Source organism: Eschscholzia californica, unplaced genomic scaffold, assembly GCF_041429995.1.
Source record: "Eschscholzia californica isolate CP2 unplaced genomic scaffold, dmEscCali1.0.p SCAF_1, whole genome shotgun sequence".
Lineage (NCBI taxonomy): Eukaryota > Viridiplantae > Streptophyta > Magnoliopsida > Ranunculales > Papaveraceae > Eschscholzia > Eschscholzia californica.
Window position 1 is genome coordinate 31,929,477 of NW_028238198.1, and position 115,513 is coordinate 32,044,989.

The 115,513-nt window shown below is 36.0% G+C and overlaps 8 protein-coding genes across 10 annotated transcripts; 5 read left to right on the forward strand and 3 right to left on the reverse strand.

Moving 5' to 3' along the window:
• The first annotated feature begins 4,750 nt into the window (after positions 1 to 4,750).
• On the forward strand, positions 4,751 to 8,434 carry LOC147566103 (secondary thiamine-phosphate synthase enzyme). Of its 2 annotated transcripts, none has more exons than XM_086652577.1 (7): positions 4,751 to 5,183; positions 6,213 to 6,273; positions 6,370 to 6,464; positions 6,566 to 6,599; positions 7,707 to 7,761; positions 7,862 to 7,904; positions 8,163 to 8,434. In XM_086652577.1, the coding sequence occupies exons 1-7, from the start codon at positions 4,896 to 4,898 to the stop codon at positions 8,232 to 8,234; spliced, it is 648 nt and encodes a 215-aa protein (XP_086508703.1). In that variant the 5' UTR covers positions 4,751 to 4,895; the 3' UTR covers positions 8,235 to 8,434. The 2 variants fall into 2 exon arrangements, with proteins under 2 accessions (XP_086508703.1, XP_086508704.1); XM_086652578.1 differs by lacking the exon at positions 8,163 to 8,434 and adding an exon at positions 7,961 to 8,103 and having other exon boundaries at positions 4,836 to 5,183; positions 7,862 to 7,927.
• Positions 8,435 to 10,528: 2,094 nt separating this feature from the next.
• Positions 10,529 to 11,443, reverse strand: LOC147566104 (calcium-binding protein CML38-like). The gene has a single exon (XM_086652579.1). It carries the CDS (start codon positions 11,265 to 11,267, stop codon positions 10,671 to 10,673), a length of 597 nt encoding a protein of 198 aa, XP_086508705.1. The 5' UTR covers positions 11,268 to 11,443; the 3' UTR covers positions 10,529 to 10,670.
• A 10,471-nt stretch (positions 11,444 to 21,914) lies between these two features.
• ASPGA1 (N-terminal nucleophile aminohydrolases (Ntn hydrolases) superfamily protein) lies at positions 21,915 to 24,954 on the forward strand. The gene is made up of 3 exons (XM_086652580.1): positions 21,915 to 22,482; positions 23,610 to 23,843; positions 24,269 to 24,954. Exons 1-3 carry the CDS (start codon positions 22,318 to 22,320, stop codon positions 24,824 to 24,826), a joined length of 957 nt encoding a protein of 318 aa, XP_086508706.1. The 5' UTR covers positions 21,915 to 22,317; the 3' UTR covers positions 24,827 to 24,954.
• A 434-nt stretch (positions 24,955 to 25,388) lies between these two features.
• On the reverse strand, positions 25,389 to 28,018 carry LOC147566106 (uncharacterized). Its single transcript, XM_086653531.1, has 2 exons — positions 27,975 to 28,018; positions 25,389 to 26,117 (listed from the first exon to the last, which is right to left on the reverse strand). Exons 1-2 carry the CDS (start codon positions 28,016 to 28,018, stop codon positions 25,493 to 25,495), a joined length of 669 nt encoding a protein of 222 aa, XP_086509657.1. The 3' UTR covers positions 25,389 to 25,492.
• A 13,662-nt stretch (positions 28,019 to 41,680) lies between these two features.
• Positions 41,681 to 42,834, forward strand: LOC147566107 (uncharacterized). Its single transcript, XM_086652582.1, has one exon. The coding sequence runs from the start codon at positions 41,681 to 41,683 to the stop codon at positions 42,395 to 42,397; it is 717 nt and encodes a 238-aa protein (XP_086508708.1). The 3' UTR covers positions 42,398 to 42,834.
• Positions 42,835 to 43,179: 345 nt separating this feature from the next.
• LOC147566108 (Phospholipid/glycerol acyltransferase family protein) lies at positions 43,180 to 53,536 on the reverse strand. Its single transcript, XM_086652581.1, has 5 exons — positions 53,063 to 53,536; positions 52,731 to 52,858; positions 51,977 to 52,062; positions 44,610 to 44,747; positions 43,180 to 43,748 (listed from the first exon to the last, which is right to left on the reverse strand). The coding sequence occupies exons 1-5, from the start codon at positions 53,269 to 53,271 to the stop codon at positions 43,455 to 43,457; spliced, it is 855 nt and encodes a 284-aa protein (XP_086508707.1). The 5' UTR covers positions 53,272 to 53,536; the 3' UTR covers positions 43,180 to 43,454.
• Positions 53,537 to 67,149: 13,613 nt separating this feature from the next.
• SPP (Insulinase (Peptidase family M16) family protein) lies at positions 67,150 to 87,625 on the forward strand. 2 transcript variants are annotated; one of them, XM_086652592.1, is made up of 24 exons: positions 67,150 to 67,416; positions 68,278 to 68,518; positions 70,007 to 70,248; positions 70,517 to 70,715; positions 72,048 to 72,095; positions 72,239 to 72,346; positions 72,469 to 72,657; positions 72,815 to 73,105; positions 74,183 to 74,284; positions 74,559 to 74,693; positions 75,288 to 75,512; positions 75,767 to 75,970; positions 76,607 to 76,777; positions 77,277 to 77,426; positions 78,501 to 78,638; positions 78,956 to 79,183; positions 79,429 to 79,581; positions 85,329 to 85,452; positions 85,562 to 85,685; positions 85,926 to 86,046; positions 86,153 to 86,233; positions 86,378 to 86,479; positions 86,827 to 86,980; positions 87,250 to 87,625. In XM_086652592.1, exons 1-24 carry the CDS (start codon positions 67,232 to 67,234, stop codon positions 87,339 to 87,341), a joined length of 3,807 nt encoding a protein of 1,268 aa, XP_086508718.1. In that variant the 5' UTR covers positions 67,150 to 67,231; the 3' UTR covers positions 87,342 to 87,625. The 2 variants fall into 2 exon arrangements, with proteins under 2 accessions (XP_086508718.1, XP_086508719.1); XM_086652593.1 differs by lacking the exons at positions 85,926 to 86,046; positions 86,153 to 86,233; positions 86,378 to 86,479; positions 86,827 to 86,980; positions 87,250 to 87,625 and having other exon boundaries at positions 85,562 to 85,800.
• An 8,631-nt stretch (positions 87,626 to 96,256) lies between these two features.
• LOC147566110 (patatin-like protein 3) lies at positions 96,257 to 101,076 on the forward strand. Its single transcript, XM_086652594.1, has 6 exons — positions 96,257 to 96,478; positions 96,756 to 96,940; positions 97,283 to 97,472; positions 99,321 to 99,485; positions 99,613 to 99,915; positions 100,561 to 101,076. Exons 1-6 carry the CDS (start codon positions 96,353 to 96,355, stop codon positions 100,810 to 100,812), a joined length of 1,221 nt encoding a protein of 406 aa, XP_086508720.1. The 5' UTR covers positions 96,257 to 96,352; the 3' UTR covers positions 100,813 to 101,076.
• Positions 101,077 to 115,513: the final 14,437 nt, after the last annotated feature.

A 115,513-nucleotide genomic window follows, 5' to 3' on the forward strand; every position in this document is an offset into this window, starting at 1 on the left:
TCTGAGGCATTCAAATCCAGACATTTGAGAGTCTATGAAAGTCCGAGGCATTCGATTGTAGACAAAATATGTCCCAGACTTTGGTGGACTTCATAGTTTGATGAATTTGTGAAGGATTTGGGACAAATTTGGAAGCCAAAATGTCTTTCAAAAAACAAGAGACATTTGAAGTCCATCATGTGATCAAAAAACAATAATAATATTAAAATAATAAATGTCTACCAAATGTGATTAAACAATAATAATAATATTAAAATAATAAATGTCTACCAAATGTCCATCAATGTCCACAAATATTCACAGATGTTTACGAAAGTCGAAAAATATATTTTTGAAATGTTAGTATAAACATATTATTTCATGTGATTAAACAATAATAATAATATTAAAATAGTAAATGTCTACCAAATGTCCATCAATGTCCACAAATATTCACAGATGTCTACGAAAGTCGAAAAATATATTTTTAAAATGTTAGTATAAACATATTATTTCATGTGATTAAACAATAATAATAATATTAAAATAATAAATGTCTACCAAATGTCCATCAATGTCCACAAATATTCACAGATGTCTACGAAAGTCGAAAAATATATTTTTAAAATGTTAGTATAAACATATTATTTCATGTGATTAAACAATAATAATAATATTAAAATAATAAATGTCTACCAAATGTCCATCAATGTCCACAAATATTCACAGATGTCTACGAAAGTCGAAAAATATATTTTTGAAATGTTAGTATAAATATATTATTTCATGTAATTAAAAAATAATAATAATATTAAAATAATAAATATCTACCAAATGTCCATCAATGTCCACAAATATTCACAGATGTTTACGAAAGTCGAAAAATATATTTTTGAAATGTTAGTATTAATATATTATTTCATGTGATTAAATAATAATAATAATATTAAAATAATAAATGTCTACCAAATGTCCATCAATGTCCACAAATATTCACAGATGTCTACAAAAGTCGAAAAATATATTTTTGATTAGCACAAATATAATATGCATTACACATTTTGTCAATGGACTCAAGATCTTAAAATGTCTCCAGGACATTTTGTCTATGGATCAAATGTCTTAAAATGTCTATAAAGACATTTTGTCTACAAACTCTCAATGTCTTGAAAATGTCTATGAACACATGTTGTCTATAATAACTCATCCGAAATGTCTTGAAATGTCTACGGGACATTTTGTCTATGAAAGTCTGTGAAAGTCCCGCTCCACTACCCCCCCCCCCCTAAGCTGACATTGATCAGATAAACTTATTTTTTTGCTTGTTATCTATGACAAAATATTAGTTAAACAACTAAATCAAGAGTTAAGAATAGGATCAATTCTAAATTACCCAAAACTAAGTTCGGTTACCCTAACATGTTCTCTCAAGGAGATTTAAACCCAAAAGAATACTGGAGTAATATAGATTTTGGCGGGCTCAGTTTTGGTAGAAAGTGTTCAATGTATTCCTAAAGCTGATTGTGTTTATAGTTGGGAATTTGGGAAAATGTGAAAGTATGTCTTGAGCTTTTTATATGTCAAGCTCAATACAACCATTCAAATTTAGCTTTATGAGAGACACAAATTTGAGGTTTCTCGGAGTATGCATTGAAGCTTGTCTTTCAAGATTTGACCATTCTTGAGCCTCTACTTTCTTTCTTTAATGTGAAAGTTTTTAGGTTATCTACTTGTAATTCATAGATCAGGTGTAACATAAGTGTAAGTGCACTTAGTATGAAACTACTTGTGTAGTTATGTGTACTAGGGTTGGTGTCACCATTTATTGGTGAACTTAGGGGGGGTAGTGGTTGGGGATTTGGAGGGACATTGCCATGTCCCTCCAAATCCTATGTTATTGGTTGGGGACATTTTAAATGTCCCCAAATGTCTGTGTTATTGGTTGGGGACATTTAAAATGTCTCAAAATGTCTCTAAATGTCCGTGTTATTCGTTTGAGACATTTCAAATGTCCTGAAATGTCTGTGGTATTCGTTAGAGACACGAAATTACGGACATTTCAAGACAAATTGGTTTTGGAGACATGTGAGGACATTTTAGTGTAAATTTGGAGAGCCTTTGGAGAGAAAATGTCTTTCAAAATTTGGAAGACACTTGCGGACATTTCATTAAGAAATATAAAAATAATTATTATTATCAAATTAGATTAAATAATTTATAATAAATAATATATAAAAATATTAATTATTATAATACTTTATTATAGTAATAATGATATTATTGCCATTACTATATTATTATATTATTATATTATTATAATATTATCTTATTATTATATTATTATACTATATTATTATTATCTTATTATATGTTACTATATTATTGTATTATTATTATATTATATTATTACTATATTATATTATAGTAATAATGATATTATTATCATATTACTATATTATATTATTATTATCCTATTATTATTACATTATTTTCTTATATTACTATATTATTGTATTATTATTATTATATTATTGTATTATTATTATTATTATTATTATTATATTTTATAATATTATCTTATTATATTACTATGTTATATTATTATTATCTTATTATATGTTACTATATTATTGTATTATTATATTATTATATTATTATATTATATTATAGTAATAATGATATTATTATCATATTACTATATTATATTATTATTATATTATATATATATATTAGTATACTATATAAAATAATACGTATTTACCAATTGTTCATCAATGTTCACAGATATCTACGGATGGCTACCAAAGTCGAAAAATATATTTTCGAAATAATGGTACAATTATTTTTAATTCATATGATTAAACGATAATGATAAAATTAAATAAATAGACGTCCACTAATTGTCCATAAATGTCCTCAGATATCCACAGACGTCCACAAAACTCGAAAAATATATTTTTAAAATATGAGTACAAATATATTATTTTGTATGGTTAGACAATAATGATAATACTAAAATAATAAATGCCTACCAATTGTCATCCATGATGAGATAATAATAATAATAATAATAATAATAATAATAATAATAATAATAATAATAATAATAATAATACTAATAATAATAATAATATAATAATAATATCCACTACACATTTTGTCCATGGATTCAATATGTTGAAATGTCTCCAAAACATTTTGTCTATAAACCAAATGTCTTGAAATGTCCATAAAGACTTTTTGTCCATGAATCAAATGTCTTAAAATGTCTATAAAGACCTTTTGTCTACAGACAAATGTCTCGAAATGTCTTAAAATGTCTCGAAATGTCTACGAGACATTTTGTCCACGAATGTCCTCCTAAATCCCTATCCACTACCCCCACCTTAGTATGAAACTACTTATATGTACTAGGGTTGGTGTCCCCATTAATTGGTGGATCTGTAAGCTTAGAACATCTCCAATGGGAGAGTCGATAAGAACTCTATAATTCTCAAGTGTCACGAGTTCACCTCTAATTTATTTCTACCGCATGTGGTTATTAGAAATACTTTTTAATGTAAAGTCTAAAAGTCAAGTATTACATTAATGAATATTTGATGTGACCTTCAAATATTTTTATAGGTCTTCTTCAAATTTTAAAATATAAATTTTTTCGAGTTAATTCCTATATGGCCCCCTACTTTGTGACCAGCTTCAAATATGGCCCTCAAATTTCTGTAAATTCAAATATGACCCCCTATTTTCACACAAATGCCATAACTACCCCTCCTATTAATGTATTTTCAAAATAAAAAAACCTAAATTCTACCTCACTTCCCTCTCCATCACTCATCTCTCTCCACGTCACCTCTCTCTCAACTCACCTCTCTCTCTCTCCAAGTCGCCACTCTCTTCTCCGATGAAGGTCGCCGGCCGGAAAATTTTCCGACCGGCGACCTTCAAACTTAAAAAAAAACAATTTCACTCATCTCTCTCTCTCTAAAAATTCCGGCGAAGGGGGTTTCCCTTCGCCGGAATTTTTAGAGAGATGAGTGAAAAAAAAAATTTAAGTTTGAAGGTCGCCGGCCGAAAATTTTTCCGGTCGGCAACCTTCATCGGAGAAGATAGTGCTGACTTGGAGAGAGAGAGAGAGAGAGGTGACGTGGAGAGAGATGAGTGGTGGAGAGGGAAGTGAGGTGGAATTTAGGTTTTTGTTTTTAATTTTATTTTGAAAATATATTAATGGGAAGGGTAGTTATGACATTTCCATGAAAATAGGGCGCCATATTTGAATTTACAGAAATTTTGAGGCTATAAATGAAGCTGGTCACAAAGTAGGGGGCCATATAGAAATTAACTCAATTTTTTCATATTATCATGAAATTTCCAATTAAATGTCCAGAGATGATTTCTTAACAAATTTTTAGAAAATTTATGTTACACTCTAAGATTTAGAGTTTGGGTGTTAGAGTGGAGAGGCTCTCGTAACCTTTAAGACACTTGAAAGTTGACTCTCGTATAATACGGTTTTATTGGCAAGTGAAAATACGAGAAACTTCATATACGTTTTTCTTTATTTTTAGGTCAGACTTCATTGTTACTCTCACGTACTACTTAAATCTCATTTTACCTCATTTGTTTTACTATTAACGCTTAGAGTCATTAGTAATTTTTATAAAGTGATTACCAGTTGGGTTCTATTCTTCAATTGAGGTTTCAGGCTCGAAATATTAATTCATGGCCCTCAAAATATATTAATCTTTCAAGATATACAATGAAACAAATAATCGAAAAGGAAAACTAGAGAAAATCGGCTCCAACACATACTTCATTCCTCATATTTATTTATTTTTTTTGTTTTTGAAAGCAGCCCTCATAATTTAGGTTACACATTAACCACAAAAAAGAAAGCCACATCACAATGTGGTGAATCCATGAATTGGAATTTCACAAGCAAGTTCACAATAGCAAGTATATTTTTGGTGCTGACATTGGCCTCAATAGTACCTTACTATTTACATCTTTGGTCAGGTTTCAAGGTACCAATGCAAACTTCATCACTCTTCTTCGCTTCAAAGGCCTTCTCCACTTCAATTCACATCAAATCTCAGCTCAAGCAAACTACTTTCAACGATCAGAAAACCATGGCTTCTCCTAAATGGGCTCAGAAAACAGTCACTCTTCCTGCTCACAAACGTGGATGTCATCTTGTCACTCCAAAGGTATTGCACATTAAATTCACTGATTTCTTATCTGGGTTTTCTTTTTTGGATTGAATTGAGAATGGGTTCTATCCAGATTTTCTTTTGATTTCAATGGGTATTCAGAGTTGGGTATGGTTTGTTTAACTCAAATTTTAAGTTCAGTCATGTTATCGAATCCAAAGGTAGAAATTAGGTATTGAATTTAACACTGAAGTTATTTGGATTTTGGGGTTGTGGGTTTATTTTAATTTGCATGATTCATTCGATTTTAATTGGTTCCAAAATTTGGTGTTTTCAATCTGAAGTTCATGTAAATTAGGTTTTTGTTGTTGCTGCTACTTTGGTGAATAACAGAATAAATTATGATTTTGATGGTTTAGCTTGTTATGATTACTTTTTAGAATTTGTGATTGGTAGACCAAAAATTGGGTTTTTGTGATCATTCAGTATAATAGAAGGTTTTCAATCTGAACGTTTGAAAAACACTGGTTAGGTTCTTGCAAATAATTGAAACCATGAAATTGTGTTAATTAGCAAGTTGACTACAAAAGATTTCCCTGCAACCTCATCAAATAAGATTAGATCCTAGAGTTTGAGGGTTTCTGAAAATCGAAGAGAGAATCGAAAATAAAATTGAGGGGGTAGAGGGTTTAGGTCTTTCCCAATAATAAGAGTGATGAAGAATCTTGATTTTGGCTCTCTAGGGTTTTGATTTGCTTGTTTTAAACATTTGGACCATTGATTTCGATCAACGACCCAGATCAAGACGGCTGGGGTGATGGAGTAAATATGTGAACTTTCTAGGGATTACAAACAAAAATCCACTTATGAGTTCCATTTCTGCGCCATCAGCCACGTGAAATTTTGGTACATGGTTGGCGGGTAATTTCAGCTATCAATTTTGATATGTTAATCATCTACTAGAACATTCAATTGTCAATGGAACCATATGAGTAGTTCACATTCTGGCCGAACTTAATGCTTCATGTGTTGATTGATTTCTAATCTTTATCGATCTATGTTTATGGTTAATGGTCTCTCTTTCAGATAGTAAAGGACATTCAAGAAGATTTGTCAGGATTCAAATGTGGACTTGCACATTTTTTCTGTAAGTGGATTTCTAAATCACGATACTTAATCACATATTCACATCTATATTTGAAAACCACCTCTTATCTGAAATCCAGCTACTTGTTACTTCCAGTGCAACACACAAGTGCTTCTCTAACAATAAATGAGAATTATGACTCGGATGTTCGAGATGACACTGAAACATTCCTCAACAAGATAGTTCCAGAGGTTAGTGTGTTTTTCTCTTAGTCTGTATACTTTCGCCAAATGCCAAATTTGATGGTAAATTGGTAATGGGGGGTCTGAGTTTTTCCAGTCACTTGTTTCAGGGTCGTTCTGCTCCTTGGAAGCACACACTTGAAGGTTAGTAGTTAGTACAGAAATTATGTGTCCTGAATTTCTTTCCCTATTTTATTTGAAGGCAAGTAGGTTTATCATGTTTGATTGGTTGATTGTGTTATATGGTTCTATCTCTCGTGTTCATTTGTTTTTAAATGTTAATATGCGGTAGGAAGTGCGTAGATAGAGTTTTTGGACGATCCGAAGAAACTGTCACCGATTTGTATCATCTAAAACATGAACCCTTAGCAACCCATTGGGATAATCAACCATCTGGTCTTCTTAAACCTTCAGTCTAATTTCCTGTGGAGACATGACTCACAAAATTGAGCATAGAGAAGCGAAGCAAACCAAAAAAGTTCAAAAAAAGACGAAAAAGTGAAGTCAGGTTTTAGGGGATGCAAGAGGACTCGAGTTGTTAGTTTACTCTTCGGAGTTCATATGAATAAGAGCACTTTGGAATGGGTAGGATTATGGCTCCTCTTGGTATCCTGTCAACTTTTGCAAATACTCGAAACCCCCTTTTTTTTCGAAATAACATGATTACATTCATTGGCTTCTGATACATCAAATGATGGAATATGCTCATAACTGCCATTAACTATTATGATCATACCCCTAAAGGCCATACAACTACCTTATAGGCCATTATTTATACCCTTAATAACCCAAGTTCACTAAATCATGGATTCCACCTCCGCTGTTAATCGAACCTGGGACCTCCGAGGTTTTGGAGTAGATGCACTACCAATTGAGCTAGCAGTTGTTGGCCGGGAACCCCATTTATGCCTTGGTGGTATTTGTCGCATGAATCAGTTCCTAGTTAGGCCACATGAATTTGGCAAAATACTGACCCTTTGTTTTTTTAAATATGGCTGTAATAATTTACACAAATTTTATTGAACTCATGTAAACAAGCTACAGGTTCATTAATGTTTCCCTGGCAAAAGACCAAATCATAAAATTTAGATAGTGTAGTAACAGACTAACAGTTACTACGATAATGGAAAGTCTATCCGCAGGACAAAAAGTTAGACTAAATACATCTTTCATTGGAATATCATGGTTGTTATTAGTTAGTTTAGAAGCTTAATCAAGAGTTGATTTTGGATTCCATGGCCATTGTTGCAGGTCCTGATGACATGCCGGCTCACATTAAATCATCAATGTTTGGTTGTACTCTCACGTACGGATCCCTCTCACCCCACTGTATTTTCAACGATGATGTCGATAATCTCTCATTCACTTACCAATACACTTGATTGACATCTGTTTCTTTTTCGCAGTGTTCCAATAACTGATGGACGCCTCAATATGGGAACTTGGCAGGTAATTGTGAACAAGTGACCGTTAACTATTTTAGTGGGTTTTTCATAAAAAAAAAAAACTATTTTAGTGGGTCTCAAATGTCATTAACCGCGTCAGAAAAAACGCAATGAATAATGAATCGAACTGATCCAAACTTATTTTCTAGTAGATTTTGACTTCATCTGAACTGAAAAATGAAATTGGGAGTAATGTTGTGACATGATTTTTTTTTCTCTCTCTCTCTATCTCTCTTTGTCTGCCTCTCTTGTTTGGTTTCAGGGAATATGGTTGTGCGAGCATCGGGACTATGCTACTCCTCGAAAGGTTGTAGTCACTCTCAACGGCGTGTAAAAAGGCAAAAACCAATGTCAAGAGACTTTTGATTTTCTTGGTTTATGTTGAAAAGGGTTAAGAGCTTTTGGTTCAAAGAATGAATCCTATACTTGTTCTCTTAGTTGGGCTCATCTTTTCTTTTATGCCGCTTTTAATTAGTAAATAAAAGTACTTAGTAAATCAACTTAACGAAGTGCTAATATATCGTCTTTGCTACTCTTGAGTTTCTCTATCCTTTTTGTGTGTTTGGTTGATTTGATACTCATATGCAGAATTATTAGTTTCGTAGTTAATCGTACAAATTATAGTAAACTATTTGTGATTAGGAGCCATTTTAATTAGGTTTTATTCTGTTTTGGCTCTTAATTTGTGACCAGCTCACAATTTTGGTCCCGATAAATGTCTGACAGTTCGATTTGGCCCCTAAGGGTCAAAAGGATTTCAATTTTTCCTGAAGTACCCTTAGGTGCCAAGATAGAATTAAATCTCAGAAGCTTTAAAAACATTAAAGTCACCTCATCTCTCCCTCTCTCCTCTATTTCATCACCTCTCTCCTCCATTGGCATCTTTCTCGCCACCTCATCACCTTCCCGACGAAGGTTGTTGGTTGGCTAAATTTTCCGGCGTACTTCAAACTGCCAACAGTAATTCTGAAAAAAGTTAAAAAAATTTTGTCTCGAAGTTAAATCGAACTGTCGAACACTTATACAAGTCAAAACGGTGAGTTGACCACAAATGGAGGACAAAAACAAAATTAACTTTTTTTATTAATTGGACGAAAACTAATTGGAAACATCAAGACAACAACCCTGCTAGGAAGACCCCCAGGTGTACTCCCCCTCATAAGATAAGAGATATTTTGACCTTTCACAGAATTTGTCAAGTGCGAAAAGATCCAAATATCCCTTGTTTTTATTAGCCAAATCAACTATAGTGTCCTCAAATCATTTTTCTTAAGACAAACAAGGAGTTGACACCCCACACAGAAGTAGTGATTGCGAGTGAACCAACCCACTACTGCTGTGACCAGTCTCCAACTATCAGTGGAAAAACGTGCCTTTGAACACAGATAGTAATTGGGCAAGTTACATGACTTTTGACTTTCAAAATGGTGTTTAGTTTGGACTAGAATAAGCATAAGTGGATTTCTGCTTAAAACTGTCACTTCAAGATTCATACATGAGGGGATATTCCTCAGCTAAATCCAGTTTGACTCTAGAATTCGTCCACTTCCCTCTCTCTCATTGGTTGTTTATTATTATTATTATTATTATTATTATTATTATTATTATTATTATTATTATTGTAACACCAACAAGTGAGTGAACTATTTCAACAAAAAAAAAAAAAAGAGTACTACCAGACTATGAGGACATTTCAACAAAAAAAAAAGCTGACTATGAGGACTCCCTCAGGAAATGCGTGGTTGAGGATATCGTTTTTCTAGTAACATCAAGCGTGGTAATGTTTTCCACACGTAATATATTTAGCAAAAAATCCGAAATGCACTAAATTAATATATATATATATATATATATATATATATTCAGTTTGCTCTCAAATACTTTTAAACAAGAATTATACAGATTGGACTATACTCATTTGATAAGATCAAAAAATAAATATCAACTTTCATAATTGATTTTTAAGCATAATATCAAAGTTTTGTATTCATTATCTATAACTAATAGTTGTTGTTGTTCCTAATAATTCAAGATATAATGAATTGAGAAAGTAAACAAAAAATTGACAAAAGAGAGTATTGAACTTGTGAGTTCATGCTTGTTGCACAAGATGTTTACTAACTAATAGCGAGTAATCAAGAGCTACTTGGTGTCCCAGCGCAGTTCCAGATACTGAGTAATCAAGATCTACTTGGTGTTCTAACCCAATTCCAACAATGCGCTTTTCAGACCCAAAAAGTGTGATTGCGTAATGTTGCATTTTAGCACACACTAAAACCTGTTTCGCATCACTGTGCTCGATAAAACAAATGAGGAAAGCACAAACCCCAAAAATATTAAAGTTCTAGGCCTACTTCATTCATTTCGAGTGTTGGCCAAAGGTTCCACATAGTTTCCGTGGGAGCGTAAGCGGACTCCCACGGTATAAGATTAGGTCGTGTAGTCGATGGACAAATAAGTGAACATTGCACCCCCCTCACATAAACCCACTCCATTAACTTCTATCTAAAACTATGTATTTGAAACCGACCCAACCGAAATTAGGCAAAATAAGTTGAACCGATAAACTAACTTCAAAGAATATCAAGTAGAATTGGCTCAGAGCTAATTATATACAAGAGGAGATTATGAAGAACTAGGAGTATGAAATATCATTAACAAGAATCATTTACATCTGTGCAATTCTCAATTAGTGAGTTGCCACTTTATTTACACTTATAATCAAATTAAATGCTACTACTACTTAGAAACTAAAATACTCATAAAAAAATCAACGCATCATGACCGTAAACTCCTCGAAACTAAGCATACCATCACCGTTAAGATCAAATTGACGAATCATAGCCTTACAATCTTCAATCGTCTTAGACTCACCACCGATTCGACTCAACATTCGTTTCAAGCTCTTAGGAGTAATACAACCTAACCCATCCATTTCATACATCTTAAACGCTTCTCTTAAATCTTTCATCTTCTCTTCTTCTCCGTTCGATTTCACCAACTTCACAAAATCATCAAACCCTAATAATCCATCTCCATCTGAATCTGATAATTCCACGGCAGTTTCTGCCTCTTTCAATGTCATTTCGCCGCCGATCATCTCCATACAACTTTGTAATTCTAATGCTGAGATTTTTCCGTCGCCGTTTTCATCGAAATATCTAAAAACACTTTCGAGTTCTCCAAATTTGTGATCAATTACTTCATTTGGAGGTTCAATTACGATATCTTCGTCTTTCTTTGGTGATAATTTCCTGCACAATTTCTTAAAAATTGATTTCTTTGGTGAAGAAGAAGAAGAAAATTCTTTCTCAGATGATGAAGAAATTGACGAAGAAGGGGAAAGAGATTGAGTTTTTCCGATCATTTTCTCCGGTAGAAAATTGGTTGGAAATTGAAACTAGGGTTTCTGAGACTTACTTAATTTTCCTTGTTTAGTTATAAGATTTTTGGATATGGGAGAAGTGGAACGAGGGTTTAGGATTTATAGGGTTTATGGTCGGTTTGTGTTGGTTAGGATTTAGCCTAGGTTTTGACATTTTGTTTTGATTCCGTTACAGCTACCAGTTTTTTTTCGCGTTAATAGGAAAGTGGGTAGAAACAGCTTTGAGAAGATAAAGCTGGAAGGTATGTCCGTATGTATGATTAAATAATAACGGTCAATACCATTCTGAAAACGCGTACAAACTAACTGATATACTTCGTAAGTCGGCTGTTTTAGGAAAAAACGTAATAACGAAGGATTTGTTTGGTTTAAATTTAATACTAATTGAAAGGCAAACAAAATCTAAAATCTATGACAGTAGCTGCCTATTAAAGGTTGTTAATGGACAGCAAATCAGAACATCATATGGATAAGGGCAAAGAGATGTCGTCTTGAAATATAATTTTGAATTGAAAGTGTTATTATATTTTCTGCTAAATTAGGTTAGTTGACTATTTCATATACTTTTTTTTTTGTTGAGGATTACAAGAAAAACAAACAACTAAACAGCACTAGAAATAAAAGTCGGGAGGACGTTCCAAATCTTGCTTTGGTGGTGCTTTCTTCCCCATTTAGCCATCATATCAGCTATCGAGTTATTCAGTCTAGCAGTGTAGGTGAACTTGGTGTCGGTGAATTGATTCTTCAAGTGTAGGATTTCGGTTAAGTGTTTTTTGGATTGCCATTGCGTTGTGTAACTTTGATCTTCCAAAAATTTCATCACATTGAGGTTGTCGTTCTCGATATGAACATGAGTGATTTTGAGATTGATCGCCCAAATGAGAGCAAACTTAATTGCTATACATTCACATTCTTCCGCGTTTTGGCCTCTAACTGAGTCTGCAAGGGCTGATATAAAATTGGCTTGAGTATCGTAAATAACACATCCAATTCCTGCCGGCTTTGACAGGTTAGTGAAGTATGAGTCAGTGTTGATTTTGAGAAATGGTGTCGATGGAGGGCTCCATTGGTGTTGCTTTGGTTCTTTGACTATAGTGGTATTGTTGACGATGCTATAATAATCTGGATCGTCTGCAAGGGAGATTGTTTTTTTGATGTGAAGCATGCTTCACATCTAGCTTTCCAGATAAACCATAGAATTTTAGCATAAAGGTTAGTAATTTCCTCATCTAGATACTTCCAAAGAAGAATCCATTGTTTAACCGAGGGGATACAATCCGTCCTGACCTGAAAGTAAAAACCATATTGCTTTGGCATAGTGACACTGCAACAGAATATGATCAATAGTTTCATATAGTTTTTAGTTTCAACCTACTATTTCAAATTTTGATACATAGGGTATGTATTACGGTTGGGAATTTGGGGCAGGAGCCACAAACCCGGTCAGGAACGCTCGGATACTATGGAAACTAAGGAGGGCTAAAGCCCGACGTAGGTAGTGCTTGCATGGCCTGTCTCTAGATAATGGACGGGCTGGGGTTCCATAAAAAACCCCAACCGAGCTCTATACCCGCCTCTAACGCCCAATTGGAAGGCCCACACATTATGAACATTATATAGGCTCACAAACGAGATATGTGTGGAACACTAGTGTGCGAAGCCCCACCCGCGTAAGAGAAACGGTTCATTCCCTTAGATCTTACAGTCAAAATTCAACCGTCCTTTTAATCTGAACGTCTGATATAGGGTTAGATTAGGGTCGGGAAAACGGTCCGAGAATCCGAAACCCGATCCTAACCGCCCGATCCGAGGCGACCCGGAGACCGAAGATGATCCGACGCAGGTTACCCGGCCCGAAATTTCGGGCGTGCGTGGGCGAACATCGGGTAGGGGGTCTTACCCGAGGTCTGTCCCATACAGACTCGAAATTCAAGCCCGATCCGCTCGACCGAATTCAAGCCCGACCGCCCGAAACGCTTACCCGCCCGCGACCTAAACCCGTTACTCGCAAACGATACCCGCGACCAATACATCTCCTATAAAAACCCTTCCTCAAACACAAACCCTAAAAGACTAATCCGCCTCTCTTCCTCGTCTCTCCGCTTCTCTCTCTCTAACTGGTTACCACTCCATCAGTAAACCCTAATCCCTTCTCATACAGAAACCTTTCTCAAACGACCTCATCACTCCATCTCTCTCTAAGACTCTAACTGATTACGGCTAACCCTAATCCCTTCCCAAACAGAAACCCTTCTCAGACATACATACCATCACTCCATCAGTAAAGCTACAACATTGGTTGGTAAAAAAGTAAGATGATGTTCGGTTCTTCTTTGATCTAAGGTTTACGGTAATTTTTTTTTTCATTTTGTTTAAGGTTGTAAAACATATCTTATTTGTTGGTTCGTTTTTATGATTTGATATTATGATGGTTTGTTGCTATGATTTACTGTAATCTTTTTTGTGTGATTTGATAGTAATGTTGTAATTTTGTTTTTTATGTTCTTTATATGTTCTTGTTTGGTCGAACAAAAGTACAAAACTTTTTGAGATGGTTTTGTTTAATATTTTGGTAATTTTGGTTGGTAATTTTGTTTATTATGTTCTTTATATTTTCTTCAGCCCTAATCCCGGCAAAATAAAAAAAACCCTAATCTCAATAGTAGTGGAAGACCCACAGTGTTGCCAAATCTGTTTTGCATAAAATAAAGTAAAATTTAGGGTTTCATAAATATGAAATTGGGTACTTTATTTAGAAATATAATTATAAATAAAATGGTTGATTTAAAAAATTATAATTTAATTGGTCAGTTATTATTTTTTTCTCAAAATAACCCGGGCCCGTCCAACCGGTGACCGTTGAAGCCCGCTCGGGCAGTCGGGTTCGGACGGGCTACGGGCAGTGAATATGTGGAATGTGTCCGGTCCGATCCGCCCAGTTATTAATAGCGGACAAGAGATTTTGGGGTCCGATCCGCCCGAGTCCGGCTATATTATGCCCGAGTAAGGGTGGAAAAAAGATCCGGAAGACCGCTATCCGACTCGTTCGACCGAGATAAAAAGTGTCCATGGACACCTGATGGTCATAACGGTCAGTGTCCGACCGGCCCGAAAGAATTGGCGGACGGTCACGGTTAAAATTTCTATGTCGAAGGACCGACCGCTAACCGACCGGTACGAGTGACCGAATAGGTTGACCGACTAAACTGTCCTCATTTTTAGAAGTTGACCGTTGAATTTATAGACATATGAATATATGATGATCGTTGGCTATATCATATAGTCCTCTAGAAGACCAGAGCCGTGTCTTGAGGGGGGCGGGCAGGGCTTTCGCCCTGGGCCCCCCACTATAATGGGGCCCACTCCTCTCATTTTCTATACACTAGACAGGTTAGTTTTTTTCTCCCCGGTTGCTTTGTACATGTGGCATAAATTAAGGACTTTCCTCCAGACTTTTACGCGCGTCAATCAAGGAACTTTCCAACAGACTAGTAGGTTTCCTATTTAATCTCTCTAACTTTTCTCTCTCTCACAATTAATACATACGGCTACTTTAGAATAGGAATTTTCCAAATCAAATTAAGATGTCATTGTTCATCAAAAAAAATTAAGATGTCATTGTTCATCAAAAAAAATTAAGATGTCATCCTTCCCACATCCTCTTTCCAGTTGATCTATGACTATATCGTTATATTTATAGGCTTTAATTGATATAACCATTAAAAAAAATTCTTTTTCTTTCAAACTTCATCTTTGAAACTAATTGAGAAATTCTTTTTTAGCTATCTCGCAACCACAGTCTACTTTAATTTGTTCGAGTTTTTCTTTTGATATTCATTAATAACAAATTCAATCACCTAAGTATGTATTTTATTAGTTAGTTTTTCATCAAATTTTCAGTACCATGTTTAATAGCTTTAAATATTTTCCAAGATACATTGTTAATTAATTACTAAATTATTTGTTATCTTTTTAAGGCCGAATTATTTTGAGTTTTCTTTTTATTTTACGTATAAATTTTTTATATTTTATTTATACACTTAGCAAGAATTTGGCCCCAGGCCTCCAAATTCTCAGACACGGCTCTGTGGAAGACCAAACATTAGTGCATGGCTTAATTATATCTTGTCAAATGATGATCAACTGTGTTTTTTCCTTTTTATATTTACTTTTGATTTCTTGGCTAAACATCTTCATTTGTAAGTAATTTTGTTTGTGGTAATAAAAATAAAGTTCTGAATCAAGTAAATTTATTGGAAAGTCCGGATCGAGACCGTCCAATGTCCGACTGGACCGGTAAAATAAACGGTCTTGGACCGTCAATGGACAAAGAATTCTTGAGAGCGACCGTCCGAGTCCGCCCGAGTAAATAGGTGGTCACCAACAGTTTATGTCTGAGTCGACCGGTTCGATTAAGTTAGAGTCCGGTACCGACCGGTCCAGACCGATTCCCACCCCTATGCCCGAGCCCGTACGAACCCGCCCGATTCCCACCCCTAGGTTAGATGCTTATAAATAAGATGTTTACTCTCTTTAACCATCTTCTCTCGATCGATCGTCTAAATGATTGTGATAGTGTTGAAGAGAAAGTTAGTAACTCAGTGCGTGAAATTGTGTAATGTTCGTAGGTTCTGGGAAGAAATAATCCTTCGCCACAATTAAGAGAGTGGGGAGGGAGAGAGAAAGAAGGTGTTGGTGGCGGTGGAAGGAGAGAAGGTTAGAAAAATTCCAAGTTTCAAGGTCACTAACAAAAAATTGCTTGCCAACGACCTTCTTGAGTCGAAGAAGAAGGAAACATAAAAATGAAGTGGAAGACAAATACATATTCTTTTCTATAATTACAAAAAATTTATAATGGAAAGTTTGACAAAAATTAGAGGCCAAACAGAACTACCATACTTTTTTTGGAGGCCAAATTTGATCATAAATTGGGAACCAGAATACGTTTAGTGTGCAATTAATGCATGTAGCCTATTAAAAATAAGGTTAATTCGATTTTAAGTTCCAATCTGTGACCAACTGATTAATTTGATCTCCATAAGTGTCGGACATTATATTTGGCCCTCAATTACGTCTGGTAGTTCAATTTGACCTCACTCTATGTCAAACCTTCCATTTTTACCTTTACGACATTTTTATAATTATATAAAAAAATTTAAAAATCCATTTCACATTTATTTCTCTTCCACTTCATCCTTTTTCCTCCACCACCTTTTTCAACTGGGTGGGGGGGGGGGGGGGGGGGGGGGGTGGACCAAGACATTGGGAGACATTTTAAATGTCCTCAAATGTCCGTGTTAATAGTTGGGGACATTTGAAGTGTCCTCAAATGTCCGTGTTATTAGTTGGGGACATTTCAAAATCTCCAAATGTCTCTAATTGTCCGTGTTATTAGTTGGGACATTTTAAATGTCCGTGATTCATTGGGGACATTTCAAATGTCCTGAAATGTCCATGTTATTCGTTTGAGACACGAAATTATGGACCTTTCAAGACAAATTAGTTTTGGGACATTTGGAGACATTTTAGCGTAAATTTAGAGAGCTTTTGGAGAGAAAATGTTTCTCCAAATATAGTATACATTTGAAGAAACTTGGGGACATTTCAGTATGGAAGATAATAAAAATATTTATTATTATCAAATTAGATTAAATAATATATAATAAATAATATATAAGAATATTATCATATTACTATATTATACTATTATTATATTATTATAATACTATCGTATTATTATATTACTATATTACTATATTATACTATTTTTATATTATTACAATATTATTATAATATTATCTTATTATTATATCTATTATATAAAACAGAAGGGAAAACGATGACTGGGACAAACATCCTTTTTTAATAAAGGATATTGTCTGGAAGCCCTTATCAAAATTTAAAATATAGTCCTTCGTAGAAATAAAGTTACCTATTTAAAAAACAATAGTCCTTTCCTTGTTAGAAATAAAAAAGATATTATCTAGAAGCCCTTCTCAAAATTTAAAATATAGTCCTTCGTAGAATAAAAGTTACCTATTTAAAAAATAATAATCCTTTCCTTCTTAGAAATAAAATAATTAATTTAAGAAAAAAAGAAACAAAATAAATTTCAAGGGTTAAAAAAAGAAATTAAAATTTCTTTCTCGCAATAAAATAATAACTAATTTAAGAGAAAAGAAACAAAAAAATAATACAAAAAAAATAAGGGAAATTTTATAAGGCCTCCCCAATTTTGTTAAAAGGCCTCCCCATGAACCATTTTACTTGCTAAGGTGTCGTTTGGCAAACAGAAGTAGAAGTACTTTTGCTTGTAGTAGAAGTTTTTTTGCTTTAAAAAAGTAAAAAAAAATTAAAAGTATATTTGGCAAAAATGTTACTTATAAGTAAAAAAGTCAAAAAGTTAGTTTGGTAACTCAATTTACTTTTGATAATTTTATTTTTCTTTCTCATAGAGATACTTGATTTTAATTTGGATTTATTCAAGATTTCCACGATTAGTCTTGTATACGAATTAGTGGTGATATTGGTAGTAATGGTGGTGCTAGAAGGTATGGTTATGGGTTGTGGCGGTGGTTGAGGTTTGATGGTGTTGGTGGTAGAAAGGTTTGATGGTGGTGGTGGTAGAGAGGTTTGATTGTGGTGGTGGTGGTGGTAGAGAGGTATAATGGTGGCATCGGTGGTGGAGGTATGATGGTGGCGATGGTGGTGGAAGTACGGTGGTGGTGGTGATGGTGGAAGTATGGTGGTGGTGATGGTGGAAATACGGTGGTGGTTGGAATACGGTGGTGGTTGGAATACGGTGGTGGCGGTGGATAAAGTATGTGAGTGATAGTGACGGAGTTATGGTGGTGGTGGAGGTATGATAGCGGCGATGGTGGTGGTAGAAGTACGGTGGTGGTAACGGTGGAAATACGTTGGTGGTGGTGAATAAGGTATGTGAGTGATAGTGACGGAGTTATGGTGGTGGTATTGATGGAGGTACGGTGGTGGATAAGATATGTAGGTGGTATTGATGGATACGGTGGTGGTGGCGGTGGCGGTGAAGGTACGGTGGTGGTGGTGGTGGTGGTGAAGGTACCGTGATGGTGGTGAAGGTACAATGATAGTGGTGGCGGTGGTGGAGCTACGAAGTGGTTGTTGTCGAGGTGTGGTTGTGTATAGTGGTGGTGGTGGTGGTACGAAGGTGGTGGTGGTACGAAGGTGGTGGTGGTGGTAGTGGTACGAAGGTGGTGGTTAAGGTGTGGTGGTGCTAGTTGAGGTAGGGTGGTGGTGAGGGTAGAATGGTATGGTAGAAGTTTAGTTTGGTAGTGGAGCTGAGATAGAAAAAAAAAATTCGTCAAGTAAAATTCATGCATGTCTAAAAAAAAAGTTACTTTATTTTGAAGTCAAAAGCTAAAAATTTTAACTTCTACAAAAAGTCAAATTTTAACTTAAATGAAGTCGATAATTTTTGCGTACCAAACTAACTTTTTAACTTTTCTACTTAAATAAGCAAAAAAGTAACTTATTTTAGTGTTGCCAAACGACACCTAAATTATCACTAAGGGGAGGCCTTTTAACAAAAATGAGGGGGCCCTATAAAATCTCCCAAAAAATAATAACTAATAAAAAATCTTTCTCTCTCAATAAAATATAACAATAAATTTCGTAACATTTGATTGATACAAGTGTCCGTGCCCTAGGGCACGGGATATAGCCTAGTTACTATATAATTGCACTATTATTATATTATATTAATACTGATATTATTATCATATTACTATATTATACTATTATTGTAATATTATCTTATTAGCGTGGTTTTCTTTTTTTGTTAAGGAATCTTATTTGTGGGGTTGGATGAAGGATCACTGCAAGCAACACAATCTGAAGGAGGATCCCAATTCATATTTGAAACAAATAACTGTGCTATGAGAATTTGGGGGTAAATCAGAAAACGATACAAAAAAATAAAAGAATTGTTGTTTTTTAGCAATGTTGCCATACACACAAGATATGGGGAAAATCCTTAGATCTTTTATTTTCTGTTTAAAATCCTTGGGCAGTTGGACCACCCTTGATTCTAAAGATTTAAAAGATTTTAGGATCAAAATCTTTCATTTAAAAATCTTAAAAGATAGAATTTGATATCAATAAAGATTGAACATCATCTTTTCTTTCTAGTTTCTAATTGTTCTTGAATTAGAATTGTATAACTCTGTATTTATAAACTCCCCACACCCACTTTCTTTCTCTCAAAGTTTAATCAGAGAGAGAAGAGAGAACTAGAGAGGAAAAGTACAATGAGTCGTATAGAGAGGTATAATAATGTAGTTAAAAGTGAGTTTATTGTTTATTCTGGCAATGATGTGAAAAATCCATTAAAGGAAACTCAAGTTTTAATCAAGCTTCGCATTGAAAAACAGATTGGATTAGTTAATGAAGCTACTGGTGTTTCAGACATTGATGGTGCCTTTCAAGTTCTCCAATTTCCTATTAATGAATTCTATTTTTCACCATTGGATGAAGATGAAACTGAAGATGTCGAATACCCTTTTTACCATATAGATTCGCTTGTCTTTCATAACGTTTTCGATTCAGTTTTCGCCAATAAACTAAAGCAAAGTTTAGAAGATTATGGTGAAGAAATTTTTGGTCTTGCTATGGAGAAAAAACCAGCAAGAATTGACATTGTCATTGATATTATGACAGCAGAGTTTCATTATGAATTTGCACATGATGAAAACAATAGAGTTATTAACAGGGACTGAACCAGAATTTGAAGAATGGTCGGACATCATTCTTGGTCATTAAAAGTGTTGAGTTTAATGGAGTATTAATTTTAGTAGTTAAGAAATTGGCGGCTTAATTTAGTTGTAAGTTACTGGAGTTAACCGCATGTGAGGAGAACAAGGGTTTCTCTCTCCACGTGACTGAAACGTGTGACAGAAGAGAAAAACAAGGGTTTCTCTTACATGCAATTGAAGTGGCAGTCGCACGAGGTGTGTTGAGTATACTTTTTGAGATAAATAAGTGGGGTTAATGGATGAGTTAGTGGAATCATGTTTGTAGTGGTCATAGTGGGTAAAATTTTCGTCTATAAATAGATTAATCTTGGTTTTTTTTCAATTACGTCAAGTTAAGTAATCAAATTCAATTCAGTTAAATATTTTCTTAAATCTTCTTTATTTGTGCAAAAATAATTTTTCTTTATCATTCGAAAATTTATATAAAAGAGAAAGTGTATTAGAAATCTACTAGTAACTCCTCAACTTTCCTCTTTAGCTATAAATTTGAGTTGATTATATATAAATTCAAGCAAAATAAGACGATCTATAATATATCATTTTGTTTGTTATATAACTCATAATTTTTTGACATAAAATTGTAAAGGGTTTTCTGAGCTTGCCCCCTCGTGACTAATGGCCAATTGAGTTTACTGCCTTATTTAATGGATAATTGAGCTTACGCGCTTAGACTCACTATTTTTGACAAAAATATAAAGATTGTTGTTTGGCATACGTGAAATAATTGTGACTACTAAAAACAATTATTCTTCCATATGATTCATAGTAGTTGTAATTCCACCTTGATTTATTGTTTGATTTGGTCTGGAATATGATTACTAAAGATTGATTTTGTTTGTATATTAGTGATTTATGATTTTATTATCACATGTCAAACATGTCCTTAGTAGTTTTGACAGAAATAGTAAATCTAAGTGGGTTAAGCTCAATTACTAATTAGTGACGAGGGGGTAACCCAAAAAATCCAATTGTAAATATTGATAAAGTACTCGAAATACTTCATGTTGGGCCTTGTAAGATGGAAGCTATACTGGTTTAGTTTTTTTTAGGGTGATCGACAGAAAGCCCGACCCATTCCCGATACAAAATGGTTAGTTTTATAGGCAATGCCCATGGTTGTTAAAACCAATGTGTTTTTACCCAAGACTTAGTCAAAACAAGTTGACCTAATATGGTTAGAGGAAAAAAAACGCCAACTGACAATCTTAACTCATCTTTTTTACTTTTTTTTGTCTTAAAAAAAGAACAATAAAACGACTATAAAATTTGCACAAAAATATTAAAAGATCTCTATTTTGTCTTGTAGGAATGAGAATATCAATTGCGACTTGACAAATATGACTAATAGAACTTTCCTTTCAATTTTGCATTGGAGATTCTTTTAGGAAAATAAAATAATACAAGATATATTTTAATTTATTAGAACCCTGTTGAAATTGAATCAACCTAGATCACTCACTTCGTGAATACATGTCATAGTGCGAGCAAAGAAGAAACGACGTAGGCAAACATTGTATCTAACAGAATGACACACTAAGAACCACCTTAAAAGATAATATAACACAAGAGACACCAAACTTCACCAATGGTATATCAGTGGCCAAAAAATACCAAAAAGCATGACAAAGTATTCCATAAAGAAAAAAAAGACAAGGGATTAGGTTTTGTTAATGGGATTCTTTGTTATAAAGATTTAATTGTTTAAGCGACTAACATTTACTATCCATTTTCCAATCCATATCACCTAATCCTTGGCAGCAAAGCACTAATTCAATTGAAAGTAAGATGTCAACTTGTTCTAATTTTGATAAATAACTTAAGATGGTCTTCCTGCCAAAGTACTTCTCATATTATCACTAGATCCATTTATTTCAAGATTATTAAGATTTGGTCATTTTTAGTACTTAGTAAATTAGATTAGTAGTACACATCAGCTGGTCCAATTAGATGGGTCGTCAGCTTAACAACTTACAAGTTTAGTTTAGTACAAGTTGATTCATGGGGGCGGGCCCATATTTTGGTCACCCACCAATCACCCTTGGGAAACAACAACTACTATACTACTATAAGAAGAAAACTCCTCCACCGTCGTCTGACTCAATTTATAGACTCGTGATTCTTTGGATTTCCGAGGCGGACAGAACAGTGATTGGAAGTTGGAGAGTAAAAACCTAATTATTAGCAGAGGCAGCAGTTTCAGATTCAATATTGTTGCCCTGCAATCAATCTAGAGAGAGGAAGAGATGGGTGGTTGGGCGATCGCACTCCATGGAGGTGCCGGAGATATATCAACTGGTATGATACCAGAACGGAGAGAGCCACGGGAAGCAGCACTCCGTCACTGTCTGGAAATAGGTGTTGAAGCACTCAAAGCAAACCTTCCACCTTTAGACGTTGTTGAACTAGTTGTACGTACTAACATTTCTCTCTTCTTTTTTTTGGTCCTTTGATCAATTTCTTTGTAAATGTTTCAAATCTTCTTCATTCTCTATTATGTGTGATTTCGTATACTAAATTATTGATTGTTTTCTCAGTCTGGGTACTCTTCTATAAATTGGTTGTCTCTGACTTACCCATGTCTTCATTTTCCATGTAGTACTTGATATAACAAAATTTTAAATTTAGGGTTCATTGTTATATTCATACGTTAGGTTATTTTCCATATGGCCTTCTAGTTTATAGTATGCTTCCTCCTGCATAGGCCACTAGTTTACATGAAATATTGAGAGAGGGTGAGAGAAACGAAAGGGGCGACAGAAAGGTAAAATTAATAAATTTCTGATTTTTTTTTAAGACGAAGGGATGAAGATGATGAAGTTGGAGAAAGATACAGTCAAGAGGAAAAAAAAAGTAAAGGAGGGTAATTTTTTTTTTTTGAGAAATCGACCACGATCTACGTTAGTCTTTACAAGGCATTGATACATCATGAAGATGTGATAAACACGGTAACCTCCTAAGTTAAACTGATAATGAAAGAAACCTAAAACCCAACAACATGAAAGAGGTCTAAAGCCCAACAAATTAATTACGTTATTTATACCTCTAGTAACCCAATTTCAATAAACCATGGATTACATCTCCTCTGAGAATCGAACCTGGGACCTCCAGGATTTTGGAGTTTATGTCAACACTTTCGACCACTTGGGCAAGCAAGTCAAAATATGACTCAACAATGGTTGGACCGAAAAATAGAAAGGGAGTCATCTCTACATTTCTTGTGAACTCTAAACGTGGTCATATGAGAAATAACGCGTATATGTTAGTATACAAGATCGTCCATATATGTTATTTTAGGAGCTCATCCATATAAGAAACAACACATGTTAGTATGCAAAATCTAAACTAGGGGGCCATATGATGGCCATATTTCGATTTTAAATGTATGTCGACGGTCACTCTGCCCGTTCCCTAATTCCATTTTACGTTGTACATATTTAGTTTAATTTCTCATTGATCATTTTCGCTATTCTTTTCAAATGAACTTAATCATTTGGCCTTTCTTATGTTCTGAATTGATTTTGCCTCCTATATATAGGTACGGGAACTTGAAAATAACCAAAACTTTAATGCTGGTAAAGGGTCTGTTTTAACTTCAAAAGGCACAGTTGAGATGGAAGCAAGTATAATGGATGGCAAAACACAGAATTGTGGAGCTGTTTCTGGTTTATCCACTGTCGTTAATCCTATATCGCTTGCAAGACTCGTGATGGAGAAAACTCCTCATACTTATTTGGGATTCGATGGAGCAGAGGCTTTCGCACGAGAACAAGTAAGTGTGTTATAGTATCAAAACTTGAGATTCCTGGGATTGCTAGAATTTCAGTTTCTTTAGTCTATTTTGAAACTAAAATCCCGCGAACTAGGTTTGAAGAGAAACAAAAATACCACCAAGTACCATCTTTTGGTTCACACCTTCAACATGAAATTTAACTAGATTTCGATTGCTTCAACCCAAATTCCTACCTTAATTCCCAATTGACAATATTGAGTTGTTTCTATGTAGGATGGGAGAAGATAAGGATTTTTTTTATGTATAGCTTTATACGCAGTACCCAATTTTACACAAAAAAATCCTTATCGTTTTTCTAATCCGTTTTTCCTGGTTTTACAACATTTATCCATTCATTAGCTTTCAGTGTCTTAAGAGTTCACTTTTATTTCGCATGTGTAAGTGATCAAAGTGAATTTTTTCAGGGCGTTAAAACTGAAGATCCAAGTTACTTCATTACTTCAGAGAACATCGAAAGATTAAGTCAAGCAATAGAAGCGAACAGAGTGCAGATTGATTATACACCACCTATTGACAAAGAAATCATGGTAGAAACCCACATAGCTAATGAAGATAGCCAAATTGGAACAGTAGGATGTGTAGCTGTTGATAGTCATGGAAATTTAGCTGCAGCTACTTCTACAGGTGGGTTGGTAAACAAGATGGTAGGAAGGATTGGAGACACACCTATAATAGGTGCAGGAACATATGCAAATAGTTTATGTGCCGTCTCGGCGACAGGCCAAGGTGAATCCATTATTAAAACTACCGTTGCTCGAGATGTAGCTGCACTTATGGAGTACAAAGGTTTATCTCTCAAGGAAGCTGCAGATTATGTTATTCAGTCTGTTCCCAAAGGCCATGCTGGGCTTGTTGCTGTTTCGGCCAAAGGAGAAGTCACTATGCCATTTAACACCACAGGGATGTTTAGGGCTTGTGCTACCGAGGACGGGTATTTTGAAACAGGAATATGGCGTGCTTGAAATCCAAACAATCAAACTTCAAGTACTTTTGAATCCCATTACAAATATTATGCTCATTATGGAATGTTCTAGTATCTATAAACTAATTCGTAATAATGTTATGATTAAATCATCTTTCCGAAAGAAAAGAATCATTGGATATGTCGATTTAACAATGTTAAATGTCACTATTGTGATTATCGCGCGGAACATATAAACTAAAATGATGGTGATATCGAGTAATTTTGGATTGTTGGTTTAATTAGTTACATTGACTTGATGCAACGGGATAACAAAGGACCTGGTTATCACTCGTTGCTCTGACCAAACCTGGGTGTTGATAGTGAGTCATAGGCGACGAACTGGAATTGTAACCGATAATATACACAAATATATTTCTTAAACATAAAAAAGAAGCTAAAAAGATAAAAACGAGAGACGAACAAAAAAACAAACAAATGTTTATGAATCAATGATATTCTTTTGCAGCATATAATATACCTAAGTAAATCTCGAATATTTCGAAGACCTTATGTCCCTACCCTATACTAATGACATCAAAATATAAAAAGTCTATGGGGCCTATTCATATGTACAAATCCATAACCAAGTAGCAACCATCAAAATCACTTTCCTTGAAATTTTATTCAAACCCATTGGCATCTCAATGAGACCTTCACTTCAAAATCAATTCATCATAACCCTAAACTCCTCAAAACTAAGTACACCATCACCATTAAGATCAAATTGATGAATCATAACCTTACAATCTTCAATCGTCTTTGACTCACCGAGTCGACCCAACATCCGTTTCAAACTCTTAGGAGTAATACAACCTGACCCGTCCATTTCATACATCTTAAACGCTTCTCTTAAATCTTTCATCTTCTCTTCTTCTCCATTCGATTTCATCAATTTCACAAAATCATTAAACCCTAATAATCCATCTCCATCTGAATCTGATAATTTCACGGCCTTTTCCGCCTCTTCGATACTAATCTCTTCCCCAATTGTTTTCACACATCTTTGTAACTCAATTGCTGAGATTTTTCCGTCACCGTTCTCATCGAAATAGCTAAATACAGTTTCAAGTTCTGCAGTTTCATGTCGTTTTTTTTGAAGAATCTGCTGGAAATTCAATAAAAGAAGAAGAAGAACTAGTTGTAGTACTAGGGTTTTCTTCTCTTTTTGGTGAAGAAGGAGACATTGGTTCACTTTTTCAGTTAGTGATGAAAGAAGTTCAGAATGGAAATTGACCTGAGATATTTGAAGTTTGTGGAAATTTGGGGGAAGATTTGATTTGATTTGATAGCTTGAGTTTGAGTATTAGGGTTTGTATTTATAGGGCTTTGAAAAGGCGGTTGGGGTTTGGATATTGTTTGCTATAGGAGCTGTGGGAATTGGGTTTGTATTCTTCTGAAACAGCTTTCGTTTTTTTTTTCGTGTTTTAGGAAACAGAGGAGAAATTGGGACGACGAGAAAACCCGGATTTATTTCGGAAGAGTGAGAATATTCAATTTGGAAGATTCTGGAAAGAAAATTAAGGGTCAAAACGGATTAAAATTAGGACTATTTCCTTAAGTTTATGACATCCTGGTCTTATAGTTTATCGAAAATATCTGGATGACTTCATTTTTGTCGTTACCTTCCAATGACAGCTAAAGTCGGATATTTTCTTACTAAGTTACCTTGATCTTGATGTGTTAGGGGTTCAAGGCTTCTTTAGATTGTTTTTAAAGAAATCTTGTTACAGATTTATCTTTAATAATATTTATTCATGGAACTAGATTTTTCTTTAACTCTTTGGTTAGTTTTCAAAGAAATCTTGTCATAGAAGAACATGAGATTTTGTTGCCATATTCTTTTTTGGGCTTGGGTAGAAAAATTTCGATTTAAATTCGGCAATTCTAAGCATTTGTTGCCATATTTTTCTTATAATATTTGTTGTTTTTCACTAAATTTTTTTGGTAAAAACGTCACCGAAAATGCTCATAGTTCTGAGCATTATTTCACTGAAAATTTGAGTTGTTCATAAAAGTTGGAAAAAATATTGACCTAGAAATCTAAGTTCCTTTTTGAAATAATCACCACAAATTAGTTTATCTTACCTCTAAAGTTGTGTCTTCACTTAGAATGTTGATATATGAGTCTAATGAAGAGCTGGCAAACACTCTTCCATTAATGAAGCTTCTTGACCACCAAGCTACTCCATTAATGTACCTTCTTCATTGTTAGTTTCTTCCATTACTAGTGTCTCTAGTAGATTGTTCATAGTTCTGGTGGTGATTGTTGGGATGGCGGAAGGTGTTGGTGGTGGGGTTTAGGAACGAAAGAGATAAAATATCTTCTACTCTATAATCAATATATATTTTTTCAGTTTGATCCTTATCAAAATTGACTTTAATCTCTATGTGCTCTGTAAATAGCAAAAACTTATTTACAGAGAATATGAAAAGATTCCAACTTTTGGACTCTCTAAAGAGCCAAAGTAGCTCTGTAAATAGTTTTGGCCAACTCTTTATAGTCCCAAATTGTTTCTCTCTCTAAAAAATTTTATCTCTCTCTCTCTAAAAAATTTATCTCTCTCTCTCTCATCAACCCGAATGTTCATCATCAAAACATTTTTCCTCTCTCATCAAAACACCTAAGTAGCTTCTTTTTTGTTGATAAAATCTTTAGGCCGAAGAATTTGGAGATTGAAAATTACGTGTAGAGAAAGAAAGGGATAAAACCAACCCACCATTTGTAATGAGAAGTGTTCATATTGTGTGAAACGACACCACCACCTGACCAGTTTCTTCTTGAATAATGAAGTGTAGAGAGATAAAGAGGTAAAACCAACCCACCATATTTTGTCTCTTAAACTATTCCCCGTTTTTTCTCTATCTTTCTCTAAATTTATTAACTTAGGATATAAGATATACCCTAAATGATAGCTTTTTCTTCGAGTCTAATTGTTAGTACTAGTGTACTAATGTACTCCCAGTATTACCACTATATGGAAGAAAGACGTCTCAGATCCAAGAGCATTGCAAAGGTAAAATCTGTTAATCCAACTTTTTCTTCTTCTTCAAGTATAAACTGACCATTTCTCTTTCAAAAATACGGTCAGAAACCGGGCAAGTTATCGATGGTTGTGTTATTTGGTGTCAATTCGACGACTAGTTACCTTCTGATGCTTGCAGTTATGTCTTTCAATGTTGGTATATTCATAGTTGTTGTTTTGGGACTTACTTTAGGGTACTTCCATGTCTGTTCAACTAGCATCCTCTATGGTGCCAATTGAGGATCTATCGATGTATCCATACAGATGAAGAATCCCAACAGAAGATAAAGATGATTTTGGTTGGGGATCTGACTCAACCAATAGTTGAAGAACAAATTGGCTTCATGCCTTTGATGATCACAAAGGTTGGAGTTTTATCTTGTTCAACCTATTTTTCACCCTTTCTTAACCAAACTTAATTATTGGGATTTAATCCCTAAATGTTGTTTGTGGTTGATGATGAATGTTAATGATGATTTTTGATAGAATTATTTCTCAAATGGCCCCTACTTAATAACAAGCTTTCCGCGTAGCCCCCTATTTTATCAAAAATACTCAGATGACCTATTTTTCGCCGTTTAACGTCAAATGCCCGTGAAATTATTTTTCCCTCTCCCAAAACTACCCTTCCGTGTTGTCAACTTTTCTTTCCTCCATCTAATCACCTCTCTTTGTCACGTCATCTCTCTTGCCACATCATCATGTTCTCTGATAAGGTCTTCATGCGGCCAAAATTCCTGACAACCGGCACTTAATAAAAATAAATTGATTTCTTCTTTCTTTTTCCTCTCCACTACGGTTTGGATTTCCCCAAATCCTACATCTGGTTTGGGGAAAACCCAAACCAGATTTGAAGTTTCAATAGTAACCTTCGATAACCCTGGTTTGGGTTTTTCCCAAACTAGATCTAGAGTTTGGAGAAACCTAAATAGGGGTGGCAATTCAGTCCGAACCGATAGTTTTTCGCCCAAACCCGCCTCTAATGAGACGGTTCTTACCGACCCGTTTATTTAACGGTTCGGCTATGGTATGAAGTTAAAAAAATAATCGGGTTCGGGGCGGGTTTGGTATTAGATTGTAAACCCCGTCCCGCCCTGAGTAGTATGTTGTATATTAAATATATGTTACATTTAAAGTTATGTTTTTAAAACTTTAATCTTATATTTATTAATTAATTTTTATAATATTGGTGTACTTATAGTATTTATGGTCGATAAACTCAAATTCTTATAAAATTTTGCTAACAATAATGTGTTACTTCAAGTTAAAAATAACTTTATTGAAACAAAATACAAAACTTTGTTTGACCCCATCCTTTAATCGGGACGGGCATGGTAATTAAATACTCACCCCGATTAATTATTGGGACGATTATGGTAATTAAATACTCACCAGATATAGGGTTTGGGTTTCTCCAAACCTCAGTTGATAGAAAGAAAGAAAATAAGAAAGAAGAATAAAAAAAAAAATTAAGTATGAAGGTTGCCGGAAATTTTGGCCGGTCGGCGACCTTATCAGAGAAGATGATGGGGTGGCAAGAGAAATGAAAACGTGGGAGGGTAGTTTCGGAAGAGGGAAAAATAATTTCACAGAAATTTAACGTTAACGGCGGAGAGGGAGCCATATGGGTATTTTCGATAAAACAAGGGGATACGCGGGAAGCTGGTCATAAAGTAGGGGGCCATTTGGGAAATAACCCTTTGGGATATAACTTCAATATTTTGTTTGTTGTTGATGATGAATGATAATGTTGGGATTCAATATTTAAATTTTGTTTATTGTTGATGACAAATTTTTTATGATGATCATGAATTTATGATGATGTTATAGGATTCATATCTGATGAATTTATAGGATTTTGACATAACTATAACAAAATAGATGAACATCTGGGGTATTAACATAACTATAACAAAATATAAAATTTTTTTTATCAAAATCTGACTTTCTTATAATTTCAGAGAGAGAGAGGGAGAGATTTGGAATAAAGAAATGAAGAAGATATTAAATAGTTCTTAAGAGAGGGAAAATCTGGGGAAAGAGATGATGGGAGAGAAAATTTTTAGAGAGAGAAAGAGAGAGAGTTGACTGTGTGGGAATAACTAGAGGTTATTTCTGATGATGTTCTAGGATTCATTTCTGATGAATTTATAGGATTTTGACATAACTATAACAAAATAGATGAACATCTGGGGTATTGACATAACTATAACAAAATATAATTTTTTTTAATCAAAATCTGACTTTCTTATAATTTCAGAGAGAGAGAGAGAGAGAGAGAGAGATTTGGAATAAAGAAATGAAGAAGATATTAAATAGTTTTTTAGAGAGGGAAATCTGGGGAAAGAAATGATGAGAGAGAAAAATTTTAGAGAAAGAAAGAGAAAGAGAGTTGACTGTGTGGTAATAACTAGAGGGTATTTCTGGAAAATTTTAAAAGAAGTTAACAGTCAATGAACGATAACGGCAAAAAGGAAATCATCTGGATATTTTTAATAAACTAGGGAGTTACGCAGAAAGTTGGTCATAAACTAGGGGTCATTTGACAAATAACCCTTAAAATAACGCTTGCGGAATGTCAAGGAAACACTATAGTTTGTTGGGGGCAACATAGTGAAACATATAAAATAATAAACGGTCAACCTATAATTTGTTGCGAGACTCTTCCACGAAGAATTAAATGTTAATAAACGGTGATACTTTGCCCTAAAGAGCAGGGCAATGTTAGAAAAAATTACAAGTTGTAGTCAACATCTTTTATTTTCATGTCAACTTTTTTTTTTTCTTTCATGGGCCATTTTATTCTCTATGAACGGGTGGTTCATGTTTAGGTCTACAGTTCTGGTTTCAAGCAGTTTCAATTCTATAATATAAGGATTGAGACTATGAAAATAAAGGTACTTACCGGATATGAGTAATTATCAACTTTATTTTAAGATTTGTTATTTAAGCACTTTTACCACTCATTAGAAATATTATACTTTATGCAAAACCCAATTGGTATTAAAATCGACTTAAGAGTATTGGAACACTAATTTTAGGCCGCGGTTCTGGAGAATAAAGAAAAATCTCGAGAGAATAAAGACTTGGTCAACTATGATTGACTTAGGGGGCATATTTAATTTTTAGCCCAAAATTAATTAACTTGTCTCTTGCCCCCTAATCTTCATCTTCCTCACACCTTAAACCACGAGAAATTCCGGCCACCACCTTTGAAACTAATAGATCTTACAATAAGAGCATCAAAACCTTTAAAACATCATAAGCAACTTCAGGACAAGAAAAAGATAATCTCATTCTACATAGACAATGAAATTCTTGTTCTTCAACAAGATCTGTAATAGAGTCTCAATGAACAACAACTTGGAAAAAATACCTCTCACTTCCTGTAGAGAAACAAATCCCATACACATGAAACTGAACAAACTTTTCTAAGGAATTCATTCAAACAAAACTCGGCGAGGAAATTTATCAAACACTTAACATTCATCTCTTTTATTTACAAAATTGAGCAGAAATTGACTCATAATGAATATACTAAGAGAACCTATTTCTGAAATTCAACTAACAATATCAGAACAAAAATCTAAGAAAAATGTAAAAACTCCATTTTTCGATTATTCATATACACTTGAAGAAGAAAAACAGAAGAACACATTTACCATAATGAGAAAATTTAGATTAGAAGCTCTTCTTACCTCTTAGGAATTTCGGGAACAAAGAAAGTGATATCGTGTGATAAAACTGAAGATTACCCAGATGAGGGATTGGATCAGAGATGTGTACGAATGTAAAGAAATCTGAATAGAATGGGGAAGAGAGAGGGAGAGGGGGAGATTGGTTAGAAAACAAAGTGGTTTTTCTTGTTTGTAGTAACGTTTTTCCAAAACTAAATTGTAACGCCCCAAGCCTTAGCAGTTGCTGATATTGTCCCCGCTTTAACCACCTCACACAGGTACGGGGTTTTGTCCTTGGCGAAGGCACCACAAGCCTACCCAAAAGGCCTCGGTACTTACTAAGCTTGAGCTTACACATATAGCCCAGTCTCTGGACACTCTTGTGAGCAATGTGGGACTATTACAATCCCCCACCCTCAGCGAAGAGCCGTCCTCGGCTCTGATACCACTTTGTAACGCCCCAAGCCTTAGCAGTTGCCGATATTGTCCCCGCTTTAACCACCTCACACAGGTACGGGGTTTTGTCCTTGGCGAAGGCACCACAAGCCTACCCAAAAGGCCTCGGTACTTACGAAGCTTGAGCTTACACATATAGCCCAGTATCTGGACACTCTTGTGAGCAATGTGGGACTATTACAATCCCCCACCCTCAGCGAAGAGCCGTCCTCGGCTCTGATACCACTTTGTAACGCCCCAAGCCTTAGCAGTTGCCGATATTGTCCCCACTTTGACCACCTTACACAGGTACGGGGTTTTGTTCTTAGCGAAGGCACCACAAGCCCACCCAAAAGGCCTCGGTACTTACTAAGCTTGAGCTTACACATATAGCCCAGTCTCTGGACACTCTTGTGAGCAATGTGGGACTATTACAATTGTAACGCCCCAAGCCTTAGCAGTCGCCCCAAGCCTTAGCAGTTGCCGATATTGTCCCCGCTTTAACCACCTCACACAGGTACGGGGTTTTGTCCTTGGCGAATGCACCACAAGCCTACCCAAAAGGCCTCGGTACTTACGAAGCTTGAGCTTACACATATAGCCCAGTATCTGGACACTCTTGTGAGCAATGTGGGACTATTACAATCCCCCACCCTCAGCGAAGAGCCGTCCTCGGCTCTGATACCACTTTGTAACGCCCCAAGCCTTAGCAGTTGCCGATATTGTCCCCACTTTGACCACCTTACACAGGTACGGGGTTTTGTTCTTAGCGAAGGCACCACAAGCCCACCCAAAAGGCCTCGGTACTTACTAAGCTTGAGCTTACACATATAGCCCAGTCTCTGGACACTCTTGTGAGCAATGTGGGACTATTACAATCCCCCACCCTCAGCGAAGAGCCGTCCTCGGCTCTGATACCACTTTGTAACGCCCCAAGCCTTAGCAGTTGCCGATATTGTCCCCGCTTTAACCACCCTGGCCCAAGCCCACACGGGTACGGGGTTTTGTTCTTGGCGAAGGCACCACAAGCCCACCCAAAAGGCCTCGGTACTTACTAAGCTTGAGCTTACACATATAGCCCAATCTCTGGACACTCTTGTGAGCAATGTGGGACTATTACAATCCCCCACCCTCAGCGAAGAGCCGTCCTCGGCTCTGATACCACTTTGTAATGCCCCAAGCCTTAGCAGTTGCTGATATTGTCCCCGCTTTAACCACCTCACACAGGTACGGGGTTTTGTCCTTGGAGAAGGCACCACAAGCCTACCCAAAAGGCCTCGGTACTTACTAAGCTTGAGCTTACACATATAGCCCAGTCTCTGGACACTCTTGTGAGCAATGTGGGACTATTACATAAATAAAGATGGTTGTACTTGTTGCCCTGCTGCAGCAATGACGAAGGAGAAACCCCTTTGTCTTCCATTAATGGAAGACGAAGGAGTTTCCCCTTCATCATCTTCTTCAACTCAAATTATGAGTTGGAGAAGTAGTCCTCAGAGAGAAAAAGAAAGAGGAAAATGAGGAAGAGAGAAGGAGAGAGAGATATAGAAAGAAATGAGTTGAAGATGGTGGTCGGAACCTGTAATGGCTGGATATGTTGGTGGGTGGATTTTCTGGTGGGATGAGGTATGACGAAGATGAAGATTAGGGGGCAAAAGACATGTTGATTAATTTTAGGGTCAACAAATCAATATGCCCCCTAAGTCGATCATAGTTGACTAAGTCCTTATTCCCTCGAGATTTTTCTTTATTCCCTAAAGTCGCCACGTAATTTTATCTCGTAATATTCTATTAAGAATAACACTAAAAGGACTAAAGTCCAACTATATTGGGAATTATTTTGGACTAATTTCCCATGGCTCCTTATATATATATATTATATCATTGTAGTTGAAAAGTTTAGAATTCATGTGGGGGATTGTTGGAATCGAATCCAAATTTGACTCGACATGGCTCGTCAAACTCTGAAACGGAATGCGTCATTGTGTTCGTCTCATCGAGCTCTTAAATTTAGAGCTAAGAATCAGTCGAATCCGATTCCGGATAAATGAGAAAATCAAGTTTGTACAAAATTTGGTCATTTTAAGGCTAAACGACAAATAGGAAGAATGCATTTGGGGACCATTTGTGCGAAGCAAGCGCGCCCTGATCTTGACGGCTCGTGCTTACTCCGCGCGATTTGAACGAAATCCAACGGTCACGCGATTAAGAGCATCGTGCTAGTTTCGGGCGCAATCCAGAATAGTTGGATCCGCAAGATCCAACAACTCGCGTAACCTCCGTGTCGGGCTGACTTCGAGAGTTCGACATATCTTAATCCGATGGTCATCTGGCTCAATCATTGGGCAGCTTTCGGTTTAAATTCAAGATCATCTAATGCTCAACGTTTGCCCGCGAGTTTTAGCTTGATCGAACAGTCCAAATTTCAGCTGAAATTTCCCAGTTATATAACCAATTCTTTCAAGAGTTGTGTCCCAGAAATCTAATGGTTTTGTCCCAAAATACCAAGAGATGTGTCCCAAATTAAGTGTCTATTCAGTTCCTACATAAACAACCCAAAATCATATCATTCATTATCCAATTCATTCTCTTCTTTTCTTCTAAAATCAATACTTTGGTGTGTCTGGAATATAATTCTGATTTTAAAAATATTCTAGTATATCTAGAATTTTGAAGAAAGAAGTCTCCGAGTGAAATCCGTCTATTCTCTTCTTCTCTTCTCTCTTGAAATCAGTATTCTGACGTGTCTGGAATATAATTCTGATTTTAGAATATTCTGGTGTGTCTGGAATTTCAAAGAGAGAAATATTCGAGTGAAGTTATAATATTCAACTATCTAGAAGTTCTATTCGCATCAGTCCAAGTGCTCATATTATTTACGAAGGTTCGTCCGCTTTCAAAATATAGAAGTATTATCTGAAAGGATAGTCGTTGTATCTCTAAAGCTTACACCTTAATCGTTGGTGCCGTTACGGGGGTGTAAAATGTCTTAAGGAAAGAGAATTCATTCTCGCCTCGACTCCATTAATTTTGTCTATCCCGATTAATCAGAAAAAATAATTACTGGTAATCCGCTTATTGTCTATCTCTCTATAATTCAGAGAAAAGAAGTTTCCCGCTTCAACTCAGACTCAGTCTTAATCAAGACAAAATAGAGATAAAGTAATCTCAAATCATAACTAGAAGATCAACACTTTATTTTATATGGGAAATATATATATATATATATATATATATATATATATATATATATATATATATATATATATATATATATATATTTCTAAATCAGTTACTCAATCTATTTTAGTTCCAATAACCATTCTAGAGAAACTAGGGAGTTAAGAGATTGAGATAGGAGAGTTAGGACTTAAACTAATAAGTCTGATTTGTATCATCTGATCAAACAAATGCAAAATCAATCTAAATCAAATGTTTAGACGAATCAGACATAAATAAATATTCTGAAATCTTAATCGAGTCATTTCATATCTCGAGTTAGATTATAAATTAACTCTCACAAAAAAACAAACAATACATCTAGAAACAAATATATTATTTTCATATCAATATTATGTCGTTGCAAAAAAGAAATATTATATGTTGTGAGGGTGACGATTATTCAATGCGTCATTCATTACTCAACAAGGGCTTACTTTTATACAATAAGGAATAATTCATAGTGAAAATGAACCAAGAGTGTGGTCTCCAACCATCCACGCTTTTCACACCACTTCTACTCTCCCAATTCTCACTTTCCATTTTTCAAAGTCTTCCCTTTTTACCATTAAAACTTATTTTCTCACATGTAAAATTGGGTTTCAAATGTTTTTCTTAATTTGGCTCCGGTCCCAAATGGATCATTGGAGATTGGATAAGCAAATTTATCTTTCAACCAAAAAAAAAAAAAAAAAGGTTGCCAATATATGGACAACCAAAATTTTTAGATGGACAAACATGTTGGGTGTAAAAATAATTAGATACTTTTATTAAGTGAACAAAAGAGATTTCATTGTCTCTTAATTTTCATAGCCATCTTCTCCAAACAACCATCACCGGCACATTGTCTCAAGATCGTAGTCTTCTCCAACAATTGCTACGTATCAAAAATTCAAAACTCAAAGAAGAAGAAAAGAACATGTTTTTAAAGCAAAGAATCAGACGTGATTTTATAATCTAATAAGTTTTCTTGTTGACCTTTTCTAGGGTTTATGAATAAATTTAAACCTTTCTATCATTTCAAGAATTCAAGCTTAATAAAAAGTTAGTAGATCATAGTGATGAAAACCCCTAAATTTCAGTTCAGTATCACCATCACTTAACAACTTCAACTTCTCCCGTATCAGGCCAACATCCTGTATCCTCATCTCTTCTTTAGAGAGAGAAAGTAGATGAAGAATAATGAATATCTGTTTGACATAAGAGATGGGGTAGAGAGAAAGAGAAAATGAAAGATCAGATTGTCTTTGAGTTTGAAAAAGAGGGATTATTTGGTTTAGTTAGAGAGAGAAAGAAGGGTAGATAAAAGGTAGCAGAAAGAAGAAGGCGGTACACATGGAGATAGAAAGAGAGAATTGAAGAAGTGTTTGGTTGTCCCCCAATTAAAAGTTGTTAATTATATTTCCACCTTATCTTTTGTTGTCCATATAAAAAATTTAGTTGTCCATTTATTAGCTACCAAAAAAAATTATATTCGACCCAATTGATGAAATCAACTAGGTCAAAACTTCCAACTGAAATAGACAATTTACAACAACTACACTATATATTGATGTAGTTTTTCTGATTTTAGAACGACAATATACAACTGATACATAAAAATTACCAGAAAGTGTTCACTAGACAATCGACTTTCAACTTCAGAGGTGTAGTGCTAATTCGTGGTACCATTGTACCATTCCTAATATAATACGTTAACAAATTTTTTTTTTTGATGAGATCGTTAACAATTGAAATAAAATTTAAAAGAAAAAAATACACAGTATAGTTGGTGTGTCCTATCTGTATATGTATGAAATTTTTGGACCCATAATTGACACATGAACAATCCTTTGGATCTTTCAAATCCCAATACTAATGTTTAGGCTAATGTGCCTTCAAGAAAGAAAATCTTTGAGTGTAGTTCAGTAGATCCAAAAGATAGTAAGGGCGATATCTCAAAAGAAAATCTTTGCGAGCCGTTTCATATATGTGCGTTGTCTCAAAAATAAAGTGACATATAACAGTTCCAAAATATTCTTGAGAATCTTTAGTATTGTACTTTATTTCTAGAGAGTTTAATTACGATCTCTCTTTGGTTGTATTTAGTCACTCCAATCTATCATAAATGTTAATATTTTGAAATATTTAATGCAAAGTAATCAGGATAAAAAGAGAATTTAGAGTTTAGGAAAATAAGCACAAGAATATTTCTAATGAGACACTCAAGAAAAACGGTATAAATTCTAAGTGTCAAGAATTAAATTTCAACAAAAAAAAGTCTGAAGAGTGCAAAGTAGACATTTAAATAGTATTTACTTTAACCCCTCTGTACTTATTGGTAATTGAGTTCACCCCTAGGACTTACTTTTTTTTATTAAAAATACTACTTGCCAAAAATATTAAAGTCAGGAAGTAAACCCAGTTACCAATTATTGAAGTCGGTAAACTCGATCACGAATTAGTTTGGAAGAGGTAAATGTCTGTTTCATAGGTACTGTTCATTTTAGAGATACTATAAAGAATAAGCTTTTCAATGTAAACACTTCACACTTTACAAGACACATATTATACTTAAATAGTTGAAGTGTAATAAGACCATGTTCGATTCCGTTTAAAATAACCTAAAACCAGCTTTTAGGTTATTTTAAATGTTTATTGAAACCATGTGTTCAGTTCGAAAAACTGCAACTTATTTTAATCGAGCAAAATTCATTTTTTCCAGAAAAAAAAGAGAAGACACAATGTCGTGGTTTTGTATAATTGTTTTAAAATAACTAAGTTATGAAAAAAAAAAATACTCCCTCCGTCCCAAATTAAGAGTCTCAAATACAACTTTTTTTCACAAGTTTTGCTTTTCCATTTTTACCCATATTAATTTAGTAAATCCTTTTTCGAATTCAAGGAATTATGGTAGGGTATTATTTCTCTCACTTCACTTACCATAAGTGACCAACTATTGAAAATAAAATGAAGCACTAAATTAGAAACACAATAAAATGTGATAATCTTAAAATTTAAAATTGGTTGCAAATGTTGGCAGTATTTTATGTTTTAGTATTTTTTTTCTTAATTAATCTCATACCCAAATAATGTTGATTTTAAGCCATTATGGAAAGTCAGATACTTTATTAGGGAATGAGCTAGATTTTGGTGTTATTCTGCAATGAAATATTCTAATTAGATAATAATAACTCTAAAATTCAATACAAGGGTATACTTGGTAAAGATATGGATAAAATATGATATAAAAAGAAATAAAACTCTTAATTTGGGACGGACCAAAAAGGAATACGGGACTCTTAATTTGGGACGGAGTATTAAGGAACAGTCTAAATTTAAAGTTCACATTTGTGATCTCTAAAATAACTTTCCTTTGTCATCATATCATTTCTAGTATCGTGTCCTATTCAAAATGGTTTGTGAATAAAAACGGATAATTTTATTTTGGATTCGTAAAGATAACCAACTCACCAAAAGCCCCCCACCCCGCGGATGACTAGGTTCCATGTAGCCCCTTTTAATTTTTCCGCCAATCAACTTTAATTGTTGACTTATTTTTTCCTTGTGTACTCTTCTATCAAAAATTCGTTCTCTCCCCATCCTTTGTCACCTTTTTTTTCGTACTTCTTTTTATTCTCTTTTCTCCCCTCCTCTAACCACCAACACTTCCTCCGGCCGGTCACTATTATCTCTCCTTCACTTCTATTTCTTTCTCTAATCGCCCCTCTCTCTTATTGGTTAACTGCTAGGAAAGGGTTTTATGATCTCCACTAATGAAATTATAAGAGACAATAATAGAAGTAGAGAAGAACAAGGTGTAGAGAAAGAAGAAAAAAGGTCGACATGAATCGCCTAGGCACCTTGACCTAGGGGTGGGAATCGGTCCGGACGGACGGGAAATGGACACTAACTCAACCGGTGCGGGAGGAATGGACACGAGTCCTAAGTGTCCACTCGGACAAAACAGGCAGACATTTCGAATTTTTCTCCAACAAAGTGTCCGTCCGTAACCGTTTTAATAGTCGGGCAAACCGGGTTTCGATCGGGCGGACTCCGGTCACTAATGAACAAATAAAGAAACTTTTATTCGAAATTAAAAATGTTTAGTCGATAAATACAACTTTCTAAAACTCCCACTTTACAATTCTAAAAAGTAAATGAATTTAAAATCCCAAGATAACCATTGAGATTTCTCATGGATTATGGTCGGTTTCTATGCTTCTTCTAATGGATTACGATCGGTTTATTGTGGATTCTCGAGTTATTGATGAGATACTGAGATTTTGGAGGAGATAGAGACTAGAGAAGTAGAACGACGAAGACAAGATTAAGAAAAGTGATTTCTAGGGTTATTTATTTTTACTCTTGAAATCTAATGGTTGTAGCTAACTCTACAATTTTAAAAGCTTAAAATCAATCATTTGGCGGACGGGTACAACGGGTAGGATAAACGGTTGGGTGTCGACGGGTTCGGTCGGGCGGACGATATAAGCGGGCGGACTCGGTCGAACCACCGGGTAAAGACCTATGCATGTGTCCGTCCGCTTAAGATCTTTCGGTCGAGCGGGTACGGACCGATTCGGGCATCGGACGGTCACGGACCCTTCAGACTCGGACGGTCATGGGCGGGTTCCGGGTTTCCGGGCCAAAATCCCACCCCTACCTTGACCCATGCTTTAGCCTAAAAGCAAGAGAGGGGGTGGATTTGAGTCAACTTTGTTATCTGATCCCTGCTCTAACCAAAGAGGCAAAGTTAGGGGGTGGGAAACAGACCAGATGGGTAGTCCACGGTTACTTACTCTTCCCTACCGAACAGAACAGACAAATTCTCAATTTGTGCCTTCGGACATCCCGATAAATCGAAGTTTCGTTGTCCGTTGCCCGTCTGTGCCTGCCTAATTTGCCGAATCCGGGTATCGGACCGGTCAGACTCTGGTACTATGTTTATTTATTTTTTTCTTTAGTGACCATAAAAGATACTCATTAAGATTTCATCCAAGCAAAACCCATAAAACATAGTCACACAATGTAAACTCTTTGAGATGAAAAAGATACAAAGTTTTATAAATAATAAACGTAGTCTTTCCATTTATATACGTATAAGTGTGTAGTCTAAATACTAATTATATGCAATTAAAATGTCTAACTAACTCGAAAATATCAATCGATCGGTCTTATCAATCGGACTAGGGCGGAATGCCTGTTACAGCCTTTTGTTCGTGCCTACACTAAGTTTGGCGGTTCGGACAAGTAGTGTTCGTTTCGGATATGGGACGCCCACGGTCACATAGAACTTGGGCGGATCCGGACTCACGGGCCTTTGTCCCACCCCTAGGCATAGTATAGAGGTTTGCATAAGTAAGCTCGACACCTTGAACTTTGTTCTGCCCAAGAGAATGGCAACTATGCAGAAGGCCAAATAGTGTCCACTTTTTTAATATAAACCGTTGTTGCCAGAAGATGAGATCATGTCGTATTTAGATACGATCATGTCGTTGTTACCAGAAGATACGATCATGTCGTTATTATCAGAAAATACGATCATGTCGTTATTATCAGAAGATAGGATCACGCTCAATGATTATCCTCTAACGGCTATCATCAAGCTAATGTTCTACCACCGACATCCAGACCTATATAAACGTAACATGTTTGCGCTTAAAGGAATGAATCATAACTTTACATTTACGACTGCATTGATTTTCACTTGCACACTGAACTGACTCAAACATGAAAGTATCTTTGCAAGAACCCTGAATCTCTATTACAGTAGAAAGAAGGTATCCACCGAAGGACACATAGGTCATTTTTCTAGAGATGTGTGGAAGACCGCTTCGGACGTCATCAATTCCAACCCATGTAGAGCAAAATCCAACTTACAGTTGAAACAAAATTACAAAATCACTATAATTTGGGGGGCACTTACAAAAATAAAAGGGTCAACACTTGGTTTCCCAAGTGGTTTAAAATGTTGACATATACTCCAAAAGTCCCCGGAGATTCCGGGTTCCATCCCCGAAGGTGGTAGAATCTTTAGGTTATTTTTTTGGAATCTTTAGGTTATTGAATTTGTGATTGTTAAGGTATTTATTCACATCTTTAATGTAAAAGGATCTTTTTAGTAATTGTTTCCATACACACAAGGTCCAAGGATAGAAAGAACAAAAATGCTTGGACCTCTTGAGATGTCACTTTTTCCACTTGTACGGACAATTCTTTTGGTAAAAGAAGATTTTGTTTTTGGCTCAAAAACAAAACCAAACAAGCCCAACATCACTATCCTTAAATTCAGAAGATCTAAGAGATTTAGTATTAGAATCATTCATTTAAAGATGGCAAAAGTTGAAAGATAGAATCTATGATCATTAAATAAAGATTTAACATCTTTTCTTTTAGGTTCTAATTGATCTTCCATAAGGATTGTATGAATTTATTAACCTCTCTATTTATAAACACCTATACCCCTTTCATTTCTCTCAAGTTTCAGAGAGAGAGGAAGAGAAGAGAGAAAATACAATGAGCCATCCACAGAGGTCCAGTAATGTAGTTAAAAGAGAGGTTGTAGTCTTTCCTGGTAATGGTGTGCAAAACCCATTAAGGGAAACTCAAGTTCTCATCAAGCTACGCATTGAAAATTGGCTTGGATTAGTTAATCGAACTACTGGTGTTACAAACGTTTATGGTTCCTCTCAAGTTACCGAATTTCCCATTAATGACTTCTATTTTTCTCCATTAGATGAAGAAGCAACTGAAGATGTCGAATACCCATTTTACGATATCGATGCACTTGTTTTTCATGATGTTTTTGATTCAGTTTTCGCTAGTAGACTGAAGCAGAGTTTAGAAGAGTATAGTGGAGAAATTTTCGCTCTTGCTATGGAAAAAAAGCCAGAAAGAATTGACATAGTCATTGATATTATGTCAGCTCGGTTTCAATATGAAACGGCTTTTGAAAATAACGGAGTTGTTATTAAGCCAGCATCTAAGTCGTCGATTGAAGCGTTAGAGAAGATGAAATTGGAGAAGGAAGAGCAGTTGGAGATGTTGAAAAAATCTGAATCTGCAGCTACATGCGCAGTTTGTTACGACGATTTTGAGATGGGGAATGACCTTCTTAAGATGCCATGTGATCATATGTTTCATAATGAATGCTTAATTACATGGTTGAAGGAGAAAAATACTTGTCCTCTGTGCAGGTTTGAGATGCCAATTGAAAATTCAGGCAGCGATTAAGGTGATGAAAGGAATGGGTGTGATGTTTATGATAACAACATACCTGTAGCAAAAAGGGTGGTGCTCCTAATTTTGTTGTTCTGTGTCGAAGGGGGCGAGGATTCGGAGAAATATTATAGTTATTGTCGTGTCAGTTTATTTTCTTTTTTTTTTATGAAGTCCTGTCAGTTTATTAAAATAGGGAATAAAAACCTTATAGACTATTATGATTGATAGAGAGCTGAAAGAGTAAATTTCTATAAGGTTAGTTTAGGTCTTTTTTGTTTTCGTTGTCGAGTGAAATGTCCTTGTCTTTAAATTTACCTATAAATATATCTAAATTTGTCTTTAATTTCTCTAGCAACAAGAGTGTCTGAAAAGATCAAGTTGAAAAAGCCCTTCAAAATTATTCTTTTAGGTTGATTGACGATATCATTGGATAGAACATAGACGACTTCCTATAATTGTGATGGGCTATTGAGATTTATAAATTGTGATTGGGCTTGGCAGACCGACAACCCAGCCTAACTAGACCCATGCCAAGGCGACCTTCAGCCCTAATAGATAAATAGATAACGTAAAGTGGTGTTTGTTTCTTTTCATTGTCTGAATCTGACTCGCCTGACTTGTACGAGTCTGAATAGTCTAAACCAAATCGACTCAGATCAATCTGAATTAGTCATTCATACGAGTCAGACATCACAAGTTAGACAAAAACAAACATTTTGAAGTCTGATTCGAGTCTATTCATACTTCGAACCAGATTTCAAATCTAGTTTAGGAAAAAAAATACCTAACAATGGTTTGTTCTAAACTTCTAAGTTCTAACAAATATATGTAGATATAATGAAGTATCTAATGTTCCTCAAACGTGAGATACGGTTTAAGATGATATATATATATATATATATATATATATATATATATATATATATATATATATATAATGGAGTATTATTGTCATCCTCATACCTGCAGAATCTTGGAGAAGTAGAAGACAATGTAAACCTCCACCCAATGTTGATCTGTCATAATTGGATTTCTCTTTTGCAGTTTAAAATAATGAAAACCTAAAATTTCATACCTTCAATTTTATAAATGATCTACTCAGTTCGCGCAAGCTTTCCATAACAGTACGGATCTGATCGGACATTGATGTATAGAGCCATCTTTGTGCTGCCTCGTCCAGACCATGACTAGAGGTGGTTGGCCACCCTAAGTTGCTAATAGATTGTTCCCGAGACACGGATATAGCTTTTCGCCTCAATTTCGGAAGATCGAATTCCATTGGCTCGCCTATAACGATCTTAATATCTTTATTGACCAGTGGGACAAGAGGCCTTCTCCCAAAGAAAGCTTCTTCCGGCATAACCTGAAATAACAAGGAACAATTTGAAGGTAACATAAGACTGGAGAGAGGGAAAGAACAAAGCACAAGGTTGTTTGATTTCTTAAGAGTTTTTGCGTTCTAACCCAGTTCCAATTGAATATCTGTTAAATGATTCAGGATTTCTTTTTTTATTTTCTTCCCGTGCCCTGGAGTTAACTGTTAACGGCTGGGCAAAGCCTCCAGTTTCCAAGTGAGGACTCGAACTCGGGTCTGTAGTGTTTCCCCACACTCCACTCACAAGCCAAGCTATCCTCACTTGGCTCTACATGATTCAGAATCAAATAGTCACGAATGTTACCAATTGTACAAAAGCTAAGAAACTAAATGGGTTAAGACTTCTAAACCACTTGGAAGTTGAGAGGGTTGCACTTGCACACAAAGATGAAGGGTTTCAAAAACTACGTTATGGATTTTTCCAACATGGTCAAGTAGCAAGAAACCATAAATTTACAAGGTTTCCCAATCAAATAGAGAATATAACCATACATTCAACAAAGTATCCTTCGAAATCATTAAGTTGGTGCTCGTCCCTCATCAGACACTCATTCATGTAAATCAGATTATCAAAATGAAATACAAGTCTCAATCAGTTTTAAAGGGCGAATATAACGCATACAAAACGCCATAGCTGAGTCCACATATCGGAAGGTATACTCCAATAAAAGTGGTAGACAACTCTGATCTACCAGGTTGAGTATTATTTGGAAGGGCTCAAAAAGATGGGAAGTACATAAAAGGCCAACTTTAGTACCATGTAGTATTGGAAACAAAATGTCATGCATAAAAGTAATATACTTCACCATGCATTATTGGAACAGATGAACAAGTCATATACAAACATACCTTTTCAAAACCGCAGTGCACAATTGGCAAAACTATCGGTGTTATTGATGCTCGCTCAATTAGACTAGCAGTTCCCCATTTTAATCGTCTGATATGTGCATCTTCTTGGGATACTTTTCCTTCTGGGAATGTATGCAACTACACCTTAGAGATAAAGAAGAGCTTCAGATGGATTCAGAATCACAAAAACAGAAATTCTCACATAAACTGAGAGAAGAAAAACTATGGCAAACAAAACATAGCAGATTGACCTGATACATAGGGTATATGTACTACCAATAGCCTAATTTATCACGGTGTAGCTGATGCAACAACGATTTCAAGGACCCTTAGATTCTACCTGATCCATATGTTTCATATACTGCTATAATGAGATTAAAAGGAAGTTTTCAGAAAAAGTCAACTCTGAAAGCGGTTGAAGCTCTGACTCAGGCGTACTTTTCCGATCATCGACCGGTAACAGAACTCACCCTTGAGATCGCAGTAAACCATTCCCCTCGCTAACACCATTGCACAGAATCGTAGATTCTGGTATAGCGCCGACTGGTAAACTGAGTGCATCGATAGGGAATACCGTATTGCTGGGCTTTCGTCGGAAAAGGGGGTGTTCATCGACTAACTTCCGGCAGCAACTCCTACCCTTGAGATCGCAGTAAACCAGTCCATCGCTACTGCCACTGCACAAAATCGTAGATTTTGCCATTTTGGTATAGCGCCGTCTGGTGAGCTGAGTGTATCAATAGGGGGTACCGTCTCGCCGGACTTTAGTAGATGGCAGTCATCAACGGTATATATATATTTTTTTTGAAACTTAGAATGAATATATTAAAGGAGAAAAAGCTATATACAGAGAGAGGGGTGGCTTAAAGCGGATATTTCACGACATCCAAGCCTCCCAATGAACTACAACATCTAGGTAGGATACATTCTTAAACTTATCAATTCTCCTAATCCATGAACGGTATATATATCGACATAGAAAACAAGAGAATCCTCCTCTCCCAGCTTCGAGGAGGCAGATTTCTCATCTCTGAACAAGGTTCTTATAGGGAATGGGCTATTAGCCTATTAATCTAACGTCAGAAGGTATCAAGAGCTTGAGGGCCTTCACTTTTATATCTTATAATGATAAGGTAAAAAAGAGGGAAGTTCAGAAACTTGCTATTTTTAGAGATGGATCTAATCTTTGGTTGTGGGAAGTTATGGCGAACAAGAGAGGAGAATATATTTGGGCTGATAAAGTAGGAGATGGTAACAACAGCAAAAAATCTATCTGCATTCCCATGGGAAAAGATGTTGAAGGATGGGATAAGATGGCTAAAGGTATAGCAGAGGTGATTTCTGACTTTTACGTAGCCATAGATTTCCAAGAGGCGTTAATGGTGAAACCGGTTTCGAGAAATCCCACTCTTTCTCTTCCCCACGCGGACAAAGTCCCATACTCTAAGATACACCTTGAGAAGGTAAAGGGTCAACTGATGGATCGGGAGATAAGAAAGATTAGCCAGCATGCTAAAGGTAACACTCACACTCAATCTATCCCCCAGATTCGCCCAATGGGAGATCATGCACTTATGAGGGCTAGGTTTGGTAGGACGGGGCCCAAGAACCCTAAGGATCCTCCCAGCTTCTATAAAGCCAAACCCCCTCAACACCATAATCCCAAAGTCCAAACCATCTTCATCATCTCAAAACCATTCTCTACCCTTCTTCCTCAAACCCTATTATGGTTTTCTAAGACATCGTCAAAGTTGACTGGTCGAAAACAGTAGTCGTCGAAGTGGAATCCCCAAACAGTTATTGGTGGGATGTTGAAGATCTGATCAAAAGTTTGTTAGGACATTCAGAGGTGGACACCTTTTAATGGCAGTTCGGCGATAGTGAGGTCAGATGAACCCCTCGATGCTCTTAGGACAAGAAATTTATGATCGACCCTAACATAGGAAAGAGAATCCTTTTTAGCAGTTGGACGCCAACATGAATCTCGGTTGTAGACACAACATCATGGAGGTTCACAACTATGGTCTTCCTTTTAATCTCTGGAACGAGAAGATATTCGAAGTACTCGTGGCTGATTTGGGTGAGGTTATCGAAATCATGGAGGAAACTCGCACTTTGAAGAATCTCCAGTATGTTGTAGTTAATGTTGAGGTGAAGCCCTCTGGTTCTCTTGCGGAAAGGAAAGTGTTGCTGGATGAAGGAGCTGGTTACAATATCCATTTCAAATCTAAGTCCATAGCTGAAAGTCGTTTAGAGCAACAGCTGATTCAGTCGCTGGTGAAGGTACCGGACTTTCAACCTCCGATGGCAGATGCTACCGTTGAAGAAAGTACGAAAGGTACGAAGGAATAGGGTATGGAAGTAGGGGTAGTAGCCGTTGGAATGGACAAACCATCAGAAGGAGTCCACTTGGCATGGAAAAGGAAACTGTTGAGCAAGGTGGACTTGCTATGGAGCTGACGCGTGATGATAGAAAAAGAAAGAGTGTGATGGTGGAAAGTCAGCCTCTGACCTCTGCAGAGTTGACCAAGAAGTTGGCGGGAATGCGAGAGATGAAAGGTATTGAGATAAGGGAAGACTTGGTCAATGCCATGACCCAAGTTGCTAATGAGGCCAGGAAGTGGGCCAAAGGGATAACCTATAAGCGCATGAGGAAGGTTAAGCTTCAATCCAGCCCAAGAAGAATTCTTTGGACCGTTGAGAGGGTCCCTTATAAAGGCAATACCACTAAGAGAAAGTCCAAGAAGCTGCCCAAGCCCAGGAGGAGCCCAACTCAGGAAAGTCAGGTCAAGGAAGCTTTGGACCCACTCTCGATGGGAGGTAAACAAACAGACTTTAGCTCGATGGGGGAGGACGAAAGGATGGCTCACTTGATTGAGACAAGCATCAAACTAGGGTTTTCAAGAACTGATGACTACGAGAAGAAGATCATCGAAGTCATGGAAGCTGAAGGAATAGGTTTAGAGTCTAAGACCAACAAGAAAGCAGAGGTGGACTCGGAGGTGGTAGTAGCTACGCCTTTAGCTGTTGTTCGGCCAGATGGAAACCAGGGAGATCTTAGCAAAGCGATGGTGCCTTACATCCAAGGTATCCATGAGAAGGTGGGAATGGCAGTTGCACTTCAGGTGAATGAGGAGGAAGGTAGTAAAGGCAACAGAAAGCGGCCAGCAGTTTCGAGCAGAGAGCTCAAGAATATGAAATGGGGCTTGGCTGAGAGCAGTTCGGTGGTGAAGAAGACTAAAGCAGAGGTAAGCAAGAAGGGAGCCAAACCTCCATGTCCCTAAACATCTTCAGTTAGAACATCAGAGGTCTAGGGAGGCCAACAAAGAAATTAGCAGTTCGAAAAGTTGTTAGGGAAGGTAAGGTGTCTCTTTTATGTTTACAAGAAACTAAATGTAGTAGTTTTTTCCTTCTGTTATTAGAAGTGTTTGGGGTAGTAATTTTTGTAGTTAAGAAGCTCTTCCTTCTGAGGGAGCTTCAGGTGGTATCCTATGTATATGGGAATATTTTCTAAGTTCTTGATGTTTCTAAGGGTGTATTTTGTTTATCTCTGTTAATGAAGAACAAAGTAGATGGTTTCTCTTGGGTGTTTACTGGTGTGTATGGGCCTTGTCTAAAAGCTAGGAGAATTGATTTTTGGGAGGAGCTTGATGCTATGGCTAATAAATGGCATCTCCTATGGTGTGTGGGAGGTGATTTTTAACGTTATAAGATTTCTTCATAAAAAGAAGAATGGGAGGAGTATGAGAGGGTTTGGTGACTGGGTGGATAGAAATAGCCTCATAGATCTACCTAAGCAAGGTCTAGGTTTCACTTGGACGAATAACCAGGAGAATCCTGTTCTGAGTGTTTTGGACAGGTTCTTAATCAACAACAGCTGGGAAGACAAATATCCTAGGGTGGAGCAGATGGTCCTCCCTAGACCTATTTCTGATCACACTCCAATCCTCTTGAGAATTGATGAAGAAAGATGGATGCTGGAGAAGGATTTCGTGGATAATGTCATGTGTTGGTGGTTGGAGCCTTCTACAGCAGGGTCAACAGGACATACTATTTGGATCAAACTACAGTACATTAAGGATAAGTTGAAGGTTTGGTCGAGATTCAAGAGTCTCAACTTGAACTTTTCTAAGCTTCAAAGGGATATTAGCCAGTTGAACCAGAAAGAAGAAATTCAAATACTCACAGACGAGGAGTTCAACATCAGAAGAAATATGAAGATAAAGTTGGAGAAGCTTATGTACCTTGAAGAAGTTAGCATTAGGCAGAAGTCGCGCACTCAATGGTTGAAGGCAGGTGATAGGAACTCAACATATTTTCATAAAATCCTTGAGTGCAGAAACCGACAGAATAGAATCAGCATCATCTTGAAAGATAATGAAGCATTGGCAGATGAAGAAGATATAGTTGTTGAGGCCATTAGATACTCCAGTGATCTATACTGTGAGCCTAGACAATGGAGCCCAGGGATTGAAGGTATGCATCTCCCGTCTATTTCCTTAGAGTCAGCTGAGTCTCTTGAGAAAGACATCTCTGAAGAAGAGATTCTTGAGGCATTGCAGCATTTGGCCAGTGATAAGGCCCCTGAGCCGGATGGATTCCCCATCTCCTTCTTCAGGAAATGTTGGGATATCATCAAGGACAATATGATGGATATGTACCAGGAGTTTTTTAACACAGCCTCCTTCAATGGAGACTAAACCATACGTTTATTGTCCTTATCCAAAAGAAAGTTAAGAGCTCTAAATTCTCGGGATTCAGGCCAATTAGCTTAGTAGGAGGCCCTTATAAAATTCTTACTAAGGTGTTGGCTTCGAGACTGGCCAATTGTTCGGATCCTCTCATATCTTCTTTCCAAGGAGCTTTTGTGGGTGGCAGGCAGATCCTTGATGGGGTCCTTATTGCGAATGAGTTGATTGATTCAAGGAGGAAAAAAAGATGGCAAGGGTTTGGTTATTAAGGCAGACCTAGAGAAGGCGCGTGATAGGATTAATTGGGATTTCTTATACCAAGCTATGGAACGGGTGGGTTTTGGATACAAATGGAGAAGTTGGATTTATTCATGCATTTCTACAGCTACTTTCTCCATCCTCTTGAATGGTAGGCCCTCCCCCCTCCTTTTCTTGTTGGTGGGTGAAGTGCTTAGTCGATGTCTCCAACAAGCTGAGAATAGAAGGTGGTTAAAAGGGTTTAAAGTCTCCAACTCAGGTCAGAGCATAAATCACCTTCAGTTCGCTGATGATACTTTGTTTTTCATTAAAGAAGACATCACCCAAGTCAGAAGATTGAGGGACATCCTCATATGGTATGAAATAGCTTATGGGTTAAAAGTCAATATGGACAAAACTTATATCTTCAAGGTGGCTAAGGTCGGGGAAAATAACATTAACCATGAGCTTACTATAAAATTTGGGGGATGGGAGGAATCCCTCCCAACGTCTTAGGGTTACCTTTGGGGGAACAATACAAAGCAAAACATCTGTGGAACCCAGTCATTGAAACAATCAACAAGAAACTGGCTGCTTGGAAGTCTAACTTGCTTTCTAAAGGTGGTAAAGTGACTTTGATTAAGTCAGTTCTTCAAGCCCTTCCTGTCTATTATCTCTCCCTTTTTGTTGTGCCAATGGGTATACTGAAGGACATAGATAGAAAGATGGCGACTTTCTTATGGGATGGTACCAAGGGTCACAAGAGCTTGCATTGGGTGGCCTGGGCTTCGGTTTGTATTAGTCGTAAGAAAGGTGGCCTAGGGATTAAAAAACTTAAAATCATGAACCAAGCTCTTCTAATGAAATGGATTTGGAGGTTTACTCAAGAACAGGGAAGTCTTTGGAGGAATCTCATTGCCGAGAAATATGGTTATAATATTAAGGAGTGGACTATTTCTAATAAAAGAAATACGTATGGGTGCAGTGTGTTGAAAGACATTCAGGTGTTAAGTGAAAAATTCAAGGGAATTTCGAGATGGGAGCTGAGAAATGGTGAGAGCATTAGTTTTTTATCTGACTTGTGGTTAGGAGATGCACCACTAAAGGACAGGTATCCTGATGTCTATGCTGTGTAGGTGGATAAGAAAGCCTCAGTTACAAGATATTATGATCAGGAGAGCAAAGCATGGTACATCAGGTCAAGAAGAAACCTCAACGACTGGGAGATACAACAATACATGTCAGATTCTTGAAGAGTACTCAGTTAGTCTCTCTGAGGGCAAAGACACAAGGATTTGGAAGCATAAGAAGACAGGCACGCTCTCGGTTAGACACTGCTACTCTCGTCTCAACAATGAGGATCAGCTCTTGGAACCTAGCATCATCAATTCTATTTGGAAGAAGGCAATCCCCCCAAGAATAGGTTTCTTTTTGTGGGTTGTGGTCCTTAATAAAGTCCCCACTATTGGGAACTTGAAGATTAGAGGTTTTGTGCTCCCTAGCAGGTGTATACTATGTATGAATGAGGAAGAATCAACAGATAATCTATTTTTTAGGTGTAACGTGTCGGCTACCCTTCGGGACTACTTCACCTCTTCACTGAATATACAATGGTGCAAGCCCGATAGCATTTAAATGATGGTTAACCAATGGGGGGCTTATGGAAGAAACAAACAGAAGACCAGTATGGAGTCTTGTGCCGGCAGCCATTATATGGAATATTTGGAAGGACATGAATAACAAGATCTTCAAAGAGGAGAACTTAAAGACTAAAGTGGACATGGAGGATGTGAAAGGAACAATATTCCTTTGGATAAAAAATATTGAGACTTTTAGGCTTGTTTCCTTTCACGATGTTGTGGTGAATTGGGAGGCTTGGATGATGTGGGGAGTCTGTTTTTCACATTATCCCTTCCCTCTTCTTTTTTGTTTTTGTTTTGTTCTTTTGTACAACTTCTTTTTCGTCTTAATATAAAGTTTTTAGAAACCACTATGCAGACCAGTCGTTTAACAATCAGTAGCCAGCGACCATAGTTTCTTCGCTTTTTTGCATTTTCTCTGTTTTCAGTTTTTCTTTTCCTTTTCCAAGAAGTTGAATGAATAGATATACTGAAGAGTCAGAATTTAGAAGTTGGAGATACTCAAATCCATGATTAAACGACTGGGCTCCACGAAATTCAAAGGAAGCAGTCAAAAAAGTTACAAAGATGAAGTTGCTGCCCCACAAGTTGATGTGAAAAAAGATTTTTTTTTTTTTTTTGGATGGATTGCAACCAAATATAGAGTGGTTTTTAATACTCCATTCTAAATAAGTACTCATCACGGAGACTTGACGACGAATCTGTATCTAGGGTCATTAGATGGGTAATTTATATTTTCCCTGTAAACAAATAATTTATTGAGTAAAAGTGTAAGAATCAGAGGATGATAAGGGGATACCCAAGCTCCCTCATTCAAGCGATCAAGAGCTTCATTCATGCTCTCTTGATAGATCCCACCACCTCTTGTTACAGGTATGCATTTACCTGTACATTTCACTAAGTTAGAAACACACTCCTTATTTAGACTTCTATTTCTGAACAAGGGAAGAAAATAACTTAAAACGATTACAAGTGTACAGCGAGTCGTCCCAAACCAAAAAGTAAAATTCGAAATATTTCTTTAAACAGGAAGGATGTGAGAGATCTAGATATCCCTGATTTTTTACGTAGAGTAAGACTTGGAGTTCGGTGAGTGATATTCGGCGGCGCACTAGTTCCTAGTAAACCTCAATGATTCGTTAAAACATGACAGATGTGGGAGATCTAAGATATCTAAGATCATGTATTAAATTGGTATAAGATATAAGATAAGGAACCTCGACGAAAAATGGCATATGCAGGGTATCCATGATAGCCTTATAAACTTGTATGTAGAAACAATTTCAGGTTCCAATACTTACGTTATTTAATATTCGAACACAACTTTACAAACATAAAATGCTATAGAATTTACCAATATCACTTTCTAAGCCTAGTAAAAATAAATTGAGCAGACACGTTAGATTCTTAAAGTACCAACTCGAAGCTCGGTATAAATAGCACGTTGCAAGTAACTGATTTTAATAAATAACTAAAATGATACTAGAATGGAATATCCGAAATGATCATACAATTTGAGCATAAAGATGTAAATTGAGAGAAAAGATGCATACCAAGTCGGAAAAAGTATGAAAAGATTGCTCTTTTGAAGCAAATATCTTCTGCTGCCAGTACCCATCGTGCTATTCTTGCATCAGTTATTGGGAAACCCTTAAATCCCCACATTAGAGGATCATCCAACCTACAATCCAATTTCCTCCCAAATTAACAACTCAAATTAAAGAACAGATTACCAAAGAAAACTCAATTTCAGATCAACAGATCATTATTAAACTTATACTAATCAAAACTTGTTCCTCGGTCATCTAAATTTCATACATGTAATCTGCATGTAAATTGACGTTAAAAGAACAAAATATAAAAGGATTTAACAGAAGTGACTAACGTAGACATGTGATTACTAACGGTGATGAGAGGTACACCAGGAGGACGAGATTGAACCAGATGAATTAGGGTTTCAGAGTTGTGAACAGTAGTGGAGTTGAGGAAACTGGTGAATATTTTAGCGAAAGATCCTACACTCATAATCATCAATTTCCTAGGAATTCCTCCTAGGTGATCTGCTCTTGCTGCCCACTCCATTTTCCTTGCCATTGCTTCTCTTCTCGCCCTCCAGATCTAGAGACAAAAAGAGTGAGAAACTATGGAGAGTGAGAGAGAGTGTGTGTTTTCTTTGATCTAGGAAGATGATCGGACTTTCTAGACCTAAGGCGAGTGGGAAATTTACAGTAACTTGGTGGGGAAGATGATGAATACGGTCGTCATTGTACAGTAAAGAAGCCTGGTTAAGATCATAGATGTATGATACCTAAGGTCGCGTTTGGACTAGCTTGAAATAAGCTGTAATATGTGCCATGGTAATATGTCATCCATCCGGGGGTGGGAAATATATCGGTCGGCCCAGACCCGTCCGAGGGCACCCCCGCAACTGTCCATGGGTGTTCGCTGCTCGATTGGGGTAGAACCTGTCCGCCCCGCCGAGTTTTAATGGGTAGACTTGGGTTAAGACATTTGCCCGCCCAAGCCACACCTGCTCGGTATAACTCGTTGGGCGACCTCTGCAATTTCAATAGGTAATGGGTTCGTCAACAATTGGTTGTCCAAGTGGTCAATAATATTGACATAATCTCTGAAACTTTGGACGTCCCAGGTTCGATTCTCATAAGAGGTAAAATCCATAGTTTATTGAACTTAAGTTATTAATGGTGTGTTTGGAGGTCGCCGGTCGGAAATTGGTCGGCCGACGACCTTCACCAGTGAAGACGATGAGGTGGCGAATACATGAGGTGGCAGAGAGAAGTGGTGAGATGGAGGAGAGAGAAATAATGACTGGTTAACGGAGAGTTAACGGTAACTGAAAAAAGGGGTCATATGGAAATATTGATAAAGTAGGGGGCTAGGTAGGAAGCTGGTCACAAAGTTGGGGGCTATTTGGGAAATAACCCTTTCTTTTATAAAAACTCTCTCCAATGCAACACTCAATTTGGATCTCAAAATGACTTAGCATCATTTAATGTTGAGATATCTGAGATTTCTTTTGAGGATCTCAATTAACACTTAATATTTGAGATTTTTTTTGAGGATCTCAATTGACACTCAATCTTTGAGATTTCTTTTGAGGATCTCAATTGACACTCGATATCAAAAGCAAATCTAACCATCTAGGAAATGATACCTAAGTTATTTCTAAGTTTTTAGAGTGTTACATTGGAGATGTCTTTTGACTTGAGGATCTCAACATAGACATCTAGGAAAGAGAAACTCAATTGAGCCTTGAGACATAGAACAATTTGAGTCTTTTTTAGTTTTGCATTGAAGATGCTCTAAGTCTAAAATTTGTATTTGACTAAAATCTCACCCTACCCACTAAGATTTGGTAGAATTTTGGATTAATGAACCAAAATTTCTAACCTAAAACTATTTTTATAAAATATTTCTTTTAAAAAATATTTTTTTTGCTTACTCTGCTTTTTTCCCCGAAAATCGTAATTTTTTTTCTCGAAAACAGTTTTTTCCCCCAAAATAAAAAAATAATAATTTCCCAAAAAACTTTTTTCACTGAAAACCCGTTTTTTCTCGATAAAATCATTTGTTCCGAAAATCACTTTTCCCAAGACTCTTTTTCTCTCGAAAATCGATTTTTCTCGAGATTTTTTCCGATAACCGCTTATTTTTGAAAATTGTTTCCCCCGATATTCTTTTTTCCTAGAAAATCATTTTTTTCCCCGGTAACCTTTTTTTCTGAAATTTCTTTATTCCGAAATTGTTTTTAAATTATTTTTTTTTCAAAACCGGATTTTCTCCAAAAAAATTTCATGAAAATCGTTTTCCCCGAAGAACCGTTTTTCCCGAAAAATACAATTTTCGAAGAAAAATGTTTTCGAGAAACAATTGGTTTTTCGGAGAATAACAATTATATTGGAAAAACGAAAACTGAAATATATTTTCGGGAAAGATGGGTTACAAAAGTAATAAATTGTTTTTCAGGAACAAAACGGTTTCTGAAAAAAAAATCGGAAACAAAAATTTAAAATAAATGATTTTTCTAAGAAAAGAATAAAAAACGAATGCTTTTGAAAAACGATGTTCCAAAGAAAGGTTCCTTTAGTTATTTTTCTAAATAAGCTTTACGAAAAAGTCAAATAATTATAAATAGTAGAATTCTTATAAGTTACCAAACAACCTAAAAGAAATCATTTTGAGTAATGAACCCATGGAACCATGAATTCAGAGGACTCATGAATCCAGAGCTTCATGATTCCTTCATCCAAACACACTATAGAGGTATAAATAAAATAATTCAATTGGACTATAGGCACATATTTTCAGTTGGCTTTAGGCTGTTAACTGTTTAGTTCGACTTTCGACTCGTTTCTGTTAGAGTTTAAATTTGAGGGTTATGGTGTTTATCACGTCTCATTAATGTATCAATGTCACACCATAAAGGTATAAAATAAAGTAATTTAGTTGGACTATAGGTACGTAGTTTCAGTTGGCTTTATGATGTTAACTGTTTAGTTGGCTTTATGATGTTAACTGTTTAGTTGGACTTTAGACTCATTTCTGTTAGAGTTTAAATTTGACGGTTATGGTGTTTATCACGTCTCATTAATGTATCAATGTCATTGCAATGATATAAACAATTGCACGCCCATATAAACAACATAAGTTGTCCTAATTTTTTTTTTTTGAACTGTCAGCGTGCCTCGAATTCTTGATCTCTAAGGTGGAAGCTAAACTCTTACAACTTCAATCAAGGGTTGTTGTCCTGAAAAAGGGGGGTTGATCATTACTCTTTGATAGTTTGACTTCCAACCTACTATATTGAACTGAGTTGAGCGTTAGAGTGTCTTTACAAGTATTGTCATCTCTATCTCATCACCATCGGTGAAAAGATAATTTTCGGTAAGTCACTCTCTGACGCATCAATAAAGCATTACATTTATTCATAATACATTGTAACAAAATACAAACCAGCAAAAAAATACAAACCAGTAAAAAAACACGAACCGGTAAAAAAGTTATACATGCCCCGAAGAACCTCCTATGAGTTATGAGTTATGAGTTTTTTGAAATATTAGTAGTGAACACTACCATATTTGTGGACTAATTTGCTTGTCTTTCTTCAATCTAATTGATATAAATTTTTCTATCATAATTTTTCTATCTGTTATGGGGGATTGTGGCTGTCCATAGATTGTCTTTCCTTAAGCTTGAAGCCATGAGGTGCCCTCAGCAGGAGATACTTATCTCCAACTCATGCATGCAAGGAGGAGGTGCCTTCTTCCAATTTTCAATACTCTACCTCACTTTATGTGTCACTATATGGGCACTTGTTTTTTTTAATATAAATACCCCTTTGTTGTAACTTATAATGTATGAAAAACCAGAGAATAAAAAAAGGCAGTTCATTATCTTAGATTAATTCCTCACATCTTAATTACATACTTGTAACTTATGGTTTAGTTATATATCACACGTTATCAGCACGACGCTCTAGTCGTAGAAAATATTTCAGTCAACCTAAAGGGGCTACCAAAACTTTACAGATAATTCGTAAATTTTCAAGTTCAATATGTCGATTCTAACGAGTGTTGATTTTACAGCCCTCGACTTATCGGCGAAAAACTATATTACTTGGAAGCTTGAAATCGAAGTCCATCTAGAGGCCAAACAACTAGACAAGACAATTTGCGAGGGAAATAATGAACCTTTCTACAGGCGCTCAGTGGCCCTCATTGTAATCCGTCATCATTTGTGTGAAGAAATCAAATCAGAATGTTTATATCAGAAAGACCCACTTACTTGTATTATGAAATGTTTAGAGAACTGATACGGTCATTTAAAAAAGGTTATTTTACCGAAGACCCAGAATGACTGGATAAACCTGCGGCTGCAGAATTTCAAAACAGTTACCGAATATAACTTTGTCTTAGTTAAAATAATACAAAATTGGGTCACTGTGGTTATCCAGTTTCTGAAGAACAAATGTTAGAAAAAACGTTTTCCACGTTTCATATATCCAACATGAATCTGCAAGAGCAGTATAGAAATATGAATTTTAAATGTCATTCGGAGTTAATTTCATGTCTTCTTGTAGCAGAACAAAATAGGGAAGTAATTATGGAAAATCAAGAAATCCGTCCAACAGGATATACTAACTTTTCAGAAACCTATTCCACATCTGTCTCTACTGAAAGACGGGAACAGAACCATAAGGGTCGTGGTCGTGGCAACTACCACAATAAAAATTTGGAGGAACATGGTCGTGGTGACGATCAAAATAAAGATACCAAAAGTGGTGGTTACCGTTTTGGGGGGTGCGGTCGTGGCAACGGCCGAGGTCGGTGGGCAAATAACTCGGATAACAGATACAAGTCGTATAATCGACAAAATAAAGGGAAGAAGGTAGTAAATGAACCTTCGGAAATGAAGAATCAACCCTGTTTTAAATGTGATATGACCAGGCATTGACAAAGAACATGTAGGACTACTAAACATCTAATAGATCTTTATCAAACATCCTTGAAGAAACATACTGCCAATGTGGAAACAAATCATATGGAAATCAATGATTTTTCATGTAACACAAGATTAGATGTATCTGACTATTTAACTGACGATGTTGAAATATATCTTACTGAAGTCAGGACCGAGTCAACAATAACAGATTATGAGATTAATCTGAATAGAGTCGCATCGTTGTTGCAGTACCCCATCGAAGAAAATGATATTTATGGTAGTGGATATAAAAATCTTACTAGTAATGAGTTCGATCAATTACTCGATGATGAGTTTGACGAAATGATTAATCGAATTTATAACTCTCCTTAGTAGTGTTTTTATAATATTTCCAGTTGTTGTAAATTTTGTAATGTTGTTATTTTTTTACTATTGTATAGCAATGTAATGTTTTCTATCGATATCTTATGTTTATTTTTTTTCTTTTATGTTCATTAAGGTATAAATTCTAGAAGTACATTTTCGAGAGATGATGAAGATATTTGTCTGGCAGACAATGGAACTACGAAATCCATCTAAGTAAAAAGTATTTCTTGACTCTGAAATTATTTAAAGCTAATGTTATTACTATCGCTGGTTCATCTAGTCTCATTGACGGCTTTGGCAGAGCAATTATAACATTACCAAGTGGTACGAAGTTAACCATTGACGATGCTTTATATTCGAACAGATCTTTGAAGAATTTGTTAAGTTTTAAAGACATGCGTCGAAATGGTTATCACCTTGAGACTACAGATGAAAATAATAAAGAATATTTGTATATTACTTCAACCGCTTCGGGCCAGAAGCATGATCTCGAGAGATTGGCAACTCTATCCTCGGTAGTGTATATTACAAGAATAAAAACGGTTAAATCTTATGTTGTCATAAATCAAAAGTTTTATGATCCAAGTGTGACGACACTTTGGGATGACCGTTTGGGACACCCGGGATCTACCATGATGAGTTGGATCATTCAGAATTCTCAAGGACAGCCACTACAGAATCAAAAGATTATAATAAGCAAGGAATTTGCTTGAACACCTTGCTCATTGGGAAATTAAATATAAGACCGTCTCACACAAAAGTTCATATCGAATCTCCTAAATTTATAGAAAAAATTCAGGGAGATATATATTCACCTACCACGTGGACCGTTTCGATATTTTATGATATTGATAGATGCTTCTGCGAGATGGTCCTATGTTAATCTTCTGTCTACTCATAATAATGCATTCGCAACGAATGGCCTAGCAGAATCATTCATAAAACATATACAACTGATTGCACGTCCAATGTTGATGAAAACCAAGTTGCCGGTTTCTGCATGGGGATCTGCAGTATTACATGCTGCTGCTTTGATCCGCCTACAACTCACAACGAATGGTCAACATTCTCTTTTGCAACTTGTTTTGGGTCATCAACCAAACATAGCGCATTTGCGTATTTTTTGATGTGTGGTGCACGTGCCAATTACACCTCCTAAACGGACAAAATTCGGACCTCAACGGCGTCTGGGGATATATGTTGGTTTTGATTCACCATCTATTATCAGGTATCTAGAACCTACTACCGGTGATACTTCACTACAAGATTTGTAAATTGTCATTTTGACGAGACAGTTTTCCCGCCATTAGGGAAGAAAATTCGTTTGCAGTAAATGACAAACAAATCGAATTGTGTTGGACTACACAAATTTTATCTCATCTTGATCCTTATATAAATCACTCTGAGCTAGAAGTAGAAAGGATAATACATTTGCAAGGCATCGCAAATAAACTACCAGATGTATTTAATGATGCAGCAAGGGTAACAGAATCATATATCCATGCTGCTAATGCTCGTGCACGAATTAATAATCCTAAAGGACCACGAGAAATTATTATAGCGAATGAGTCGTCTAAAATACGTCAGCAACGTGGACGACCAATTGGTTCCAAAGATACTATCCCTAGAAAGAGGAAGAACCAATAATAAAATAATAGTTCTCTAGAAGAGACTATTAATGATACACCCACACTTTCTGAACAAACACCCCTTGAGGTGGATGAAGCCCTTGATGAGGCAGAGATACCAAACAATGATGAAATCTCTATAAATTATGAATGTCCGAAAGAAGTGTGGGACCGAAATGAAATAATTGTCGACGAGGTATTCTCATTTGCAGTGGCAACCTCGATTCTGAAAGAGAATCATGATTATGAACGATGTTCTATTGAGGAATGTCGAAAAAGACCTGATTGGTCGAAATGGAAAGACGCAATTCAGGCATAACTAGATTCACTCAATAAGCGTAGTGTCTTTGGACCTGTGGTCCTAACACCTAAGGATGTAATCCAGTTGGGTTCAAATTTTGTAAGAAAAATAAAAATAATGAGATCGTTCGCTATAAAGCACGACTTGTGACACAGGGTTTTCTACAAAAACCTGGGATAGATTATGAAGAAACATATTCTCTTGTTATGGATGCCATTACATTTAGATATTTAATCAGTCTGGCAGCTAAAGAAAAACTTGACATGCATATATTAGATGTCGTTACTGCATATCTATATGGCAATCTAGATATTGATATTTATATGAAAGTCCCTGAAAGATTCAAACTACCAGAAGGAAAACCACGTGTCATGTATTCACTAAAACTTAATAGAGCTTTATATGGTTTAAAGCAATCAGGATGAATGTGGTACAATCGCCTTAGTGAATATTTGACTAAGGAAGGATATGTAAATGATCCTATTTATCCATGTGTGTTCATTAAGAAATCATATACTGAATTCTCTATTATTGCAATATATGTTTATGATATATATCTAAGCTAAAATGAGGAAAAAAATCCAAAAAGGGCCATGTTATTGTGGTTAAGACCCACCCTAATTTGAGAATGAGCTGCAGGTCCAATTCTCAGTTGTTGGTGGGATCGAAACTAAAAAGTACACCAGGTCCATGTGCCAAACTTAATTAGTTCCTCTAGTACCCTTCTTATTTTAAATTCTCATAATATCTGTCTCATCTTTATCTCTCTAAAAAAGAGTCATAACTTTCTATTCTTTTCCTCTCTAAAAGACTTGGTTGATGTAATAGTCCCACATTGCTCACAAGAGTGTCCAGAGACTGGGCTATATGTGTAAGCTCAAGCTTAGTAAGTACCGAGGCCTTTTGGGTGGGCTTGTGGTGCCTTCGCCAAGGACAAAACCCTGTACCCGTGTGGGCTTGGGCCTGAGTGGTTAAAGCGGGGACAATATCGGCAACTGCTAAGGCTTGGGGCGTTACAGTTGATGAGAAAAAAAATTAGATTGTTGATGATTTTTATGAGGAGTTACAGTGATGATTTAATGGTGAAGGATAAGATCGTTGAGTTTTGCTGAAGAGTTAGATCGATGGTTTTTATTTAAGGGGGAAAACTGGTGGGATATGGAACCAACAAATCTGAATTTTTGATTCAATGGATGAACAAATCTTTTTTGCTTCTGAAACAAAGATTTAGTCTCTCAAAAATCTGTTTTTCTTCTCTTCATTTGTGAACAAAGTTGAACCCCGTCTTCTTCTTCTCTTCATGGCCTTAGATTCAAGGCCTTGGATTTACTTTCTCTCTCTAAAATTTCTTAATTTTAAAATTGAACCCGATGTTCATCTTCTCTTCACTAATTCAATCTCATGGCCTTAGATTCAAGGTTTATCATAATTCTTTTCTAGAATCAAGATCAAAGAGGTTCAGATCTGAATTGAAGACCCAAATTTTGTTGAATCTTTTAGTACAAAATTTGGTATTTTTGTATGATTTCAAGACCATGGAAGTTGAAGATTGAAGACTCAGATTCAGATTCAAGAACATAAAAGTTGAAGATTGAGAAGTCAGAATCAGACAATTTCGGTATGTATGTATAATCTCGGTTTTTAAAGGTTTGATGATAAATTTCATTTTTTTTTGTACGTATGAGGTGAGAATGATACGAGGAAGGATTATGTATTTTTTCTAGTGTGACGTTGATGATGAAGAAGATGATGATAAAGTGGGATTGGTTTGTATTTCATTTGTTGATGTTAATAAATTTGATATTAATCTTGTTAAGATCTTTAAGAAAAAAATGTTTAGGATATGAAAATATATATAGTAGGGGACATTTGATTATTTACTATACATAACAAAATTTGTTAAGATCTTTACTGTACTAAAAATATATTCTTTCATTTGGTTTGTATATCATTTGTTGATGTTAATAAATTTGATTATTTACTATACATGGTAGTACATAAAACAATTCCCAGTACATAACAAAATTCTCAGTACAAAAATGTCTAGTACATAACCAAATATGGCTAGTACATAAAATAATTCCGGTACACAAGAAAATTTCGAGTACAAAAGTCTCTAGTACATAACCAAATGACTAGTACATCAAATAATTCCCGTACACAAGAAAATTTCCAGTACAAAAGTCTCTAGTACATAACCAAATGACTAGTACATAAAATAATTCCCTGTACACAAGAAATTTCCAGTAAAAAGTGTCTAGTACATAACCAAATAGCTAGAACATAAAACAATTCCTAGTACACAAGAAAATTCCCAGTACAAAAGTGTCTGGTACATAACCAAAGGGTCAGTACATAAAACAATTCGGTACACAAAAAAATTCTCAGTACAAAAGGGTTTAGTACATAACCAAATGGTTAGTAAATAAAACAATTCCCAGTACACGAGATAATTCCTAGTACAAAAGTGTCCTAGAAATAAAAAAAATGTACAATACATAAAACAATTCCCGGTACACAAGGAAATTCCAAGTAAAAAAGTGTTTAGTAAATAACCAAATGACCAGTCCATAAAACAGTTTCCGGTACACGAGAAAATTCCCAGTACAAAAGTGTTTAGTACATAACCAAAGACTAGTAAATAAAACAATTCCCGATACACAAGATAAATCTCAGTACAAAAGTGTCCTGTAAATAAACAATTTCCGATACACAATAAATTATCATATCGTACAGTTACAATGTTTTGTTAAGGTTAAAAAAAATACTTTGTTAACCAAGTCTGGAGAAGGTACTTAATGTGGGGTACAGACTTGTACAAGGTACATTTCCTAATTTACAGTACATTTCCTAATTTACTGTATATTCCAAAATGTGATTGCATTAGATTATGCATATTTTCAAATGTAGGTTGCAAACTTGTATAGGAGTACATTAGAAAATGTACTGCACATTTCAAAATGACATGAACTTACGGTTGAAGTTTTACCAAAACATAATTTGTCAACATATACATTCGTGTGCAATACACATGTCTATTAGTACATAAGCAAAAATACAGTAAATGTTATAAAGTATAGTAAATTATTTCACTAAAATAACTTATGTTTTGGAAGAAATGTATATGACTTTTGATTACAAATGGAATGAATCTTGAAAAGAAAAATATAAATCTGTAGATAAATGGAATTAAAAATTTGACAAAAAATAATGCAAATTTATCCAAAAAAGAAAAGAACTTTAAGATTTTAAGAAAATATCATACCTAAAACAAAAGAAAAAAAATCACAAAGAGAGAAAGTATTTAAAAAGAGGAAGAGAAAAATATTTGTAAAAAGAGAAAGAATTTATTTTAGATTTGAAAGAGAGAAAGATGAAGAGCATGACGGTGGATAATAGAATGTAGAGAGAGAAAGTGGAGAATAGAGTGTAGAGAGAGAGAGACGTGAAAAGCCGGATTTTTTTATGGCATTTCTGTAATTTCGGGATGGCAATTTATGTAAATAAGAGTAAAAGTTTTCCTAGTGTTGTAATTTCGCACCATTACTTGATTATTGGACCTGCCCCTCATTCTTTGTGTGCAGTGGGCCTGCTTCTTGTTTTGGGGAAAGGAATGGGCCTTTTGCCCAACCCCTCTAAATCTAATTGGAACAGTTGAAGATGTCTCCAAAGCTGTAGAGTATTTGAAGAAAGAATTTGAGATGAAAAATCTTGGAAAAACGAAATTCTGCATTGGTTTACAAATTGAGAGAAGTACAAGTGGCATACTTGTTCATCAAAATTTATATACTGAAAAAGTTTTGAAAATATTTCGAATGAACATTGCATACCCTCTTAGTACTCCAATGGTTGTCAGATATTTAGATACCGAAAAAGATCCTTATCGTCCTAAGGAAGATAATGAAACACTACTTCGTCCTGAAGTACCATATTTAAGTGTAATCGGTGTTTTATTATATTTGACTCAATGTACTAGACCTGATATTTCTTTTGAGGTAAATTTATTAGCCAGGTTCAGTTCGGCACCAACAAAGCGACATTGGATAGGGGTGAAACATATTCTTCGATACCTTCGAGAAACTACTAACATGGGATTATTTTATTCGAAGAATTCATCTGATGGTTCACAAGTAATAGGATACACTGACGCTGGATATCTCTCTAACCCACATAAAGGAGTTTCACAAACAGGTTATGTTTTTACTAGTGGCGGTACAGCTTTCTCATGGCGATCAAGTAAGCAAAGTATGCCCACTACATCTTCTAACCACTCAGAGATTATTGCTCTTCATGAAGCTACTAAAGAATGTGTATGGCTAAGGTCTATTATTAGTCATATTAGAATTTCATATGACCTTCTTGGAATTGCAAAGTCACCTACCATTATTTATGAAGACAATGGGGTTTGCATTGCTCAAATCAAGGAAGGATATATTAAAGGTGACAGAACGAAACATATTTCACCAAAGTTATTTTTCTCGCACCATCTACAGAAGAATGGTGAAATTAATATTCGGAAGATACAATCACGTGAGAATTATGCTGACTTGTTTACCAAGTCCTTGCCGACTACAACTTTCAGAAAATTAATTCATGGAATCGGGATGAGACGCAGTAGTGACCAGATAGTGTAAAGATGATAGTTTCAGGAGGAGATTTTTATCTGACAGAGTTTATTCTGTTGTGTAGTCTTATGTATCTTTTGATGTATATATGTGTTGTACTCTTTTTCCTTTGTCCAATTTTTATCCCACTTGGTTTTTCTGGCAAGGTTTTAATGAGGCAACTGAAGCGTATCTCATACATCTCATAGTTGTCAGATTATGCTATTTTAAGGGGTTTTGCTGACGAGTTTTTAAGATCATCATTACCGAGAAGTCGATGGACATCCAAGGTGGAGTGTTATGGGGCATTGTGGCTGCCCACAGATTGTCTTTCCTTAAGCTTGAAGCCGTGAAGTGCCCTCAGCATGAGAGACTTATCTCCAACTCATGCATGCAAGGAGGAGGTGCCTTCTTCCAAGTTTCAATACTCTCGTGTCCTACACATCCTCACTTTATGTGTCACTCTATATGGGCACTTGTTTTTTTTAGTATAAATACCCCTTTTGCTGTAACTTATAATATATGAAAGACCAGAGAATAAAAATGGCAGTTCATTATCTTAGCTTAATTCCTCTCATCTTAATAACATACTTGTAACTTATGGTTTAGTTTTTTTTTTTTGAAAATCGACTACGATTTGCGTATGTCGTTACATTTAGCATTGATACATCAAAGATGTGATACGCTCAATAACTGCCCACTCAAACTAAAACAAGACCGGGCCTATAGCCCAACAAGACAATGACCTAAAGCTCAACTACATTATTTACACCCTAATTATCCTAAATCAAATAACCAAAGATGCCACCTTCTATGAGATTCGAACCTGAGACCTCCAGAGTATTCTAGAGTTCATGTCAACACCTTGGAACCCACTTGGGCTACCAACGGTTGACAACTTATGGTTTTAGTTATATATTACACTGTCATCATTTTTCCTATAATTTTTATTTTTGTTCAAATTAATTAATTTTGTGGATTTTTGTAGTTAAATTTTGGGTTATTTCCCAAATGGCCCCCAACTTTGTGACCAGCTTCCTGCCTAGCCCCCTACTTTAGCAAAAATACCCATATGGCCCCCTTTTTCAGTTACCATTAACTTTCCGTCAACTAGTCATCACCTTCTCTCCTCCATCTCATCATCTCTCTCTGCCACCTCACATTCTCGCAACTTCATCACCTTCTCCGGCGAGAGTCGCCGGCCGGCCAATTTCCGGCCGACGACCTTCAAACATAGAAAAAAAAAATTCTCTCTCTCAAAAAAAAATATAAAAATTTCTTCTCTCCTCTCTCTCTCTCTGTAAACAGATCTAGAGAGAGAGAGATAAAAGGTATGGAAATCGATTGAAACCAAAATCAGCTGGAGTCAATCGATTTCAAGTCAAATAGAAAAGATCATTAGGAACTGTATGTGCAATTTCTTGCCACCTATGAACAAGTGAAGTAGCACCTTGTTGAACGCCCATATCTTTTTTGCTTTGAATATCAACCGACTTAAATCTTTTTAGTACTTATCCCTGAAAAAGAGATAAGGGAAGTAGAAAATCACGAAGAGATGATTCTAAGTATAACATTAGGCATTTGGACTAATTATAGAAAATCATGTAAAGGAAGTAGAAAGAAAAGATACCCATTTCAAGATCTGAAAGTTCCACTTCTCCATGTTGATGCATATACCTCTGTTAAAAACAATTTAGAAATCAATATCCTATTATTAATTGCCCTAAATTAGAGTCAACAATCAATACTCATAAATAAGAACACACATCTGAATCTTTTGGTTTAGCACACTGTAATCCCGCAACACAAACAAAATCATCACATACCCATTCTTATAAATTTAGAAACCTAGAAACTCAACTACCCAAAGTTTCCAATCTCAAACCCTCCAAAACCTAAAAACTGAGAGAGAGTGAGAGATTAGGTTTACTTGGCGAGATTAACATAGAAAAAAAGGGGTTTTTTGGTATTGGAGACCTGAATCTGGTTCTGGTTTTGGGTATCAGAGATGTTAAAGTTATTCAATCCATTGGTGATATATTCCATTGCCGGAGCTAAAAACTAAAACCCTAACTTTCAAACTGAATAACACTATTAATCAACGATGAGAGAGAGAGAGAAGAATAACCCTAACTTTCAAACTGAATAACACTATTCTGTCTCATGCCAATCTCATCCTTAACTTTCAGACTAAGTGTGTAGTTCTAGATCTTTTTAGAGAGAGACGAGGAGAGAGAAAATAAAAAAAATTAGAGGGAGAGAGAAGAGAGAGAATTAAAAAAAAAATATTTGAAGGTCACCGGTCGGAAATTTGACCGGCCGGCGATCCTTGCCGGTGAAGACGATGATGTGGCATGATCAATGATGTGACAGAGAGAGGAAATGAGATGGAAGAGAGAGAGTAACGGAAAGTTAAAGATAACTGAAAAAGGGGGCCATATGGGTATTTTTGCTAAAGTAGGGGGCCAGGCAGGAAGCTGGTCACAAAGTTGGGGGCCATTAGGGAAATAACCCTTAAATTTTTAAGGCCTGTTTGTTGTCGTAAAGTAAACGTGCTACAACTCAAAGCCACAACTTATTTATTTGCTCCAAATTTTATTCTTTTCTTTCACCTCTAAAATTTTCACGGAACAGAGAGGTGCGCACATTAGCTTATCCTTCACCTCTCTCTTTCTCATCCTTCTTCACCGAAAATGGCTTCTTCATCATCTCCAATGGCGACTATTCCATCTTTCTCCTCTTCAAACAGTAGATACTATACCTCATCATCTTCAAGAACTCGCTTAAATCTTCTCCTTCCTTCTCATCCTCCTACTATTAGTCTCAAAACCTCGGCGTCGCTCATCGCCTCTCGTAAATCCATTTCTTTCACCCAAAGGTAACAACTTTATTTATTTTGTTCTAGGGTTTATACTTTATATCGTCGTTGTAATTGTTCTTTCTTATTCACAGCTTATGTTTGAGCTCCTTTTTTCATTTAGTATTTGGCATTAGTTGTTTGATAATTTGTTGATTAGTGAGAGAATAGTTATTGAATTCCTGTTTGTGTTTCTCTTAAATAGTTGCATAAAGGTATAATTATGATAGTTTTTTTTAACTTGAGCTGTAAAAAAAGCATTAAATTGTGATAATTGATTGAGTTGGATTTATTTGGGGGATTTTGTTAGATGTTGAGTTTACTAGAAATCGAAGAACGATTACTTACTGAAATAGTTTTGAACCGTTTCCTTGTGACCTAATTTCTGCATGAATTATAATTAGTAATTTGAAATTTTCAGGAATTTTTTGAATCTCTACCATTAGTAAATTGTTTCAGCTACCTTGTTCCTATGGAAAAGTATGAACTTGTTTTAAGAGAACACACACACACACACACACACACACACACACACACACATATATATATATATATGTTATTTACTTGACTCACATCGTCGTCATTGTACTTGTGCCATTTTATCTTTACATTGGAAGTGTTTCCCAATCTTGATAACTCCATTCATAAAGATATCATGCTAAATTGCTAGTATATGTAAGCGGGAAATACTTTATTGGAAAAGAATGCAGGAGGTAAAGATCAAAGGGATATTATACTGTTCTATATGCAAAAAAGAAAACATTGATAATAAATTAGTGATGGGTGTGTCACCGTGTCTCTGTAAGGAAGCTTAACTCCAATAACTCATTATGTTAAGCAGAATAATTCATTTCCCATGCTCTGCAATCTTGTTGGTTGAAGGTGGCTGGACGAAGGTGGGAATGGACAATCACGAGTTCACAAGAGGAGCAGCACGAGGAAAAAGTATAGTTCATCTCTATGTATACCAGTCAGTGCGACGCACTTTCAAGAAAAACAGACATGCGTCTCTTGTTTCCGAAATCATAATACTCGTAGGCCCTCTTCTAGACTATCGCCAGATGGGATCTTACTCAAGCAGTCATCTTTTCATTCATCAACGCGTCCCTGTTGCAGTGTATCAGTAAGTAACTAGTCTCTTTTATGATGGTGCCGGTTAGTCGTTACCAAGCAATATACCTCTTTAAAATATCTTCACCCTTATAACATATCTATTTGATAAGTCAGGGATCAATTAACATCTCTATTTCTTCGTATAAAAAATGTAAATCAATGCCTGTCGAGTAATTTAGTTATTTAATCTCGTGTTGTATACAAAAAAAGAAGAGAATTTGATTTCTTTACATAATTGTGTAAATGCATATTAGGCCACATGGTTTTTAATAGATGTATTATTAGATATACTTGTGTCTGATTTGCCGCTGTCGGCATATCATCAGGCTTTAGCGAGAGACTCATAAGCATGACATCAGACTTCAGGAACAATCTTTTTCATAGGCTGGACTTTAATATTTCTATTGTTGAGGCAAGTGTTAGATACTTGCTGTATTAGAAAAATGATTAGTCACTTTACTTTCCGCGGTCACAACAATCACTGACCTGTATATTATAAGAATAGTCTCTTGTCTGATATTTTGTTTGCTTTAAACCCATAAAATACCCTTCGTCGGTGTATATGCAGAATCCTTTGACCTTTCCATTGAGATTTGTCATGGTGTTACACTGTCACTGTTACATTATTAGGCTCAACTGGAAATTACGGCATAGCATTTTCTTCCTTAGAATTGACTAAGTTGCTCCAGAACTTCGACCCTTGCTATACACAAGGAATTAAATTTCAAAATATTTCGGACGAATGACCGAAATATTTTAATATCCATGTCTACCGAAGTTTTCATCAAAACCGAAGTTTAACTAAGTTTCTCTTACAAATGCCTTGTCAAGGAAATAATCTCGAAATATTTCGGTCGAAATGACAGAAATATTTCAATTTCCATGTCTGCTGAAATTTTTCCACCGAAACCGATATACATTACAATTTTTCCTTTAACAATCAAACTAGCCTTGTAAGTCTCTAAGCCCTTTCGGAATCAGGGTTATGATATCGTAATATTGTTCAATAATCAGGTTCTAGATTGTAGATTCCGACATTCCGTCTTAAGTTAAAAACAATTGATGTGGTTGTGCTTATATTTTTCCTTTTGTAGTTGTCCTGGCAACATTGAGAGCGTTGTCTGGTGAAATTAGTGGGTTCATCTCAAGGATATGCAGTACAACTGTGGATGGACCAAATAATTATCTGGGTTAAATAAAATTTCCTCCTAGGAAGCTTGTAATACTTGTTATTGGTGCCATTTAGTTTTTTGGGGAATGTTCGCCTGCTTTTCAATGTTGATGTAGTTCGACGTTCAAGGTTGCAGGCATACTTGTATCTTTTCTATTGACAAAAAAGTAATTTATAATATTGTAACTGTAGGTGTTCCTAAGTCTTAACTTGACCGATATCCTAGACTCCAAGTATCAATTTACACTTTGATTAACAAGTTCGTTGGTCAATTTTTGCTTACCGGAATTAGTTTCATTTGGCTGACATGGCTTGAATTTCTGTTAGGTGAAGCCCACTCATGTACCATATGCAACTAATGGTCCAGATGAGCCACATGTAGCAAGTACAACCTGGCCAGATGCTGTCCTAGAGAATCAAGGATTGGAATTCCTGGGTCCTGAAGCAGCAAGAGCAGAATTAGAGGGATTTTTGGATATCCATCTTCCATCTCACCCAAAGCTGTACCGAGGAGTATTGGAAAATGGTCTTCGTTATATTATTCTTCCGAATAAGGTTCCGGCAGAAAGGTATTTCTCTTAATTTTGCTCAAAGGACTAAATAATGTTGTGATAGTTTAAGTGGATACGGTGCATCGAAAAAATAAAACTGTTTCTGTTTAATCGAAGGACTTGGTTGTTATTTTATTGATCAGCAGCCAATGGATCATCTCATTTTATACATCTCTTTTTACCAATGTTCTGTAGTTCTTAATTATATTATCAATCATCTTTGTCATAGACTATCCTTTTCCCTACTGTTATGTATGAAAAAGTATTTTACACATTTTTATATTAGATTTGAAGCACACATGGAAGTTCATGTTGGGTCCATAGACGAGGAAGATGACGAGCAAGGGATTGCCCATATGATTGAACATGTAGCATTTCTGGGAAGTAAGAAGCGTGAAAAATTGCTAGGCACAGGAGCACGCTCTAATGCTTACACGGATTTCCATCATACAGTGTTTCACATCCATTCTCCTACTAGTACAAAGGTTTGTCACCGATTCTTGCTTCATATCTAGCTGAATCTTTGATTGGGTTAGGGTTTCTGCTTAATCTCCCTTATCTGGAACCACTGTTCTAATAAACAATGAACGCTATGCTTGCCGTAAAAGTTATTCTCTCAATACATTCTTGAGAAATTATGGGAGCACTGGACTTGCTCAATTCTCACATTTGGTAGTTGGTTACGCCGTAACAGCTATATAATTGGTATCACATTAGTGTTTTACTATAAACTTCTATTTATTCTAAAATCATGTGTAGTTTCTATAGTAAAGACTTCATATTAGGTCTATGAACATACTGACGTGTAACTCTCATACTTGCTCTGATGGGTAGAAGTGAAAGTTCTAGGTCACATGAGTAAGCTGATCCTATTATCATTACCTCTTTATTCAACTTCTGTTTTGTTTTCTTGTTTTCTCAATGTGCTTAAGTATGTGACTTAGCAGATATGTGATGGCATAATTAGTATCCAGCCTTGATTAAGAAAGTCAACTATTAGCTATTCTTAATATATGAACGAAGGGTAATTTATGCAAAATCTTCTTTTCGACTTCTTAACTGTCTCATTTAGTTTTGCTGGTATATAATTCAAGTGCCCTATCTTTTTACGCAATGAGCTTAACATTAGCCATTAACTTCTGGTTAGAAAAATCAGTTTGTCTTTTCTACTGGAGGAAAAAAGTCTAGGTTGACCATTTCATCTGATATAGTTTTGCTGTTATGAATGTTTTTAGCTTTAGTGCCCTTTGCAGTGGTTTAATGCTTCGATTTCTCTAGTATTCTCACATGCATGCTTTGAGGCAGACAACCATTTCTTTGAAGGATTCATGACACCATAATAGCATGACATATGTAGTTGACCAGTTGCATTACATAATATGGCGTGAACTAATTATACAGAGGGGATAACAATATAACTGCCTTGGAACTTGGAAGCAACATGAAATGTTGATAATTGCCCTAAAGCCATGATAGAGAACCCTAAAGTCCACGATAAAAAACCTTGTAGGCCATAAAACAACCTACCTAAATTTATTTACACCTATAATTAGCACGGGATAATCCAAGAGGGTAAACCAATTGCCCCATAATCAGTCCGTCGACCTCTTGGATTTTAAAGGTTATCCACAACTGTTAAGCTATAAGGGCAATGCTACATGCAGGGTATATTCATCTAGTTAATGACTTGTACAGGTTTAGGAATATGTGAAAGTCTTAACTCAGTTTGTTTGATTTCTTATGTTTGTAAAAGCTATTTTGTCTTTGGAAATGACAAATTATGCATTTTTTGATACTAGAAAAATGTTTCTTGTTAGGACTCTGATGGGGATCTGCTTCCTTTTGTACTGGACGCTCTAAATGAGGTATGGTAGATTAGAGCATCCGTTATGTTTGCTATGCTTTTGCTAATTGTGTGAACTTGGGAAACATTGCCTTCTGGGATGAAGGTGTTCTTTATCTTGTGTATAGAACTATAGGTCATATTATATTACCATCATTTGTGCAGATAGCTTTCCACCCCAAATTTCTTTCTTCTCGGGTTGAGAAAGAGAGAAAAGCAATACTCGCTGAATTGCAGATGATGAATACAATGGAATATCGTGTGGATTGCCAGGTGATTACCTTGTTCTCTTCTATTGATTGATCATAGAATCACGTCGTACTACACAAATACTGCAAATTTAGTATTTTGGATTAGTTAATCTTACTCATTTCTCTGTTATCCATTTCCATCAGTTGTTACAGCATTTACATTCAGAGAACAAGCTGAGTCAAAGATTTCCAATTGGATTAGCTGAACAAATTCAGAAATGGGATTCAGAGAAAATTAGGAAATTTCACGAGCGCTGGTACTTCCCAGCAAATGCAACCTTATATATAGTGGGGGATATCGATAACATTTCCAAGACAGTTTATCAGATCAAAGTATGTTGTTGGTTTTATTGAATGTTTTCGTCCTGCATTTTTGTTTTGTGAATGGAATATTAACTCTTCAATATGTCTGTTCTAGCTGTAAGTTTAATTTCTTGTTCCTCTTGGGATTGCAACGCGCAGAATAACTTAGTAATCTGGTATCATACAGGCTGTCTTTGGACAAACAGGTATAGAAAAGGAGACGGCAACACCTGCTCCTAGTGCATTTGGTGCTATGGCAAGCTTTCTTGTTCCAAAGCTTCCAGTTGGGTTGGCTACAAGTTTATCAAGTGAGAGATCTTCTATAGATCAATCAAAAGCTTTAAAAAGAGAGAGGCATGCTGTTCGCCCACCTGTCGAGCATAAATGGTCTCTCCCTGGTGTTGGTGTTGAAGCTAATCCTCCAGAAATATTCCAGCACAAGTTGCTACAGAACTTCGCTATCAATATGTTCTGCAAGGTATGAGTAATCCTCCGAGGCAATACATCTTTGAGTTCGCATGAAACTTCAGACACGGGTGTGCTGGTTTCTGCCCAAAATGAACTCAAACTGATCCAAACTCTTAATATTTCTACCGTCATCGTTTTCATGCAAATGTATGTTCAGTTTATATATTTTATTAAATGTGATTTGCAAGTATCTCCTACGTAGGAAAAGTGCTTTTTGGTAGAAGCTGCGAGGTTAAGAATTTTTAATGAAGGAGCAAATCTTTACCCTCTTATGTGATCCATACCCTAAAGTTCCAGCTGTCTAGATTGTGTACTGTGGTTTTTTTTTTTTTTGAAACTTAGAATGAATATATTAAAGGAAAAAACTATGTACAAAGGTGGCGGGGGTAACTGGGAACACGTCTCACGACATCCAAGCCTCCCAATTAACAACTACATCCAAGAAAATTACATCTTTATAATTATCTAGTTTCCTAACCCAAGAGAATAGTGTTGTTCCTTTAATATCTTCTACGTCCACATTGGTGGTGAGATTCTTTTCCTTGAAGATTTTGTTGTTCCTATCTCCCCATATGTTCCAAAAAATAGCTGCTGGAACTAGCTGCCACACCTCTTTCCTCTTCTTCCTTTTGCAAAGGCCATCCCGTTGGGTGAGCATATGATTCACTGTGTTGGGGCAGCACCACTGAATTAATAAGGATTTGGAGAAGAATTTCCAAATGCACTCTACAATGAAGGAAGAGATTGTGTACTGTGGTTAAGAATCAAATGGATATTTGATTACTAAGTAAGATTGTAATTATTAACTAGGCCTCAAGAGAAGTTGTTTTTCTTGTGCTGCTCAAAAGGCCTCAAATAGTATGTTGGTTGAAATGTGTGGACGAGTTCGGGCTTTAATATGGCCAAACTCTTCTCTTATAGTTAACCATGTTTTAAGATGCTAATTGTCCAGTGCATATGGATTTTAATCCCCATGTCTGTCTTGTGTAGCTTGTGAAACTTGTTTTTTGTTGATTTTAGGTTTATCGCATCATAAAACATTTAGGTTCTCTACATGTGAAGTACTCTGCTGTGATTTTTTTTACAGGTTCCTGTGAACAAAGTTCAAACATATGGAGACTTACGCAATGTTCTGATGAAGAGAATATTCCTCTCAGCTTTACATTTCAGGATTAACACAAGATATAAGGTGTGCATTTGTTCTGCCACTGCTTGTATAGTTTTTGAACTTCTTCTACGTGGTCCTTTCTAGAGTATGTACGTTGCCTTGTATTCAAAATTTCAAATGCAACAAAGTGATATCCGTTAGAACCCGAAAAAAAAAAAGAGTGAGACCCAGTTGATGCTTACGATCTCGACTCTACACATTTCCACCTTAAACACCTTAATCTGTTCATAGGTAGCAAAGAAGCATTTCCTATCATCTTTAGAAAATACTGACATGGTTTTATTGATTGTCACAGAGCTCAAATCCTCCCTTCACATCTATTGAATTGGATCACAGTGATTCTGGAAGAGAAGGATGTACTGTGACTACACTCACTGTAACTGCAGAACCGAAGAACTGGCAAAGTGCGATTAAAGTTGCAGTTCATGAGGTTTTTTTATGTGCTTTCACTTAGAGTCACTTACATTTGATGCCAAATGGCTTGCTTTTAACTGCGTATTCAAAATGGAGCTTCTCAAAAGGGATTGCCCTATATTGTAGGATGAAATTAGTTTCCACCTTAATCCTCATAAGTTGCAAATTTATACCTTTCACAAAAAAAAAACGAAAGTCAAATTTGTTAACTTCTGTTCCATTTGTGCAAAAATAATAAAGTGGAGAGTCTTTTCCTCCAAATTGGTCGAAATTAGGTTTTTAGACCAAAATTGGACAAAAATCTGGGTATCAATACTAGTTGGATCTGCTTAGAACAGTTTTGCTCAAAGTCTCAAACAAAAAGAGAGAATGGAATGGGAGCATGAGATAGAGGAAAGATGAAGTGGAGGAGAGAAAGGAAACAAATCACACTTATCATCTCGAATGCTTGCATTGTTTCCCTAGAATCTTTTTAACATAAAAAGTTTCGCTTCTCTACAGATCAACCACCTTTTCATTTATGTCAAAGGCGAGGATTCAGTCATTGAAGTCGATTACCTATTGCATTTGTTTAATCTTCCAACTTCTATCATTTTTTTCCATGGTGTAGGTACGAAGGCTTAAAGAGTTTGGTGTGACGAGAGGTGAACTAACTCGATACATGGACGCACTAATAAAAGATAGTGAACATTTAGCAGCAATGATTGATAATGTCCCATCGGTGGATAATCTTGATTTTATCATGGAGAGTGATGCACTAGGCCATACTGTTATGGATCAAAGACAAGGACATGAATGTTTGGTTGCTGTTGCTGAAACCGTTACTCTTGATGAGGTAATCTCCAAACTGAAACTTTCGTGGCGGTGGTATCTTTTCTAATAGGTCATTTATATGTGGCGAAATGCTTAAGTAATTCTGGTTGACCAAATTGGAGTAAAATCTCCATCAGTTGCTTCTGTGATAATAATATGACACTATTGTGATTGTTTTGGATTTCAGTTAGGTATTAGAACTCCTTTTTATAGTTTGATCATGTCAATCAATACCTTACCTTTCTCTTTTTCATTGTATAATGTTCGTTGTTATAGGTTAATTCCACTGGTTCTGAGGTGCTCGAGTTCATATCCGACTTCGGGAAGCCCAGTGCACCTCTTCCTGCAGCAATTGTTGCATGTGTACCCGAGAAGGTGCATTTAGATGATAGTGGTGAAATTGATTTCAAAATTTCACCAAATGAAATTACAGCTGCTATCAAAGCAGGTTTAGAAGAACCCATACAAGCTGAAGAAGAGGTATATTTCCATTTCCCTGTTATTACGTGATTGCAACTGCTGTGTTAGTCATGGTTTATCCTTGGATTATGAAGTTGTTTTGTTTTGGCTTCCATGTTTCGGTGTCAATGTCTCATGATTGGGACATAAGACCCATAATCAACAGCCTATAATGTAACTGAAGTGAGAATGTTTCTGAAACACCCATCCAGGAGCTATGAATCATCTCCTTTTGCATTTTAGTTGGAATAGGCGAACAGCTGAAATGATTTGCTTGGGTTAAACCTGTTAGTGTCGCCTGGGACCATCTATTTATGTGTTGGCAGTTGGCACTAATAGCGGATTAAACTTCCCACTGTTTCTGGATTTAAGTTTCAATCAGTTGTGGATTAATTTTACCTACATCTTATCCTAAAGATTGTTAAGTTCTATGATATATCACTTTACGGGCCACACCAACGATAGTTGTCGGGAAGGCGTCTGGTGCATATTTCAAAGCGATGATGAGTTTAAAAAAAGGAAATTTGAATTCATTTTATAATCATCAATGTTTTGTTTTACACCACCGACACAATTGGTCTCTTTAATCTTCGTATAAATCATCGATTAACAATAACTTGGGTAATTGAAATCTTCCATTTTAACTGTTCTTTGCAGCTGGAGGTGCCACAAGAGTTGTTATCATCTTCACAGTTGGAGGAGCTAAGGTTGCAACGCACACCATCCTTTGTTCCTTTAAGTCATGAAGTTTCTAGTACAAAAGTTCAGGACAAGGAAACTGGTATCACACGGTGCCGCCTTTCAAACGGGATTCGAGTAAATTACAAGGTATCCAACTTGTCCCTTTTTACAAAATAACTTTTCTTGAAAGAGTTTTCTGTACTTCGGAGGTATTTGGATATTGTTATCGTTTAGGTCTGTAGATCCGTTTTCTGCTCACACTCCATCATTTATGTTCCGATCCGTTCAATTTTAAAATCAGCTCACATATCGAATTTCAAGTTCTGCATTTGTACACTCTCCTTCTAATACATTTCATCAAGGATCATCTACTACCACGGATTGTTTTTGTATCATCCTACCGTTCCTACGGATTAATCTGTTATTGAGAGCTGCAACAAGATGGAATCAGCAGGAAATGAATGTGAAAATGAAATTACGTGTCAGTACCACTATTTGGAAAATCCTTACAGTAACCTTGGAAATTGGGCAGTTTGGCTGATCGACAACAAGTTGGAGATCTGTTCATGATCAAGTGTTGTGTTTGCCTGTGTTAATGAATTTCCAAAAGTTTTTTCTTTCTGATATTGAACCAAAATTTCTGCAGATTACTGAGAATGAAACTAAGGCTGGTGTCATGCGGCTGATAGTTGGTGGCGGAAGAGCAACTGAAGGTTCTGGGTCAAGCGGTGCTGTTATAGTCGGGGTTCGAACTCTTAGTGAGGGAGGCCGTGTTGGCAGCTTTTCAAGGGAGCAGGTATGCAAGTTTTTTTTATTGTTCTCTAGTCTGGTTTACTAATTTTACAGATAGATTTTGCGGATAGATTTTAATGATCGATCGCATTTCACTTTATTGTGTTGCATCAAGTTACTATTCAGCTTTTGGAAGTTACATATTGTTTTTGTTTTTATTCTTTCCTTTGCTAAATTCTATATTGCCTTCACATTCATTTACTAGCAAATAATCTATGGTGGTCATAATCTAATTAAAAAGTTTCAACTTAAAATCTTCAAGTAGGTTAACTTGATATGTGACAGAGGAGATTAGTGGGTTCTATTTCAAGAAGAAACTGTTGGATTTTCAATGCTTATGTAAAAGTAAAATCATATAATGCACAAACAATGAAAATATTCCCAAGATATGTTTGATGAATAAATGGGATAAAATAAAAGAAGCAACTTACCCGAATCCATTGCTTGGAGACCTGGTAGATTTTGATATTCCCCTAGAATTCGGACAAATCTTTTAAACTCTGAGACCTACGCAGTTTCTAATTTCTTCAAAAATGGGTGTTGGGAACTGCTCAAGTAGTTAGTGAGTTACCCAAGTAGTTATTAACCAATCCATTATTCTTTAGTAATTACTTTTAGGGGATCTACACATTGCACATTAATAATATTCCCACCACATTTACAACTAATATTTTTTGGTGCATTATTTATAAATGGATTAGATCATTTTTTGGGACCCTTAAGTGAAATAACTTGTTTTATATGATTAACACATACATTAGTCCGCATTAGTCATTAGTAATAAAAAAAAACTAACAAAAGCTGTATAACTTCTTTGAGAATCGTCTAGTTTGAAGACAACTGATCACTGTGATATTCGATGATTTTAGTCTTTAATATCAGATTCACATCTAGCTACTGTCTATTCAAATTTCATCAAGGAAAACTCCCTCAATGTAGCATTTTCATCTGATTCCTTTTGAATAACATCTTTTTTAGATTTCCTTAAGTATCTCTCATTCTCTCCATTAATCTTTTTCTATTTTTCAGAAGATTATTCTGATTCATATGAGGTTGATTCATTTATTTATTATTCCAGGTAGAACTTTTCTGCGTGAACCACCTAATCAATTGCTCGTTGGAGTCAACAGAGGAGTTCATCTGTATGGAATTTCGGTTTACTTTACGAGATGGTGGAATGCGTGCAGCGTTCCAACTACTTCATATGGTACTCGAGGTATCTGGATGTAGCAAACCATTTGTTTAGTTTACCAATATATAAAATTTCTGATGTCACTTGAGGTCTATGAGTTTTAAGGGTCACAATTATAGGGAAGCTGTAGTAAGTTCACTACTATATTGATTACTTCAAGATATAGACGAACTTTGTTAGGAAGAGACTATGGAATATCAGGTATTCTTTTGTAAGGACCCAAGTGAGCATGCAAAATTGGCCTTTTGATGCTCAGCAGGATGTTGGATATGCAGCCATGTCATTCTGTTCCTATTATTTTGTTTGTTGCGTTAATATTTGTTGGATTTTCTGATATGCAGCATAGTGTTTGGCTGGATGATGCATTTGATAGAGCAAGACAGCTATATTTGTCATATTATCAACACATTCCTAAAAGCTTAGAAAGGTCAACTGCTCATAAACTTATGTTGGCGATGTTGGATGGAGACGAGCGGTTTGTCGAGCCGACACCTGAATCCTTACAAAATCTAAGTCTGCAGTCTGTAAAGGATGCCGTGATGAGTCAATTTTTCGGAGATAATATGGAGGTTTGATGATAGTTCTACTTGTAGAGATTTTCAATATCAGATATTTGATGATTCAGTTTATAAACCTATGCCCTTTTTTTCCTCTCTTGGCCTTAATCATTTGAAAAATTATTCTCCAGAGGAAGTGTTGATAGTTCTACTTGTAGAGATTTTCAATATCAGATATCTGTGATGATTCAGTTTAAAATCTATTTCCTTTGTTTTTTCCTCTCTCGACCTTAATAATTCGAAAAATTATTCTCCAGGTAAGTGTTGTCGGAGATTTTACGGAGGAGGATATTGAATCTTGCATTCTCGATTATCTGGGGACAGTTGAAGCAAGAAGAACTGCAGTTGGAGTGGATGGATTCAACCCTATAATGTTTCGACATTCTCCATCAGATCTGCAGAATCAACAAGTGAGACCACTTTTACCGTCTTTACCATCAATGTTTTTTCTTCAATGAACTTCATCTCAAATAGCTACTTTCTTGGCTATCATAGTTTTTGTTTTTGAATAATTGAAAGAAAGAGAGGCATATACAAAAAATGGAGAGGGGCAAAAACAAAAAAAACAAGAAGCCCCCAAAAAGAGAACTATTACATCAAGATGTCCTTCCACTTAGAAATAAAGTCATAAAACAACTTATCCTTGGCTCAGGCAAAGTGCCTACTCCAGTGGAAAAGGATAGCTAAAATATCCTCCACTTCTAAAGAACTACCCACACTTGGTTCTTTAAACGTCTTGTCGTTCCTATCCTTCCAAATCGCCCAGACTATCGCAAACGGAATAAGGTTCCAGAGATCCCTCTTTTCTTTGATGGCGAACAGCCTGGGCCATTGAACCACAATCTGAGCCAAGTTCCCTGGAATACACCACTTACTGCCACTAGAGGAAATGAAGAACTCCCATATGATGCCAAGTTTTTATCATGATCTTGAATCCCAAGTTTTTAGAAGAGATCTCGTGTCTTCATGTCTTTGCCATTCATTTTGTTGCTGTCTTATTTTCTTAATTTCAGTTTAAGGCAGAATCTCTAGATGTACTTAGCGTCGAAAAAGTGGGGTTCCTGAATATTATGTGTCCTTCTGGAGTCCTATCCTTTTTATTTAGCAGAATTGCCTCGTAGTCAAAAAATCTTAGAACACACTAAGGTAGGTCTCTGTTCCACTATTAAGTCAGAAAGCTAGTTCAGCTTTCTACCTAGTTGAAATTCTTAAGATAGGCTATAATGCATATGATTCTTAAGTACTCCCTATACCCTAATAGATGATTATGTTGTTCATGTGTTCATACAAGTGTTTCGACTAACGATTTCCTGTTGTTTTCAAGTTTCAACCACCGACATAGTACATATGCATGCAAGACTGAACATTAATTTTTTTTGAAAGTTAGATTGAATATATAGAAGAAAGAAAACTATACAGAAAAAATTAGGAGGCAAGGTGATCTAGGGGTACAATCTCCTCACATCATCCATGCCTCCCAATTGTTCACTAAATCAGCATAAGATACATGTTTATATTTCTCATTGTACTTAATCCAGAGTAGGATAGTTCGCTTAATATCATCCACATCTACCGAAGTAGATAAGTTTTCCTCTCTAAAGACCTTATGGTTTCTATCCTTCTAGATATTCCAAGTAATCGCCGCCGGAATCAGACTCCACACTTCCTTCCTATGTGTCCTTTTCCACAGCCCATCCCATTGCATCAACATGTCCTGGATGCAATTAGGTTTGCACCACTGAATGTTGGCTGCCAAAATAAAATAGTCCCACAGAGTTTGTATACCTTTACACCTTAACAGGAGATGATCAAGGGTCTCTTCCTCTTCCTTGCATAAAATGCACCTATTGGTGAGGCAAAAGCCTCGACGCTTCAAGTTATCTATAGTGGGAGTTCTGTTGAGGGCTACTGACCAAACAAAGAAGCTAACCCTTGGAGGGATATTGCTTTTCCATATTGAGTTGATGATAGGTGTTTCCAGGATGTGTTCCTCATTAATCAGTCTAGAGTAGCACTGATTAACCGATAGACTATCTTTTTTGTTGTGCCTCCAAACCCTTTTATCTTGACCCTCAGCCAGGTGAACTATGTGGAGTTCTTCCATTAAGCACACATATTGCCCTATTTCCCAGTCATTCCTTCTGGTTCTAATGTCCCATACATGATGCTCCCAGTTGTAGTTCGAAGCTGTCAATGCCTCCTTGTCCAGTGTCAAGGCATATAGAGCTGGATATCTGTCCATGAGAGGAGAATCTCCGAGCCACAGATCCTTCCAAAAACTTACTGTTTGACCATTACACACCTCCCATCTGGACAGCCTCTGGAAAGGCTCACAAAGGACTTGAATACCTTGCCATACACTACACCCATATGTGGTTCTATTTGTAGAGATGGCCCACTCCTTTATGTTATTCCCGTATTTATCAGCCACAAGCTGCCGCCACAAACTCCCTTGCTCTTGATAGAATCTCCAAATCCATTTCATAAGAAGGGCTTGGTTCATAATTTTGATTCTTTTGATCCCTAAACCCCCTTTCCGACGGGTCACACACACCTTGGACCAAGCAACCCAGTGTATTCTCTTATGATTCTTCGATCCCTCCCAAAGGAACTGTGACATTTTCCGGTCTATCTCCTTAATAATCCCCATAGGAGCAGCGAACGGCGAGAAATAATATACAGGTAAGGCTTGGAGAATGGATTTGATGAGAGTAATCTTCCCACCTTTTGATAACAAGTTGGATTTCCATGCGGCCAACCTCTTATTTATCCTTTCAATGACTGGAGCCCAAAGCAGTTTAGCTTTATACTGTTCACCCAGAGGTAGACCTAAGTACAGTGTTGGTAGAGTACCCTCTTTGCCCCCAAATTCTCTAGTTAGCTCATGGTTGGTGTTGTTATCACCCACTTTAGCTACCTTATAGGTATAAGTCTTATCCATGTTAACCTTCAATCCCGAAGCGATCTCATACCAAATCAATATGTCTCTTAGCCTCCTAACCTGAGATGCTTCTTCCCCAATGAAGAACAGCGTATCATCCGCAAATTGTAGATGGTTTATACTTTGTCCTACGTTGGACACTTGAAACCCTTTAATCCATCCACCATCCTCGGCTTTCTGAAGGCATTGGCTAAGAACTTCGCCTACTAACAGAAATAGTAGGGGAGATAAAGGGTCCCCCTGCCTGATCCCTCTCGAACTTTGGAACACCTTAGTAGGACGCCCATTAACTAGAATTGAGAATGTAACCGTAGAGATGCACGCGTATATCCAACTCCTCCACTTATAACCGAAATCCATACGTTCCATAGCTTGATAGAGGAAGTCCCAACTTACTCTATCATATGCCTTTTCAAGATCACCCTTGATGATCAGTCCCTTTCCTCCTTCTTTCCTTTTGGAATCGATTAATTCATTAGCTATTAATACTCCATCCAGGATCTGCCTACCCCCAACGAAGGCTCCCTGGAATGGGAATATGAGAGCTTCCAAGCATTTAGCTAACCTCATGGCCAATACTTTGGTAAGAATCTTGTATGGGCCCCCAACCAGGCTGATCGGCCTGAATTCCGAGAACTTGGAGCTTTTAACCTTCTTAGGAATGAGGACTATGAAGGTATGGTTTAGTCTCCATTGGAAAGTTGCTGTGTTAAAAAACTCATCGAACATGCTCATCAAGTCGACCTTCACTATGTCCCAACACTGGGTGAAAAAACCAATTGGGAAGCCGTCTGGACCCGGGGCCTTGTCAGTAGCCAATTGTTTCATGGCCTCCACAACCTCTGCCTCTGATATGTCTTTCTCCAAAGATGTTGCCTCTTCTGACGAAATAGAAGGTAGTGACATGTGTGCTTGGTCTCCACTGTCTAGGTTCACAGTATAACTCACTGAAAAACCTGATCGCTTCGTCCCTGATATCATCTTCCTCAGATATGATTGCGTCCTCTTTCATTATCACACTAATTCTGTTCTGACGACTTCCGCATTTGATTATTTTGTGGAAATATGCCGAGTTTCGATCCCCAGCCTTAAGCCATTGAGTGCGAGACTTCTGTCTCATGCTGACCTCCTCTAAATGCATTAGTTTTTCCAGCTCGATTCTTAGGTCCCGCCTAACGTTAAACTCTTCATTATCACGGCCAAGTTGCTCCTCCTTTTGGTCCAGGCTAAGAATGTCCTTCTGGAGCTTGGCAAAATTCAAGTTAAAACTTTTGAACTTTTCCTTCGACCATCCTTTTAACTTATCCTTGATGCCTTGAAGTTTAAGCCAAACGGTCATCCCTGCCGATTCCCCCATAGGAACCTCCGACCACCATCGATTCACATTATCCATGAACTCTGGCTCCTTCATCCAACGTTCTTCTAAACGAAAAGGAGGGGGGTTTGAAGGAGTTAACTCAGTTCGCAGAAGGATGGGAGTGTGATCCGAGGTAGGCCGGGGAAGGACTATCTGCTCCACCCTTGGGAACTTGTCTTCCCAACTACTATTGATTAAGATTCTATCCAGGACACTCATGACGGGATTTTCCTGGTTGTTCGTCCAAGTGTAATCTAGCCCTTGTTTGGGGAGGTGCAACATACTGTTTCTATCCACCCAATCCCCAAAATCCCTCATACTCGAGGTAATCTTCCTACCACTCTTCTTTTCATGGATGAAACGCACCACATTAAAGTCACCACCCACACACCACGGGTGTTGCCACTTAGCCGCAACGAGATCCAACTCATTCCAAAATTCACATCTGCGAGCCTGAAGACAAGGACCATAAACACCAGTAAAGACCCAAATGAAACCATCCATTAAATTCTTCACTACTAAGGACAGACTAAAAGTCCTTTTGGATACATCCAGAACTTCCAAAACATTAGTATCCCAGACACAGAGAATACCCCCAGAAGCTCCCACCGAAGGAATAGCTTCCCATCCACAAAAATTACTACCCCAGACTCGACGAATAACAGAAAGGGAAATACTACTACATTTAGATTCCTGAATACATAAAAGAGACGCCTTATATTCCTGAACCACTTTCCTAACAGCTAACTGCTTTGCTGGTTCTCCCAGCCCCCTAATATTCCAGCTGATAATGTTTAGAGACATGGAAGAGATGCTCCCTTCATACTTGCTTCAGCCTTGTTCTTCTTCCCTCCCTTACTTGACTCCGTCTCTCCCCCACTCTGGTCCTTAGGGTCTTTAGTCACGCTTGCTGATCTCTTCCTGTTACCTTTGCTGCCTTCCATGGTTCCATCTTGAAGAGCAATAGCCATCCCCACTCTATCTTGATCGTCTAAAGCATAGGGAATTAAAGCTCGGCTCATATCAGCTATTGTAAGGATCGTTTAAGGTATGATTGCATCTTGAAGACTGAACATTAATGTATGATTGCATCTTGAAGACTGAACATTAATGATGTCTATTGTAAGGGAAAAGATGAACTTGGAGAAGACACAAAAAGAGAAAATATTGGTCAAAGATATAGTGTTAGTATATAATGTAGCTACGGCCGTACGATCAACAACCAGGCCTAGACGCCTTTGTTTGATAGGATCTTGTCCAGCTCTATGAGGATAGATTCTTTTTTTGACCTTGAGTCTTGCTTAAGACTCTTTTTTAAGCCCTCTAAAGTTTCTAAGGAGAAAATAGTTGTTTTGGTACTTATATTGAGTCATCTTCTTGTTTATTAATCTTTGATTTTGTGTTATGTTTTCTTACACAAAGCACTCAGTATTAACTTTCAACAAAAAAAGTACTCAGTATTAAGGTATGATTGCATATTGCATATGCAAATTAATTCATTGGATAGTCTATGTTAAAAATGAATAGAAAATACAAAAGAAATAACCATTAAATGTTGGGCATCAAATACCATAACATATAGCGAGCTTGAAGCTAATGCCAGCAACATGTATAATAAATATGCATCAATCATCGATTCATCATCCGCCACTCGCTCTCTGTCGCTAAACATGTCTATGCACCAGCGGTCCATTACTACCTCTCTATTATGTTATTTAATGGTGCTTTCTGCAAAAAGTATGAAAATATCGTGGTGATTGCATTATAAAAAAAATGGGCAATTGTTATCATGGTTAGTTCCAAAGGACTCAAGTCGTAAGTATGAGTTTCCGTTCTCAAGGTTTACTTTTTATTGCCAGGTATTCCTGAAGGATACTGATGAGAGAGCGTGTGCGTATCTTGCTGGTCCAGCACCAAATCGCTGGGGATTGACTGTTGACGGACGTGATCTTTTCCAGTCTAGTCATAATAGCTCAACGGAAGGTAACTTATTGCATCATACACCAAGATAAGTTGGTGCACGACATGTGTGGTGTATTTGTGTTACATTTTGTTAGCAATTCTGTTGTTGCTGTTAATAATTTCTTTTCAGATTCAAAGTCAAATACCGAGGAATCACTGGCTCTTGTCGCAAAGGATCAACAAGTGAACCTTCGGAGTCATCCGCTATTCTTTGGCATCACTTTGGGGCTCTTGGCGGAGGTTATAAATTCTAGGTATTGTTAACTTACCTAGCGTTGGATGTATTAAATCTACTTTTCTAAGTGATTGATTAGCAGATGATATGGAACGTTTTACCAAAATGCAATTATTGCCATATCAACTCTAACATATATTTGCTTACATGTGATGCAGTTTTGGTATGTCACAAATACAGTATAGTATAATCTTGGACAAACTTCTAAGAGTTCAGTTTCATGGCTAAATACTGAATTCTTTCATGGTTTACTCTGCAGGTTATTCACGACAGTTAGAGATTCATTAGGATTAACGTATGATGTATCATTTGAATTAAACCTATTTGACAGACTGCCACTTGGGTGGTATGTGATCTCAGTAACGTCGACTCCTGCCAAGGTACAGATCAGTCTTTCTTTTAATTGCATTCTACTTCAAAACTCTGTTTTGTGGATACTTTTTCTTGATTTTTTACGCTCTACTTGGGTGTTAATTCTACTTGCAGGTTTATAAAGCCGTTGATGCATGTAAGAATGTTCTTAGAGGTTTACACAGCAATAAGGTCACACCGCGGGAATTGGATAGGGTTAGTAGTTAATTTTTAGTCTTCAAATTTCATAATTCTTCCAAGAAGTTTTTTTCTAAAACAAACAAGTACAGTTTTAAACGAATAAACGCCATGATATAACTAAATTGATCTGGATCAATCTCAATTTCTCAACTATGACAGGCAAAAAGAACTCTTCTGATGAGACATGAAGCTGAGACCAAGTCAAATGCGTATTGGTTGGGGTTATTAGCACACTTGCAGGCTTCTACTGTTCCGAGGAAGGTAAAAACGCACAAATATCCTTTTCTCAGCTCAGTCTTTCAGTAGTTAGGTGGTGTTTGTTTATTTTTCTCATTGTTTGAGTCTGACTTGTTTGGTTAAGTAGCATGAAGCTCTTAATTCAGACTTATTTTATGTTTGACTCAAATAAACTCAGAATCAGTAGGAGCCATCCATTCTGACGAGCCAGATAAAAAAGAAACATTCTAAAATCTGAATCGAGTCAATTTAGATCTCGAGTCAGATTTCAGAACTGAATTTGAGAAATACCATTGTCTTGTTTATTCATTCACATATTTTCCGATTGATAGCACTATTTATTGATATCAAGGTTTCCAATTTTTTTGCAGGACATATCATGCATTAAAGACTTGCCTTTGCTGTATGAAGCAGCCAGTATTGAAGACGTATACCACGCATATGAACAATTGAAAGTAGATGAGGATTCGTTGTTCTCCTGCATTGGAGTAGCTGGGTCTCAGGCAGGCGATGATATCATCTCAGGTAACAAATTTCTCAACAGTAAAAGCTCATTTCTTAGTTTACCAGTTCAAATTTACCTGCTTCCCGACTTTTAATATTCGTCAATTATCACTTGTTTCATCTAAATCTTGTCTGTTGGTTATAGTTCATACCCACCTTCCTCTCTTTTCATATTACCTTTCGTGATTTGATAGTGTTCTTATTCATTTATTTACTAATTCGAAATATTTGTTTTTCGTTTTAACTTTGGGGTCATTATAATTTAACCGGTGTTTGATTTTATGGTACAGTACCTTTAGATGAGGATGAACAGAACGCAGGCCTTCCCGGGGTTATGCCAATTGGGCGTGGTCGATCAACAATGACACTACCCACAGCATAAAAAATTTATCCTCTTGAATAGATCAATAGTCTTAACCTCCACCAGATCATACAACCGTTCGAGGCAAGTACAAACATGTGCAGGAGGAAAGAAAGCTGGCGGTGAGCTGATAAAGAGTTGAGTGAGAGAGAGAGAGAGATGAGAGGGAGAATCTGTATCATGTAATTTTCCATTCTCCATTTATTATTTTAAAGTCAAAATAAGTAATAAGATGCATATTTTCTAGGCTCTGTAAAATGTCATTTACTTTTTGAAATTAAGGAAAAGAACTATAATTTTTTTTTTTCATTATTTAGAATTAATCGAGGAAGTGGAAACCAGGCGTAGCACAATTGTTGAGGTAGTGATAGTTTCGCCCATAAACCCATCTGCCATTAGAGGTCTTGCGTGCTTGTTTACAAAGTCTGATCGCTCAAATGTGTAAGAGAAGGAAATATTCTGATTCCACAAAAATTATTAGAAAATCCTTATCGCAAGATTGTTATTTAAGTTATTTTTATTGTTGGTCTTGTGTACTACTATTTGAAAGTTTCAGGTCCTAATTCAAATAAGTAAAATTGACATAAACAAAAATTCATTTAAGAAAAGAAGAGTTTGATTTAAAGAAAAAAAAATCACTTGAATTGAGTTTTCTCTCTTTATCAAAAGTTATGGGTCTCATCTCTCATGTCTATATTGTTGTGGATGTTAGATAATAAAATGAAGTAAATAAATATGAATGAAACTAATATTCCAACCTGGTGGGTCATTTTTATAGTTTAAAAATATGGTATTTGCCGTGTAATTTATTTTCTTATAAAGTCGTAGTCCTAATTTATTTTCTTATAAAGTCATAGTACGATGTTGATATTAAAGTTATTTCCTTTTGATATGGTATTTGCCGTGTAATTTATTTTCTTATAAAGTCATAGTCCGATGCTGATATTAAAGTTATTTCCATTTGTTCGGAAATGAAACCATTAGTTAACGTGTTGTCCTCGTATCAAACCAAGTTAAAGATGGTGATAGCCTGGTTTAATGGTGAAGGGTGAAAATGACCGAAATGGGAATCGATGGCCAAGATCTTTGGGTCAACATCTCATTTTAAGATAGCGGAAGATCATGGTGGTTAATGACCAATTTCACTGAATCACTGTGCTCAAGAGTTTCGCCCAACTATCACTTTTGGCGAGTTAGAGTCTAATAACAACTTGGCAATTATTTTGTTGCAACAAAAATAAAATTGGCTATTAAGAAAAGGAGTGAAATGTTTCTTTATTTTCAAGAGTAAAAGATTGATCAATTCAATTTGTAATGGCACCCTTAACAAAAAAGAAAAAAAAGTCAATTTGTAATGCTCAAATCATTGAGGTTCCCATGTTATCTTTCAATATTCTGTCTAATGAAAAAGAAGCCTCTTCCTCTGCATTTTCTAGGATTGGTATCCAAATCTTGAATTGCTATTTCAATTTGTTATTCATTGTATTTCAATTTCTAACCTATGATATTTACATATTTTTTAATATTTTCTTAGTTTTACTTACAAAAATTTGGGTTTTTAAATTTTATCCCCTCAACGCTAACGGGTAATTGAGATTACCCCTTAAATAATCGACACAAAAAAAAAATGTGAGTATGAGGAAAAACGATCCTTTAGTAAGATTCATAATAACATTATTTTATTGTTCGGTAATTTCTTGATAACAATAGAAATGTTAGAAAAAACGGTCCTACAACTTATTATGTGTCACGAAATGGATTATTAGGATTGACCAAGGAAAAAGTAGGCGATTAGTTTAAATGGTCAACTAGTGGCTAAACTTATTTGTTTTAGGAAAAATTATTGTGGAAAAGCTATAATCGACAAAGGATTGGAAATCAAAAAGTTTCTGACTAAAATATCCCTCCACTTGTAAATTTTATCGGAGTCTCCTGAATTTTTCGTAAATAATGCACTATGGTTCACCATGATGTGTTATAAACTGCATTATTTCAGAGTTTCTTTTTATGATCACTTATAATATATTATGAACTTTCATAAGGAGTTACGAAAAAAAATTGTATTTTGTTGTTTAACTCGAATAAAAAAACATTTTTTTTACATAAACCATTTTTTTCAATCTTTTGATTAACCCCCCTTCAACGTAACGTTCTGTCGTTAGTTCATCATTAATTCCATTTTTATCAAGAGAGGTCGAATCGAGCATATATCAACATTTTTTTTATTGAGAATTCGACTACAATCTACGTTAGTCGTTACAAGGCGTTGATACATCATGAAGATGTAATAAGCACGATAACCGCCTAATTTAAATCAAGAAGAAAGCGGCTTAAAGCCCAACAACAAAGAGGCCTGAATCCCAACAAATTATTACATTATTTATAGCCTAAATTACATGGGATAAATCTTGATGGCAAACTGCTTCCACCGAGACTCGACCCCACGACCTCATGAGCTTAAGAGGGGTGTCCAACCACTGCACCAAAGACTGGTGGACCACATATATCATCATTCTTTTTTTTGAGAAAAAAAATTGTTACCTACATTAAAATTAATTATGTTCTTTTGTTTTTGTTTTTCGTTTGACGAATTCGTTCGTACATTTATAGAATTACATAGATCATATTTTTTTGGAAGCTCTTTTGATATATAGTTTCACAAAAATTCGTTTATTTCCTGATTGAATCGATCATATTCGTTTTCAAGATTTTCTTTCTCTCTATAAAATTTACTTGTTTTTCATAACACATAACACATATGTATTCATAATATGCCATTTTCAGTCTGAGGACCTTTCATCCATTTTTCTGCCGAGAAAATCTTACAACTGTTTGTGAATCTGGAAACGATTTTAAACCCAAGCGACCTGAAATTGTTAATTATTTAACCATCAACTTGGCTAAATTTAATATCACCAGGAATAGGGAGATGAATAACTTGGGTACCACGAAATCACTACAGTTGAAATTTATAATCGAATAAAGATTGAATGAGAAAGGCATTTTAATTTAATCATATATGATACATGTGTTTTATTATTTATTGTAAGAAAACTTATATAATTCTTATAAGGAATTATCTATAGTAAACTAGTAATATAAATAAAAGTTGTCTAAGTCTCTAGGGTTATCATCACAGGCCGGCTTATGTAACTAGTTGAACATATAATATTTCATGTAAAGTCGACTATACATGTCAAACTGTAAAATATAGCCACGTATGTAGATATACTTATCTGAAAAAAGAATCCATCACGAACAATTCCCCGTACCTCCCTTACAAAGTGGGAGAGATAAATTAATTGTACTTGTAAAGAGCATGATCTTAGTTAAACTCCTAAAAATATTTTGACCCAAAATTTGAAATTTCATTGGTGGGGCGAAAATCGGTTTACACGTCTCTTTCTGTATAATCATAAGATCAATAGTTGTGAGTATATTCTATTTGGCAAGTGGTCCGAGAGAAACTTGGGAGCCTCCAAATTAGACTAGTTGTTGTGCTTGTTAGATGCTGAAAACTAGGATATCCTTTAAGTTAGGGCAACCTCTCTATTTATAATGCAGAAGAGATAAAGTAATTACAATAGAGTCCCTTACACTATTAGGAATCATAAAACACACCCTCATAACTTTATACATTAACACTCCCCCCCCTCAAGCCGAACGACCATTGACAAGTGAGAGCTTAAATCTCAATTAATGAAATCTTGAGGAAGATAGACCTTTTGTGAAGATATCTGCAACTTGCAAATCACCAGGGAGATAATGAACCTTTAAATTTCCAGCTTTAACTTGTTCTCGAACAAAATGGAAATCAATGACAGCATGTTTTGTTCTTGAATGAAGAATAGGATTGACTGAGAGATATGTGGATGAATACACAATTCAAGTAGAAGACTATTTAACCATCGAATTTCAACACAAGTATGAGAGACTGCTCGAAACTCAGCTTCAGTTGATGATCGAACAACTGTTGGCTGAGTCTTAGATGCGCACATAATGATATTTGGACCAAGAAATACACAAGAACCTGATGTAGAACGACGATCGTCCGGCGAGCCAGCCTAATCAGCATCAAAATACCCAAGAATTTGATGACTGGTTGCTCGCCGGAAACAGAGACCATTCTAAATAGTACCTTTGAGGTATCTAAGGATCCTCTTAGCAGCAATAAAGTGAATATTAGAGGGTTTGTTCATGAATTTAGATACCTGATTGACAGAGTATGTAATGTCTGGTCTTGTTAAAGTCAGATATTGAAGAGCTCCAACAAGACTTCGAAACATTTGAGGATCCTCTAACGGAGTTCCATCTGATTTTGAAAGCTTGGTTCCAGTGAGGACAGGAGTAGGAACTAGTTTAGATGAAAGTAGCCTAAATCGATGGAGAAGATCATAAGTATATTTCGTTAGAGTCAAGGTTCCCACACCAGTCATGTCAAATTTGTCTTTGAGTTGATTGATAAATCTTTGAATAACCAATGAAGAAGAACCTGTTACAATGATATCGTCGACATATAGGAGCAAAATAATTATATCATTAGGCAGACGAAGATAAAACATAGAGGAATCTGAGATGGACTGATTGAATTTCAATTGAAGAAGACAATCACTGAATCTCTTGTGCCAAGTCTTAGGAGCTTGCTTTAATCCATATAAAGCCTTGTGTAACTTGCATACGTGATTTGGGAGAGAAGGATTTAGAAACCCCTTTGGTTGACTCATGAAAACACTTTCGTCCAAATCACCATGAAGAAATGCGTTTTTAACATCCAATTGACGAATCTCCCAATTACCTGTAACATCAAGTGACATAACAGTGCGAATTGTCTCTGGTCGAACCACTGGTCTGAAAGTTTCAGCATAATCAATTCCAGGTTGTTGAGTATAGCCACGAGCAACAAGACGAGCTTTGTATCGAAGGACAGAACCATCAGGTCTCTGTTTAACCTTATAAATCCATTTAGAATCAACAATATTCATTGTTGGTGTTCGAGGGATAAGAGACCAGGTGTCATTCTTGCGTAAAGCTTGAATCTCTTCTTTTATAGCAGCTCTCCAGTGAGCAACTTTTGAAGCTTGATTAAAAGTACGAGGTTCCTGAAATAGAAAATCTGAACAAGAACCGTTAGTTGTAAGTTATACTTTTGGTTTTCGTGTTCCATCTTGGTTTCGAGTGACCATGGGATGAGTTGAAGAAGACTGTAATGGAAGATCAAGTAAGGAAGATGGTGAACGAATTTGGGGAAAAAGGGAATTAGGGTTTTGGACATCAGTAGTCGTTAGAATTGCTGAGGAGGAAGAAGAAGACGCGTGGGTGACATGAGTCTGAATGGAAGGACCAAGAGTGGACACGTTAGGAGGAGGGACTCCGTCAGGACTTGTAACAGCTGGAACAGACAAATGGGGATTAGTGGAGACAGTTGGAACAAAATCAGAGGTGGCGTTTTGTCGAGGGACCACAGAATGAAGGGGTCCGGATGACCGTTGAGAAGGACAGACTGGTGGGCCCTTAACAGAAGACGCGTTACGAAGTGGTCCAGGATGGCGAAAATTTTCAAAGCCAGGTGGAACACGTGGAGTGGACGAAGGGACAAAAGCGTCTCTAGTGATGGAGGGGCGTGGACGGCTCAGATTAGAGGAGATAGGCATATTATCAACCGTCCAATTTAAAAGAAGAGGAGGATATATTTTGGTTGGGCAAGAAGAAGAATTGTTCGAAGAAGAAGAACATGGAGATTGAGTTTCATCAAAAATTACATTTTGAGAAATGTAAATTCGTGAAGATTTTTCATCAAGACAGAGATAACCCTTGTGTTGAGAGCTATACCCTAAGAAAACACAAGGAGTTGTCTTGACATCAAGTTTGGAAGATCGATATGGGGTGAAAAGAGAAAAACATCGACAGCCAAAGATTCGAAAGATAGAGTAATCTGGCTTGGAATTGAATAAGACTTCAAAAGGAAATTTGTAGTTTAGAACAGAAGATGGTAATCTATTTATGGTAAACACGGTTGTTTGAAAAGCCTCTGGTCAGAAATTTTTGGGAAGAGAAGAGTGATGAAGAAGACAGAGAGAGGTTTCAACAATATGTCGAATCTTGCGCTCATCAACCCCATTTTGTTGTGGGGTGTGAGGACAAGATTTTCTATTTTGGATGCCATTATTGAGAAGAAATTGTGAGAACTCATTACTGATGTACTAACCTCCCCCATCCGATTGAAGTATTTTGATTGGTTTTGAAAATTGATTTTCCACAAAGGTTTTGAAATTTTTGAAATGAATTGGAACTTCAGATTTGTGCTTCATGAAATAAACCCAAGTAAATCTAGTGTAATCATCAATTAAGAGCAACATAAAACGAAAACCAGAAGTAGAAGAAACTAGTGATGGTCCCCAAACATCAATATGAATAATTTCATTAAGCTGAACAGAGGAATGATTAACAGACTTAAATGGAAGTTTATGATGTTTTCCTGAAATACATCCAATACAAATTGATTTGTTCATTTTAGAAGGAATAACAGGTAATACATCATTTCTAATTAGGTAATTTAAATTGTGCAAATTGATATGAGCAAGCCGATGGTGCCAGACATCAGGAGGTACTTGAGTACCAGCTGACATTGTTTGAGCAAAGAGAGAGAGAGAGAGAGAGGAGCAGAGGGGACAGAGGCAGAGGAAAGACGAAAAAGTCCATCTTCAATCGTGCATGCGAGTAGTATCTTCCTTGTGGAAAGATCTTGGACAAAAAAAAACACGACGGTTAAAAACAACTTCACAATTGAAATCGCGAAGAAGATGAGAGATAGATATAAGATTCTTTTTGAAAGATGGAACAATAAGAACATTTTGGAGAGTAAAAGAAGGAGTTATAGGTTATAGTTACCAACACCAGAGACAGAGGCAGCAGAGCCATTACCCACAATAACTTGATCAGGAGGATGAATATCAGATCTGGAAGAGATTGAAACAGTACTTGAGGCTATGTGGGATGTTGCACCAGAGTCCACATACCAATTTGGATCAGGAGAGAGGGAATCAATCCCAAGAGCAGCAAAAGAAGTGGTTAGATCATTTTGTCGAGTCAGATGATAGCATTGTCGTGCTGAATGACCAACACGACCACAATATTGACAAATGAGAGGTGAACGATCCGGTGGTTTGCCAAGAACAGAAGAGAAATTGGCAAAAATTACCTCTCCCAGAGTAAGCTCCTCGACCACGATTACCTCTGGTATAGCTTCCTCAACCACGTCCACGACCAGAGTAAGAGTTTGTGGAGGAAGGAGGAAGAGAAGGGGTTTGGGAGTAAAGAGTTGTGGGTTGAGAGGTGTTTGTTTGAAGGAGTTGAAGACGAAATTCATGAGTAAGGAGCTGTGAGTGAAATTCAGAGTAAGTTGGAGGGATTAACCGAGTGGTTATGGATGTAACAAATCCTTCATATTCCGAGCCAAGGCTAGAGAGAACTATTAGAACAAGTTCCTCATCATTTACTGGGTGGCCCGTGCTCTTAAGACACAGAAGAAATTCAGAAATGGTAAGAGAACCCTTCTTAGAGGTTTGAAGTTGGAGTTTTAGATTCATAAAACGAGCTGAGTTAAATGAGGAAAAACTTCTTTCTAATGACTCCCAGACTGCTCGAGAGGATGTTAGGCTTAGAACCTGAGTAAGGATCAGTGAGAGTGGCATTAAGCCAAGAAAGAAGCTTTTGGTCGACTCGTACCAGTAGGCATAATCTGGGTTTGGTTGAGAAGCAGAGGAGGTTTCAGGAGAAGAAGAAGTAAGGAACTCAGGAGGTGGTGGGTAAGATCCATTGACGAATTTGTAGAGGTCTTGAGAATGCAAAATGGGAAGAAGTTGACCCTTCGAGAGAAGATAATTTGTGTTATCCAATCGTATGGAAACAAGATAAGCAGTGTTAGTGAGGGTTGGTAATGTGGAGACAGAGGCGGTGGAGGGAGGAAAGGAAGAAGCTCCAGTAGGAGACGAAGCTTGAATATGAGTGTCGGCCATGAATGAAACCGTAGAAGGGAGAAGAAAATGGAAGAGATGAAGAAGACGAGACAGAAACACAAGACCCAAAAAAAACTTTAAAGAGAAGATGGCTCTCATACCATGTTAGATGCTGAAAACGAGGATACCCTTTAAGTTAGGGCAACCTCTCTATTTATAATGAAGAAGAGATAAAGTAATTACAATAGAGTCCCTTACACTATTAGCAATCATAAAACACGCCCTCATAACTTTATACATTACCTGTGCTAATGGTGTTTTGAGTATTTGAAACCTTTGTACACCTATATTGAATTGGGAATCATTCTTCAAAACAATTTACTTTTTATTAGTATTTTTTTATATTTAAGTCTCGAAAGAAATGTATGATCACCAATAGAAGGGTTCTATATTTTTATCCAGACAATGGTGTAGCCAAAAATTTGGTACCTAGAGACGACTAGATTTTTGAGAAAATTGTGTAGTTTGGCGGAGCCGATGCAACCACACTGGTTGTTGCACCCCCTTCAAACACGCCTATGGTTCTACCAATTTGTAAGTGAAGTGATGGATAGCTTTTATTATTCAAGAATAAATAATCTTTGGATCTTTTACTATCAAATGTTATTTTTCTTGTTAGTCTCAAAGAAAATGATACTTTTTCAACAAAAAAAAAATATGATACTTTGGTCCGAAATTTTAACTCGAACGAGGCTCAAGTGATGATGTGGCACATCTGGTAGTAGAAAATGACATGGCACATCACCATTCGGGTATTGTTCGGGTTGAAATTTCAGGCAATGTAGCACTGTTGTACTCTTGATCTTGATCATTTTACTTGGTCATTCTCCTTAGTGACATGCTCTAAACTAAACTATTATCACTAAACTATTATATATATATATATATATATATATATATATATATATATATATATCCATTACCTAGGTCATGTCTTTGCAACCATTTTAATTCTAGTTTGCTATTGTATTTGCTGGTTTCATTGAAGAAGTAAGAAGTGTTTAGAGAGAAAGAGAGATGGGGAGCAGTCAAAAGGTATCAAGTGCTTATGGGGAGATGGTAACAGTGTTGAGTATTGATGGAGGAGGTGTAAGAGGTCTAATCCCCGGAACCGTTCTTGCGTTTCTTGAAACTCAACTCCAGGTATACTCTCATTCATTATTTTCATAACAACTTCATGATCATATAAATATATATAAACAGGATATTAGGTGAAGAGCCCATTTCGTGTTGGTTTTTTTCTTTTATTAATTTGTGCTCCGACCTCCCGATAGAATCTACGTAAATATGTGCAAATTATTGGCATGTTGGTGTAAATTTTACTGCGTGTATGCCACGAGTTGTATGAGTCATTCTTCACAAAAGAAAATTTAGCCTAGAGTGTTTTGTTCGATTTATCTAAAAGTTATCGTTATTGCAGAAACTAGATGGAGATGAAATGAGACTGGCCGATTACTTTGATGTTGTAGCTGGAACTAGCACTGGTGGGCTAATTGCCACAATGATCACTGCCCCTGATGCTAAAAACCGTCCTCTCTACGCTGCTAAAGACATAGTTCCTTTCTATCTTCGTCATTCCCCTTCTATCTTCCCTCAGAAAAACAGGTACTCCCGTAAATAAAAAGAGGTCCTGTAACTTTCCGCCGTGATTTTTTTCTTATGTCTTTTTAATTTAGTCCTACTTTAACATTAATCCTGAATCCGCTGCTGATTTTCTAATACTATATGTGTCCTAGCACTAAATATAAAGACTATATCATGTGGGTTATGCTTCAAGAGAAACAATACCTTTGTGTTATTATACTTCAAGAAAAACAAAAAAAAGTTTTACAATGGACATTTAGTTCGATAAAAGAACAGTCATAGTAATATAAGCGGAAGGTGTAAACGTAGTGTAAGATTATGTTACCGTAGTTATAATATTTCGATGCATAAATGTACATGCAGTGGGGGGTTCCTAGGGTCGGTGATAAACTTTGTGGGAACAGCTACTGGTCCGAAATATGATGGAAAATATTTGCATTCTCTGTTAAAAGGGTTTCTAAAGGAGACAAAGATTACTCAGACTTTATCAATGCTTGTCATTCCTACTTTTGATATCAAGCTTCTTCAACCTATTATCTTCTCATCTCATGAGGTACTAGTATAATTTATCATTTTTATTATCTATTTCATTATTTTTATAATTTTAATTTTTGGACTTAGTAAAATTTTTGAATGAATTAATTAGTTGATGTCACATCTATATTGTTAAAAAAACCAAAAAAAAGAATTTCTTCATTCCTTATTGTTAAATATGAAAAGGAAAGGTTGGAAAATAATATTTAGTGGTTATCTCATTAAATGTAAATCAATCTATTGAATTTGAATGGATATCTCTACATTTGACTATATTGCCTAAAATTATTAAAAGGATTTCAAAAAGGAAATTGTACATAGATTATGGTTTACAAGTTAACTATAGAATTTTTCAACAAAAAAAAAGTTTTATATTTGTGCAATTTGTGTGGATCTGACTTATGTTTATGTGGAGAAATTATAAGATCTCAAACTTCATTGGTAAAGGATGAGCAGTGAATATGGCCAAGGCCCATCTAAAGCCTCATTTTAGAAAAGTAGTTCCTCTTTAATTTATAGGGAGATTTTATAGGCATGTCCAAAGTTGTTATAGGCAATCTAGCTAAAGGCAATTGCCTAGATTAGTTAAAGGTAATGTGTGTTTAAGAGGCAATGCCTCAACTAACGTTTGATCTAATGACGTCAATCGTCGTTAGGTCGTCGTCGGTCGTCGGCTGGCTACCTTGACTGAATTTTTCTTCTATTGTCGACGAATGGGAGAACTCCCTTCACTGTTTTGGATCTAGGGAGGAACCCAGATCTAAACGCCAAGGTATCGTTACCTTGTCACCTTGATATGGGGTTCCTTCCCAGATCGCTGACGAAGGGAAGAAGATTTTTTTATTTTTTTTCAATTAAAGTCGTCGGTTAACGACTTTTTGCCGAGAGGATGAACTTAACCCTTTAAGGTAGCATTGTCTTTAACCAAACTTAGTAATAAATTGATCAAGTCAAGCTTGCAAATTACATTGCCTTTAACAACAAATGACAACGCCTATAAAATCTCTCTAATTATTTAAGATAGTAACCGAAATACAATTTCTTTTTTTCATTGTGAAATACGTAGTTAAATGTTTAGTCATACCATAACTCTTTAATAGTTATCAATTCCATAAAAGAAAACAAAATTAGGTATGGACCAACTCCATAAAAAAATATAGGCATGCAACATATCTAGCTTGTAAAGAGGGGTAAAAAGAATGAAAAATTCAATAGTTAAAGTTGACTATATGCAGGAGGGCGTCAAAATAGAAGTTAGTCATCTTTAAGAGGTCATTTTGATGAACTGGTCATTTTTAAGGGGCCAAAATGAAATTAACCCAAATTTTACCTCTCCTTTTTCAAGCACATTTCCTTTGTCAACCCAACTCCCTTCCCAGCCACATTCTCCTAAAACAATAAATCTAAGGTTCCAACTGGTTGATAGTGTTGACATAAACTCCATAATCCTAGAGGCTCCAAGTTTCATTCTCATAGGAAATGGAATCCATAGTTATTGAATATAGGTTATTATATGTATAAATAATGTAATAGGTCTAGTCGAACCCTATTATAGGGCTTCCTCTTATTGCTATTAGGTATTGTCGAATCTATAAATTATACCTAAAAATTTGTATTACTTCTCTCTTTCTGCTTTATTTTATCGTGTTTCTTTATTTATGAAGTTGGTTTTCTTCTACCTTAGTTTGAATTTTGAAAGCTTCCACGCGCTATAACACTAATCAAATGTGAATCCTTAACCTAAAGCTCACTACTTCCATACATCTGCATTTGGAGCATTTCAATAATCTATATTTAGTTGTTAAAACAATAGGACCGTGGTTTAAATTCAACCGTCTTAACTAAGTTTTATGTCAATTTCAAATAGGCACAAAGAGACATTACAAAGGATGCTTTGTTATCGGATGTGTGTATCAGTACATCTGCAGCTCCAACATTTTTCCCTGCTTGTTATTTTGAAACAAAAGACCCTCAAGGAAATGTTCTCAGGAGTTTTAATCTCATTGATGGTGGAGTTGCTGCGAACAATCCTGTCCGTTCTATACTTATCTCTCATTTAATTCATTCATCATTCTGAGTACTTTCTACCGTCTCTTTTTCTTTTCTTTGATATAATTTTGTACAAACTATTTTGACAATTGTTACACCTACGTGTGCAGACGTTAGTAGCAATGTACCAAGTGACGAAAGAGGTTTTAGCAAATAACGACTATTTCAAGCAAATCAATCATATGGATTGTAGGAAGTACCTAGTTCTCTCTCTTGGGACGGGAAAGGCTAAACAAGAATATAAATACGATGCGCCTATGGCCTCCAAATGGGGGATATTTCACTGGGTATACAATGGAGCCAACATGCCACTAGTTGATACTTTCACTCAAGCTAGTGGAGATATGGTGGATATTCATGCTTCCGTACTCTTCCAATCGCTCCGCAGCGAGAAAAATTATCTCCGCCTTGAGGTCATTGTTCCTAATATTTCTCTGAATTTACTTGATTGATAGTTAATTTGGGTATGCTGATCCCTCATACCCAAATTTTAATTTGCAATAGGGGAAGTCTACTAGCCATAAACATGGGGATGTGCCTTCCACTTCGTTCGGAAACATGGAGGGGGACTGGGGTAGCATTTTTTCTTCTCTTAATCTGACTTATCTAAATTTAACTCGTTTGACTCGATATGTTCTGGTTAGAGATACAATATTTGTTTAGGTTATTTTAGATAATGGTGTCTTAGTCTAAATTTCTCTTACGGATGTAAATAGACTCAGAGTCAGATTCATCCACCCATTTAGACGTATTAGAGCAAGGTCCACAAGTGATAGGCCCATCAGCAATACGTGCTCCACGTAAAAAAAAATAGACATTAGTTAAAGTTAGATAATATCCAAATGTGCGCGTGAGAGTAGTCTAGTTCAAGTCGTGTACGTGCTATAGAGTGGTAAATGTGTATGCTCATTCAACATTGTATTTTACTTATTATATATCCTCGTAACATATGAATTTCATGTAATAAATATAATGGTTCTTCGAGTCTTTCGTCAAAAAACCAAACTTTAGTTACTATATAGCTAGTATTAACGATTCTATGAAATAATTTTTGTCAGATTGATGACTTGGAAGGAATTGAAGCTTCAGTAGATATATCAACAGAGGAGAACTTGAAAAGACTGGTTGACCTGGGCCAAGCTCACTTGAAGAAGCCAATGACAAGGTTGAATATAGAGACTGGGGAATACAAAATTGTCGAAGGCGAAGGAACTAACGAGCTCGCTTTGATTCGTTTCGCTAAGCTTCTCTCGGAAGAACGCAAGCTAAGGTTATCAAGATCTTCTGCGCAAGTTATTAACAACCACTAATTTAAAATGAAAAAAGAGAAAGGAACTACTCTTCTGTGTGGTATCTTGAGATTTTTCGAACGGTTTTTATTATCATTTGGTGATGTTTTATTATTTAATTTCCATAATAATTTATCTGCTCTTGATTATTGCAGTTACATTGAAGGTACAACTTTTCGCATCTAATTGTATTAGATTCATGATATATGTTAATTTGAAGGTATTCGATTAGATATCTCATCAAAACATAAATGGAGTGTGAACATTTACATGATGTTTTTGTTTGAGTTAATTCTTATATGGCCCCCTACTTTGTGACCAGCTTCTTTTATGGTCCCTTTTTTTCGTAAATTCAAATATGACCCCCTATTTTCAAGTAAATGTCATTACTACCCTTCTTAATTCTAAATTTAAAACATAAAAAAAGTTATTTCCACCTCACCCCTCTCTCTCTCCACCTCATCTCTCCACCTCATCTCTCCCTACACCTCACCCCTCTCTCTCTCTCTCTCCAATTCACCTCTCTCTCTCTCTCTCCAACTTACCTCTCTCTCTCTCTCCAACTCACCTCTCTCTCTCCAAGTCACCTCTTTCTTCTCCGGCAAGGTCGCCGGGCGGAAAATTTTCCGGTCGACGACCTTCAAACCTAAAAAGAAAGGGCGACCTTCAAACCTAAAAAAAATAAAAAATCTCTCTCCTCTCTCTCTCTCTCTCTCTCTAATTTTTTTTAAAATTTAGAATTAAGAAGGGTAGTAATGACATTATCTTGAAAATAAGGGTCCATATTTGAATTTACGAAAAAAAAAGGTCATAAAAGAAACTGGTCACAAAGTAGGGGGCCATATAGGAATTAATTCTTTTTGTTTTATATGGCTTATGTTGTCATTCAGAATTTAACTTTTGTTATAAGCGCGATTCAGTAGAAAATTCAAAAAATTTAAATAGTCTACTAAAACTGATAAACTTGTAGACATAAAGAAATTATTTGTATAGGAACCTCTCTACGTAGTATTAGGATTTCCTAGCCCTGAACAACTTTTATTGCCTATTGACCTATGGACTCTTAAAATAACTTGTAAAGAAATAAAATAGCAGAAAAATAAGAATCTAACAACAGAAAAAATAGAAATAATAATTAAAAAAAGCCACTTTGGAAGTGTAACAATGAAATAAGTCCATAAGTTGTCTGACCTTGCCTAATCCACCAAATTTTAAGCCGAATATTATTTTACATCTACGGTCCGTATTTAGTACGATTTAGACACTTACCCATTGTGGTACGATTTAGACACTTACCCATTGTGGTTTTGGCACTTCTACCCTCTATCCTTTATTTTGTCTGTATCAATTTGCTCTAAAAAAGTTTATCAGCCAAAACCTCCATATCAACTCCGATAATGTTCTATTTTGGACTTACATAATTTTTTTAATTGATGATCTTCTGTTGAAAATTATTGTAATCGTAATCTAGATCACAAGGAAAGAGACGACAAAAATTCAGTGAAATAACATTCTCAGATGGGCCACAAAAATTTATTAAAATTCAGTGAAGAAAATAAGATTCTGCATTAGTCTCATCTCCTCTCCATGACAAGTAACAAGAGTGGGCTTTAAAAGCGCCGTACGCGTTTCTATATATAGCTAGCTGTCTTTGACTTATAACTCAATTATTAACCTCCATGCTTTTTCATCTAATGTTTTATTTATTTTAATTATTCCTTTCTTTATTTCGTTGTGCTAATTTTAAATTACTTAATTGAAATTTATTAATGTTTAATACAGAGACCCAACTAGTCATTATATAAACTAGTTCGGAATGTTTGTGTTTAAACAATAATGTGAGATCTGGTTTTACTAAAAAAAAGAACAACAATATGAGATGATTATCATGACGATATATTAATGCGCATTTGTACATTTTTCCTTTTTTCGGTATGTACCAATTTCATTTTTAAGTATTGGCAACTATTAAATTTCTGACTCAGTTGTGATTCAAATCGAGGTTCTTGTCAACAGTTGGTAGCCCAAGTGGTTCCAAGGTGTTGACATAAACTCCATAAATCCCTGGAGGTCCCATATTTGAATCCCATAGAAGGCGGAATCTTTGGTTATTTGAATGGGGATTATTAGAGTATAAATAATGTAGTGTAGTTGGGCTTTAGGCCTTTATTTAGTTGGGCTTTAGGCCTTTATTTAGTTGGGCTATAGGCCTTAAGAGTTTGAGTGGGCTATAGCGGCAGGTCATGTTAGAGTTTGAGTGGGCGGGTAGCAAACTTATCACATTTTTTATGTATTCAATGCCAATTGTACGACAATGTAATCGGTTTCCAAAAAAAAAAAAAAAAAAACTTTTACAAAGGCACACTCGTTACTTGGAGATATTTTTTTTTCTTGGTGAATCTCACCCATGAGTTCTTTCTCAAATTTCTCCGGTGACTTGGGATTTTAAGGATATTTTTTTTTTCATACCTTTATTGATAAAATGAGAACTTGTGATTTCATTAGAATCAGTTTACACTTTATATATAAGAGTTTGTTAGAGTTAGGTAGTTTGTTATAGAAGTTAGTTATGTTGTTAGGAGCTTATGATTCAGTGTGACAAGCCACATTAAATATGGTACAACACTTTCTCTAACTAAAGTTAAACTCTAACACCTTGACCATTCCCCCCTCCCCACCCCCCTCAAGGTGAAATGGGTTGATAAGAACTTTTAGCTTGGACTTCAACTCAAGAAATTTTGGGGAAGAAATAGCCTTCATGAAAATGTCAGCAGGCTGGGTAGAAGACTTTATATATTGCACCTTGAGTCGACCAAAGGAGTCCAATTCTCTGATGAAATGAAAGTCTATTGCCAAATGTTTCATTTTAGAGTGAAACACAGGATTAGAGGCAAGAGATAGAGCTAAAATGTTATCACACCACAGAGTTGGAGCTGATGAGAGGAAGATATGAAGATCCTTGAGAAGATTACAAAGCCACACTGATTCAGCTGCACATTGTGCTAAACTTCTGTACTCTGCCTCTGTGGAAGACCTTGCCACACTTTACTACTTCTTAGTAGACCATGTTATAAGATTAGAACCAAGAAATAATATATAACCCCTAGTGGATTTGCTAGTTTACAAGTCACCTGCCCATTCTGCATCTGAAAAGCCAGTAAGAGAGATATCCCTTTTTCTAAAAATGAGACCTTGATGCAGAGAACCTTTTAGGTATCTAAGAATTCTCTTGACAGCAGCTAGATGATTTTTAGTGGGTGTTTGCATATGCTGGCAAACTTGACTCACAGCAAAACAAATATCTGGTCTAGTCCAGGTTAAGTATTGTAAGGCACCAACAAGAGACCTAAAAGAAGTGGGATCATTTAGTGCAGGACTATCATTAGGAGAGAGTCTAGATCCAACAATAGCAGGAGAGGAGCATGGTTTAGCACCAATCATATCACTTTTCTTCAATAGATCCAATGTGTATTTGGTTTGAGTAAGGCTGAGACAATTTGCATCTCTCTTAACTTCTAAACCCAAAAAGTAGTGAAGGTCTCCTAAATCTTTCATGGAGAAAGATGTACTTAACTGATCAATTAAGGACCTGCAGGCCGAAGGAGAGTTGTCAGTAACAAGAATATCATCCACATAGATTAGAACAATGATGAGAACCCCATTAGAGTAACTTATGAACAAAGAAGAATCTGACATACAAGTAGTGAATCCCAATCCCAGAAGAGCATCCATTAAAGCTTCATACCAAGCTCTTGGTTCCTGTTTGAGATCATACAAAGATTTTTGTAGCTTACATACATTGTCTGGATGAAGAGGGTCATGAAAACTAGAGGGTGTGTCATAAAGACCTCATTTTTAAGTTGACCATGAAGGAAAGCATTGCTTACATCTAGTTGTCGAATTGGCCGATCATACTGAACTGCTGGAGATAAAACCACTCTAATTGTTGTTGGTTTAGCAACTGGACTAAATGTTTCAGAAAAATCAACACCGTCTTTTTTATGGAACCCCTTAGCAACCAACATTGTCTTGTATCTCTCAATGGATCCATCTGAGTTTTGTTTGACTTTAAAAACCCATTTACACCCAACACAATTCTTAGATGGATGAGAAGGAACTAGAGTCCAAGTTATTGCCTTTTGGAGTGCATCAAACTCTGCTTGCATAGCCTCTCTCCATTGAGGAACCTTGTTCGCTTGAGTGAAGCAAGTGGGGAGTGTCGGGAATACAACTGGTTAAAAATGCTTGTGGAACTGGATGTTTAGTAGCTTGAAGAACTTTAGGCTTTAAGATACCTGCCTTGGACCTTGTAATCATTGGATGAGAGATGGGTTGTGATGGACCAACACTTAGAGAGAGAGAGAGAGAGTAACTGATGGGGTAGGGGAAGAAGTGGGTGCAGGTAAGATATGTTCAGATGGTATAGGCTCAGATGGTATACGGACATATGGTATAGGCTCAGATGGGATACGCACAGATGGTATAGTCTCAGATGGTATAAAGACAAATGGTATAGGCACAGATGGTATAGGTGTAGGTGAGACAGTAAGAGATGGTGAAGAAAATAGAGGGTGTGAAGGTAAGTATGTGACAGTAGGAGATGAAATCTTGGGTACAGAAATAGTGGTGTTAGCCATTGGGTAAACAGACTCATTGAAAACTACATGTCTAGATATGTAGATCCTATTAGTCTTGGGATCAAGACACCTATAACCTTTTTGATTGGAACAGTAGCCCAAGAAGACACATTAGGTACTTCTAGGTTTCAGTTGTGAGTGGTGTAGGGTCTTAACCAAGGGTAACAAGCACATCCAAATGTTCTAAGCATAATTTAATCAAGAGGAACCCCATAAAGCTTCTCAAGTGGACTAATGAAATCAATAGACTTTGTGGGTAGCCTGTTTATTAGAAAGTTAGTAGTGAGTAGGGCTTCATTCCAAAAAGTAGAGGGAAGTGAAGCTTGAATCAAGAGGGTTCGAGTGATATCAATAAGGTGCTTGGGTTTGGATTCTGCCACACCATTCTGCTCTGGTGCGTGAGGGCAGGTTGTATGATGTTGAACACCATGAGAAGCAAGCAAATGATGAAGTTCTTTGTGAAGAAACTCACCACCATTATCAGTTCTTATAGTATCAATTTTACACTGAAAATGAGTTTCAACTCTAGCCTTAAATTGCAGAAAAATATGTATAAATTCAAACTTAGCAGATAAAAGAAACACCCAACAATACTTGCTCCAATCATCAATTACATTCACATAGTACTTGGAACCAGAAACAACAGGTTAATTAGTCGGAGCCCAAACATCTAAGTGAAGAAGTTCAAAAGGTCTAGATGATATAGTAGTGGAGCATGAAAAGGGACGCTTTTTGCTTCTGTCTAGTTGACACTCGTCACAGAACATAGGCCTTTTACATGATTCAGAAAAGGGTAAAAGATGCTTAATTTTTTGAATTGATTGAAAAGAGGGGTGTCCAAGCCTCTTATGCCACACATTAGATGAAGCAGCATCGGTATGAAGAGCTTTAACAGCATTGGGTTGTGAAATTTGAAGAGGCATTGGGTAGAGACCATCCTCAGCTGGTCCTTGGAAAAGCATCCTCTGAGAGTAAAGATCCTTAACAAGAAACTTATCAGGATCAAATGTGACTGAGCAATGATTATCTTTAGTGAATTTATGAATAGAGAGGAGATTATGTGAGGTCTTAGGCACATCTAAAATGTCTTTGAGAGTAAAATTATGTTTGTTGACTTGAAAATTAGATGAACCAGTGTGTGAAATACACATACCTTGGTCAGTAGCAGTGGTGACAGTATCATTGCCATGATAAGATGAGGTTGAAGCAATATTAGAAAGATCAAGAGTAATGTGATTAGATGCTCCTGTATCTGCATACCAGGGATTGATGCCATTGATATTGGTTGAAGCTAGCATTGCTGAAAGATTTCTAGGAGGATTTCTACCTTGAATAGCAAAGTTCATTTGATGGTAACACTCATAGGTCACGTGACCAAGTTTATTACAAATTTGACATTTTGGAGGAGGTTTATTCGAAAAAGACTGAGTAGATGAACCTGAATGTCCTCCTTAATGATGATGCTGAGAAGACTTAGATGGATTCTGAGAAGAATGATATTGATTCTGAAATCTTCCCCCTCCTCTTCCCTGATATTTCTTGACATCAAAGTTAGAACGACCTCTTCTTGAGGCTTGATGAGCAGGAAACTTATTATGAGGAAAATGAGCAAGAAATGCTTGACAGACAGATGAAGATGATTGTTTAATTTTGGCAGATAATGTGATTTCTTCGCTTATTAAGAGATTATGCAGTTCATTTATTGTAACAGGAGGATTGCGCACTCTAATTGCTGCAGCAAAAGCATCATAATCAGCTGGAAGACCTCGAAGCATAGTCACAATAACTTTATTTTTTGGAGCAGGTGAACCTGCTGCTGCCAAATTATCAGTAATCTTCTTGATCAGACCTAGATATTTTGTAATGGAGAGGTTTCGTTTTGTGATTTCTCCTAGTTTGTTTTATAATTGAAGAACATAAGCAGTGGAAGAGGCTTAGAAGTTTTCTTCAAGACTCAACCATAAATCTCTAACAAATGTTACACCAATAACATAGGGTATCACCGAGTCTAAAGGAGTTGAATTTAACCAAATAAGAAGAGATTGATCTTCTTCTATCCAATCAACATAGGATTGATTTATACTTTCAGTTGCTTGATCATCATCATCAAGAAATTTTGGAGGACAAGGCCTTGTACCTTCAATTATATCAAGAACTCTATACTTTCTGAAAATAGGCAGAAATAATGACTTCCAGGCTATATAATTGTCTCCTTGAAGCTTTATATGAATCGCATTTGACATCAAATTTATTGAAATAGAGCTAATCTTAGGATATTCCATTATCTTGATCTGTGATTTTGTAATTCTAATTCTTTTGAAACTAAAAACAGAACTGTAAATCTTAGTGAGAGAAAGTAAATGACGAAGAAGATGATGAAGAAAAAGATGCAGATAGAGAGAGAAAAAAAGGGAAGCTAATGTTCAGATACCATATTGAGAAAATGAGAACTTGTGATTTAATTAAAATCAGTTTACACTTTATATACAAGAGTTTGTTAGAGTTAGGTAGTTTGTTATAGAAGTTAGTTAGGTTGTTAGGAGCTTATGATTCAGTGTGACAAGCCACACTGAATATGGTACAACACTTTCTCTAACTAAAGTTAAACTCTAACACTTCTCTAACACCTTGACCATTAACCTTGACTGTTGACAGCATAGAGTAAGGGTGGCAATGGGTACCCGTTTACCCGAGAACCGAACCGACCCCGAGTCTTAATGGGTATAAGTTTTAGATCCATTAAGGAAATCGGATCTTAAATGGGTATACCCGATAGGACCCGATTAGGAGGCGGGTCCTTATCGGGTATATCCTCCGGGTACCCGAGATAATACGAAAAACCACCCTAGATTATATAGTATTCTTGTACATCAGGGTTTTTCTCACCAAGTTACCAACTCACCAATTTGTGAAATTTCTCAAATCCTCTTATCCTTAGTTGAAAGCTAATTTATAAAACACAAAGGTGAGTGAGTTAATATAACACAAAGGTTCATTTATTCTCTCTTGATTTCCCTAAGGGGGCCAATATATGGACAAACAAAAGTATTATGTGGACAACAACAACAATAGGTGTAAAAATAATTCCCCCCCTTCATCCTCAACCTCTATCTTCATCCTTCATCGTTTCTCTCTCTAAGAATTTACTGCGGTGAATTAACTCGATAGTGATCATTGACAAGGTTAAACTCTGGACTGATAAAATCTTCCACTCGTACATATAACATAATGTTTTCGATTTCTAGCACCGTTTTTTATCTTCTGTTTATGTAGGGATTTACACCCTTCTACTAGTGTTTATAGCGGAAATATGACATCTAATGTCTACACTAGTATTCCCAGGATCACATGCAAAACTAGTAATTAAACTAATGGAGATAGTAGATTACCTTAATCGCTTTTCCCTCGAACTAGTTGAATTGATTGAAGAAGACCAAGAGCTTCAAGTGTAGCTCCTCTACTTGGGACACGAGCAATCAATTTGATCTCCCACCTTGTTGTATAGCTAGCACACCAATGGTGGTTGGATAGAAGAACACCTTCTTCTTTGACTAGATAGATAGTAATGGGAATTAGCTCACTTTCTCCTCTCTACTTGATGTGGTAGAGTAAGAAAGCTTAGAGAGAAATTCCACACCTTATTCTCTGCCCTAAGAGTGTTTATATAGAACCCTAATAAGAATCCACCTCCTTTTAGGTTTCCCAAAACACCCTTTAGAATAAGATTTAGGGAAATAGTCGAAAATAGCAACTATTGGTATTTTCTCAATTCCCTAAGGAGATGACGTCCAAACCCAGCCAAAATTGGCAGATTTAATGTTCATAACATAAGGAAACGTCCCTCCAAAAATCAGCCCAATCCGAGCCCTAAAAGTGCCCGAATCGGCCTAGGCCCAAAAACCCTGTTTTTGGCCTTTTTGTACTATCTTTGCCTAATTCCTTTTTAGGCCTATGAGATATGTTTATGGGACACTCCCATGATTATATCTCACTCCCACTAGTCATATCCTAGATCAATTTGTCACTCTTATGTGTAACCCGTTGTAGGATCCGATCGAAGTTAGCCGCGAATTACTTCGTAATTCGACGATCGTAGTTGGTCTCTAGCTACAACTCTACGATCCCTAAATCAATCGGACTTGATGATCTTCCACATCAATTATCCTATCCGACATATTGCTCGCATTGTCATCTTGGTCGAAGGACATCTCCTTCAACTCCTTCAGTTTATTCTCAACCTCATTTACTATCTCTCTTCTTTCTCTCTCTCTCTAAAAAGACAATAAATCATACCAACCTTCGGCTTAACTGCCTCCTTGTTGTAATCCTTCTACCAATCTAACAATTAGTCCTTCGTAATCCTTTTTCAATGCTCGAGATTTCATCTTCCCAGAGTTAATCCTCACCAAAATCATTTATTAAGAAATGGGCAAAATCAAAAAAAAAAATTTTTTTTTTTTTTTTTTGTTGAAAGAAAATCAAAAAAAAAGTTGCTTTTGATTTTGGGAAGTTTAGATTATTATTGCGTCTTGGTTGATTCTGTTTAAAAAGAATTCATATGAATTTCATATGTGGAGAACAACATCTGCTAGGTTTATTAGGGTTTGGATGATAATTCAGTTGTCCAAATAGAAACTCTATATCTCGATTGACTAAGATAGACTTCCAAAAACGGCTCCTGCTAGGTTTATTAGTCGGTTGTCCAATTATGAATTTCATACGTCCCTTAATTTATTATTTGTACACCCAACTTCAGTTGTCCACATAAGAATTTCATTTGTCCACATATTGACCACCTTCCCTAATCTCTAATCTCATATGCTCATCCACTATTGTACCCGAGAGATTTGCTTATTTAAGGATTTATGTCGTTTATGGTATTTCTTTTCACTAGATTCATGCAAATTCTTCTACTTTGAGAAATATTTGATATACTTTTGTGAATACTCAATGGGTACCCGAGAATTTTAAAGGCTTCGGTTCTGGTTCCTTTAATTGAGGTACCGGTATCGGAACCGTCAAGAACCGAAACCGTTATAATTTATAGGTTCTGATTCTAGATAGTTAAATATCCGAATCAGAACCGACCCGTTGACACCCCTAACCTAGAGTATTAGACAAAACTTGTCCCTTATCCTATTTAAAGCGTGTAAGGGAGTACACAAGGGTTGAGGGTGTACATGTATCTAGCTGTTGTTATTTCTAATAGTTTGGCTACAACACAACTTTGTCGTCTTCCACTCTCTCTAAATCCTCTGATGAACGGTCGCCAAAAGACCTTTCGAGAATGGGTCATCAGTTTGATATGGGCTTAACAAAACTCGATCCCCGTGTTTAAACCTAAACATATAGGGGATATATGATGATGAGTTGGGCCCTAACATATGCCATTATTTAAGTAATTAAAATAACATAATTATGTAAGATATACCAACTCATAATTTCCAAATCTCTATTTTCTCTAAAATTTCATAAAATAGAACTCTAGTGTACAGCCTTTAGACATATACATGTGAGGAAGTCCCATAGTTCTTTGTTTTTAATTATTCTGGGCCAGAATATAAGGTCAATGACTTGCATTCCCATGTGAGGAATCTCCAAATACTAGTAATTTTTATGAGCTTTTTTTTTTTTGTTGAATAAATTTTTATGAGCTTAACCACATGGAAACTTGAATATTTACTTATTGAGAGGAGAATGAGCTTATAATCCCAAAAGTACTAAGTACCACCCTTTAATTAATATATACCAGGTTGTACCTAGATTGTTGCTGATCAAAATTTTGGTATTTATAATTATATTGTTGTATGCACAGCAGTAATAGTTTAAAAGCAATTATATGGTCGTACGGCTTCACTTCAATTTCCCATATTCATCGTAACTATAAGTTTAATGACTTCACATATGAATTCCTCAATTAAAAATCTATTAACATTATATAATCTCTTTATATCGGCTTTACGTATCCTTTATACCACCATCTTAGTTGTGATGACTCGGTGAGCAAAGAAGTCCAAAAGAATTCTAAAAATAAATAAATGGAAAAACAGTCTTTGAGTCTAACATAGTGTCCTTTTTTTCTTTTTGGATGACGTAAACTACGTATAAGCTTACCTCTGATATCATGTTAAATTTGTAGTTATTCAACTGGTAATGAGCGGAGAAAACTAAGACATCATGTTTTAAGTTGATAGTCGTCAAGTCGTCATTCTCCCGCGCATGACTATTCTCACCGTTTATAAGACTCAGAATTTACTCATGTTAATTTCTATGGAATAAGAAGGCAGATAGGGACTTAACCAAGAGTATTCAAACAAGTAGTAGTACTAATTATTGAGAGGAAGCAACATGGAATCATCAAATGTTGAATAAATATTCTTAATTGGACTTCTGCACCACTAGTACTAGTACGGTAGTACCTCTCTCTAGATCTCTTCCTTGGATCCCATTCCATCAATCCCTTTCTTCCATACGACGTATTCAATACCACATGCCAACGACTGACTATTCTACATTTATTCCAATTTCTTCTACCTTCATTATTTTCATTTCAAAGTTATTATATAAACCCTAGCTAGTTTAATTTCTTATTTTTCCATAGACAACCATTACCCATCTCTCCCTCTCTAAACTACCGTCGACCAATTATAAATCAATATGACTAGTGTAATGAAGAAGATTTTGTGTTGTGGAGTGAAGAGGAGTTCGTCTCGTTCGGATCGTCTACCACAAGGTCATGTAAGAGTTTATGTTGGTAAAGAAGTTCCATGCATATTTGAAGTGGAAGCCAATTATCTAAACCACCCATTATTTGAGAATTTGCTACAACTCTCAGTTGAAGAATTTGGGTATTCATATAAAGGTGCATTGAGAATAGCTTGTGAGATTGATTTGTTTCAATTCCTTCTTGATCTTCTGAAATCAAGAAATCCTTGTGCTCATTATATGGAATTTCAGGATCTCATTTCTAAATTCTATTCTTGTAATTCTACTGGTAGAAAAAAAGGATCAATCCAAAATTAAATTTTTTTTTGGGGTCCTATTATATTAGTTAGAAATGGCATCTTCTTATATGTCTTACAGAGAAGACCCTTTTTTCTTATTCCATTTTCTTTTGGAATATTTAGATGGAGTTGTATTTTTATCCTTCGTAAAGTGACATATGACGGAAGTTAAATAAGTTTTATTTTCCTTTTCTAGTGATTGAAATATCTAACGTAGATCGTAGTCGATTTCTCAGAAAAATAAATAAATAAATAAACAATGTACAACTCAACGTGCCTAATTGATTTGTCATCCTAAGATCCAAAAAAAAAGTAAAATTTTGAATCTCAAATCGTTAGGTTAGTGAAACATGTCTGATTATGACAATCAAGGTCTGCTGCATAAAAATAATGATGTTTATCTTAATAAGTTAAATAGATGTTCGTGAGATTGAACTTTTGTTTAGTGATGCTCTTAAGTAACAACTTTTAGTTTTTTTTTCGGTGGGCTAAGTTGAATAAATCGTTTGTAGAAAAGACAACAACGTTTTCTTTACATTCACCTAAAGTTTGACTTCAAGTTTCTAACTCTGCTAAATTCTAATTTCTCCAGTACCAAAATGTTGATACTCTTATCTCGACTAAATATGATTTTTTGCAACAAAAGAGAAAGACTAAATATGATTTCATAATATCACTTTCTTACTAGCATGATATTCTCACTCTTTCAATCAAAAATGACTTATATTTTGACGTTTTTAGCTCTAAAGGTGTGTACAAATGTTATAGAATTTGCATCATCCAAAAATGTAGTTTTTCAGTCTCTAGGTCAAAAATGAATTTTGTCATGGTCTAGTACTTTAATCATAATAGTTCAACAAAAAAAAATAGTACTTTGATCATAATATTCTAATTTGTTGAATATTTTTTTAAAAATGACATTCCACCATTGGAAAGATTCATCCGTTTTATTTTGTTGTTAAAAATTCTGAAGTAGATGTAAGAAAAATGCAAGATAACAAGTTAAAAACATTTTTTAAAATAAAAAAATTTATGAGGCCGGTCATGGTAGTATTAGTTCTTCACTAAGAGATCTATCTAATAGATCTCATCACAAAAATTAATCTCAGACTGATATAATAATTAATAATATTATATGTACACTCCAATATATCCATTTACTAATTATATATACATATTAGTAAATAGATGCCATTGCCAAATGGCAAGCCAGTATAGTACTAGCTAGTTAAAGCAAAAGTATTTTCTTTTTCTTTTTTGTTTAGAAAGAAGAATGGTTAGGTCAACAAAAAAAAAAAAAAAAAGTTTAGAAAGAAGAATGAAAACAAAAATAGAAACAGAAAGAGAAGAAATCCAGCTAAAATTTAAGGATACCTCCTCAAAAGCAGGGCCGGCCCTGGCCCAAAGCGAGCAAAGCCTCGCTTTGGGCCACCAAATTTTGGGGGCCACATATTGTGTGGGCTGCCTATAGGATTTTTACTAGTTGAGCTTTTTAACTTAAGGCCAGTAGTAATTAACGTAAGGGCCCATATTCAAATGCGTACCTCTCATTACCTCTCATTCCTTTTCATTGTCTTAAAAGAGTGGGCCCCACTAAAGCTTTGTACATATGAACAAATAAACCCTAGATCTGAATATGTCTCCTTTTACTCCCTACTCACTTACTCAGTACTCACCCATCACCTGACTCTAATTCCTATGAAAAATTCAACTGCTAGGCCACTGACTTTCACCCCAGCCATGTCTCTCCCCGTTTAGTACATAGGTATTTATTTTATTATGTACTGTATTACAATATTAGTTTACTATCAATGTTTGAATAATAAAATAAAATGACTTTTTCAAATACATCTAGCTTTATTCTTTTTTCTACTTTTATAATTAAAATTTATTTCATTAATGTTCATTATTTGTTATTGTTTGAGGTAATTATAATTTGAATTCAATTTATATTGCGCTGTTTCATGTTTAGATGGTTAGATCATTGTTTGTTGTGTTCAAATTACTTTAGTTACGTTCAAGTTCGGTCAAATAAGAGTTGTAATAAATTAGGTATTTTCAACACTTCCAAATACGAAAAACTCTTTAGGAACAATCAAAATTTTCTCAGAAGATGAGGTTTGAGAATTTGGGTGGCTAGTAGCAAAAAAGAATTGGTCCTTTCTCCGACAGAAAAGCGTAAAACTAATGTTATATACACAATGATGTTACAGTATGAGAACTATAATTACCTCTTTACTTCAAGTCGTTAAATGAAGTTCTAATGTTATGGTGCTTAAACTAAGGGGTTTGGAAAACAAAATACATAATGGACCGCATATCCCCTGATCTTGTTTTAGCATCACAAAAAGTGAACCCAAGTCTCGCTGGCAAACTATTGGGATAAATTTATCCAAACTTAAATTTATGAGAATGACATTATATATGCATTTTGGAATGAAGTTTGGAAGATGTAAAACAAACATATTTTCACATGATGAGCTTAGTGTCCAACGTAAGGTTCAGAAGAGCGTAAGAGGAATTCTAAATTCGTGTATAACGCAGAGGGCCCCATTTTGGAATTTCGCTTCGGGCCACCATAAAGTCAGGGCCGGCCCTGCTCAAAAGGAGAGTAGAAGTACGGATCAAATAATTCAATAAATAATTGAAAAAGGTAAATAAATCATCGATTTCAGCAGCACAAGCCTCTCCAGTCCACCTTCTTTCAATCAATCAATCAATCAAATTATTTATTTATTTATTTCCTCCCAACTGCTTGCATGTACTTCCCAGCTAGCCAATACCCATCCCCTGCTAGTGCTGCCTTTATTATCCCTACTTTCTCTCTCTCTCTCTCTACAATCAAATCAATCAACTAGTATATATATTGACCCTCTTTTGCTTCCCCATAACCATCATATATCATCAACTCTATACAGTATACACCCTTTTCTCCCTCTAAAACTAAATCTCTCTTTTTTCTTCCTTGAAAACAATAAGATTCCAACTCTGATATTTTCAGTGAAGAAAACATGACTAGAATTCTAAAGAAGATATTGTGTTGTGGGTTAAAAAATTCATCTCGTTCGGATCGTCTACCAG

Excerpts from the sequence above, each read along its gene's own strand:
- LOC147566108 (XM_086652581.1), bottom strand. The coding sequence starts at position 53,271 with ATGGCAAGGAAAATGGAGTGGGCAGCAAGAGCAGATCACCTAGGAGGA. Across the intron at positions 52,859-53,062 it reads GTTAGTAATCACATGTCTAC|GTTGGATGATCCTCTAATGT; the intron begins GTTAGTCACTTC and ends ATTGGATTGTAG. Across the intron at positions 44,748-51,976 it reads GCTTGAATGAGGGAGCTTGG|TTGCATACATTCCCAGAAGG; the intron begins GTATCCCCTTAT and ends TCTAAGGTGTAG.
- LOC147566104 (XM_086652579.1), bottom strand. The coding sequence starts at position 11,267 with ATGATCGGAAAAACTCAATCTCTTTCCCCTTCTTCGTCAATTTCTTCA.
- LOC147566110 (XM_086652594.1), top strand. The coding sequence starts at position 96,353 with ATGGGGAGCAGTCAAAAGGTATCAAGTGCTTATGGGGAGATGGTAACA. Across the intron at positions 96,479-96,755 it reads TTCTTGAAACTCAACTCCAG|AAACTAGATGGAGATGAAAT; the intron begins GTATACTCTCAT and ends TCGTTATTGCAG. Across the intron at positions 96,941-97,282 it reads ATCTTCCCTCAGAAAAACAG|TGGGGGGTTCCTAGGGTCGG; the intron begins GTACTCCCGTAA and ends ATGTACATGCAG.
- LOC147566107 (XM_086652582.1), top strand. The coding sequence starts at position 41,681 with ATGAGCCATCCACAGAGGTCCAGTAATGTAGTTAAAAGAGAGGTTGTA.
- LOC147566103 (XM_086652577.1), top strand. The coding sequence starts at position 4,896 with ATGAATTGGAATTTCACAAGCAAGTTCACAATAGCAAGTATATTTTTG. Across the intron at positions 6,274-6,369 it reads TGGACTTGCACATTTTTTCT|TGCAACACACAAGTGCTTCT; the intron begins GTAAGTGGATTT and ends TGTTACTTCCAG. Across the intron at positions 7,762-7,861 it reads ATGTTTGGTTGTACTCTCAC|TGTTCCAATAACTGATGGAC; the intron begins GTACGGATCCCT and ends TCTTTTTCGCAG.
- LOC147566106 (XM_086653531.1), bottom strand. The coding sequence starts at position 28,018 with ATGAATATACCAACATTGAAAGACATAACTGCAAGCATCAGAAG. Across the intron at positions 26,118-27,974 it reads ATAACTGCAAGCATCAGAAG|CTATCAAATCAAATCAAATC; the intron begins GTAACTAGTCGT and ends CTCAAACTCAAG.
- SPP (XM_086652592.1), top strand. The coding sequence starts at position 67,232 with ATGGCTTCTTCATCATCTCCAATGGCGACTATTCCATCTTTCTCCTCT. Across the intron at positions 74,694-75,287 it reads TTAAAGTTGCAGTTCATGAG|GTACGAAGGCTTAAAGAGTT; the intron begins GTTTTTTTATGT and ends TCCATGGTGTAG. Across the intron at positions 85,453-85,561 it reads TCATAATAGCTCAACGGAAG|ATTCAAAGTCAAATACCGAG; the intron begins GTAACTTATTGC and ends ATTTCTTTTCAG.
- ASPGA1 (XM_086652580.1), top strand. The coding sequence starts at position 22,318 with ATGGGTGGTTGGGCGATCGCACTCCATGGAGGTGCCGGAGATATATCA. Across the intron at positions 22,483-23,609 it reads TAGACGTTGTTGAACTAGTT|GTACGGGAACTTGAAAATAA; the intron begins GTACGTACTAAC and ends TCCTATATATAG. Across the intron at positions 23,844-24,268 it reads AGGCTTTCGCACGAGAACAA|GGCGTTAAAACTGAAGATCC; the intron begins GTAAGTGTGTTA and ends GAATTTTTTCAG.